At 49.6% G+C, this 144,179-nt stretch overlaps 4 protein-coding genes across 4 annotated transcripts in view; all 4 read left to right on the top strand.

Moving 5' to 3' along the window:
• Nucleotides 1-13,223: 13,223 nt before the first annotated feature.
• On the top strand, nt 13,224-34,563 carry LOC144727436 (homeobox protein six1b-like). Its single transcript, XM_078606263.1, has 2 exons — nt 13,224-13,789; nt 32,708-34,563. The coding sequence occupies exons 1-2, from the start codon at nt 13,224-13,226 to the stop codon at nt 33,222-33,224; spliced, it is 1,083 nt and encodes a 360-aa protein (XP_078462389.1). The 3' UTR covers nt 33,225-34,563.
• Nucleotides 34,564-70,982: 36,419 nt separating this feature from the next.
• LOC144727435 (hypoxia-inducible factor 1-alpha-like) lies at nt 70,983-114,009 on the top strand. Its single transcript, XM_078606262.1, is given in 18 exon segments — nt 70,983-71,114; nt 90,626-90,816; nt 96,548-96,687; nt 97,393-97,477; nt 99,806-99,918; nt 101,964-102,169; nt 103,383-103,489; nt 104,492-104,639; nt 105,055-105,278; nt 105,505-105,740; nt 106,184-106,294; nt 106,961-107,092; nt 107,923-107,988; nt 107,990-108,085; nt 108,717-108,991; nt 109,707-109,806; nt 110,515-110,623; nt 111,201-114,009. Coding segments are annotated over 18 exon segments (2,517 nt in total). The 5' UTR covers nt 70,983-71,088; the 3' UTR covers nt 111,353-114,009.
• A 2,986-nt stretch (nt 114,010-116,995) lies between these two features.
• Nucleotides 116,996-132,188, top strand: SNW1 (SNW domain containing 1). Its single transcript, XM_078606261.1, has 14 exons — nt 116,996-117,099; nt 117,946-118,099; nt 118,906-119,067; nt 119,910-120,005; nt 122,404-122,510; nt 123,362-123,466; nt 124,755-124,824; nt 125,228-125,293; nt 125,789-125,905; nt 127,409-127,550; nt 128,902-129,004; nt 129,472-129,592; nt 129,990-130,147; nt 130,993-132,188. The coding sequence occupies exons 1-14, from the start codon at nt 117,083-117,085 to the stop codon at nt 131,198-131,200; spliced, it is 1,626 nt and encodes a 541-aa protein (XP_078462387.1). The 5' UTR covers nt 116,996-117,082; the 3' UTR covers nt 131,201-132,188.
• Nucleotides 132,189-141,286: 9,098 nt separating this feature from the next.
• Nucleotides 141,287-144,179, top strand: part of LOC144727433 (type II iodothyronine deiodinase-like) — a 4,861-nt gene continuing 1,968 nt past the window's right edge. The window contains exon 1 of the mRNA XM_078606260.1: nt 141,287-144,179. This exon is cut by the window's right edge and continues 1,968 nt beyond it. Coding sequence (XP_078462386.1) covers nt 141,768-142,655 — 888 coding nt within the window. The 5' untranslated portion in view covers nt 141,287-141,767 and the 3' untranslated portion in view covers nt 142,656-144,179.

Here is a 144,179-nt window from a genome sequence, read left to right as displayed (position 1 = left end):
GCGCGTCGCTATGATTACTATTTCTCAGAGAGCGAGGTTTGCCGATCGCGTTTCCTCCGCTCCGAATCTCGGGCTCAAGTCTCCCCCGGCTTCTCCTCCGCCATTAATTCCCCCTTTTGAGAAATACAAAGAATAACAAGAACCTTCACTGACCCCGATTTAAACAAATATTGTTCTACGCCGAACAGAGCGCGTTCGATGATATTATTAATTATATTTTTAATTCATCATAGGCGCCCCTGGCGCTTGGGTTTTCAGTCACCCGGGGGGGCTTGTGGAGGTGGTGGAGGTTTTTTTTTGTTTTTCGTGGTTTTTTTGCTTGGACACTTACAGCCACTTCTTTTTTGCCGATCCACTGCTGGATGAGTTTCGCCTCCCCACGCCTGGTGAGCAGTGGGGGTTATTGGACTGCTCTTCCATCAGGTAATTTTTTGACCTATCGTCGTTAGCTTGGGTTCCGTTGAACCCCAACAACTACTCGTGTGGCCTTTTTTCGTCAATCCGCTGCTGGATGAGGGCCTCCTGTCTCCCCAACGCCTTGCGGTCCGTGCGGGATTCAAGATATGATCATACTTCACCGGGCTGGTCAGTGCGAGTTGGTAAAGGTGGTGGTGGTGGTGGGGATGCGGGCGGTAAGAGCCACAGTGGACGTCTCTGCGTTGCTCTCCGCTACCCACAATGCCCACTGCACCTGACACCTTTGCGCAGGGCGAGGATTCGTCCATCCAAGTACTGTCCAGGCTCAACAATCCGGCCTTAGCTTCCGAGATAAACTAAACTTTAAACTATTTGTATTTTTTTATTTTTCCAGGTAAGACCCCACTGGGTTGTGTAGCTCTTTTTTAAATCCTTTATATTAAGTTCACTTGTTTGCTTGCTTGCGCGCTTACGACCGTGCAAATCTTTCGGTCGTTTTTTAACCCACTTCCCGTGATCCAATCGAGCTGACATTTTGCACACAGACTCGTTGTGCGTGACAATTTCTATATAGTTAATTACCAATAGCTTAATGGTGGCAGGCAATCATCTGACCCATAGGTGGCAGCCATCTCAAGCCAGAGGACGAGATGACTCTAGCCGCCACGCATATAAAGGATTTATAGTGAAAAACTTTATTTTTACGGGTTAATTTTTTTCAGAAGCGACCTAGCGATCACAGATGATAGCTCAATGAAGAAGTGGCTTACCGTCGTGTGGACATTTATAGCAGCAGCAAAATAGTCTTAAAGCGAGCGATTTAGTGATACCATACCTGTCAACCCCTTATCAGTGCCCTACCTCATTACAGACCAATTCAGACCGCATTGGTCACCCCGTGCCGCTTATAAATCTCGACGTTCATCCGACAAAGTCCCATCACAAGGGAGAAACACAAACAAATAGATACGAAAAACGTTTTGCCCCGTGTTGAAACGGCTGTACGCCGTATGGACCTGACAACCCCAATTCTCCTGTTCAAGAACACGTGTGGGTTGGCAGCGATGTGATAGGCGCAAGTCCAAGCACAGACAGCCGTTGGTTTGTCAATCCACTGCTGGATGAGAGTCTCTCCACGCCGTGCGGGCCGTGCGGGTTGTCAGCGCGCGCAGCTCTGCGTGTTGATGGCCAGGGGGGGGGGGCATAGAAGTGAGGTACAACGATGGCGTTAGAGCGGAGAACTGCCCTCTGCTGCCCGCTACTCGCTGGCACGGGGTTCGTAGCGCAGCGCGCTAACCACTGCGCCACCGCTCTCCACACAGACACGCGCCGAAACACACACACACACCACCAGTCTCTCTCTCTCTTTCTCCCGTCACCGATTCATGTATTATTCAAGATCCAATAAAGGCGCCGGTTTAAATGTCTTTTTAATATCCGAGCAGATATCTGTGTCGAGTTGTGAGCAAATGCGTGCAGGGACTCGGCGTGTCCTCTTACACCGTTGTACGCTACGATCCATGCGTCCTAATTGATGCGACATGACACGAGCGCTCCGCTCAGGGTTAAGCCGCAGACAAAGATCCCCCGTGTAGCCTTCGACAGACTTGGGGAGCGCTTAGTGCCTAGTATGCAGGTCCTTCCCCCGCGCAACGATTAGTAGCAACGGTTGAATACGTACGGTGCGAAAGAAGTTGAACGTATATACTCCCTCCCCTAGGCCGTGGCGATCGTCTGGGTTTAACGAGCGAACTTTACCACGCCGGTCAGTGCGCGGGTTGGTTAAGGATGTGGAGAACGAACCCAGGGCCTGTTCGAATGTGTCACTCGCCACCGATGAGTGGCCGTGACAGGTCATTTGAACTCGGGACGCCGGCTTCAATAGCGCGGTGCCCCAACCGCTGCGCCACCGCTCCCCCGCGCCCAGGCGCAATACGGCTATAACTCGTTGCACGCACGCATGGCATCAGATAAATCGGTGTGCATTGTACCGCAACAAACGTGGTCTACGGAGTATAACGCATTGGCGTGTTTGTAACCGCTGAGTTTGTATTCGCAAAGACAAAGATTCCAACGTCCCGCGTAGCCTTTGACAGAATGTTGGGGCAAGTGCTGTTAGCGAGCACCTATGATGGCCGGAACGGCGCACGAGGGGGTGGGTGGCGAGCACTACGCCCGGCCGCCTTTGTCTCCCGAGTAGCGATGTTTGCACACCGCACCAGTTACTCGCACGGGGCGATCACCAAGCCGTTTTAAAACCAGCACATGAATACTGAGTTTCATTCATTTCTCGCGTGTATGACTATACAGTATATATAACAGTTTGCATTTAACAGTAGCTGTTGACACGCGTGTATAGATATAGACCGAGATCTAAGCAAAACTCAATTGTCTGTCTCTCCACGCATGCAAATGCAACTCTTACGATGACGCCGTGCGAAAAGCGGCAGTGAGCGAGAGCTACAATCACGCGATATACCGTACTGTAGATGCAATGACATTTGTGTGCGCGTGTGTGCGTGTGTGTGGCCTTCATGATGGGGAGCGGTGGTGTAGCGGTTAGCGCGCTGTGCTACGAACCTTTAGAACCGGGTTCAATTCCCGCTCACGGCCAATACCAGTGACGATTATTTGAACCGGTTCTGAGCCTCCCCTAGGTCGACTCAGCCTCAAATCAGTACCTCGTGCGGTGTAAAAAAAAACATTGCCACTCAGGAGACAAAGGCGGCCGGGCGTGGTGCTGGCCATCCACCCCCTCGTGTGCAGTGCCGGCCTTCATAGGTGCTCGCTATCAGCACTTGACCCAACGGTCTGTTAAGGTTATAAGAGGGGACTTTGTCTTTGTATAGTAGCGCTCCCAACCATGCGAGCCGAGTTCGATTCCCGCTCACAGTCGACAAAGTCTTTGTTTTGTGAATCTGTGTGTGCGTGTGTGCGTGTGCGTGTGCGTGCGTGTGTGCGTGTGTGTGCGCGTGTGTGCGCGTGTGTGCGCGTGTGTGCACGTGTGTGGCTGAGTATGGATGGACGAGCGATCGAGGAGGAAGAGATTATGAACGACTGCGAAGATGCAGAATGATCGAAGGAGAAATAGAGGGATGAAGGAGTTAGGAAGGAGGAATGAAAGAGCGTGGAAGGGATGATCGATAAGTGGCGGAGGAATGAATCGAGAGAGAGAATGAAGCGGCCTTGAAGGAGGAATGAACGATCGTTGAAGTAGGAACGAACGTGCCACGAAAGGGGGAATGAAGCGAGAGAGAATGAAGGAGGAATGAATGATGAAGGAAGAACGGAAAACAAGACGGAGGGCGGCTCTTCCCCGCACCTCGGGGCGCGGATGGCGGAGGCGTGGAGGAGGTGCGGAGGGGAGGGGAGGTGTAGGGTGGGAAGGGGAGGAGGAGGGGGTTGGAGGTGTAGGGTGGGAAGGGGAGGAGGAGGAGGGGGTTGGAGGTGTAGGGTGGGGAGGGGAGGGGGTTGGAGGTGTAGGGTGGGAAGGGGAGGAGGAGGAGGAGGGGGTTGGAGGTTTTACGCGGCGCGATGTCTGCACAGCGTCAGCTTCCCTGCAGCGCCACGCGCTCGCGAAGACGCCGGAGCTCAGCGCCATCCTCCTGTCTCCTCCTCCCGCCGCCCGATCTATTCCATCTTCTATTCCGTCTTCTATTCCATCATCTTCTATTCCATCTTCTATTCCATCTTTTATTCCGTCTTCTATTCCATCTTTTATTCCGGAACTATGAAGCGCCCTTCTTCCAGGGCGCTTTTACGATGATCGCCGTTTATCGATTCGGCTCTCCGAGCGCCGCTGTGGCTCCCCCCCCTCACACCCCCCCCCACCCCCCCGATCAGCATCCTTACACCCACACAGACGCAACGCACCCAGGAATTCCTCCCCCCTTCTCCCCCATCGGGAATCGCTCACAAGTCTCGGACGATGCGTACTGCTTCTTCCACCACCAAGTCTCTCTCTCTTGTTGTTGTTATCGTCATGATTGTTATTGTCTGCGCAATGGGGTTCGCAGGTGGGGGGGCGTCGCTCAAGTAGCAGCCGGAGCTCGCGACCTGCGCATTGCGCCCCCGTCTCTGTCACAAGGGGCCTGCTCAAGGCGCGGCTCCGGCTGGAGCACGCCATGTACCACACACGCGTGCCGGTGATGTGCAGCGCGTCTTCTTCGAACGCTGGGGAGCCGGACAAGCCCCTCTCTGTACCGACGTGGACGGCACCCTCGTGTTCACCTTCTGAAGCGCTCGCTCGTCACCGTGGCGTGCGCGATGAACACCACCGCCACGTGACTTTTCTTTCGTGTTGTGCGCGCTGCATTTAGCGCCACAGCGCGTGGATTTGTAGCGTTGATTTTCATTTGTGTTGCTGGTGACTTCGTGTATTTCATATCGGAATTGCCTCCAGTGCTGTTGCTGCTGGCGGCAATAAAAGTTGTTTAAAAGTCAAAAGTTTCTCATAAGCTCAGCAGGCGAGAAGGAGGAGGAGGAGGGGGTGGTGGTGGTTGAGACGTCTGCCCGGTGCTCTGGACGAGTGAACGCCGTGCACGGCACGTGCTGCAGGGGCCTGCGTCGGGGTGGGGGTGGGGGCGGGGGCTACGTGGGCGTGCAGCAAAGCGTGGCGCGAGTCGAGTCATCTGTTGTGCTGTACTACGTCTATGCTCCTCGGCTTCCACCAAAACCATCCGCGTTGAACAGCAACCCCCCTGGACGGCGTGGAGAGCGGGCCTCTCATCCAGCAGTAGATAGACAATGGCGGGGGGTGGGGGACTGTGCATATACCACGTGTACTCGCTTAATATATAATCAGTAACACATTCCTGCGGAGGGAGCTGGTAGGAACGTTGGGTTGTTCGGTCAATGTCCAGGGTCAACGGCGGCGTGGTGTATTCCGCAAATATGCCCGACTGTGAGGGCGGGCACAAGCCGGCGTGAGTAGGTTAAATGTTGAGTTTTATAAGGGCACCACGGGGTGACCAGCCCCTCCCCACCCAGCCCCACCCCTCCCACCCCCCACCCAGCCCCACCCTCCCCACCAAGCCCCTCCCCACCCTCCTCTCCCCACCCAGCCCCTCCGCACCCTCTCCACCCAGCCCCTCCCCACTCTCCCCTCTCCACCAGCCCCACCCCTCCCATTTTTGGATGCACGACGGACGGACGGATACAATAATCCCCTGGGGGCTGGTGTAACCAGGAGGTTCCTACCAGTATAACACGCACGTTTATTCTAATAGAGTATACTATAGAGGTCGTGTTCCGTGTATACAGGCGTTGTGTTCTGAGGCCTGATTGCATTGTAATCGATTCGATTTGTCGGCTCTAGGTTTTAGGGGGTGTTTGCAATTAACATCGTGTTCATGTCACGCGCACGTCACGTTCAGTTCATATGCACGTAATGTTCATGTTACACACACACACACACGTGTATGTCACACATCATGTGTATATCACACGTCATGTGTATGTCACACACACACGTCATGTGTATGTCACACACACACACACGCCATGTTCGTTATGTATATGTACACAGTGCTAATATCAGCCGCAAAAGTCCAGAACAGTGTTCAAGGGATACATATCGGGATGCCAAAATGGAGTCTATATATACATGGGGATGCAATAACAGAGGATTACTACGCACAGGCGTCATTTAAACTCTCGTGGTAGTGCAGATAATCACCGACTTCTCCCAGCCGGCCTCGCGGCATTTGGGAAAATATCGAGTGAAGACTTGCACGTGTACAGCATGTGGACACAAACGTCGGCACATTCGTCAATAACACCGTGGCCTTCAATTGAAAAAAAAGTAGCAGACGACGTTTCAGGCAATGTCCCTTCTTCATAGCACATGTGTAGTATGTCGCCTATGATATATGTATATACATTTGTTTTAAAGCCACTGTGTTATTCACGAATGTGTTGATTTTTTTGGTTATTTCTACCTGTGCACCACTACTGAGTCACTATCAACATATAACTTGCCTTATGTATATACATTTACACCGTTGGAACCTCCTTTGCCAGTAGCTACTGGCAAAGGAGGTTCCAACGGTGTAAATGCTTTACCCCGAGCTCTCATACTCTGATGGTGCATTGCTTTTGAGTTGTGCGCCTTTTGGCGTCATCTGGTCCAACACCATGTGAGACTAGGCTCTAATAAAAGCTGTCTCGGGTGCGGACCAATCAATTTCAAGGACAGTGCATACATTATCAGAGTTGTGTTTTGTTTGCATTCCGACTGCAGGTATTGTGGTGAATGCAAACATGACTCCTTGTAAAAAAAGGTGTCAGTTTTGTTGCCAGAAAAAAGGATTAAAACCAATTATTATATATACATTTATTTATATAAACTATGAAACTAAACTATGTTTTTTTTTATTTTACCAGGTAAGGCTCACTGAAACGGACACAATGATAGCTCAACAAATTGGCTTATCCTGTGGAAATGTACAGCAGCCAAATATTCTAAACGCGTGGTGATGTTGAGTCTAAATGTGGAGGGCAAAACCGGAGGACCCGGAGAAAAATCTACGCGACCACGGGGAGAAATAAACGCACACTCCAACTATAGAGCAGGTGTCAGGGGTCGGGATCGAACCCACGACCTCTTGTATACCAGGCGAGGTAGTTAACATCTCGCCACGGTGGCGTCTCTATATTGTATGTGTGTGTCGTGATAGTTCAATGGTATCAAACATCTTAAACCAAGGCATCTCAAACGCTGGTCTCCGTGACTCGCCATGGCTCGTCACGTCACATCGGCCGGTCAATGATATAAACGCAAACTTACTCATGTTACACGCTGCACGCACCTGATGATTAGTCAATTTAAATCGGAGCTCTCTGCGCGCACGTGTCACGTGTTGAGCAACCGTCGGACTCCGGCGATTTCCCTCAAACGAAAGGAACGTTTAACTGTCGGAGGAGCATAGTTTGGTGAAACAAAACGGAGTTTCTATTAAACAACATAAGAGAGGCATTGAAGGCGGATCTAGATCAGACGTGTGGGCGACAGGAGGTTTGGGGTGCTTTGGGAAATGTTTATTTGATAGTTTAAAAAAAACAACAACAACTTCTAAATATCCTATCAACGCGTTCGTCACCTCAGTGTTCACCCGCTGTTGTTACGCACCACCGCCAAACAACAATGGAACAACATCTGACGAGTGTGAACATTGGCACGGGTAGATGGATGCACGTCCTGCGAATGAATGTGTGTACTTGTGCAATGTGAACTTATATAACTTAATCTGTTCATAGTGAGTGGCTTACTTTCCTATTTTTTTGCGCTCAGTTTAACACGTAGGCTTTCGCGAACAATATTATTCATAATAAACGTGTTTGGGTTAGATCGCGTTATTTATAAATATGTCGTAACCCTCCACCACCCGACACGGCCAAACAGCAAAAAAGTGTCACGTTGACAAAAGATAAATAGTTCACTGCTTTAGCTCACCGGTGTGTTGAAGCGTGAAACCACAACATTTACAATTTTTGAGTACGACGTTTCGGCGAATTGCCCGATGATGCTGGATGTAATTACCAGCGAAACGTCGTACTCAAAAATTGTAAATGGTGTGGTTTAACGCTCCTATCGTGGTTTCCTTTCGTCGTTTGTTGTTGTAACTTTCTGAGCCCGTGCCCCCTTACTACTGGACACGTGTGTGGGGAAAAAAAGCTTCATAGCTCATCGGATTTCTCCACGATAAATAAAGATTCTGATTCCGAGGTAGGAGGGAGGAGCCCGCGGATGAGAGAGCATAGGCCGGTCAGGCACTCCGCAGTTGCGCGCTCGTGGCAGGACACATCGCTCAGTGGGGCAGATGACCAATGAGCGAGACTGGTCACGGAATGGCAGTCAAACGACGGAAAAACTAAACTAAACTATTATTTTAAATACTAAAAAAAAAATATCCAGGTAAGGCCCACTGAGCTCTGTAGATATTTTCAGAACTATTTTTTATAATTTTCAGAAGTGGCCACAAATGAGAGGTCAACAAAGCGCCTTGTCATCGTGCAAAAATGTATATAGCAGCCAAAATACTCTAAACGCGTGTTAATTTTTTTTTTTACAAAGGTGAAGGCAAAATAACCGGAATATTCTAGATTTGAAGCTTTCGTGACTGCAAGGATTCATACTCTTAGGTTTTTTCGGTAAAGTGACGTAGGTAAAAAATAATAAAAATAATAGAAATAATAATAGAAATAAAATAATAAATCACGACGTTTCGGAGGCAACACAAGTCTCCGTCATCAGATGGGACCGTCACAGCTAAATTTACTGTATCAAGCGAGGAAAATTCAAGAGACAAGACCCAGAGAAAAATCCACGCGACCACGGGCGAGAGAGAGAGAGAGAGACACGCGCACTCCAAATATACAGCAGCAGCAGCAGGCGTCGGACTTGGGGACGGAACCGACGACCTCCTGTGCACCAGGCGAGGCAGTCAACATCTCGCCACGGCAGTGCCCAAGGCACCCGCGAGGGGGCGACCACCGCGGAGACGGAACAGCGAGACCAGCTGGTGCCAGCAAGCGAGATGTCATGTGTATATCACACACAGATCATGTGTATGTCACACACGCGGCATGTGTATGTCACACACGCGGCATGTGTATGTCACACACAGATCATGTGTATGTCACACACATATCATGTGTATGTCACACACGCGGCATGTGTATGTCACACACGCGGCATGTGTATGTCACACACAGATCATGTGTATGTCACACACGCAGCATGTGTATGTCACACACGCGGCATGTGTATGTCACACACAGATCATGTGTATGTCACTCACGCGGCATGTGTATGTCACACACAGATCATGTGTATGTCACACACAGATCATGTGTATGTCACACACAGATCATGTGTATGTCACACACGCGGCATGTGTATGTCACACACAGATCATGTGTATGTCACACACAGATCATGTGTATGTCACACACAGATCATGTGTATGTCACACACACACACATCGCCAGGCATTGAGCGACAAAAACGACGCATGGAGGGGGGGGGGGAGAGATTGGTCTTCATCTAACGGTTGATAGAACATGGTGTTATGATCATCGTTGCTATACGGTATGTATTTTCAGGCCCGTTCACAGGAGGGTGCGGAGCCCGGGGAGAAATTCCACTGTGTCACCTCCTCCCTCCTGCCCCCTACGCTTTCAAAATAAACTGGAAGTATTACATCCGACGCTGCGACGTCCCCCAAAGCGTGGGGGCCCGGGGCGGTCGACCCGATTCACCGTACCCGAGACACGGCTCTGTTCTGTATAAACCCTTTTTTTTTATCTCTGTTAAAGCACGCAAATAACAACAAAGAATCGAACAACAAACACTCTATACTGGCATGTACACAAATATTACATCATAATAATGAACACGTACGAGTCTGTCTCTGTATTATACAATCAACATTCATCTGTGCCTCGAGTTTACTGGCTGGCTGCTGGCTAGGCTCCTCACCACCCCCAACAGTACCTCTGTTGTTGTTATTGTTGTTAGCGGCTGCTGCAGGCCGTTGCCACCGATTCTAGCTGGGTAACTGGCTACACGGGATTTCCCGTGTAACAAATAAACATTGAATTACGTTGATACGGTGGAAGAATAGGAATTTAGGAAGACATTTAATCATAGATCGCGACACCGAAGAGATGGAAGTAGCGAATTACAGGAACACGACTCCTTTAAAATTGCTCGAACTTTTTAATTTGTGCTCCTATCAATGTGACTGTCATTCTGTCGCCAGAATATTCTTAAAATCTTAAGGGAATATTTTTTGTAAAAAACCTCACAGTACATATTATCTGAGTATTGTATTATTACATTTTTTTAAAAAGCTGAAAACTTTTAGTGCTCGCGGAGTACATGAGGATTGTGAGCAGAGCTTGCTCGTGACAGCTGTCCTGCTCTTCGCGTGGCAGAGTGGCAGATTGTCGAATGATATAAATTTTAATTAAACGACTCTGCAAGTCCATCGGCCTATGAACCCTCCGGGGCAACTGTTCTCTGGGGGCTGTTGTCTGAAGCAGATGTCTCGGTGCAGGTTTCCACGTTTCGTGTCTCATCAGCAGGGTGCGGCCCGACACACAGATGCCGCTTGCTTGTCTGACGTTTGAGGCAGGAGTGCTAGCCACCCGGAGGAAAGTGCAGCGGTACGGTCAATCCACTGCCGGATGAGGCACCGTCCAGTACATTTGCCAAATCAGATATTAAGTTGATAATTGTTTTTTTACCCTTCTATCTGGCAACAAAACTGACACCTTTTTTACAAGGAGTCATGTTTGCATAGACCACAATACCTGCAGTCATAATGCAAACAAAAACATAACTCTGATAATGTGCACAGTCCTTGATGTTGACAGTGCACGTTATCAGAGTTATGTTTTTGTTTGCATTATGACTGCAGGTATTGTGGTCTATGCCAACATGACTCCTAGTAAAAAAAGGTGTCAGTTTTTTTCCCAGATAGAAGGGTAAAAAAACAATTATCATATTTTTTACTGGCAAATGAGGTTCCAATGAGATATTAAGTTAATCTGCAGTTTACAAACGACACGTGACAATCGCGTGTTCGATACAAAGCCAAAATTACACGACACGAACAATACTCTCGAAACCTACCAGCAGTAACGACACCACCGGCACTTACAATATCACCAACAACACCCACATCACCTACAGCCTAACCACCAACAGCAACACCACTAATCAACGTAAGCGCGACCGCCAATAGCAACAACATATTTATAGTCGCACCACCAAAACTTTAAACTCAACCACCAACAGCGCCACCACCAATACAAACGTCTCCGCCACCATCACCACTAACACCTACAATATCAACAATACATACAATACATTACAATACACAACAATACACTACAATACACAACAATACCTACAATAAACTACACTATAACCAATACCATTTCCCCTGCAGCAGCAGTAACACCACCAACACACAAAGACAAAGACCCCCCCCCCCCCCGTATAGCCTCGAACGACTGTTGGGGCAAGTGCTTTTAGCGAGCACCTTACATACCACCTACATACAGTACACCAACACCCACACATACAATACCACTATCAACAACACATGCACCACCACGAGCACTCACTACCAACACCACCACCATCATCAACAACAGCAGCAACTGGGCGTAACAATGATAGCACCACCAACATTAATACCATCATCACCACCATCAAATGAACAGCACCACCACCACCACTTACAATTCTGGCTCTGAACAAGACAACCACAAAAGCCACCAGCAACACCTACGATGCCACAACCATCACCCAGCAGTAGCAAGGCAACCACCACCAACAACAACAGCAGCAACAGCAACGCACCGAAACGCGTGCGCTGTGTCTGCTGTGTCCGCTGCTGCTGCTGTACCCCGAGGAACGCCGCGCATCGAAGTCTTTGGAGCGGCCCACGGTCTCACTCCCTCCTGTGGGGTGAGGGCGCAGGGTGGGGGGGGCGGGGTGGGGGGCACGAGAGAGCGAGTGTGGGTGGGTGGGAGAGGGGCAGGAGAGAGCGAGTGTGGGTGGGTGGGAGAGGGGCAGGAGAGAGCGAGTGTGGATGGGTGGGAGAGGGGCAGGAGAGAGCGAGTGTGGATGGGTGGGAGAGGGGCAGGAGAGAGCGAGTGTGGGTGGGTGGGAGAGGGGCAGGAGAGAGCGAGTGTGGGTGGGTGGGAGAGGGGCAGGAGAGAGCGAGTGTGGGTGGGTGGGAGAGGGGCAGGAGAGAGCGAGTGTGGGTGGGTGGGAGAGGGGCAGGAGAGAGCGAGTGTGGATGGGTGGGAGAGGGGCAGGAGAGAGCGAGTGTGGGTGGGTGGGAGAGGGGCAGGAGAGAGCGAGTGTGGATGGGTGAGAGGAACGGATGGGGAAGAGAGAGAGGGAGGAGACGGGGGGGGGGGAGGAGATGATTGACGGATGAGAGTGGGAGAGAGGGAGGGAGGAGGAAGGAGGGAGGGAGTGACAGAGTGTGGAAGGGAGAGAGGAATGGGGGGGAGAGGATATCGAGGGGTGGTGAGTGATGGAGCGAGGAAGGGGGAGAGGGAGTGACGGAGTATGAGAGTGAGGGAGAGAGAGAGAGAGAGTCCGACGCGTGAGAGACGGGGAGGAGCCGGGAAGATGGAGGAGGAGGAGGTTGTTAGTGTGGAGTTACGGCTGGGATGATGCAGGGGAGGAAAGGGGGGGGTGCAGTGTTTGGTGTTGACGGACGGACTGTTAGCTACAGCAGCAAAGGGGGGGAGGTGCATGGGTGGCGTGGGTAGCCGGGTGGGTGGGAGTGTGAGTGGGTAGGTGGTGCTGGTGGTGGTAGGAGGAGGAGGAGAGAGGCGGTTTCCACTTCGGCGTATAAACCGCGAATATTGCGCAGCGAGGTTGAGTGAGCGGAGTTCGTTCAGGAGCTGCTCGCGCGAGACCCGAGGAGTGGTCTCCCTCCGCTCAGCGTTGCGCAAACTTTGAATTCGCGTCGTCTCACTGCCCCACACGCGCGAAGGGTTCCCCCCGCAGAGGCCACGCAGGCTTGTCGATTTGGTGAGCGAGTACGGTGCGGTTTAGTGAGCACCGCGCACAGACGGAGGAGGAACGCCGGAGCACCCCAAGCACCAACCCCACCCGCGCTCCACCCTCCGGCCCCGCACAGCTCAACACACGCTCTGCGTCGAGGGGCAGGTGCTGCTCGCCAGAGTGAGCCGCCGACACCGTCCCCGCGCTCGCGAACAACGCGCGCGCGCACGTGCAGACGACAGCGCGCGCGCGGGCGGGCGCACACAGCATGTCCATGCTGCCCACGTTCGGCTTCACGCAGGAGCAGGTGGCGTGCGTGTGCGAGGTGCTGCAGCAGGGAGGCAACATCGAACGCCTGGGCCGCTTCCTGTGGTCGCTGCCCGCGTGCGAGCACCTGCACAAGAACGAGAGCGTGCTCAAGGCGAAGGCCGTGGTGGCCTTCCACCGGAGCAACTTCCGCGAACTCTACAAGACGCTGGAGAGCCACCAGTTCTCGCCGCACAACCACCCCAAGCTGCAGCAGCTGTGGCTCAAGGCGCACTACATGGAGGCGGAGAAGCTGCGCGGGAGGCCCCTGGGCGCCGTGGGCAAGTACCGGGTGCGGCGCAAGTTCCCGCTGCCGAGGACCATCTGGGACGGCGAGGAGACGAGCTACTGCTTCAAGGAGAAGTCGCGGAGCATCCTGCGCGAGTGGTACACGCACAACCCGTACCCGTCCCCGCGCGAGAAGCGCGAGTTGGCCGAGGCGACGGGGTTGACCACGACGCAGGTCAGCAACTGGTTCAAGAACCGGCGACAGCGCGACCGCGCCGCGGAGGCCAAGGAGCGATACGGGTGAGGGCGGGTGGTCACGGTGGTCACGGTGGTGGTGGTGGTGCTAGTCGCAGTGGCGGTGCGTCAAAGTAGTGGGTGATGGTGATAGCTGGTGGTGGTGCTGGTGGTCACAGTGGTGGATGATAATGATAATAGTTGTGGTGGTTGGTAGTCACAGTCGTGGTGGTGTTGGCTATGACAGTTGTGGTGGTGGTGGTGTTGGTGACAATGACAGTGATGGTGCAGGTGGTGGTGATATAATGATGACAGTGGTGGTGACGACGTTGGCAGTAGTGGCGGTGGTGATGACAATGGCATTGGTGATGGTAATGACAGTGGTGGTGGTGGTTGCGGTGGTGGTAGAAACCACAATAATAATGCCCGTCATACGGGAAAGCCTCGCAGAGTCTCATGACATTCTTTCCAGGGAATCCTGCGTTGAACAGATTGGCCAATTTAAGTATTGGGCTGCTTGGCTTCGTGTAGAACGGCACCACGGATTTGCCGGTGGCAACGACGCTCGAAATTCCGCACGGACGAATTCAAGAATCCATGCCTCGGTGGTAGTTGAACACAGTATTGAAACTTGACATTGCCGATGTGTGGAGGAGCGGTAGTGCGCTACGAACCCGGAGACTCGAGCTCGATTCCTGCTCACGGCCAACACCGGTGACGATTATCTGAACCGCTCCTTGTCCTCCCCTTGGTCGACTCAGCCTCAAATGAGTACCTGGTGCGGTGTGAAAAAACATTGCCACTCGGCGGCCGGGCGTGGTGCTGGCCACACACCCCCTCGTGTGCCGTTCCGGCCTTCATAGGTGCTCGCTAACAGCACTTGCGCCAACAGTCTGTTACAGGCTACACGGGGGGGGGGGGGTCCTTGTCTTTGCGTGTGCATATCTGATTGTGTCTATATTCATGTGTATGTCTGGGTGTCTGTGTGTGTGTTTGTATTCATGTGCGTGTGTTTACATATAAGCGTTGTGTGTCTGCGTGACTGTGTGTGTGTCCATCCGTTGGTTTGTCCAAGTCATGTAACAACGTCTGCTCGCACACACATAACCGAATAGTGTCAAATATACGTATAATTCTCAAGTTGACTTGAAGATTAAATTACCTGGTTGATTATTGTCAATTTAAAAACATTTAAAGAGACAAACTGAAAATAGCATCGCAACGCAGCGGCGTGAATTCCACACGAATGGAAACGTGAATCGCTTCGCAGATGCTGACTCTTCTCAATTAGAATCGATTTCGTGTATTCCTTCACGACAGCCAAAAGGCACGTGGCGGATATAATCTAGCTTAAAAAAATGACAACAACACGTTTTAATATACCTAGCGAATGAATACAAATATATATTTTAATGCATCGAAGTTACGTGCGTGTGTTAATGTTAATGTGCACGCGAACACATTAAGCGCAATAGCATGTTAAGGCTATACGTTGGGTCTCCGTGTGTCTAATTGTGTCTATACTTGTGCGTGTGTGTCTCTGCGTAATCTGTCTTTGTGAAGAACACACACAACGCACAATGTGCTCGTCAATGAAACGCAGCCTGGCTCTACACGTGGATGATTGAAGGAGCTCGGTTTAGCAATAACCTAGTTAGCTGCGTGCAAAATACAGCGCGTGGCGAGGCCAGGATAATCTACAAAGATCCCCCCGTATAGCCTTAACAGACTGTAGGGGCAAGTGCTGTTAGCGAGCACCTACGAACGGTAAACGAGGGGGTGGGTGGCCAGCACCACGCCCGACCGCCTTTGTCTCCCCAGTGGCGATGTTTACACACCGCACCAGGTACTCATTTGAGGCTGAGTCGACCGAGGGAAGGTCCAGGACCGGTTCAGATAATCGTCACTGGTGTTGGCCGTGAGCGGGCATCAAACCCGGGTCGCCAGGTTCGTAGCGCAGCGCGCTAACCGCTACACCACCGCTCCGGATAATCTACACACACATATATACACACACATATACACACACATACACACACACATACACACATACATACACACATACATACACACATCTACACACACATACATATACACACACACATACATACACACATCTACACACACATACATACACACACATATACACATACACACAGATACACATACACACACACATATACACACATATACACACACGTATACATGCACACGTATACACACATATACACACACATACACACACATACATACACACATATACACACACATACACACATACACACACATACATACACATACATACACACATATACACACACATACACACATACACACACACATATACACACATACACACACATATACACATACATACACACACATACACACACACATATACACACACATATACACATACATACACACACATACACACACATACATACACATACATACACACATATACACATACATACACACATACACACACACACATACACACACATATACACACACATACACACACATACATACACACATATACATACACACACATACATACACACATATACACACACATACACACATACACACACATATACACACACATACACACACATACATACACACATATACACACACATATACACATACATACATACACACATACACACACATACATACACACATACACACACATACACACACACATACACACACACACATACACACACATATACATATACACACACGTATACATACACACATATACACACACATATACACACACATACACACATACATACACACATCTACACACACATACATACACACACATATACACATACATACACACATACACACACACACATACACACACATACACACACACACATACACACACACATACACACACATACATACACACACATACATACACACACATACACACACATACATACACACATACACACACACGTATACATAGAAAGGCAGTGGTGTGTGTTGTGTGTGTGTGCGTACTGCGAATTTAACCAAGCTACATATGTATAGATTATACCGATATATGTTTTTATATGCTTTGAGATTAATGTTATCTCGTTACAATTATATATGTATGTTGAACTTCTTTCGCACCGTACGTAGCCAACCGTGTTAATCATAACAGCAGCAGACACGTACTGCTATGCGAGTGAATACACCAGTCATACTAAAATCATTGTATTCATTATACATTATATTATGCTATACATGATACACGATCATAAACAACCGTGAATCGTATATAATATATGTTTACAATACACAATGTATACATTAACGTGAGTGCATCATTATTATATCGTATAAGCGTGTGTATAAGTATACCAGTAGCAATATGAACTTTTATTCTAAGCGTGCGTCTAATTTTTCCTATAGCGATATGTGTACACACGCGTATATGTATCGGCTACACATGTATGTATGTACGCGTGTTCAACTTTTTTCGCACCGTACGTAACCGACCGTGCTTAATCGGCGGTGCGGCACCCGTGCAGCAATTCCATGAACCCCAATTCCCTGCGTTCGATTCCCGGCCGCGGCTATCATCAGTGGCGACTGATACCTGAACCGGTCCTGGGCACGCTTTCTTCACCAACTTGTGTTGACCAGCGTGGTGAAGTATGATTAAAATAAGCAAAAACCTTCCCGTGACCAACAGAGAATGGGGGAGGCATTCATCCGACAGTGGATTAACCGAGGGTTGAAACTGCGTAATACGTTGCATACGTTACATGCCCGTCAATACACGCGTGTGTAATGTACATATGTAAACGTGTGATGTGCTATATGTGTACATCTGAGATTTATTAGTAATATGTTTCTACGGGCAAGCTTAACACTTGCACAGGCTTCCCTCGCTTTATGCGGGTTCGGTTTGTGCGATTTCGTGTAGATGTGACGAACCTATTTCTACTCAAAATTCGCTATATGCGGTTTTAATTCACTCATATGCGGTGATGCCGTCGGACGTGGGACAACATCGTTTGTGGTGTATGTGTACTGTGTGTGTAGTGTGTGTGTAGTGTGTATATGGTGTGTACTATGTATACTGTGTGTACTGTGTGTGTACTGTGTGTACTGTGTGTGTACTGTGTGTGTACTGTGTGTGTGTGTACTGTGTCCTGTGTGTGTCCTGTGTATACTGTGTATTCTGTGTGTACACTGTGTGTACTGTGTGTGTAGTGTGTGCGTACTGTGTATACTGTGCGTGTAGTGTGTACTGTGTATACTGTGTGTGTACTGTGTATACTGTGTGTGTGTACTGTGTGTGTACTGTGTGTACTGTGTGTGTGTACTGTGTGTGTACTGTGTATACTGTGCGTGTAGTGTGTACTGTGTATACTGTGTGTAGTGTGTACTGTGTGTCTACTGTGTGTGTACTGTGTGTGTACTGTGTGTGTACTGTGTGTGTGTGTAGTGTGTGTACTGTGTGTGTACTGTGTGTGTGTACTGTGCGTGCACTGTGTACTGTGTGTGTATACTGTGTGTGTATACTGTGTGTAATGTGTGTATACTGTGTGTGTACTGTGTGTACTGTGTGTGTACTGTGTGTACTGTGTGTGTACTGTGTGTGTACTGTGTGTGTGTACTGTGTGTGTGTACTGTGTGTACTGTGTGTGTACTGTGTGTACACTGTGTGTACTGTGTGTGTGCACTGTGTGTGTGTACTGTGTGTACTGTGTGTGTACTGTGTGTGTACTGTGTGTGTACTGTGTGTACTGTGTGTGTACTGTGTGTGTATTGTGTAATGTGTGTGTACTGTGTTTGTGTAATGTGTGTACTGTGTGTACTGTGTGTGTAGTGTGTACTGTGTGTACTGTGTGTGTACTGTGTGCGCTACTCGGCAAGGCAGCTGTCTCCGCGCGCGGTGCATTGTGGGTTGGGTGACCGTGCGTGCGGTCCACGCTGCGCGGTTTCACCTTTTAAATTTTGGAACGCATCTACTACCACTACTACGACTACCGCGTAAAGCGAGGGGAAACCAGTTTATTTACAATTAAATTTTGAGAAAATATCTCGAAATGTCGCAGTGAATAACCTCGGTGGAGGCGTGTTCTCCTTTGCCTAACCCCCCTTCTAATGCCCTTGATGAATATGACATGTTTCATACAGGCTCGACTCATTTATTATACGTAATATATAGTTCATCAAACTAGTGTGCATCTTTGTTAAACAAATGATATCTGATGATGATGCTGCTGCTTTGGCAGATATGCACAAGTACAACTAACAGCAACACAAATCTCAACACATTCGTCAATAACAGTGTCTCCAAAATAATAATAAATATAATAGGCGACGTTTCGGACAATGGCTCTTCCCCATATGACATGACATATCTTCGTTCTTTTGAGTCATGCGGGTCTCTATCCAATGTGATGTACGTGTGCAATGTCTACTGAACAGCTGTGAAAAGGGCCTTTGTAGCTCATCGGATTCCTCCGGTATTAATACATATTCTGATGATGGTATAATCACCGGTCCTGCCTCTGCGCGGAAACCGAAAAGTCACATTCGTACACAAAAACCACAATCACCTCGCTGATCTCGTCAAGGAACATGTACCATCACACGAACGCCGATTATCCTCGCAGCAGCAGCCACGGCTTTTGGCTGGCCATTGAACAAAGACGCTCACTGCATCGCGCACTTTCGGATGCGCTTCTGCGGCCGTCTGGAACGCTCTTCTACCAGATGTTAGGAATCCACTGGGAGCTTGACTCTTTTAAATCGAGATTGAAAACTGATTTCTTTCAAACTGCTTTTTTGTATTTAGTTTATTGTCCTTCTCCTGCACCTCCGATTAGCACGGTTGGCTAACGTACGGTGCGAAAGAAGTTCAACATACACACATAAACATTACAATGGCCCTGCTTACAACGTGCTCAGTACACGTTCACCATCATAGACTACGATCCCCCGTGTAGCCTTTACCACACTGTAGGGGAATATAAATTTCGATTTAAAGCTTTCGTGACTGCAGGGATTCATCTTCTTGGTTCTTTCGGTAAAGTCACGTAGAAGGGAAGTAATAAAATAATAAAAAATAAAACAGAATAAAATAATTCTCACGACGTTTCGGCCACAACACAAGCAGCCGTCCTCAGGTGAAGACCAGGTCTGTCGGGGAGACAGCGTCAGACGCTGTCTCCCCGACGAAACGTCGTGAGAATTGTTGTGGCCGAAACGTCGTGAGAATTATTTTATTATGTTTTATTTTTATCATTTTTATTATTTTATTACTTCCCTTCTACGTGACTTTACCGAAAGAACCAAGAAGATGTGGGGGAATAGGCGCTTTGAGCGAACACCACACGCACAGCGAGCACCGATGAAGACCCCGGTACTGCGCACGAGGGAAGGGGTTTGGCCATAGCACCACGCTGGGCCGCCTTTGTATCCCCGCTGCTGATGCTTAGACGCCGCACCAGGCGGCATGCATTTAGTGCTGAGATGATCTCGGGAAGACGAGGCCCAGAACGGGTTCTAACATTCGCCACTCATGGTGGTGGCCGTGGCCAGGAATCGCACTTTGACTTCGCTGGAGTTGAATTCCAGTGCGCTAACCATTACGCCACCGCTCCACCCGAACATTTAACAATATCAATGTATCGATACACACGCCGATTGTATTATCGACTGCGAGTGCAGAGGCAGTCGAGTACATTCCACTGGACCCGTGTATTTGTAATTGTTATTCACTCTTAGAAAATACGGCCGTGAGCGAATGAGTGAGTGACGTGATTTGCTTTGATGTTCTCGAAGGGCTGGACACATATAATACGTACAGACGGATCGGCACTGAGCGTTGCATACAATAAGTAGATCCGGTTTTTGAAAAGGGCTAGAAAGCTGAAATTTGGCACAGACATAGTGGAGTCTGCGCTTATATAACCGGAAAATTCCTACAAAAAACACATCATGGAATGTGGATGCCCCCCCTCTCCCCCCCCCCCCCGTTCCTTCTCCGAATAATCTACAACGGGAATTACATTGCGAACGGCGATGATTTGTTAAAGTCGTGAGGCCGGGTCAGTCTAAACCTCGACGAAGCGTTCACGTCTCGAGACGAACACAAGTAACTCGCAATCACGATGCCCCATCACCACCACCATCATCATCAAAGACCCGGCGAGGAATTGCTTTCTCATTGAGTGTGACGGGGAAGCCGATAAAAAGCGGGCGATTAATCACGACCGTGATATCGTCTCCATCATCAGTCGTGAGCCCACTACCCCCCGCCTCCCCCCGCCCCCTCATGCGTCGTCGCAATCCCGCGCGGTTTTTCGAGGGATGCAACAATCCATGCGGCTCCTGTTTTCATCGCTCCATCTCCGCCGTGCCATTATTACTCTCAGGCGTGTCCCCCCCCCCCGCACCCCCCCCCCCCGCGCCCCCACCCTCCTTTGGCTGACATTCCGTTGCTCGTCTCGCCCACCGGAACACCACCAGAACCCCGCCACGTGTCTCAGCGCACAATCAAAGAGCATCCCGCCGAGGGGTCGACCCAGCTCATCATCTCTTTAACGGGTCGATAAAGCACGTACCACGTTGTGGAACGCCAATAGCGAAATGTTGTGAGGGGTAGACTCGTCCCCGCCATAGGAACGTGTACATTCTACCATCGGCTAAAGGGCAGCGAACAGATATGAACTCAGCTCGTTTGACCAGCGTTGTAAATGATCTAGAGTTCCCTCCGCAAGCAATTTATATACTGTATGTACATTTATACATTCAGTCGAGGATCGTAGATACTGTATGTATATTGAACTTCTTTCGTACCGTACGTGAGGTGCGGGTGCTGGACAACAAACTAAACACAAAAAGCAGTTTTAAAGAAATTACTTTTCAATCTAAATTATTTAAAAGTGCATAGCTTCAGTGGCTTCCGAATATCGGAAGGAAGAGCGCGTTCCAGACGGCCGCAGAAGCGCATTTGACAGCGCGCAATGCAGTGCCCGTCTGTATGCTACGTAGCCCGACCATCTGCATTCACGCATTATCGAAATATATTGGACTTATATCCAAACGGAAGCTCCTGGCCTCCAGATGTGATAAATGGAAATTCAAATGACGAACTGTGCGTGTTTGGGGGGGGGGGAGTGATTTTTTAAAATTTAGTTTGTCATCCAAATTTTAGAGAGAGAGAGAGATGAAAAAAAAATTCGAAAAAGATCAAAAAATAACTTCGCAAACGCAAAGCGACCAAGAGATTATGCTGCTGGTGGCGTTTGCGACGAGGCTTCGCCACCGCCGCGCGAATGATTCTCGGAGGTTGTCAAGTCGCCATCCGATTACCTACAACCACGACAAGACGTATCGAGCATTGACAACCCACGATTCTCGAAACCCCGGGTCGCTCCGACACATCCGCGCCTCCGATTAGCGCGGTTGTGCGACGCGAAAGAAGTTCAACTTATATAAACGTGCATTGCCCAAGGCACACCAAATCACCTTTAGGATGCATGCAGATTCACTGCAAATCAGAATATGTCTTTATACTGGAGGAATCGGTTGAGCTATGAAGCTATTTCTCACAGATGTCCAATGCAAATGCTAATACAGAAGTCACAAGCCAAAATTCAGGAAATCAGAGGAAGGACCGTTGCCTGAAACGTCCATTATTATTTTTTATGTCAAGACAGTTTTTGATGAATGTGTTGAGTAACTCCCACGAGTAACGAGGAGGAATTTCCCGATCCGAGTTGCACGCCTGCCTTGCTTCGAGTGAGTACACAGAGTGCGTCACGATGTGAATGTGCGTCTGTGTGTGTGTGAGTGTGCGGGGAGCGGTAGTGCAGCGGTTAGCGCGCTGGTGACAATTATCTGAACCGGTCCCGGGCCTCCCCCCCCCTAGGTCGACTCAGCCTCAAGTGAGTACCTGCTGCGGTGTGCTAACCATCGCTACTAGGTGAGACACGTGCTGCTCCGGGCCTTCATAGGGTTGCTACTCGCTAACAGCACTTGCCCTAAAACTCCAGTTAAGGCTATACTGGGTATCTTTGTCTTTGCCTTGTGAAGCTATAATTATGACAGCGTGTCCGGTGTGAGTCACGAGATGCATTACCGACTCCTCCCATCGCTGGCTGTCTCCTCGGCGCGTCCGTTGGTGGCCCCCGTCTCTCCACACATATAACTCACGGCTCGTGACTCCCGATTAGTACGGGGTTGGCTGCGTACGGTGCGAAAGAAGTTCGACGTACGTCATCCTCGCGACACGAATACGCAGGCGACAGGGCCTCGTCTCTCCTCCTCCTCCTCCTCCTGCTTCACGTATCTGTCTCTAAACAAGGATGTGAAGATTGGTACACCCCGGCCTTCTGCGAGTGCATAATTTTAGCAGCTTTGGTTCAGTTCAAGCAAATCTCTGGGGGGCCGGTGTCGGGTCCGTGTGGTTCGTGACGATGGCACTGTGTAGATGGGAGTGCTGCAAATTGATGCGGAGGGTGAGATCATGTGGAGGGTGCGCGACGTCCATTCGCGGTCGTCGTTTCGACTCGTCCGCAGCAACGCAGAATGCGCTGCGCGTAATCTACCGCTGACCATGATCGATCCCCTGCTGAATGAAGGCCTCCCCACCGGGGCGTTGCCGTCCCTCGAGATCACGCGATGCGACGATTCATCCGAGCCGTGAACAATCCCCGTCTCAACACAACTCCCTCGATGATCGTTATAATCAAAGCGAACTCCACGCGGTCGTCAGTGACACTGTGGCATTTAAAAAGAGAGAGGTAAATAAGTAAATAAGTTGGCGACGTTTCGGGCAATGGCAGGCAGTTGAGTTTAGTTAGGGTCCATCGATTAATCAATTTCAAAGTCGATGTTTAAGCCCATGACTTGCGCAGCTTTGCTCGTACCGCACTGGCTAAAGCGATGATGAGCGAGGCAGTGCCGCATGGCGTAGCTCTCAAATGTGTGTAGGCGGTGCAACTGCACAAGGGGAGGGTGGGTGGGTGGGTGGGGGGGTCACGTCCCTCGGGCCACAAAGACAACGAGCCCCATTGAGTTGCCTGCAACCAGGGCCCGTGCGAGCCACCGCTACGCCACTGGGAGGTGGTGTGGTGGCCGGGCACGTTGGTGGTGGTGGGAGGGTCAAGTGCCGTCCGTGTGGGTTCGAGATGGCTATCAACTCCCCGCGCACGGCGACGGATGAAGGACGAAGCGTGGAGGAGATCAACAGCAGGGCTCGTGATAATTATCCGAACGGGAGGGGGTGGGGGTGGGCGATGTGCTTAACTCGCTGCCATGTGAACCCGGCCACCTGCGTTCGATCCCCAGCGACGGCTAACAACGGTGTCTTGAACCCTTGCCCACAACCCGCTTCTCCACCAGAACGACTCCCATAAACCGACACCACCTCCAACGCAACCATCAAACGTACGTGTGTTGAACTTCGTTCGCACCGTGCGTAGCCTACCGTGCTAATCGGAAACTACCAATCCCACCATCACCTACAAACAACAATCATCCCCCCTCTCCACCTATGACCTGAACATACTTTTTGGGCAAGTGCTAAACAGCGAGCACCTACGAAGGCCCGCATGGCACACGAGTGAATGAGTGGTTGGCTAAGATCACGTCCCGGTCGATTTTGCCTGCTTAGTGGCGATGCTTTTCACACATCGCACTAGGTACTCAATTGAGGGCTGAGTCGGCCTAGGGGAGGCCCACACCCGGTTCATGTAGTCTTCATTGATGTTGGTGACCCTGAACGGGAATCGAACTCGGGTCGCCGACCACGACGCGACCGCTCCCCGCGAGTGCCACCATCACCACCGCTACCAACACGCAATAAACCATCATCACAAATCAATACCACCGCTACCAACGCACAATAAACCATCATCACAAATCAATACCACCATCACCACCGCTACCAACACACAATCAAACATCATCACAAATCAATACCACCATCACCACCGCTACCAACACACAATCAAACATCATCACAAATCAATTCCACCATCATCACCGCTACCAACGCACAATAAACCATCATCACAAATCAATACCACCATCACCACCGCTACCAACACGCAATAAACCATCATCACAGATCAATGCCACCATCACTACCGCTACCAACGCACAATCAACCACCATCACAAATCAACACCACCATCACCACCGCTACCAACGCACAATCAACCACCATCACAAATCAACACCACCATCCCCACCGCTACCAACGCGCAATAAACCATCATCACACATCAACACCACCATCACCACCGCTACCAACACGCAATAAACCATCATCACAGATCAATACCACCATCACCACCGCTACCAACGCACAATCAACCACCATCACAAATCAACACCACCATCACCACCGCTACCAACGCGCAATAAACCATCATCACAAATCAATACCACCATCACCACCGCTACCAACACGCAATAAACCATCATCACAGATCAATGCCACCATCACCACCGCTACCAACGCACAATCAACCACCATCACAAATCAACACCACCATCACCACCGCTACCAACGCACAATCAACCACCATCACAAATCAACACCACCATCACCACCGCTACCAACGCGCAATAAACCATCATCACAAATCAATACCACCATCCCCACCGCTACCAACGCACAATCAACCACCATCACAAATCAACACCACCATCACCACCGCTACCAACGCGCAATAAACCATCATCACACATCAATACGAGCAGCGGCGTCAGTACCCTTCCTCCCCCTGATCACCGTGACCCACCACACCGCGCACCTCCACACGAGGTTCACACAGTTCGCCCCCACCCTCCACCCACCCCCAGCTCGTCTAATTAGGTGGGGGGAGGAGGTGGTGGTGGGGGTGGGAGATTTCGTTTCGCGGAGTCGTGAAGTTGCCGCGGTCACTGACACCCAGAGGTGGCAGCGCGCACACAGAGTCGCCTAAAATTAGTGGACAAGCGGACAGGGCCACTGCCAGCCAGCCACCAGCAGCTCCTCACCACCGCTCACCACCGAGCCTCCCAGAAACTCACCACCACTCACCACCGAATCCCCAGATACTCACCACCACTCACCATCGAACCTCGCTGGTACTCACCACCACTCACCACCAAATCCCCAGAAACTCACCACCACTCACCACCGAGCCTCCCAGAAACTCACCACCACTCACCACCGAATCCCCAGATACTCACCACCACTCACCATCGAACCTCGCTGGTACTCACCACCACTCGCCACCGAATCCCCAGAAACTCACCACCACTCACCACCGAATCCCCAGAAACTCACCACCACTCACCACCGAATCCCCAGAAACTCACCACCACTCACCACCGAACCTCGCTCCTCACCACCGCTCACCACCGAGCCTCCCAGAAACTCACCACCGCTCACCACCGAGCCTCCCAGAAACTCACCACCACTCACCACCAAATCCCCAGATACTCACCACCACTCACCACCGAGCCCCCTGTAACTCACCACCACTCACCACCGAATAACCTGTAACTCACCACCACTCACCACCGAGCCCCCAGAAACTCACCACCGCTCACCACCGAGCCCCCAGAAACTCACCACCACTCACCACCGAATCCCCAGATACTCACCACCACTCACCACCGAACCCCCTGTAACTCACCACCACTCACCACCGAGCCTTCCAGAAACTCACCACCACTCACCACCGAGCCCCCAGAAACTCACCACCACTCACCACCGAGCCTTCCAGAAACTCACCACCACTCACCACCGAGCCCCCAGAAACTCACCACCACTCACCACCGAATCCCCAGATACTCACCACCACTCACCACCGAACCCCCTGTAACTCACCACCACTCACCACCGAACCTTCCAGAAACTCACCACCACTCACCACCGAGCCCCCAGAAACTCACCACCACTCACCACCGAGCCTTCCAGAAACTCACCACCACTCACCACCGAACCCCCTGTAACTCACCACCACTCACCACCGAGCCTTCCAGAAACTCACCACCACTCACCACCGAGCCCCCAGAAACTCACCACCACTCACCACCGAGCCCACAGCCACTCAAGAGTTGCCCATTGTGTGCTGACGTCATGGTTCAAATTTGACAAATTCAATCCCAGAAAAAGACTGGCTTGTGATTACAGGCGACAGGACCCTCCTGCAAACAGCGTCATGAGACTCGGCGAGGCTTTTCTTGATAAACGAGCGAAATAATAATCAAATAATATATATTTCAAGAGTACTCGACATTGTTCGAGTAATGATTCTATTAGCAAACTTAAATCTGAGTATTAAGGAAGGATGTTTAAACTTGCTAGGTGCGATATACTGTAGTTTCATATACTGTGTGTATGTATATATGAGTAACATCAGCACTTTCTCCAACAATCTGTTAAAGGCTCCACGCGGGTCTTAGACATACATATGCGTAAGCATAGATTGATGCATATTCCAGTAAACGTACGTATTCTATATTTATTTCGTGTGTGTATGTAGAGTATATGTATGTATGTTGAACTTCTTTCGCACCGTACGTAGCAAACCATACTCATCGGAGGTGCGGGGGAAGGACAAGAACACTAAACACAAAATGATCATTATAAAATAATGAGTTTTCAATCGAGATTTAAAAGTGCACATCGCGTCCAATGGCTTCCTAATAACGGAAGGAAGAGAGCGTTCCAGACGGCCGCAGAAGCGCATCTGAAAGCGCGCGATGCGGTGACCGCCGCCTTGGTTCGATAGCCACACAAAAGTTTCTGCTGCTGCGAGGATGATGACCCGAGTTCGCGTGCTGGTGGTTTATGCTCCCTGACGAGATCAGGGAGGTGTTGTGGTTCATTTGCGGCAAGCGCTTTGTGTGTAACGAGTGCGACATTTTCAATGCAGAAAGAGCATATATGTAGAGTATTTGTGCAGCACTTGCCCCAACAATCTCTGCAGGGCTACACGGGGAACCTTTGTCTTTGTGCGCGTGAGCGCCCGCGCGAGCGTGACGAATGTTGCACCGCAGTCGGGAGGTGTGGACCATGAAAACTCGGGGGCATTTTTTAAAACTCAACATTTTAAATCCAACGACGACTTACGTTTCTTATTTTCTGAGTGTCACGTTACTTAATAAAAACCAAAATCATGCATTTACATGAATATAAGTTGAATTCATACAAATGTTCATGTTGGCCCAATTATAATAATAAAAAAATTGCGAAATGAGTGTTTGCTTTAAGGGTGGGCAATGTTTAAAGTCTATGTACAAGTTAATAGATGCATGGCTTTCGTCTTCATTAGGGGAACAATACCCATGAGTATGTGTCTTTATATATTTTATATATACGTATGCCAATGCGTGTGTGTGTGTTCGGAGCGGTGGCGCAGTAGTTAGCGCACTGCGCTACGAATTCGGCGAACCGAGATCGATTTCCGCGCTCACGATCAGTGGCGAATATTTGAACCGGTCCAGAGGCCTCCCCTAGGTCGACTCAGCCTTAATTTAGTATCGGTTATGCTTTATGTAAACATCAGCACGGCAACTCGTTGTGCCCTGTCGGCCTTCATAGGCGCTGGTAAACAACACTTGCCCCCAACAGTTGCATAAGGCTATACGGAACGGTGGAATCTTTGTCTTTGCATAGACATACGCACAGTTACAAACACACCTTACATTACTCCGTGCATTTATCTGATGCCACGTTTGTTGGAATGCATCTGATGCCATTTGTACGTGCAACGGTTATAGCCGCATGTGCACGGGGGAGCGGTGGCGCATTGGTTGGCGCACTGCGCTATCAAACCCGGCGTCCCGAGTTAAATTTACCCGTCACTGCACTCGTGGGTGGCGAGTGACACCTTGAACCGGCGCTGGGTTTGTTCCCCAATACCCTGAGCTGACCAGCGTGGTGAAGTATGTTTCGAGTAAACCCCGCGATCGACAGGAAGGCCTGCGGAAGGCATTCATCCAGCAGTGTATTGAAAACTGGCTCCTGCACAATTGCGTTTACAAGTCGATTTTTGGGGGGGGGGGGTTGAGGTCAACGTATCATATGTCATTTACATTGAACAGTCGTACGGTATTTATGTAGTTTTAATTTATTTATACAGCCTACAATATCGTCTTTATACCCCGTAAATTATTCACGAGCAGAGTGTGCGCGCGTGTATTTACACGCGTACACGTGTCGCGGTATTGTATTACACACCCTGACCAGTGTGCAATATATAGACACGTACACACGCACACATCCAAATACTGCCCACGCAGAGACAAGCAGGCAAAGACAAGGATCCCCCGTGTAGCCTTTAACAGACTGTTGGGGCAAGTGCTGTTCGCGAGCACCTATGAAGGCCGGCACGGCACACGAGGGGGTGGGTGGCCAGCACCACTCTCCACGCACACAAAGGCAAAGATCACCCGTATAGCCTTACGAGACTATTGGGGCAAGTGCTGTTCGCGAGCACTTATGAAGGCTGGAACATGCACACGAGGGTGTGGGTGGCCAGCCGCACCACGCCCGGCCGATGTTGTCGCCCGACGTTTACACACCGCACCGGGTACTCATTTGAGGCTGAGTCGACCTAGGGGGAGGCCCACAACCGGTCCAGATAATCGTCACCGGTATTGGCCGTTAGCGGGAATCGAACTCGGGTCGCCGGGTTCGCAGCGCAGTGCGCTAACCGCTACGGCACCACACGTGCAGTGCTGGTATGCCCAGGATAACGTTCTTGCGTTAACGCGGTCACTGTGCGATTTAGATTTGAAGCTTTCGTGACTGCAGGAATCCATACTCTTCTATCTACCACTGAGTGCATGTGTAAGAATAATGCTGTAGTAATAACCATCATCATCATCATACTGTGTATCTATCCGGGTAGAATCTCACCGATTCTCAAGGCTCGTCAAGGAGGCGTTCTGCTACGCTGACATGTTTGGCAAGTTCCTTTTATTAAAATTTAAAAAGAGGATTTCGATTCGTGTCGCTGGTAAGCCAAGAACACGGAGGACACCTTAGGGAGGCTCACGGGAACGTGATGACGCTGCGATCCACGCCAGATGGGGCCTCAAACCCTCTTGCTCTACTGCCACCCCCTGATCATCACGCAACCCCTCGATCAGCGCGTTTGGGAACTTTACCAATCTTTACGTGATCCAGCAACCCTTGCCAACAACTCTCGCGACCTCCTCCCGACGCTCACGGGGTTCATCCCCGTGTCCGACCGGAGCCCTACAGGAACCCTTATTCGGGGTACCCCTTTCTATATACCCCCGAGCGGGTCTGGTCCCCTGACCAAACGTTCCCAGGGGTTCCTCTTTGTGTGTGCCCCCACGGGAAACCCCCCATCACCTACTTGGAACCCCTCCTCTGGGTCCCCCCCCCTCTCTCCCTGTGCCCCCCCCCTACCGCGGACCCCTACTGGGACCCCTCCTCGCCCCCCCCCCATTCCCCCCCGAGCGACCCCGGGCCATTGCCAATAATACCCTGACGAGACCGGGAGTCGCATTCGTCAGCCATCAATCAAGGGGGCAGCAGCAGCAGCAGCAGCGCCGCCATCGCCGACCTAAACTTTGCTCTGCGGAATCCCGATCCGTTTCCTGTCTGCGGGGGGGGGGGGGAGGGGGGTGCGGTGGTAGGGAGGGGGGGTAAAGGGGGGGGGGGGTCGTGCAGGGGTGATGGGAGGGTGGTGGTGGTAGTGGTGGTAGTGGTGGTGGTGTAGAGGGGAAGCTGTTTCCCCGGCCACACAGCAAGGCGAGGAGGGCTGTGAGCGCGCCTGCGTTGGCGGCCAGAGGCAAGAGCTACGAACCCGGCGACCCCCAATTCGAGTCCCGCTCGCGGGCGAATGTCTGGACGGGGCATGGGCCTCTTCCCCCTAGGTCGACTCGGCCCTAAATGAGTAGTTGTTGCGGTTTGTTAAACATCAGCGCTGGAGGGGGAGACAAAAGCGGCCTGGTGTGGTGCTGGCCACTCACCACATCGAGTGCCGGTCCTCAGAGCACTTTCCCCCAAGCGTCTGTTTAAAGGCTATACGGGGGATCTTTGTCTTTGTGTGTCTTTGTGAGGGTGTCACGTGTGCCTGTGATTAAGATATGTATATGTGAGTATGGGCTATGATGTGTTTACGTGAGTGTGCGTGTATGTATGTATGGGATCCTTGTTTTGTTATATGTTTATGGGACGGTGTGGGTGTGTGCGGACCTTAATCGATGCTACTCGCTAACAGCACTTGCTCCAAACAGCCTGCGCAGGCTACACGGGGGAACTTTGTCATTGCACGTCGGCATCCCCATCATCAGCGAACCGAGTAATTCGCCTGCTGAATGGCTCTGTAATTGGGAACAACAACAGAGGAAGACAATATTATAACCCTATTACTCTTGCTGTTGTGCCTTGGCTCTCCATCACACCGGTTAGGGCTGTACTAGTGACGAATTGGCCACGTTCCGTTTACGTGACAAACCCTTACTAGTTGGCTGTGTCGGGTGGCGGCGGGTTTTAACGACACATTTATACATTTACGCGATCTCACCCAAAAACCTCTATTATGGATGATATTGGTCGCACCTATAAACGTGTTAAACGCCCGTTTGTTTGGCTTATTATTTTGAAGGGCTTGACGCTAGAGCTGATAAAAAGCCGGCCGAGACGGAGAGATTTGTATGTGTGTGTATATATATGTGTGTGTGTGTATATATATGTGTGTGTGTTTGGAGTGTTAGTGTAGCGGCTTGCACGCTCACGGCCAACACCAGTGACGATCATCTGAACCGGTCCTGGGCCTCTTCCCCTAGGTCGACTCAGCCTCAAATGAATACCTGGTGCGGTGTTTAAAATCATCGTCACTGGGGAGACAAAGGCGAATGGGCGTGGTGCTGGCCACCCACCCCCAGTGCGCCGTGCCCACCTTTATAGGTGCTACCCACTAACAGCACTTGCCCCAACAGTATGTTAAGGCTATACGGGGGATATTTGTCTATGTATGGCAGATTCTGGAATGAAGCACACCTTACCGCCTAAACCGCTGGATAAAGTGTGATGAGTGGACTGAGCTATTAGAGATTGCGGATGCCCTCTTTGCAGAGTTATATAAGCACCGTGCTCGATTAGTGTCGTCACTTTTTCCCCACTGTGGATCCAACCCGGACTGATGTCTCCGTCAGCAATGGGACTATCATAGCCGTGCAGTGTTACTGGGATACATTTCAACACGATACCAGATCTCGGGTACAAATCAATTCCTGCCACCCAACCACAGATGCCAACACCCGGACTGTCCGTTTCAAACCCGATATAGGCACATGAACTCGTTTTTATAGACCCATATTTATTGCATCATAAAAAAAAACATTTCTATTTAAATTAGCTCGTTCAATCCCTGTTCCATTGGTTCGAGTTTATTCATTGGTGATGGCGGTCTGTCTGGACCCCAATGTCAGATATAGGGCGTCACTGTGGTGAGATGTTACGTACCTCGCCTGGTACACAGGAGGTCGTGAGCTCGATCCCAATCCTGACACCTGCTGTCGATTTTGAGTTTGCGTGTCTCTCTCTCCCCGTGGTCGCGTGGATTTTTTATCCTTGGTCCTCCGGATTTTCCATCCTCGTTTAAAATGAACAATGCGTTCGTAGTTTTTGGCCGCTAAGACGAAATAGTTCGGTGGGCCTTACCTGGTTAAAAAAAGAAACTTCAATTTTTTTATTCAGTATTTGCTCCCATTGACTGCGATTCCGTCACCAGTCTCGCACATTGACCAGTTTGTATGTGGCAGAAAAGCGACCTCCTTTCGACAGGTCTGGCCACCTGTTCTCCAAATTGAGAGGCAACGCCAAACGGCGAACGAGGTCTTTAACGTCGCTCCTTCGGCTAAAGACGCACCCCCCCCCCCCCATCGCCGTTCTCACGCCACAGACACTCCCTTCGCCGAACTAAACGTGGGATTGATTAATCACCCCCAGCGCGTGAATTTCCGCAGAGAAAACAACGAAAACGCCAACTCCAACACGGGCGGAGGTGGCGGCGGTGGCGGCGGCGGCGGTGGCGGCGGCTCCCAGCAGAACCAACTCACGTCCCCGTCTCTCAACGGTAGCAAGCACCTCCTGGCCAGCTCAGACGAGGACAAGAGCCCGGTGGGCACCCCGGACCGCGCGCACGTTTCCTCGGGCTCGTCTCACCACGCGGCCGCGGGCCCCGGTTCAATCCCCTTCCCGGGACTGAGCGGGCTGGGGGCCGCGGCGTCTCCGGCGACGGCGGCGGTTCTGCTGAGCGGCGCCGATGTCCTTCACCAGCACCACCATCACCACCAGCAGCAGCAGCAGCAGCACCACCAGCACCACCACCACCATCATCATCAGCAGCAGCAGCAGCAGCACAATCATCACCACCACCATCAACAGCAGCAGCAGCACCATCAGCAGCAGCATTTGCACCACGGTTTACAAGACTCTCTGTTAAGTCCAATGTCGTCTGGCATTGTTAACATCGGCTCTTAATTGATTGAGGCTGGGTCAACAGTATTGTATAAATGTACTCTTTTAAATGTGTGTCTGTGTGTGTGCGCACTCTGATGAGGTCTCTACGTCTTTCTCTCTCTCGTCTTTCATCTGTTCGCTCAGTAATCGAGTCTGTACGTGGGATCGCTTTGTCGGATTTGCTAGACTCGGGATATGCCGCTTTTCGACATCACGGCAATCGTGAAACGAGCACGTGGCGGCTCACCAGACAGAAGGTGGTGGTGGTGGTCATTGTTCGTGTTTGTACCTCTATGTTTGTGTGTTTCTCTCTCTCTCTCTCTCGTGTAGCCGTTCCGGCCTTTATAGGTGCTGACGAACAGCACTTGCCACAAAATATGTTAGCTCTATATGGGGAATCTTTGTCTTGTGTGTCTCTCTTTCCACCCACGGTTGGCTATGGGAAGCGACCCAATAGCACCCGAATTCGATTCCCGCTCACGTCTCTACCAACGAACCAATGGCGATTATCTGAACCGGTGCTGGGCCTCTCCTAGATCGACTCAGCCTTAGACGAGCACCAGGTGCATCGGTATTGGGGAAACAAAGGCGGCTGGGCGTGGTGCTGGCCACCCCCCCCCACCCCCCCCCCCAAACCCCCCTCGTGTGCCACAGTGCCGGCCTTCATAGGTGCTACTCGCTAACAGCACTTGCCCAAGCAGTCTGTCAAGGCTACACGGAGCATCTTTGTCTTTGTCTCTTGGTGCCCTCCCGTTGTATATTCTCGGTGCCCCTCCCGCTCGTACACTCCCTACGAGGCCCGCTCCGTGTAATGTATACGGCGCAGAAAACTGTGGTGACAGCAGTTCCCCGGTTAACGTCGGGGATGCGTTCCTGAATATCCAAACGGGTAAATCAAAGCGATTTACGGGGTAAGGTGGCGGTGGTGGTGGTGGTGGTGGAGGCTGAAAGGCGACGTAAAACGAGAAAGCATGTACGGACGAGGCTGTCAGCGACGTAAGGGTGGGTGGGTGGGGGTGGTCGAGGCAAACCAGAATCGGGTGGAAGCGAAGGTTGTTCAAGTTGCGTGAACGCGTTGCGGCGGTCAGGTCAGCCCCGGCCTGTGTGTTTACGCCTGTGCCATGCATCGAAACGATACTGCCAAACGCTTAATCGTTATCGCTGTTGTTGTTGTTGCTGTTGTTATTGTGTTTGTGACTGCGTATTATCACATCACGATGCACGCGCGCGGACATTATTTAGGTTAAAGAAATCCTTATTGATATTTTTTTTTATTCTAAGTTGGATAATAACTTGCTTAGCTATCTCGGCAAATTTGCACCTCGGATATAAAATAAAATAATAATCTTGAAACCAATAATCTTGAATCCACGGTTATGGGTTGTTTTTTTATTATTAGTCGCGCGCCTGTTACCTGTCAAAAATATCGGAATAACAAACGCTTTTCAATATCCGTCAGTGTACTATGAGAAGATCGTGGGGGAGCGGTGGCGCAGTGGTTAGGGCACTACACGAGCTCCATTCCCCAGCCTCGGCTCACATCAGTGACGAGTGAAATCTGAACCGGTTCTGGGCATGGGCCCAACCGCCCCTCACCAACCCACATTGACCAGCGTGGTGAAGTATGCACAATCAGCCCACGTGACCTGTGCGGTGTGGAGAAGGAATTTAATCCAGCAGTGGATCGAGAAAGGGACTGTAAAAGTGCGAGAGGAGTCGTCATGTTGTTGAAGCCCGACCTTTGATCACATCACACAATTACCGCTCGACCGCGCGGTATTGGCAATGCGTCTTGTTGATAATGATCAGAAACGCGCGTGCGCGTGTGCGGGTGGTGCGGTGTCTCAGGGGGTTCGTAATGACCGTGGCAGAGACACCGAACCGGCACCTCTGTGACCACGGGTTCGAATCCGGGGTCTCAACCACCTCCGATTAAACGGCGTTCTCAAGTTGCCGTGAAGGCGGTGGTCTGAGCCCGGTCACCAATGACTGCACGCACACACACAAATCCACCGTCGCGTCAAAGTTTGTTCATGTCGCTTTAACTTCATCACCATAAATTCGGCTCCTTCAAAATTCAACGTTTCGTTACGACTACCACGAGACGACTACTCCGTGCAGCACAACGGCGGGGAGTCACCCAACGTGCGGACACAACGGGCAGCTGGAGCGACCTCGGAACTAGTTCTGTAGTGGCCATCGTCCTCCGGAGCCGTTGTTCGTTGCAAGGCGGCGCACTGCTCGCTTACGAGAGTTCACAAAAAAAACTAAACAAACAAAACGCCTTCGTCTCGTCTCCTGACGCTCGCCGCACATCAACATCATCACCAGCCGTCATCAATCCACTGCTGGATGAAGGGCCTCCCCAAGCCGTCGCCGCCTCGCACGCTCAGCTGAACGGTGTGGAACCTTTGGCCCCTGAAGCCCGCGGGGCAGCAAACACAGCCGTGGCTTCGTTCCGTACGCCCCGCGGACAACGGGGGATTGTATTTCGCTTCGAGACGTTCTAAGCACGGCATGTATCCGTCGAGGCGAGCATCTTGTGCCGCACCAATCGGGCACTCGAGGGGGAATGGTTGTTTATTGTTTTGGTTTTTTTTCTCCTCTACCGTGCAACAGCGCGAGCTCCGCGTGTTAACGCGCTCGGCCGCACCTCTCACGGCTGCGAAGGCGAGCGCGCCTGCGTGTCAATGTCTACTGACTGTGGGTTTGCTCGCAAAGAGAAGGGATATTTTGAAAGTCTTCATCCGCGGCCATCTGCGAGGCAAACGCGTGCCATGTGCCACCCCGCAGGTCGCGTGCCGACAGCGTGGCCGCAATTGCATTCGGAAGAACAAACACACGAGCCCCTGCTCACGCGCGCACGTGCGAGTCAGTGTGTGTGTGTGAGTAGGGGATTTTATACAACATGGAGAAGGACCGTTGCCCGAAACGTCGCCTATTAAATACTCTCCCCCCACCCCCCCCATAAGGCAGTGTTACTGACGAATGCGTCGATATGTTTTTGTTACTTGCGTGATATGTGATCGTGCACCGCTGAGTGTCAAAACAAACGTGTGGCCAAGTGAGAACTTACGACCAACCGTCGGTCCTGATACCCGGCGGCGGTGTCTACGCCACGCGTGGCTCGCCTCGTGTCATCCAGCCACTGCGGAGGCAGCGGCGAGGGTTAGCGGAGCCCACGCTGCCCGTTGTGAAAGTCGCTTCCTGTGCGAGTCAAGGAGAAGAGCCGTGATACAGCAGCACGTGGACTCCAGCTGTTCCATCTGTACGGGGATCGAGCGTTGCCCCCCCCGCCCCCCTCCCTCGCACGCGTGAAGTTTTCTACGGGTGTTCCGATTTTTTATTTTTTGTTGCCCCACGTATAAGCACTCATTTCATTGGCCGAAAACACCTCGATATGCAGAGGACCGCAGAGCTTGGGTTTGAGAATGTGGCACCGGCTCACCACCGCGTGGCTCATGCTGCCGATTTCCCCACCCGTCTGTGGTTACCAACCTCGAGTCTCTGAGTGGCCTTCTCTCTCTCTATATCTCTCTCATCTCTCTCGCTCCCTTCGAGATCGAGGAGGGAGACTACTGTGCAGTGGCAACGGCGCGTTGTTCCAAGTTTAAACCGTTTTTTATTGTTGTTGTTATTAGTGTTATTATTCAACGGCAGAACCGACGAGTCAGCTTTTGCATGCATTGAATGCGTATTTATAAAACATTGGTAAGAAACATCGCACACGTGCCGAGATCGTTGCGTTTTCTCTAATGTTGTGCGTACCTTGTACCGGGGGGACATCCCGCGCCAGGCTGTGTGTGTCTGTGTGTGTTTGTGTGAGTTTTTGTGTGTGGCCATGTACGTGTCTTTGTGTTTATCCGTGCATGCAACAACAAAATACAGCCGGTCTCCTTGTGAAATCCGCAGTGAATATTCGTGGTGTTTAACAAACAAAAATAATGGCACGCGAACATACTGCAGTAAACACGTGCACACGGCCGGACACATAAACGCACACATGCATATTTTAAATTGGTAAGTCCTCGCTTAACGCGTGTTCACACGACGCGTTTTCACTATAACGTGCTTTTTTCCATTTAAGAAAACTTCTCGCACAACGTGGAGCGCGCCCCGTTATAACGCGATTTCTGAGCGGCCGATGACGAAACTACTTTCTTGAGCAGTGTGGCTGAGCGGTATGACGCAGTTCGCGGAGTGATATGGTAACGCGCCATCTCACTGCGCGTGTGCGCAGTAAATGGTATATATCGTCAAACTCACCGCTACCACATTATTTATGGAGGAATTATTTTCGATTCACGCGTTTTTCGCTTAACGCGACGCTTTTCAGGAACGCGTCTACCGCGCTAAACGAGGACTCGCTAGATGCTCTAAAAAAACACACATCATATTCTTGGTTCTTTCGGTAAAGTTAAGTAGAAGGGAAATAATAAAATAATAAAAATAAAACATAATAAATATTCTCACGACGTTTCGGCCACAGCTATTTTATTATTTCCCTTCTCCGTGATTTTACCGAAAGAACCAAGCACATGAATCCCTGCAGTCACGAAAGCTTTAAATCTAAAACAACAACAACAACACATCGTTGCTGAGCACAAGGAGACAAAACAAACGTCAATCGGCCAGCTAATAAAGAGGCATCATCGACGTTTGAATAGAAAGCAGTAAACACGTTTCTACACTCGAGCAAGGTTTGAGAAAAGGGTTTTCCCCGTTTTTATGGCAACAAAAAAAACATTTTACAGGGAGTCATGTCTGCATTAACCACTATACTTGTGGTCAGAATGCAAACAAAAAACACACACTGATAATATATGCATTGTCCTTGAAAGTGATTGGTCCACACCAGAGACAGCTTTCTTTTGAGCTGTACGCCTTTTGGCGTCCTCTGGTCTAACACCCTTTGAGACGAGGCTCAAAAGAAAGCTGTCTCTGGTGTGGACCAATCAGTTTCAAGGACAATGCATTTATTATCAGAGTATGTTTTTAGTGTTTTCATTCTGACCACAAGTAGTGTGGTTAATGCACACATGATTCCTTGTAAAAGGTTTTTTTTGTTGCCAGAAACAAGTGGAAAAACCTTTTTCTCATATGTTGGTACTGGCAAAGGAGGTCCCATGATCGAGAAAAGTTGTTATGCCAGCCTGGGCAAAAGAGGCAGGAGAAAACGCAAAACAAGTGAATTTTTTTCTGACCTGCAGATTTAAAGAACAGCACCGGATACTCATTTAAGGCTGAGTCGAACTTTCAGGTGGACGAGTTCGTAGCGTTGGCGTGCTTACCACTACGCAAACAAACGCGCACACACCAACAAGGGCAAAGATCCCCCGTGTAGCCTTAACAGACTGTTGGGGCAAGTGCTGTTAGCGAGTAACACCTCTGAAGGCCGGCACGGCACACGAGGGGGTGGGTGTCCAGCACCACGCCCGGCCGCTTTTGTCTCCCCAGAGACGATGTTTACACGCTGCACCAGATACTCATTCAAGGATGAGAGCGACCGAGGCAAAGCCTAGCTGTGAGCAGGAATCGAATTCGGGCCACCGGGTGTGCAGGGCAGTGCGCTAATCACTACACTACCGCTCCCCATACACTCGCGCATTTCCACACGTGCACACGCAAATGCACACAGACGCTCACACCAAGAGGCGCCATTCGCCACAAATTGGCGGTAGCCTCACCACGCTGCTTGCGCCATGCTCGGTGCACATTGAGGCCACGTGAAGTGTGGAAGGTTCGCTGATAGGAGGTCATGGGACAGACCCATGTGCCATGGGTTGACTGACTGAAATATCTGACAGATGCACCACCTGTGCTCCCGACTGTGCCAACTTGTTGAGTTTTTAAACTCCAGGTGATCCGCTCGTTGTTGTGAGCATCCTTTGTTGTTGCTGGAGGGCGACTGCCTCCAACTGCACGGTAGCGTCCTTCACGAGCCTCCTCCGTAGAGGCCGATCTTGACACCGCTGGTACCAGTCATCCATCGGTAAGTCCAATCAGCTCCACATCCTCCTGGACCGCATCGACCCATCTCTTCTCGAGCCCGTGCCGAGCCCGTTTAGCTTCCTCTGTCCGGCCAAGCAAAATGGTGCTTAGGCACGCGGTGGCTGGGTATGCGAACCGCATGACCCAGCCAACCCAACTTCGCCTGCCAAAGAAGCTCACCGATGGGATGGGACCATGTCCAGATCTTTCAAAAAATAATGCGACCTCCTCGCATACGCTTGCACCCAGTCACACGCACGCACGCGCGCGCACGCACGCGCACGCACGCACGCGCGCGCACGCACGCACACACGCGCACAGGTGTGTGAGTGACGGCTGTAAGCGCCGCGTCTCCCCCGTGGTGTCCGGTGAACGCCGCTCGACCTGCGGCTTCCCAATCCCCCCATGGCATCGCTCGCGTTATTATCCGCGCCACGTTACCACAAACACAATTACCACCCCCCCCCCCTTCGTGTGTGTGTGCGAGAACACACACAGACACACTCAGAGAGAGAGAGGGAGAGGGGGAGCCGTAGCCAGACATTGAGGCGCCCGGGGCGAGGTGTCATCATCCTCCCTCGCATCTCCGTCGCGCCTCCCTCGCCCCGCTGATGCTGCTGCTGCTGAGGCGCCTGCACCGCCCCACCACCATCACCACCACCAATGTGTTTGAGCAGCAGCCACTCGCTCGCTGCCTTTTGCCGATAATTGGGCCACTCGTTCGAGCGGCACCACCCTCGTGATGGGCCCCGACCCCAACCCCGCCCCGCCCTCAACCCCGCCCCGCCCCTGCTACAGCACTGGACACGCAGTGAGTGAGTGAGAGTCACACACACAGACACAGATACACACACAGACACAGATACACACACAGACACACACAGACACAGATACACACACAGACACAGATACACACACAGACACAGATACACACACAGACAGACACACACAGACACAGATACACACACAGACACAGATACACACAGACACAGATACACACACAGACACAGATACACACACAGACAGACACACACACAGACACAGATACACACACAGACACAGATACACACAGACACAGATACACACACACACATATACACACATAGACACACACACAGACACAGATACACACACAAACAGACACAGATACACACACAGACACACACAGAGACACATATACACACACACAGACACGTGCGCGCCCAGATAAATAAACACAGACATCCACCCACACAAAGGTGCGCAGAGCCAATGACCTGAGAGACACGTATACACAACTACAAAAAACAAAGAATCCTCTATCGCCTTAGACTATTCGGGTAAGTCCGGTTAGCGAGCACCAATGAAGACCGGCACGGTACACGAGGGAATGTTTACATACCACAGCAGCTACTCATTTGAGGCTGAGTCGACCTAGGAGAGGCACAGAACTATTCTTTGGTTCTTTCGGTAAAGTCACGTACATAGAAAAATAATAATACAAATAAAGTGAATAAAAATTAAAATGATAAAAATAAAATAATAAAAAGCAAAAAAACATTAATGTAGACTGTAGCCTGGTTCTTAATCGGAGTGAGTGTACTGGCAGTCTATAATGTAGACTGTAGCCTGGTTCTTAACCTCGGTGAGCGTACTGGCAGACTATAATGTAGACTGTATCAATAATTATCAAACTGGTTCTTAACCTCGGTGAGTGTACTGGCACAGAACTGTTTCAGATAATCGTCACTGGTGTTGGCCGTGAGCAGGTTTCGAACTTGGGATCACCGGACTTACAGCGCAGCGCGCTACCGCTACAGGCCTGCACACACACGCTCACACGTGCACTCACACGCCACGTGCCACACTCACCACACCGCCACAGTCACCACCGCACCACTCACCGGCAGAGTTCGCTTGCCAAAGCCTACAAAATTGCTTAAAGAGCGGAGCCCCGGGACAGGGATATGATGAAGGAGGCGACTCGCAGTGCAACTCAGCTCACACGAGGTTTTGTAGAGCGACGACCACGTGAGACACACACAAACATCAATACTCACACACACACACATCAAGACTCACACACACACATCAAGACTCACACACACACACATCAAGACTCACACACACACACATCAAGACTCACACACACACACATCAAGACTCACACACACACACATCAAGACTCACACACACGCACATCAAGACTCACACACACACATCAAGACTCACACACACACACATCAAGACTCACACACACATGAAGTCTCACACACACGCAGTCTCACACACAAACACACACTCATGTATATACAACAACAACAACAAACAAAGATCCCCCGTATAGCCTTAACAGACCGTTGGGGCAAGTGCGGACACCTATGTAGGCGGAAACAAAAACACACACAAACATACGTACATACACACAGGCACGGTAATGATAAAGGTGCAGCCCTGCAATTACTTGCTCACGCCGCTGCTGGCGGAAGGAGCAGCTATGAAGGCCGGCACGACACACGAAGGGGTAGTGTGGCCAGGACCACGCCCGACCGCCTTTGTCACCCCAGTGCGGATGTTTACACACACGCACCAGATACTCATTTGAGGCTGAGTCGACCTAGGGGATGGCCCAGGACCGGTTCAAATGTTCGTCACTGCCGTTGGCCGTGAGCGGGAATAGATTTCGGGTCGCCGTGTTCGTAGCGCAGCGGCGCTAACCACTACGCCACCGCTACCCACACGACCACACACACACAAACCCCATCACGTCACTCAATTCGCCCGTAATCTCGCGGATAAAGGGTCAACATTTTAAACACTGCACTCACTGTGTAAGCGCACCATCAAAGTGATTGTTAACCCCCCTGGGCGTCAAACGGTTGCCGCTAGGGTACAGACACCACGGCCGACTCCGCTAATGACTTTATTTGTCATCTAAAGCGGACATATTTCAAACGGTGCACAAGATAAAGATCCCCCATATAGGATTTAACAGATTGTAGGGGCCAGTGCTGTTAGCGAGCACCTACGAAGGCCGGAACGGTGCACGAGGGGGTGGGTAGCTCCCACCACGCCCGGCCGCCTTTGTCTCCCGAATGGCGATGTTTACACACCGCACCAGGTAACTCATTTGAGGTTGAGTCGACCTAGGGGAGGCCCAGTACCTCCAGTGGCAATCCACTGCTGGATGATAACCCTGCTGACGCCGTGCGGATTCGTTCCGTCCCTCTCCGCACGATGGGTCCCGTGCACACTTCAAGCCAATTGCTACCGACCGCGGCGGCGTTGCGGGCGGATATTGATGATGACCCTTTAACCTCCTCGCTCCAGACCAAACGTCTCACGCATGCCCCAACTTCTTGACCAAGAATTCTCGTGTTTCCTGCCAACCATACAAAGTGTCATCATCGTCGTCATCGTCATCATCATCCGTGGTCAATTTGCTGCCGGATGACGTTCTCCCCCAAGCCCCAGCGAACCACCCACGATCTCCGCAACGTGACCAGCCAATCATCAACGTACACGCGGGCCGCGTGTTCTCGTCGCTCCATCTCCTGCAGGCCGGACCGCCTCCTCGGACGCGTTCCATTCCTTCTTCCCGTGCGGTGCCTTTGCGTTCCGCACGGCAAGGCCGTTTTTATAATATATATTGGGGGTGGACACACCCCCCCCATATTCAAATATGCTCAAAATGTTGCCCCCTAATATATATTGCTATAAAAAAAATGTTATCATAATTGCTATTCTATGTAAATAAAAACAACAATTTGGTAAACTTTGGCCACAATATCTGGACTTGTCTTAATATAAATCAATGCATAGATTTATGTTTATATGATTGTGGTTATGGTTGTACTTTATTAATCCCTAATCTCAAACATCACATACAACTAAACAAGAAATATGTAAAAAAGTAAAAACAGAGCAATGTAATACAATACACTATGAGACAATATCGTAAAAAAAAAGGTCCATCCCATGTGTTAGTGCATTTTTTTTTATTTTAGGCAGGAAATGGCAGGAAATGAGTTTTCAAATGTCGATTTTTTTTTTCTGGGTTGCGACCCCCTGGAAGATGTGGTCCCCCCCAATGTTGACTCCATGGCTACGGCCTTGCCGCACGGATTCATGCACACATTGCGACGTCGCATGCTTGTACCACCACGCTATAGGTGGGGAGGTGGGCGGCGGGGTGGGGGGGGGGAACATGTGTACTGCATATGTCAACGGGCCGGCATGCTGTGTGTAATTGTGTTGATGAAATGCACCTTGGCACAGATTGGCCTTCTGGGTGTTGCGCCGGTGAGTGTGGAGTTTCCAGCCAATTTTGGCGAAAGGGCCCCGCGGACAGACGCACGGTGAGACCCCGACTGGGCACCCGACACCACCAACCCCCACCACCCCCACCACTCCCCCACCGCTCCTGCTACGACCACCGCCTCCACCCTCACCTCTTCGATAGTCACCTGGGGCCACTCACACAGCACGGGAAGTCGTAACGCACACCGCACGCTCGCCGCACACGCACGCACGCACGCAGATCAATCTCCATCACGCACATACTTATAGACGTAATACAGTCACACAAAGACAAAGAGCACCCGTATAGTCTGCACAGACTGTTGGGGCAAGTGCTGTTTGCGAGCAGCATCTTACGAAGGCCGGCACGGCACACGAAGGGGTGGGTGTTCAGCGCCCGCGCCCGGCCGCCTTTGTCTCCCTCGTGGCGATGAGTCGAACTAGGGGATGCCCAGGACCGGTTCAGGTCTCAGCCGTGAGCGGGAATCGAACTCGAGTGATCGGATTTCGTAGGGCAGCGGCTACACCACCGCACCGCACCTCCCTCCACGTACACACACACACAGAGCAAACACCCCACCTCACTCCAAAACCGACCACAACGACCTCGTCACGCACCTCTCCCCCCCCCCTCTCCAAACACTCCCGCCCCCGCGAGCAGCGCGCACTCTCACGGATTCTGTTTGACGCGAGTTCTTGCCACAGGAAGGAGAGGATTTCTACAATTACAGGAGGCTCTGGAGCGCGGGCCGCGTGATTTGTGTGGTTCGTGTGGCAGGCGATGTAAGCATCGCCGCTAGGTGAGACAAAGGCGGCCGGGCGTGGTGTCGGCCACCCACCACCGCCGTGCGGTCGTGGCCGGCCTTCGGAGGTGCTCGCGAACAGCACTTGCCCCCAACAGTCTGTTAAGGCTACACGGGGGATCTTTGTCTCTGTGTGTGCGCGTGCGTCGTGGGGAGCGGCCGCGTGGCGGGTCGCGCTCTGCGCTCCGCACGTGGTGACCCGAGTTCGATTCGCGCTCACGGGCCAACACCGCTGACGGTGATGTCAACCGGTTGTGGGCCTCCCCTAGGTTGACTCAGCCTTCGAATGAGTAACCTGGTGCGGTGTGTAAACATCGCCGTTGTGGAGACAAAGGCGGCCGGGCGTGGTGTTGGCCACCCACCACTGAATGTGCCGTGCCGGCCTTCATAGGTTGCTGCTACTCGCTAACAGCACTTGCCCCCAACAGTCTGTTAAGGCTATACGGGAGAATATGTCATTGTATGTATAATGATGTGTATCTGTGTGTGCAGTATATATACTGCGTGTGTGTGTGCAGTGTGTATACTGTGTGGGGGAGAGCGGTAGTGTAGTGGTTAGCGCGCTGCGCTACGAACACCGGAAAAATTAATGTTGGCAAGAAATTAGTGTAGTGAGTGACTTTATGTTTGATTACATTACCATGAATGGAATACAATTGTTTGTTTAACAATACGCAATGCATGCTGAGGCCTTTCCCTCCTATTCGCCTTATGTCCATCGTAGCATGAATTCGGATCTATTTTCACACAAATACGGACCCGTTAACGACGTAACTCCAACCTGCAAGTGACATTATTGTCCAACTACCAGTGGTTTACAAGCCACAAGTTATGAAGCTGCGTGTTTAAAGCAGTGGCAACGGTTAGCTTTGCACCAATCGAAAATGTGCGTGTGTATGCGGAACTTCTTTCGCACCGTACGTAGCCGACCGTGCTAATCGGAGTGTGCGGAAGGGGGGGGCAGCAAACGAATCGAATGAAGTATCTTTGGTTACTTTGGTAAAGTCACGTAGGTAGAAATAAAATAAAATAAAACTATTTTATTTTTCTATCTACGTGACTTTTACCGAAAGAACCAAAGAGTATGGATTCCTGCAGTCACGAAAGCTTCAAATCAATAATGAAATGAAGTCTAAATTACGTGGTGGTTGTTGTTGTTGTAGGAAGCTGTTGAAAGATCGCGTGCGTTTCATTCTGGGCTCAATGAAGATTAACCAGCGCCGTTGCACTCCGTGGGAGTCTCTGTGATGAGAACCCTGGCGTCGAAGGCATGCACTTCTTTTTTGACGATGCTGCTGCTGCGTCGGCAGTGGTGCACAAACAACAACAAACGTAACAAATTTGTGGACTTCAAAGAAAAAAATCAACGACGTTTCGGGCAATGACCCTTCTGCACAGCACATAAATACGTACGTTATTAAATTTAGATTTTCTGCAGGTATTCATATTCTTGGTTCTTTCGGTAAAGTCACATAGAAGGGAAGTAACAAAATAATAAAAATATAAAACAATACAATTCTCACGACGTTTCGACTGCAACACAAGCAATCATCATCAGGAGAATTGTATTATTTTATATTTTTATTATTTTATTATTTCCCTTCTACGTGACTTTACCGAAAGAACCAAGAATACGTACGTACTGTTTCCTAATGGAACATCTTCGCCGGTTACAAACATTTCGGCTGGCCTGCTAACGATCCATCCTGGGTTTAACCATATATGTGTGTGTGTGTGCGTCTAAATAGATGTGTTTCTATGTGTGTGTGGGTCGATGTCTGTGTGTAAGTCCACGTGTGTGTCTGCCTTTTTCGCCCGCGCAACGCCAGGTACTTACCGCTAGTAGCACATAAATACGTACGTACTGTTTTATATTTATAACATCTCTTAAGGCAGTGCTATTTCCGAATGTGCTGAGTGAATTTTGTTTTATTAAGTTGGCGAAAGTGGGAGGAATTCTTATTTTGGCGGAATTAACCAGGGCTGCCCTGAGGGTTAGAACACATTTTTGCTGTTGTCAAAACCTCTCGGTGTTTTTCCACGTAATTATTTGGTTTTACTTTTTGGAACAAGCCGCTAACCGGCACCACAATTCACGCCAGTGCATTGGCAGCCATGTCGGGTAAACGCTCTGCAATAATAGAGGACGTTTTACCAACATATACACACAAGGCAAGGACAAAGATCCTCAGTGTATAGCCTTAACAGATTGTCGGAGCAAGTGCTGTTAGCGAGCACCTTAGAAGGCCGACACACACATGAAGTCTCACACACAGACACACACGCATGTATATACAACAACAACAAACAAAGATCCCCCGTATAGCCTTAACAGACCGTTGGGGCAAGTGCTGTTAGCGGACACCCATGAAGGCGGGAACAAAGACACACACAAACATACGGACATACACACAGGCACGGTAATGATAAAGGTGCAGCCCTGCAACTGCTTGCTCACGCCGCTGCCGGCGGAAGGTTCCTCCACGAGCTAGAAGTTTCTGGAAGTCTCTAGCTTGTGGGGGCCGCCACTTACAGCAGGAATTGTTGACCTCCTCTTCCGGCACGTTGTGTTTGGGGAAGATGTGGTAGTGGCCCACAATTTACCCCACCAGACGCCATCTGGTGGGTGCTGTGCGTGTTGACGGCGATGATGGGTGAGACAGTTGCATTAATAATAGTGGGCGGGGTTATGAAAACTTGCAATCCTTGTTTCCGCCTGCCGCGCCGCTGCACGGGAGATCGAAATTGAACGCGCGAGCTCCGGATTGCAAGTAGGGCTGAACGATTTGGGGGAAATATCTAATTGCGATTTTTTTGACAGATATTGCGATGTGATTTACGATTACAATTTTTTCTAAGTCAAGCTTCAGTTAAATATTCACTGTGTAATAGATTTAAAGCATGTGATGGAGCATTACCACGTGATACCATAAAAATATGAACTGCTCTATATATTTTAATGCAAGGATGAGAACTTAAAAGATATGAATTGCTTCCAACATGTATTTATTAAAATATTTTCATCTAAATAGAAGTTAAATAAATAAAGTTATAATTATAAAAAAATAAAACAATTCAATAACAAAGTAATATGACTTTTCAAATCGCAGCCTTTGCGATTTGCTAATCGCATTGTTTAAAATTGCGATTAATCGATTTGAAATCTATTTGAAATCGATTAATCGTTCAGCCCTAATTGCAAGTGCGGTGTGCTAAACCACACATATATACACACAACTACAGCTAGACATCTATGTCGATCTCAAGCCATGGGTGTAATCTATCAATTCAAGTGTCATATTCGGAAGGAAAATCTCGACCAGGACGTATTTTACGGCCTCAGTTCTGCTTCTACGCAATCAAATTCGATCAACATTTTTAAATAGGCCCTGTAACAATATATTGTTATATCTATTTGTGTATATAGGTGTTCATCATAAACACTTCACGTTTGTAAAACCACGTGTTCGTGTGCTTATTTAAATAGATACTAATTCAAGCTAGAACTTAAAACAAATGAAGTCTGGTCGCACTTGTGCTGGGTATATTAACCCTTGGAGGTCTCATGGAAATCAACGACAATGACCATTATTACAATGCCCACAATTACAATACCCATTATTACAATGCCCATTATTACAATGCCCACAATCACAATGCCCATGATTACAATACCCATTATTACAATGACCATTATTACAATGCCCACAATTACAATACCCATTATTACAATGACCATTATTACAATGCCCACAATTACAATGCCCATTATCACAATGCCCACAATTACAATGCCCATTATCACAATGCCCATGATTACAATGCCAGTTAAAACAATGCCCACAATTACAATGCCCACAATGACAATGCCCATTATCACAATGCCCATGATTACAATGCCAGTTAAAACAATGCCCACAATTACAATGCCCACAATGACAATGCCCATTATCACAATGCCCATGATTACAATGCCAGTTAAAACAATGCCCACAATTACAATTCCCACAATTACAATGCCCACAATTACAATGCCCATTATCACAATGCCCATGATTACAATGCCAGTTAAAACAATGCCCACAATGACAATGCCCATTATCACAATGCCCACGATTACAATGCCCACAATTACAATGCCAGTTAAAACAATGCCCATTATTACAATGCCCATTATTCACCCTGTTGCTGGCTGTCGGTGTTAATTCCAAACGTGCGCATCTCCCCCCCCCCCTCCTCTCTCTCCACGCTCCTTGGGGTGCCTCTCCAGGGTCGCTCCGCGTCTTCGCTGTCCCCACGTCCGCGCTTTGCTCTGACGCGCGCGCCACGCAGAGCGCGGGTAACGCGCGCTGATTACAACACGGGGGAGGGGGGGTGGGGTGGTGTGGCTGGGGGGGGGGAATGTAAAACACGGAGTGGCCGACTACAAACCTGGGGCGGTTGTCGAAGGCGGTTCGGGAGCAAAGTGACGGAACGAGGACGAGGCTGGCGACAAGAAATATTGGACGCAATGATTTATTGCAGCATCATCATTTTATTATTTCTTCTATCTACGTGGCATTACCGAAAGACCCACAGAATATCATCATTGTTATTATCATGTTCAAATCAAGATTATTATGATTATGTTGTTATAACACTGAGCTCACAATTCACGCATTGCCGCTCGGGAAAAGTCGCCACCGCCGGTCGTCGACGATGCCTCTACGCGGGCATCAGCAAGACAGCCGTGTGGGGTGTCCGCTACGAAGCGAGTGCGTAGGCTTCCTCTGTTTGTTGGTTTAAGCTGTGTTTGAGTTCCAGTCACGGTGGCTGCTGAGCGCAGGACGATGACTGCCAAGGGGCCAGCGACAAACGGCACCGCCGAAGGTGTTGATTGAAAGGTGAAAACGCGTAACGGTGACGGGTAAAGGGTGTCAAACCGAAGTGATTTCTCACGCTGGCGGAAGGAGGTCATCTTCCTATGGACAAATTGTAACGCTAACCACTGCGCCACCGCTCTCCACGCGAAGACACGAGCAGACATCAGACACTGAAACGAAGCGAAAGATCCCTCACATTGTCTTTGCCAGAGTGTTGAAGCAAGTGCTGTTAGCGGGCACCTCTTGAGGCCGGAACGGGAGTGGGTCAGCCAGCACCCCGCCCCAAATGCTGGATGTTTACGCACCGTACAGTAAGCAGGTCCTCATTTATAATCATGCCATGAGTCGACCTCGGGACACGAAGACACACAAAGACGGGGACACACACACACAACAAGACAAAAATCCTCCGTATAGCCTTAACAAACCGTTGGGGCAAGTGCTGTTAGTGAGCACCTATGAAGGCCGACACGGCGTACGAGCGGGTAGGTGGCCAGCACCGCGCCCGGCCGCCTTTGTCTCCCCAGTGGCGATGTTTACTACACACCGCACCAGGTACTCATTTGAGGCTGATTCGACCTAGAGAAAGGCCTAGGACCGGTTCAGATAATCGTCACTGCTGCTGGCATGAGCAGGAATCGAACTCGGGCCGTCAAGTTTGGTAGCGGGGCGCGCTAACCGCTACCACGACCGCTCGCACACACAGAGACTCGCACACGCAGAGACACACACAGAGACACTCACACGCAGAGACACACACGCAGAGACACACACACAGAGACACACACACAGAGACGAGCACACACAGAAACACTCACACGCAGAGACACACACAGAGACACACACAGAGACACTCACACACAGAGACACTCACACGCAGAGACACACACACAGAGACACACAGAGACCAGCACACACAGAGACACACACAGAGACACACACAGAGACACACACAGGGACCAGCACACACAAGGACCAGCACACACAGAGACGAGCACACGCAGCGGTCGGACGGTGGACTGACTCATCATCAATGGCATCGCGCAGCGAATGCGCCAATCAAGCGGACGAGAAGCGCTCATGAAGCGTCATCACTCGACACCGTCGTTAATTCCCATCACTCGACGCCGCTCCGTCGGCGGGTGGCGGCTCTCGGTTCGAGGGGTCACGGCCCCCGGCGACTCCAAATCATTCATCGCTGGGGCGGTGTTGAGCGGCACAGCGGGGCGTTGGGGTGATGAGGGTTGGGGGCGGCGTGGTCGGTGCTGATGGTGGGGAGCGAGAGGTGTTGGGGGCAGGTGGGAGAAAACTTAATTTGGAGCTTTCGTGACTGCAGGAATTATTATTTGGTTCTTTCGGTAAAGTCACGTATAAAGATAAAATAATAAATTCAATTAAATACTAGCATACGACGTTTCGATTGCCAACACAAGCAATCGTCATCAGGTATAAATTAAATAGAAACACAAATCTAGTGTACTTAGAAATGTAATGTAATACAACAGAGAGTCGGATAACATAACAGTCAACACCCTACCTGGTTGATTACGTAGGTGGGAGTTTGAGACGAGATATCCAAACCAACCCCGACCATCGATGGGGCAGGATATCGTGACGCGCGCATGAGTCTGGACATGTGTGAAGAAGAGAGCCATAGCTCATCGGATACCTCCAGTTTTAAATTCGTTTCTTTTATTGTTATTCTGGTTCTGTGTTCCACAGCACACGAGGTCTTGCTGGAGCCGCAGACTTCTCAGCCACCTCCTTCCCCCTCTCTCCTCGTCCTCCTCCTCCCCCCCAGCCACTCAGCACGGCCGCGGCTCCTGCCTGCATGACTGCGCAAAGTAGCTGGGGTCGAGTTTCACCTGTACGGAGCCTGGCGCGATATAGGCTCCCAACACACACATACACACACACACACGTGTGCACGTATATACATAAACAGAGACAAAGATCCACCGTATAGCCTCAACATACTTTTAGGTCGAGTGTACTTAGCGAGGGGGTGATTGTATCCCCCGGTACTCATTTGAGACTGAGTCGACCTAGGGGAGGCACACGACCGATTCAGATTATCGTCGCCGGTGGCCGTGAGCGGGAATCGAACTCGGGTGGCCAGGTTTCATCACCGCTCCCCACGACACACGTGTACACACAAAGACAAAGATCCCCCGTATAGCCTGTAACATACTGTTGGGGCAAGTGCTGTTAGCGAGCACCTATGAAGGCCTGCACGGCACACGAGGGGGTGGGTGGCCAACACCACGCCCATCCGCCTTTGTCTCCACAGTAGCGATGTTTACACACCGCAGCAGGTACTAATTTGAGGCTGAGTCGACCTAGGGGGAGGCCCACGACCGGTCCAGATAATCGTCACCGGTGTTGGCCGTGAGCGGGAATCGAACTCCGCAGCGCGCTAACCGCTACACTACCGCTCCCCACACGCACGTACACACAGACACACACACACACAACTACACACTGCACTCGCACGCGCCTCGCTCGGCCAATGTAAATGTTGTACAATGGCATTTCTTACGCTCAGCTCTCGCCGGTATCTCGAGCTCTTAGGGAGAGTCTATTGTTCGTGTGCTTTTTTAATTCTTTCTAGTCCGCGCTGATATTTTTAGTGTCAATTTTAGTTTTTTTTGTTATTTACATTTTAGCTCATCCGTGCTCCGGACTTTCACCTCGTCGTGAAATGTATCCGTGAGTCACGTCTTGTTTGTACCTGCAGCACGTGCTGTTTTCTTGATTTCGTTATCCACGAGAGCCACCCGGAGCCGTAGCACTTCTGGTGCAGGAGGATCCTGCCGCTACTTTTGGGGTGTTTTCTTTTTACATCTTTAAGATGTTTTCAGACAATTTTGCACGATCGATGTGACACGTAGCAGGCTTTCGCGACAAATATCATACGTCATAAAGGATTACTCGTTGGTTCTTTCGGTAAAGTCACGTAGGTAGACATAAAACAAAATAAATCAGCAGACATCGCGGCTATCGAGATTTTGACCTGAAGACGGGCGCTTGTGTTGCGTTCGTAACGTCGTGATTTATTTTGTTTGATTTCTACCTACGTGACTTTACCGAACGAACCACAGAGTATGGATTCCTGCAGTCACGAAAGCTTCAAATCAAGATCATAAAGGATTGTGTTCGGTTAGATCGCGTAAATAGAAATGTGTCGTTAACCCTGATGGGCTCACAGTGATGTCATCATCCAGACTGGAAGCAGGAAAACAATTTCACAATTCTGGCAAACCGCCTGCTGAAGCTGGTTGTAATCACCTGCGAAACGTCGTACTTTAATTGTAAATGTTGTGGATTTACTTTTCAACACATCGGTGTGCTGAACTGATAACGAATTGTCACGTTTTGTTCGCGCAAAAAAAACATCCACACGAATTGGCTGTGCCGGGCGGTGGTGGGTTAACGACACATTCTCTACGTCCGCGATCTAAACCCCAAAACCTCCAATACGAATATTAACGATGAGCGTTCATTAGACAGTCGACGCGAGATAAAATCCGGGGCCACGTGGCCACCTTGCGCGTCAGGTGACGCCACCGCGTGTGTGTTTGTGACGCACGCAGCCCGATCGAGACCACCAACGCAAACGAGTCAAACGCGTGGCCATGTGACTTTAAACAGCAGCGAGACGTGATGAGACGTGATGGCAGGGCCGATCATCGTGCGGGCTGGGGTAGAGGTGGGAGGGGGGGCGATGGGAAGGGAAAGAGCGAGGTGGTGGTGGATTTTTGTATGAGATGGTGACGCGCCCGATGTGGGGGCACACACGTGGCCGTGCACAGGGAGAGGAGCTCGCAAACTCATCGAAGTCACTGCGCTTCCAAGACGAAGGAACGAACGCGCGCGTGCTCTCTCGCGCCGCTCATGGGTCCGGGTCGCGCTCCGCGAAGCGGTTGAGCGGCGGCAGCTGAAACCGAAGACTTTTTGCTCCGCGGGGCCACTAACCCCGCCCCCCTCATCGTACCCCCCACCCCACCCCTCCCCTTCTTCCTCCCCCCCCCCCCCGCATCAACCCCGTACCCCCGACCCCCCCCTCCCCCCTTTCCACCCCCGGCCCCCAAACTCACGGGGAAATGAGATTCGCAACCCGACTCCAGAAGAGAGAAAGCGCGGATTAGGGAGGGAGGAGTGGAGAGGGGGAGATCGGGGAGAGGGGGCGAGGGAGATGGGGGGGGGAATGGAAGATGTATAGCAATCAGAATAAAAATATTTAATTTCCTGGAGGAATCCGATGAGCTATAAAGCTCTTTTTCACAGATGTCTAGGAGCCGAACACAGAGACAGAGAGAGAGAGAGACAGATCGGAGGAAGATTGGAGCGAGTGAGAGAGGGAGAGAGATATTTCATAGAGGCCGTTGTCCTTCCCCCGCACCTCCGATTAGCACGGTCGGCTACGTACGGTGCGAAAGAAGTTGAACGTACATCCACACAAAAACGTGGGCGTCTCACGGAGTCGTTGGCACATGGCGGGGCGATGGGAATCCATGAAGATCCCTGAAGAGAAACCGCGCGCACATCGCCCAGGAATGAGATCGCATCGGTTGAAGAGGAGGCAGTTCCGGTTGGCACACTGGGAAAAAAATCAACTCCGCCCTTCGCAATTATACAAATGATTTGGTGACGCTGCCTTGGCAATGGGTGCACAACCTCACTTTGATTTCTCAGATTTCTCAACCGCAGGAATGCAGGGTGCCATTAAAATCATTTTTATTGAAATCGTAACAGGGCCCCAGGAATGCGCTGCTCACAAGAACACATCTATCCCACAATGCAATGTGCCAGCAACATTTTTATCATTTTAATTTTCATTCTAAACGGGTTCGTTTCGTAGCAATGTTTTTAGATTATGGAATGGTTTGTCTTTTACCCAATAGCTAACTATTAGTGTAACTAGTGACACGACAATTTAAAAACTGGTTTTCAGAAAGGGTTTTCAAAAAATAATTTCTCATCAGGTCCCACGGTGTAAATGATCATCTCTAACGCTTACCAACAACTCAATCTCTCGATTGAACCTCATATTTACATGTCATGCAGAAGGAAGGGCCATTTCCCGAAACGTCGCCTATCACACAGGGTGGCCCAAAAGTCACGGGGCTTTTCGTTCGTTCGCTGTACACTACTATACACTGCACTTTACACTACTATACACTACACTATACACTACTATACACTACACTATACACTGCACTTTACACTACTATACACTGCACTTTACACTACTATACACTACACTATACACTACTATACACTACACTATACACTGCACTTTACACTACTATACACTACACTATACACTACTATACACTACACTATACACTGCACTACTATACACTACTACACTACACACTACTATACACTACACTATACACTACACTTTACACTACTATACTATACACTACACTATACACTACACTTTACACTACTATACACTACACTATACACTACACGTTACACTACTATACACTACACTATACACTACACTTTACACTACTATACTACACACTACTACTATACACGACACTATACACTACACTATACACTACTATACACTACACTATACACTACTATACACTACACTATACACTGCACTTTACACTACTATACACTACACTATACACTACTATACACTACACTATACACTGCACTACTATACACTACTACACTACACACTACTATACACTACACTATACACTACACTTTACACTACTATACTATACACTACACTATACACTACACTTTACACTACTATACTATACACTACACTATACACTACACTTTACACTACTATACACTACACTATACACTACACTTTACACTACTATACACTACACTATACACTACACTTTACACTACTATACTATACTATACACTACGCTTTACACTACTATACACTACACTATACACTACACTATACACTACACTATACACTACTATACACTACACTATACACTACACTTTACACTACTATACACTACACTATACACTACACTTTACACTACTATACACTACACTACTACTATACACGACACTATACACTATTATAAACATACTCCTCGCTCTTCCTGGGGAATTCCCAGGCGTTCCCAGGCCAGCCGAGCGACGTCGTCCCACCGCCAGCAGCAGCAGCAGCAGCAACAGCAGCAGCAGCAACAGCAGCAGCAGCAACAGCAGCAGCAGCAACAGCAGCAGCAGCAACAGCAGCAGCAGCAACAGCAGCAGCAGCAACAGCAGCAGCAGCAACAGCAGCAGCAGCAACAGCGTGGTCCTGGGCCGGCCCCGGGGGTCCTCACCCAGTGGGACGTTGCTGCTGCTGCCCGGTAGAGTTCCAGAGGGAGTCTACCGGGGGGGGCATACATTCACATGGTAAAATATATAAAAATATAAAAAATAATAAGTTAATAATGATAATAGATCCAATATTAACTTAAAGAAAAAAACAATGACACTCTTTTAATGCGAGTGTGAAAACAAATTAAATAGCCCTATGTGTCCTGACCTTTGGGCCACGCTGTATATGTCTTATATCAATACCGCATTGATCATTATTGATGAACTTGCCTGAGTTTGTTCTGCTCTTCGCGGTGTCAAAAGTGTCTGGGGGAGGGGAGGATGGAGGGGAGGGAAGCTCCTGACCCCGATGAAGTATCCCGTGGGCATCATCATCATCATCAAAGCAGTGGGGACCCACTGATGGAACAAAATAAAAAATTCAAATACTGAAATACTTTGGTCAATGCGCAAGTCGCCGTGCCATTCGCCACTGCCGACGGCAGTTCCTGCGACCTTGATGATCTGCCAAGCCCGAGAGGAACTGTTTCTCTCTCTCTCTTTCGTTCCTTTCTCTGTCAACTACTGCAGATTCTAGATTTGAAGCTTTCGTGACTGCAAGGATTCATACTCTTAGTTTTTTCGGTAAAGTCACGTAAGTAAAAAAATGAAATTAAAATTAATACAATTTATTTTTACAAAAATATTTTATTACTTTCTTTTTATTAATTTTAATTTCATTTTTTTACCTACGTGACTTTACCGAGAGTATACTGCTGATTCCTTGCATTGCATCGACGCCGTACACTCGGACGTGGCTCGTTCCTGCGCAGCGTTCGCAATCAAGTCCAGCACCGCGGGCTCTCTCCGGCGGTTTATCAGCCTTGAGCGTCACACTCAATCATAATCACCACCGCCACCACCACCATCATCATCAATCATCATCATCGGCAGCCATGATCTATCAACTGCTAGACGAAGACCACCCACGCAATGTCTCCGCCGGTCCGCAGACACGAAGCGAGACATCGCAGCGCGCTGCTCCTGACGCCGTCATCTGGGCTTTGAGCACCCGCGATGTGAAATTGTTGTTCGTTGTTGCTCTGCCATCTACATCAGCAGCCGTACGAAAGAAGAATGAGATGAGGAGGAGGAGGAATAAGGGAAAGGAAGTAGAAGAAGAAGACACGTCTTCAGCGCGCGTTCCCCGAATTCACGTGGCAATTCACGTGGCAATTCACGGCCATATTCCAGTTTGGTTCACAGCGGTGGTCTTCACTCATTTTCAGAAGTGGTGGTGGGGGGGGGAGGGGCAATGTCGCCGATAAGACATCGTCAGTGTGAGGGGTCGCCACACCGCCTGCTGCTACTCGCTCGCCTACTCTTTCATTATCATCGTAGTTGCTTGACGAGCTTGTGCGAGCGCACGCCTTTTTTTCGTAAACTGACACCTATTGGTGGAATTACGTAACTTTTATTCTTCACGTTAGGACACTCATTTGAAACAACAGCACGGTGACGATGGTGATGATGGGGGGGGGGGCGTGTTCAGTGTGTGGGTGTTGTCGCTAGTGGCCGCGAGTCAGGTGCCGCACTGAAGGCCACCAGAGGCCACCAGAGGCCCGCGGGCCTTGCGATAAAGAACGCGGATTTTCCGTGTACAGGAGATTGCTGAAATAACAAACACGTTTGTGTGAGGTGTGCGGTGGCAGAGGTGGGTGGGTGGGGTGGGGGGTGCGGTGCCATCCAGGTCTCGCTTCTCTCGGAGCGGGCAGGGTTCAGCGACAGAGGCGCCTTGTCGTGACCACATTTTAGGGCGTTGCGCGGGTGGAGCGGTGGCGCAGTGGTTAGCGCGCTGCGCTACGAATCCGGCGATCCGAGGACGAATCCCGCTCACGGCCACGGACGTCAACCATCGGTATCTGAACCGGTCTTGTGCCTCCTTTCCGATACTTTACACTGCTATCGCGTTTCCGTGTGTTGTTGTCACGTTCTGACATGCACCTTACTGGACATCTGTAAAAAGAAAAATGGCTTATAGCTCATCGGATTCCTCCAGTGTAAATAAATATTCTGATTCTGACTCACCCTCGAATGAGTACCTATTGCTACGTGTTAATAATTGCCACTGGGGAAGACAAAGGCGGTCGGGCGCGATTCTGGCCACCCCCACCCCGTCGTGGGTGTGCCCGTGCCGGCCTTCATCGGTGCAACTCGCGAACGGCACTTGCCCCAAAACGTCTGTGCAGGCTATACGGGGGATCTTTGCCTTGTGTGTGCGCGCGCGCGCGCGTGTGCGTCTGCTTTCAAAGCGTCCCTTCTGCAAAAAGGCGGCGCGCTCTGGACCCGATCGCGTTTCCACGCCGCACGGAGTGCACAGGAAACGAGATCGGGTTTCCACCCCGAGAAGGCCGAGCGAAGCCGGGAGAGAGAGCGAGAGCGAGCGAGCGAGCGAGAGAGAACGACCCTGAACCCAGCCCAAGCAAAAAGCCCACGCCTCTTCCCGAAGTACACGTCCCACCCCGGCCCAACCTCCACAACAGTGGGCTTGTTGTTTGCTGCTGCTGCTGCTGTTGTTGTTTGCAAAAAAAAAAATCTTTGTCGTTATTCCAACACTCGTCCGGCATCTAATTCACACAGACACCCACAGTGGCTTGTCCCCCCCCCCACACACCCTCCTTCTCAAGGCGCCAGGTTCATAGGCACAGTGCGCTAACCACTTGCACCAAAAACAAAGATCCCCCGTATAGCCTTAACAGACCGTTGGGGCAAGTGGCTTTTAGCGAGCACCTATGAAGGCCGGAACGGTACACGAGTGGTGGGTGGTCAGCACCACGCCCGACCGCCTTTGTCTCCCCAGTGGCGATGTTTTCACGCACCAAGTACTCATTTGAGGCTGAGTCGACCTAGGGGAGACCAAGGACCAGTTCAGATAATGGCCACCGATGTTGGCCGTGAACGGGAATCGAACAGGGGTGGCCGGGGACGTAACGCAGCGCGCTAACCGCTACACTACCGCTCCCCAGACACTTGCACCACCCTCACACACAAAGACAAAGATCCCTCGTATAGCCTTCACAGACTGTTGGGGCAGGTGCTGCTAGCGAGCACCTATAAAGGCCGGCACGGAACACGAGGGGGTGGGTGGCCAGCGCCACGCCACCCTCTTACACACACACAGACACACGCACACACACACAGACACAGACACACGCACACATACACACAGACACACGCACACAGACACACGCACACACACACACACGCACACACACACACGCAAACACACATAGACACACACACGCACACACACACGCACACAGACACACACACACGCACACACGCACACACGCACACACACACAAACACAGACACAGACACACACACACACGCACACACACACAGACACACGCACATACAGACACACACACACGCACACACCAACACAGACACACACACAGACACACACACACGGGCACATACACGTGCTTCACCGACAGGCACAACTTGAACCCTTACTCGGCCGCCCACCCTCTCTGCCTTCGTGTGGATGCAGGAGCTCGGAGAGAAAGTAAAGCCACGTGTGACCGTGGCACCTTTGAACAAACATAAAGACAAAGATCCCCCGAATAGCCTTAGAAACGACTGTTGGGGCAAGTGCTGTCCGTGAGGCCCCCCCCCCCCCTATGGCACACACAATGGGGTGGGTGGCCAGCACCACGCTCGGCCAACTTTTATCTCCCGACTGGCGATAATTTCACACACCGCACCGGGTACTCATTTGAGGCTGAGTCGACCTAGGCCAGGCCAAGAACCGGTTCAGTTAATCGTCACTGGTGTTGACCGTGAGCGGGAATCAAACCTGGGTCCGCCGCCGGGTTCGTAGCTCAGCGCTCTTAACCGTCGCACAACCGCGCACCTCCGATTAGCACGGTTGGCTACGTACGGTGCGAAAGAAGTTCAACGTGCACACACCCACACGAGCACAAGCGCATCCGAGTGTGACCGCATCCTTGCTCGAGGCGCCGTCTCGAGACGCGAACTTCTGTCGGATTTCATTACAGACTCCATTCCGCTCAGGAGGAATTCACTACCTGAGGTTGTAGACTCTCCCGAGATGAGAGAGAAGGGAGAGGTGGGGAGGGGGGGAGTAGAGAGAGAGAGGGAGGGGGGCTTAAAAATGAGACGCGGAGAGGATAAAAGTTGAGAAGACTCCTCGAGCTGTCAACGCGTTCTTCAACCCGGAGCCACAGACACCACCGATGACTGTCGTCATCACTCGAGGTATGTGGACCCTCGACCAAAAATAAAATAAAATATAATTTCGGGAAATCGTCTGCATTGCCTTCGGGCTGTTTCGGTGACAGCTGAAAGTGACTGAGTGGATGAACGCACAGACTGCCTGATTTTTGTTACACGCTCGTGCTGGCTGAAAATGCAGGCAGTAGTTACTCACGGTTTCCTGAAAGGTTGTTGCGGTGGCGCTGTATAGCTCAGCTGTGCGATGTGTTTGCTGAAAGGGGCTCACAGCAGGTGGAGCGAAACGTCGGACATCATTCGAAGCACCAAAACGCATCGGAGAGCCTGACTTTCTTACCAGAAGTCTCGCATGGAATGGTTGAGACGTCAATGGGACCAACCACCTCTGAGTAATGATCGCACACAACACCACCATCCAATCGCTCTTCCTCCTCCTCCTCCGTCCTTTGATGCATTGTCACGATTCGGGTCCCATTCGATTTGTTTATTTAGTCCGATTCGGACGGTTTGCTTTGTACGCGCTTCTGCGGCCGTCTGGAACGCTCTACCTTCCGATATTAGGAAGCCACTGGAGCTATTCACTTTTAAATCTAGATTTCAAAACTCGTTATTTTAGAATTAGCTTGTTGTGTTTGTTCCCGCACCTCCGATTGGTATAGTTGGCTACGTACGGTGCGAAAGAAGTTTAACGTACACACATTAGGAAGACACTGGAGCTATGCACTCTCAGGAGCGGTTCAAATATCACTCGCCAACCGATGTCAGCCGACACTCAGGTCGCCGGGATCAGTGCGCTAACCACTGCGCCACCGCTCCGCACCGGAAAGTAAGGTGATGATTTTTTTTACTTAAAAAAAACACAGCCTCGATGCGTAATCTGCGTGCCTCGCGCCACGAGAGCGAATCGGCTCCCAACAACAAAAGCCAAACCGCACGTGGCGGGCACTTCCTTCCGCGAGGGGGCATTTGGAAGCGATTTTCCGAAATGTATTTGCACTTAGCAAGAATAACGGAGAGTCTCGCGGCGGCGAAGGCACCTTCGGAGTTGACCCAGAGGGACACCCCTCACGTTCACTCCGCTCGCCGTTCTTTGCCGAAGCTGAAATTCACTTTCTCCGTCCGTCACCTTAATCCCTTCCGGACGTGACGTCCTGCTAGCCAGCCAGAAATCCAGCCAGCCAGCAAAACTTTTTTTAAAATAATTCTAGTATAATATGAAATTCACTTTTGTTTTATTCTTCAAATGAATGCGTGCAAACAATCGACTGCAAGGTCGACGCAAAAATAATTGGTCAGTAACACCGTTTTAAAATAAAATATATATTTAAAAGGTGATGTTTCGGGCAATGGCCCTTCTTGTGAATTGTTCTTGTGCACCGCTGCCAACGCGATAGCGACATCGCCAAATATAATTTGTGGGTTTGTAACTGTGATTTCATAGAATCCATAATGTGCTGCTTATATTGAATTTAAACACATTCACCGCCGGCGAAAAGCCAGTTATGGAAATTCCGCGTTCCTATAGTGGGAGCGGATCCGTCCACAGAAGAGCCGCCTTGACTTGCCCACAAAGTGGTACTGATTTACCGGCCCCTGGTGGATGATGGGCGGAGTCAACCCCTCCCTTATCAAACCAGGATGTGAATTCGCAATGTAAAAAGTATAAAGGCACGTGCATTTGTTTACAGCGAGACCTGCGTTGAAAACCAATCACAACTTAACAGGCAAAACAATTAAAATAAAATAAAAATCAACACCCGATTTACTGACACAATTATCCGCATCAACCCGGGCGAATAAATCACCGTGTCGAGCGCCTCGACGTTTTGCCGCAAGGAATAATCTTCTCCCCTTCCCTCCTCCTCCTCCTTCAAAGTGCAGTGAAGACGAGAAACACGTTCCACGTGGGTAAGGTTCCTCCTTGAAGCAGTGTGTAACCCCAACTCCCTCCCTCCCTCTACACCACCACCTCCATTCTCCCTGCACAACCCCGCTTCTTTCGCGCCGTACGTAGCCAACCGTGCTAGGCGGAGGCGCATCATCATCATCGACACCACCACATCATCTTCATCATCATCACCCAATCAGCAATACCACCTCTACCACACGAATTATCCACCAGGCATTTCGCCGTCACAATTAGGCCTGAGTCACAACGACAAAGAACCCCCGTATATCTTCTTGGTTATTTCGGTAAAGTCACGTAGAAGGGAAGTAATAAAATAATAATAAAACATAATGAAATAATTATTTTATTATGTTTTCTTTTTCTTTTTATTATTTTATTACTTCCCTTCTACGTGACTTTACCGAAAGAACCAAGAAGATAAATCCCTGCAGTCACGAAAGCTTTAAATCGAAACCCCCGTATAGCTTTATACATTCTTTTGGGGCAAGTGCTGTAAGCGAGCACATTTAACGGCCGGTACGGCCGGCACCACGCCCTGCCGCCTTTGTCTCCCTCGTGGCGATGTTTACACACCGCACCAGGTACTCATTTTAGGCTGAGTCGACCTAGGGTAGGCCCAGGACCGGTTCAGATAATCATCACTGGTGTTTTCCGTGAGCGGGAATCGAACCCGGGTCGCCAAGTTCGTAGTGCAGCGCGCTAACTGCTACACTACCGCTCCCCACTACACACACACAGACACACACACAGACACACACACAGACACACACACAGACACACACACATACACACACACGCACGCACACGCAACACACGCGCGCACGCACCCACGCACGCCGAGGCTGCAGGCTCGGCGGTAAGAGGATACACGAGGCTGTGTTGGCTGGCTGGCCACTGGTTCGCTGTTATTGCATTAAGCAGCGTGCACCTCGCGCTCTTTGAAGCGTTCTTGCCTTACGATTAATTGCTTAAAGGGAGAAAAAAACCGCTTCGTTCTTCGCGTTTCCATCTGCCACGCGCATATGGTCATCCGAGATGCAGGGGGTTGAAGGGGGGGGAGGCGGAGGATGTGGGGGGAAAGGGGGGGGGGCAGGCAAAGGGGTGGGGGGAGTAGTAAGTTTTTATTAAGCACGTATAATATTTGCATTATTTAACGGTTCGTCGAGAAGAACACGGCGTTCGCCACGCGCGGTTTGGAAAGGCGTCTCTGACACCACACACACACAGAGGCTGCACTTGCAGCACTCAGTGATCGGACTCAAGTGCGCAAGTTCCATAGCGCAGCGCGCTAACCACCGCGCCACCGCTCCGACGGATTTCACCGTCAGAAGTAGGAAACTAGTGGAGTCGAAACCAGCTTTCATCCGCCTGTGATTTAACAGGGGATTCAAGTGCAGCGAGTCCATGGTCCAGGCCCGATCACCAATGACCATAAAACATTCCTGCGGAGGGAGCTGGTAGGAACATTGGGTTGCTCGGTCAATGGCCAGGGTCAACGGCGGCGTGGTGTATTCGGCAAATATGCCCGACTGTGAGGGCGGGCACAAGCCGGCGTGAGTAGGTTAAACGTTGAGTTTTATAAGGGCACCACGGGGTGACCAGCCCCTCCCCACCCAGCCCCACCCCTCCCACCGCCCACCCAGCCCCACCCTCCCCACCCAGCCCCTCCCCACCCTCCCCACCCAGCCCCTCCCCACCCTCCCCTCCCCATCCAGCCCCACCCTCTCCACCCAGCTCCTCCCCATTCAGCCCCTCCCTCCCCACTCAGCCCCTCCCTGCACGACGGACACAATAATCCCCTGTGGGCTGGTGTAACCAGGAGGTTCCTACCAGTATAACCGTACCGAATGCAGACCCAGCCATGTTAAATATGTATTTTCACTAAAATGTGGCTAAATTCTAGCTCCATCAATGCAGAAATAAATGTAGGGTTGATTGCCATGCGACGAACATTACTCTGTAGCAGAGTGGTTGAAATTGTGCTGCTGCAGATTGTAGCCAGGCCGTGGTGGCTGCCACGCCTGCATCCTCTGATGCTGCACTTGTAGAGGCAGCAGCGAGGGTTTGGGGATCACAGAAACGTTGGGGAGACTCCCTCCCCGTGGATGGACGTCGTGGAGTTGCCATACTCTGGCGCGCTCCGGAGAGTGCGAGATAGCAAAAAATGTGGACTCCACCTGTTCCGTTTGTATGACATACAAGTGTGGCCCCCTCGCACACGTGGGCTAATTGTCCGACAACACCTTAATATATAAGTTCCATCAACAACAAAAACGCCGTCGATCGTACATACATATATATTTCCATTTAAAGCATCGTTATTGACGAATGTGTCGAAGGTTTTGTTGATTTGTTACGAGCAACGGTGAACTGCTTAATTAAATTTGGTTTCAAGCCTCCTCTCGACACCGGTCAGGGCTCGTCGCGGCTGGAAAGGAGTCTTCATCTCGAAAGGATCGGGACGCATTCCAGGATCGGATTGAACTCGAAGCATTATTTTTTGGCTCCGCTTCGGAGTTCAGCAGCACCCATGCAGCGTCACCTATAATCCGCGCGTCACGCGCGCGCGCGTTCATCCACGGGGACATCACCAGCAGCAGCCTCTCTCTCTCTCTGCTGGATGAAGGTCTTCCGCACGCCGTGTCGCCGATGTGGGGTTGTGTGGACATGTATGCATGTATGTATCCATAATATAAGGTGTTTTTTTAGATAGAGCGCGTATATATAAATGTGTCGTGAACCACCCGACACGTAAACCGAACGTGCAAATGCGTTACTAGTACAGCACTAACCGGCGTGTTGGAGAGCAAATCCACAACATTTACAATCTGAGTACGACGTTTCGCCAGTAATTACAACCAGCTTCATCAGGCGGACAGCCAGATTTGTGGAGAAATCCTCCCGTTTCGTTCCTTAAAAAGCGGGATAAATGTGATTACTTTACTTGTGAGCCCTTCGTGCGAGAAGGGGGGGACTAAGTACAATGGGTATCCGTTGCCGGTTAGGTTATATGTATGTTGAACTTCTTTCACACCGTAAGTAACCAATCGTGCTCATCGGATGTCACATTTCGCCGCGCCTGCTGGTTGGTGAAGAGGGAATCCCAGAACTGTATTTTTAAAAAACTATTTTGTTTACCAGGTAAAGCCCACTGAGCTATATAACGCTTTCTCAGAAGCGACCTGGCCACAAATGACAGCTCAACGAAGAAGTGGCTTATCGCGTGGAAATGTATAGCAGCCAATTAATCCCTAGGCGTCTTGATTATCCATGTGGAGGGGGGGAAACGGGAGGACCCGGAGAGAAAAAATTCCACGTGGGAGAACACGCAAACTTCAAATGTACAACAGGCGTCAGGGTCGGAATCGAACCCACGTCCTATACAAACCCTTTGTTTTTAAAGCCACGGTGTTATTGACGAACGTGACGAGTGTTCTTTTTCATGCTATCTTCGTTATATGCGTTATTCCGCGTCTCTCATCGCCCAATGAACGGCGCCGACGTCATAACGAAATCGCGGCGCGCGCGACACGTGACATTTTACGCACGTTCATCGTCCCGCTGCACGTGCTCGCCTTGACCAATGATCTCATCGTCCAATCATCTATCAAAAACCACCGCGTGGATGAGAGGATTGCGGTGGCGGCGGTGGGGGGGCGGCGAGGAGGACGGCCGTAAGAGCATTTGAAAGGAAGCAGAGGACGGAGCGACCCATCATCGTTCCGCGCGCGGGACGGAAGTTACGGAACGCACCGCGCTCATCCAGCAGTGGATCGAATTGAATGTCCATGACACCAACACACGCACAGCGCCTCGCTTTGGTACGTCGAGGCGGCGGCTCATCGTATCGCTTACAGAGGCATTCAGTGGCGGCGAAATCCAATTCCTCTGTGTTCCCTCCGACTCTCTCAACTCCACGCGGGCCCCTTAAAAGCCCGGCTCTGAGTTGACAAAAATCAATGGGTCATCGCGGCGACTGAAAGGCGACACCGCCGCTCCGTTCCGTCGCCTCGATTCATGGGAACCCGCAGGTGTGTGTCGGGGGGGGGGAGTCGAGGATTGGCGGGGGGGGAGTCCACGTGTAGCGCAGTGAGCTAACCACTGCGCCACCGCTCCCAACGTAAACACCCCACACGCATGCCAACCACCACCCCTGACACAAAAGATAAATATCCCCCGTATAACCTCACAGGCTATTGGGGCGAGTGCTATTAGCGAGCACATATGAAGGCCCTCCCACCCAAAGACAACGATCCCCCGTACAGTCTTAACATGCTGTTGGGGCAGGTGTTGTTAGCGAGTACCTATGAAGGCGGCGACGGCACACGAAGGGGTGGGTGGCCAACATCACACCCACACACGCACACAGACATACCTCCCTAATCCGACACACACACACACACGTATTACTGTAGAGCATGTACACAGCCCGACTATTCCGCAGGTATCGCGTGACGCCGGAATTTTTGTAATTCTTTACGCCGGACCGTGAACAACAACGCACACCGCCCGCCACGCAGACCCAAGCCCCCCCACCTCGCCGCTACTCAACCAGCTTTAGCGGCCTTCCGATGTTTTGAGTCCTCGTTCATGCAATGTGGTCTAGCGGTACACGTGAGCGGCTCGCCATCGAACGATTGCAGAGTTCAATTCGAAGTTCAAATCAAAAGGCGTGGATTAGAGAGCGGCCTGCCAGCTTAAAGACCTCGGGCAAACTGTTCAGAGGGGATCGGGTATAGGACACCGTCGCTGGCAAGGGTTGATGGTCGATGGTCGAGGCGTGGTGACGGAGTGTCAGCCGGGATTCTTCTGGGATAAAAATAGAGATGCTGATTTTGCATGGAGATGGAGCGATGAAATGGGCTCGTGTGTGCAGGTGCGAAGGGTGGATTGTGGTGGCGACGGTGTAGGGACCCCCCCCCCCCCCACTTCATCTGGCAGTGGATAGATCATGGCTTATGATGAGACGCGGGAGTTGAACGCATGCGTGGCATTGCGTAAGATCCGTTGCATATGGATTGTGAGACGTGAATGTTGTATGCAATGGGTTGGCGTGGTCAATAGTAATCGCGACCAATCCATGACTTTGCCGTGCTGTTTTTTCGGTAAAGTCACGTAGGTAAAAAATAAAATAAAAAATAATAAAAATAATAGAAATAATTATAGAAATAAAATAACAAATCACGTGATTTATTATTTTATTTCTATTATTATTTCAATAAAGTTTATTTTTTATTTTTTTATACCTACGTGACTTTACCGAAAAAACCTAAGAGTAAGTTTTTGTTTAATCAAGCAAATCTCTTCTGGGAATTTGACGGCATCGATCTTATATTTGTAGAGAAACTGAAAACAAATCTCAGGAACACAGCCCGCAGGAGAAAATAAAAAATGAGTGACTTTATATGCAATAGCCCTTCAGAGCACAATGGGATGACTTTTCATCGATTAGTTATTCATCAATACATTACTTTTTGTGAATTGGACTACATGTAGTTATATTGGAAACCCAGTTATTGATACTTGACATTTAAATATAAATGAATAGTACTGAAAAATACATGACTGAACAGCCCTTCCTCAATCTAAAGTAGGTTCTCTCCATGCAGGGTCGGCAATAGGGGGTTATCGGACCATACTTCCCCACGTTGCTCAGTGCGGGGTTTGTGAATATTACCCAGGACCAGTTGATACATCACTCGCCACTAATGTTAGCCGTGGTCGGTATTGGAGCTCGGCTTGCCGTGCCCCGGTTCATAGCATGCACGGTGCAAATCACTGCACCACCGCCCCGCGCATGACGAATGGCATACCCACACCGCACAAAGACAAAGATCCCCCAAGTAGCCTTCAACGTGCTGTTGGGAGAGGTTGCTGTTCGCGACGGCCGGCACCACGCACGGCCGCCTTTGTCTCCCCAGTGTTGACGTTTACTACTCCACAAGCGCACGCAGGTACTCAAACACGCACGCACACCGCCACCTCGTGGCCAGATGTCTGCGATGCAGCGTCATGTTAAAAGTCCGGCTTGCTGATGAGACCCAGGGAAATCGAAACTGGACCACAGTGTCGTGTTTAAGACACGCGGGAAGTATATTCTTGGATCTTTCGGTAAAGTCACGTAGAAGGGAAATAATAAAATAATAATAAAACATAATAACATTCTCACGACGTTTCGGCCACAACACAAGCAGCCGTCCTCAGGTGAAGAACAGAGCTGAAGGAAATACAGCGTCTTAATGACGCTGGACGCTGTCTTCTTCACCTGAGGACGGCTGCTTGTGTATGTGGCCGAAACGTCGTGAGAATTGTATTATGTTTTATTTCTATTATTTTATTATTTCCCTTCTACGTGACTTTACCGAAAGAACCAAGAATATGAACCCCTGCAGTCACGAAAGCTTTAAATCAAAAAATATATCTAGTTCAGTTTTAATTGTATGTTTTTTTTAAGTGATTCGTTTTACCTCTCCTATGCTCTGCACTCCAATCGTGTTTGTTGTTGTAACGTTGTGACCCGGCCCTACTGGACAGTTGTGAGAAAGAGCTTCATAGCTCATCGGATTCCTCCACTATAAATACAGATTCTGATTCTGAACGCTCCATCTGTAGCTCGTGCGCACGATCTGATCTCATCGCCGGATGTCCTCTCGAGCTCGTTCGCTCCTTGGGCTGCCACTCTGTAGTTAGTCTCGACCATCGGCCACCCTCTCTTCTGGCGACGCCTCCTGCTCCCCCCCCCCCCCCCCGTATCAGTCGACACGACGTCTCCAACTTGCGCATGTTCTCTAATCCACGTGTTTCTCTTTCCGCTTCTCTCTAATTTAATCTGTCGCACGGAGCAGTATGCAGGCCTAATTGGCACATTCCCCCGACGTTTCAGGCCATGGGCCATGCCCAGCATTAGAGGCAATAACTCTGCAATGACGAGCGAAGCACGGCGAAGTGAGTACTGTAGTAGAGGACAGTGCAACTGAAAAGCCAATCGTTGTACCGTACTATGCTGCAAAGTCTATGCTCCCCGACTAGACCTCCGATCCCCTGGATTGCATGTCCAGTGTCCTAAGTATTGCGCCAAAGGTCAAGATCACAGAGACTCGAGGAGTTTCATCATGGATGTCACCCGTACTCAGGAGTGAGCAGGAAAGTCTGCTCAGAAGGCAATGGTATATCATCGACAGGGAGCAGCACAGTTCAATTCAGACGGCAGTCAATTGTCGGCTGGCACCATCAAAGACGATATTACTGCGCTTGATGACAGAAAATATGTTCAGCAGATAAATGCCAATGTCTGCTAGCCACCACGACAGGGCTGCAGGTACTTTTGCATTTCCTCCGAGACCATCCTTTGTAACGTGTTGGGAGTCAAAACATTTTCAAGTCAATTTACGATCGGACCAGGAGGTGGCAGTACAGCAAGGCGGTTCAGGTCACAGACTCGATGGATCCTTGACCTCTGGTCAAGTTCAAGTTCAGTGCCGAGTGCCTCTCTCCGTACAATGTAAATACACCCCGTGTGTCTGTGCAACGTCTTTTAGACGCAGTCGCATTTCGACTCTGCTTTGCAAATCTGACCGTGTCCCCGTCCGGTTGCGTAACGAATGCATCATAGGGTCGCACTCATTACACACCAGAGGTGTGGACTCGAGTCATGTGACTTGGACTCGAGTCAGACTCGAGTCATGAATTTGATGACTTGCGACTCGACTTGGACTTGCATAACAATGACTTTGACACAAAGTGCTCGGCACAAATGAATCACAGGACCTCGCTGATCTCGTCGAGGAGAAAACTGCGGTCGTACTCGCAGCGGCTTTTGGCTCACCGTCGAACAAAGGCGGCGGTCACCGCATCGCGCGGCGCTTTCGGATGCGCTTCTGCGGCCGTCTGGAACGCTCTTCCGTCCAATATTAGGACGCCACTGGGAGCTTTGCACTTTTACATCCAGATTTGAAACTCGTTTCTTTAGAACTGCTTTTTGTGTTTGGTTTGCTGGCCTTCCTCCGCACCTCCAATGAGCATGGCCGGCTACGTACGGTGTGAAAGAAGTTCAACGTACATACACACATACAAATCCGCGTTCTATTGTTTGGGCGAACAATGCAACGTGACGGACACAACGTGGCGAGGTGGTTTCTTCCAGCAGTGGATCGATACAAATCTGTGAATGATATTGCGATACTAATACTGTATTGTTAATATTATTTTAATGTACAGCCCTTTGGGGCCGTCCATAAATTACGTCACGCACCTGGGGGGCGAGGGGGGTCAGACATTTGTGACGATGCGTGACGAGGGAGGGGGGGTTTGAGAAATGTGACGTCACATCAAAATGTGCAACTTTAAATAAATATAGACAACACGTTCTACTTAATTAAATAGACTTTTTAATAAATGTTTTTTCCTACAACATCAGAGTGCAGCGCCACATTAAATACGCACTACAATGACAATAGTTTAAAGCGATTTGAAGCACGTTTTATTTTCAAAATGGAAATATGGTTTTGGGGGGGGGGGGGGCAGAGCTTTGTGACGTCATATTTGAGGGGGGGGTCTGACTTTTTGTGACGCCGTGTGACGAGAGAGGGGGGGTTCAAAAATCGTCCAAAATCGCGTGACGTCATTTATGGACGGCCCCTTTGTCAACACAATTGTCATGCGTTCACGATCAGTTATTGCCCATGTTTGTGTTTGGCGATGCTGCTGCTGCTGATGCGTTGGCAGTGATGCACAATCGACAAAATAACTCAAATGTCTGCTGCAGCATTTGGTGACTAACATTGACACTGACATGTAGTCAGGAAAACATTTTGGGCAAATCTAATTCTCCAACTCTGTCAATATCCGCAAGCCCTACGTGCCATGCAAAATGTCCATAACTTGCTTTTAAGCCAATATTATTGACGAAAGCGAGTGCTGTTGTTGTTTTTGTCGTCGAATGATCTACAATTGCTATTCTGGATGTTGATCTGCATGATTGTTATCGCGTTGCAGCAGAAGTTGCTGACGTGGGAGAAATGTGAAACAGATTCCGGGTGACGTCATTACCCTCGCCTGCTTTTGATAAATAAATAAAGCAGGCTGCTCACGCGTAACGTCACCCCCGGCCCCTTGTTATTCTTCAACGTCATCCGTCGTAAGCCACGCAATGCCTTATACGTGACGTCATCGCGCGCAAAGTAAAATCGGGAACGCGAACACCTTGCGCGTGACGTCATCGCGCGCAACGTAATGTCGGCAACGACGCGCCGCCGTGCGCGTGACGTCATCGCGCGCAACGTAATGTCGGCAACGACGCGACGCCTTGCGCGTGACGTCATCGCGCAACCCACACGTCGTAAACCGACGTGATGTCACCGCGCACGCAGTGACGTCATTACGCGCGAGCAGCCCTTCCACCCCCCCTCCACGCCACTCGTCAAAGCCTCGCCAGCAGCGTTGTCGCTCCCGCAGCCTTTTGTGCGCCTCGCGTCTTCCCGGCGATGTCGGCGGATAAAGAGAAAAAGAGGTGAGGGCCCGGCTGACGACGACGACGTCGCGGTGGCTTGAGGAGGAGGCGGGCGGCGCCCCCCCCCCCACCTCAGCCAGAGTCGAACTTTAACGCGGGGAAGCAGCCGCCGCGGCCCGACGAGTCGTGGGGGAGCGGCTCCCCCCGGGGGGGGGGGGCTTCTGCTGGAAGTGGTTAGCCCGGCCGCCTCGTCGAGGGCCGGAGACCGTCACCCCCCCCCCCCCCGCGGAGTTTGTTGGATGCGGCGAGGGGAACTACGAGCTCGCAGCGCGAACGTCAATCGGAAACGGCTCCCCCCCCCTGCCCCCCTTTCTCGCGCATGTTGAACGTCGATTCGTTGAGAGAGTTTTTTGGCTGTCGCTTTGGCGGTGTGGCGCGTCCGGTGGGGGGGGGTCGAGTGGGGATCGGGGTGGGGGGGGGTCTGGTGGGGGGGTGGTCGGGTGGGGGGTCGGATGTGGGGGGGGGGGGGTCGAGTGGGGGTCGGGGGTGGGGGGGGGGTCTGGTGGGGGGGGTGGTCGGGTCGGATGTGGGGGGGGGTCGAGTGGGGGTCGGGGGTGGGGGGGGGTCTGGTGGGGGGGGTGGTCGGGTGGGGGGTCGGATGTGGGGGGGGGGGGTCGAGTGGGGGTCGGGGGTGGGGGGGGGGTCTGGTGGGGGGGGTGGTCGGATAAGGGGGTCGGATGGGGGGGGGTTGGATGGGGGGGGGGTCTCCCACCACTCGCCCACCACTCGCCCACCACTCGCCCACCACTCGCCCGAGCCGCCCACGGGGAGGAAATGTGAAGAAAGGGGGGCCCGACGAATTTACCCTCAAAAGTTGTGCGATTTAACGCGGCGCCTCGGTCGCGGGTCGAATCTGCGATGTGTTAAAGTCCAGGGGGGGTGGTGGTGTCGGTGGGGGGGGGGAAGGGATCGATAGTTATCGGAGAGGAACGATGGAGAAGATCTCCCGTCCCCCCCTCTGTCAAGAGTTGCCTAACAAACGCGTCGCCATTTTGTACTGTACAGTGCGTGGTGGTGCTGCTGTTGTTGTTGCCACTGGTTGTTGTTGTTGGTGGTGGTGTGTGATGGGCACGTGAGAGGCCGCAGCCTCGAGTTTATCTCCAGGCGCGGCAGTTGATATAAAATCCACATTTATTCGTCAATTCCCACCCCCACCTGCCTCGTTATCTGTACGTGGGGCACGCGTGCAGGCGATCGATTGGGCAGGTGGCTTCTCTGGCGGAATAAAAGTGTGTGGGTCACTCGCACCGCTCCACAATACAGCCGTGGCAGACGTTGGAAAAGTAGGCCAAATACTCTCCTCCCAGAGGGCCCTTCTGGTTTGCTGGCAAGTGGCGTGTGAGGAAGCGGTTGCAGGAATGTTGCCCCTCCACGCAGTGTATCATCCATAGCTCGCAGTCCCACCACAGTCCACGTGTGCGTGTGTGTACACAGGTTAGTAGTGGCAAGCAACACCAACAATATGATCCCGATTCCCGGTCACGGTTAAGAGTGAGCGAGTGATTTCTGAATCGATCGTGATCGAAGGCCACCATCACCGTCACAAACCCCGCATTGGCCAGCGTGGTTTTGTGTGGTCAAACAACCCCGATGATCGACAACATTCATCCGTCAGTGGATACACAACCGGCTGTTTATTGTTGTTGTTATTATTAATAGAATGTGTGTGTGTAAAGGTGGAGCGGTGGTGCTGTAATGTGGGTCCCGTAGTGCGCCATGAAGCTGGACTGACTCGAGTTAGATTCCCGGCCAGAATCGAGATGAGTGACCGGTGGTGATGGCCTCGGTCAGTCCTGGCCGCTCCAAAAGCTTTGATTTGGGCCTCGATTGTGTGTAAAACAACAGTAAGGGAAACAAAGACGGATGGGTTTTTGTGTGGCTTCACCCCATCGCGCACCGTGCTGGCTTCAATAGGTGTTAATTGTAGATTTGAAGCTTTCGTGACTGCAAGGATTCATACTCTTAGGTTTTTTCGGTAAAATCACATAGGTAAAAAATAAAAATAATGATAGAAATTAAATAATAATAAATGGAAATAAAATAATAAAAGTACTTATATAAATAAAATAATAATATATGACAATTGCTCAATTGATTTATTTATAAAAAATATAAATAATGATAGAAATAAAATCATAAATGAAAATAAATCAATTATAAGAAAAATCAATTGATTTCTTTTCATTTATTATTATTTCTATCATTAAAATTTTTTTACCTACGTGACTTTACCGAAAAAACCTAAGAGTTTCAATAGGTGCTCGCAAACAGCGCTCGTTCACTTTGGTACGTGTCTCTAAACTGGGATCTTTGTCTTTATATTATTGTCTTCTTACCTGGGAAATGTATAAATCGGGTACCGTGGCATATACATGGCGTGCGGGGGGTGGCCTTTATTCGGCGGTTGACTGAGAATGAGCTTGGCATTATTTTCGATTATTAAGAGCCCACATTCTTGGTTCTTTCGTTAAAGTCACGTAGAAGGGAAACAATAAAATAATAAAATTATAGAAAGAACCAAGAATATGAATCCCTGCAGTCACGAAAGCTTTAAATCAAAATATTAAGAGCCCGTTGAGACCAAACGGTCCGAGGGTAGATTAGGCATGAAAATCAGTTATTAATGTTGTCTATCAGTCAACATAGGTTAACGATTGATTGTCTTGTTACTATTCAATTTGGTCAGAATAGTTAATTAATGTACTGGGCTGCAGTAAATAATTGAATGAATGTAGTGTTTGGATTTTCTCGAATTATTCTGGTACACGTCTGACAGATGCAGTTGTCATGATGCTGTTTTACTTTGGGAGCAAATTAGCTATCGTCTGTATGAATAAAGACCTTAATCTGTCTGTCTCAAAAACCTCTAGGGTACCTCCCGACCAGTTAGAAAGCTGACATTTCGATTTTAAGTGCCCCATAAACGTTTTTGTGCCTGGCGTCATTCAGAAAATGTTCAAAATATTAGATTGCGGTTTATTTTCGTTTGATAGAGCCTTAAACAGTAAATAAAATTAAAGCGAGAACCATTGTTCTATCTGTTATTGCTTATGAGATATTTCTTATTAGAACGAAACTAATACGCATTTTATGATGTTGAAATCTGAATACCGGTAATAAAAGATAGGAGCTTCCTCTCCTAGAGTATTAAGTTCATTCATTTTTGTTCTTTCGAATAAAAAAAGGAACTGATTCTTTAAATCGAGCGGTTTCCGATGAGTAGGTATTTAAATATAGGAAATTTAATCAAGTAGTCAATAATTTGTGTTTTTTTTGCGGTAAAATACATCTTTTTGGAGTAGTGTCTGATGGTAGATAAAAAAAAATCGTATCAGGTTAATTATATTTCATTTAAACTTTTCCCTGGAGAAGACAGGCTTAATGAACTCGTACAATATACACATGAAGCTAACCAGGGGGTCTGTGTGGTGTAATTATGGCTAGATGGTTATACAGGTAGGAACAACAGGTTCCACATTGCCCACCGGGGATTATTTGTCTGTCGTGCATATTTGTCTGTCGTGCACGAAAGCGCTGTCCAACCAAGTTCCTACCTGCCCACTCCGAAGGAACGTGTTTTTTTTCCAATGTACTTTAATATTCTTTGGGTCTTTCGGTAAAGCCACGTAGATAGAAAAACAATAATAAAAATATCACGACGTTTCGATCGCAACACTCAGCAGCTCTCCCGCGATACTTTTTCATCTGATGACGATTGCTTGTGTTGCGATCGAAACGTCGTGATATTTTGTATTTTTATTATTGTTTTTCTATCTACGTGACTTTACCAAAAGACCCAACGAATATGAATTCCTGCAGTCACGAAAGCTTTAAGTCAATGTACTTTAACGTAAATTTTTATGTAAATTTTGCTCTTGCTGTCATGGCATGATAGGTTTCCATTGGTCTCATATGAGACGAAATATCCATTCAAATCTCTCAGAGGAGTGCAATCTTGGGTGTTCAGAGAAACAGCCCTCGGAAGCAGATATCAGTGGAGATACCTCCGTCCAATGGATCCTTTTAATTGTTGGAGCTGGAAATGCAGCCAAATTATGTGCGCAACCAAATAAAAGTGATTTTTTTTGTGCGCAGACATTGATAGCCGGTATGAGATCATAAACTCCACTACACTCTGAGAACCCAGTTGAATCACTTGGTTTTGAACCAAGGATCTCAGTGGTGCCAAGCTAGGCACTCTGACCACTGAGCCACCACGTCTAAGTGGGTTTTTTTTCTCACAAAAAATATTTTGCTCAATGTTTATTCCGAATTGTCGTGGTACCACCTGTCTTGATTCTGCATGCAACAATCCGCTTAGCACCTGCACACGTTCTGATTGCGGGACGTTCCATTCCTTGGCTGTCTAATTATCATTCCTTAGTAATGGCTGATAGCTTTATGGATACCTGCATACATACATGCACACTGTAATTAGCAAAAGCGGTGGGCTGCATCACATTATATCCCTGGATAATTAGTTTGTGGTGTAACCTAATTTAAGAGCTAACTTTCCAGTCGTCACACGAGTGCAAAATGTGGAGTGACTAAGCCAAATGATTTTGTCATGATGTAGTTGGGATTTAGCAGTTTTACTCTGAAATTTGGAGCCACGTGTAATTCTGGTAAATGGTCAGTTTGTGCCTTGATGGAGTCAGATTTGGTCTGGTACCCAATTAAAACACACTTCAACTTCCCTAGAGACTCCCTCCCACAACTCTCTTTGAATCTGTGTCCTCTCGGTCTCTGTCCGTCTCTCTTTTTGTCTGTTACGTTTAAAAGAACGTCTCCCTCTGTGTGTGTCTCATCTCTCTCTGGTTGTTTCCATGTTAGTCTGACTGTCTCCCTTCATTCCTCTCCATTTCCCTATGTGTTTGTTTAACACATTCCTGCGGAGGGAGCTGGTAGGAACGTTGAGGTGCTCGGTCAATGGCCAAGGTCAACGGCGGCGTGGTGTATTCCGCAAATATGGCCGACTGTGAGGGTGGGCACAAGCTGGCGTGAGTAGGTTAAACGTTGAGTTTTATAAGGGCACCACGAGGTGACCAGCCCCTCCCCACCCAGCCCCACCCCTCCCACCCCTCCCCACCCAGCCCCTCCCTACACGACGGACGGACACAATCCCCTGTGGGCTGGTGTAACCAGGAGGTTCCTACCAGTATTATGTTTCTCTCTTGCTCACTGTGTCTCTTCCCATGTTTTTCCATCTGTGTCTCTGTCCTTGTTACCGCTGTCTATTTGTCTGTGTGTCTGTCCCGCTATGTCTATATCGGTCTCCCTCTGCATCACTCTCTAAGCTCCATCTTTCCACAGTCCTCAGAGAGCCCCACTTGGTGTGGCGATGGCTCTGGTTTGAGCCAAACACGCACTGCATGTTGGTAATAATCGGATATTATTACGTCTAATTTTTTTTTTAAATCCTTCATTGAGGAAGTAAAAGTAAATATTTCTTCTTTGTTTCACATTTTTAATTACTGTGGTGACATCAGTGTTACACTTTACCAGCCGCGTTAATGCTGCATTGATTCATCATTTTTTTTTATTCCTATGCTCACGACTTGCACTTCAAATCACTTGTCTTTGGATCAATGTTTTAACTCGTGTTTGTTGCACGTAACACATTCATGTGTTCCCTGTAGCCACTGGAGATGCTACGTTTATTGCAGTGAAAGGGAATTAAATCTTGAATGGAATGTGACCTTACATTGTGACAATTCATCGAAGGGGACACATAATTACAGGCTTCCTTTCTCTATACGCCGACCGCAGTCTATGGTTTCAGTCCAAATAAGTACTAAGCTCATAAATTGACAGATACCTCGCTGCCATGAGGACACACAAATTTCTTACGCTATGGGTCCTGCCAGAAACGCTTAAAATTCTCACAACCATTCGCCGGGCTTATTTCACATCCAGCTGCAAACCTGTAGCTGGGCAGTTCCGAATATTAGGCAACGTTAGTCAAACACCTCCTCTTAAGTGATAAGGTAATGATCAATAACAATGCTGGATTAATTTTTCCTCGTGTCTGTCAGTCATGGGGGTTGTTTGACCATACTTTACCATTGTAGCCCCAATGGCATATATATGCTCCCCCATCTTCACCAACCTGCAGCGACCATCATGGTGATGTATGGTCCAAATAACCGCCCCACAATCCGCATGGACATGATGGGGGGGGGGGGGGGAGGCCCTCATCCAGCATTGGATTGACAAAAAAAATACATTGAATATGTAATAAGAACACAGTCATAATAATGGTGATGAGGGCGGTAATGAAATAATAATAACAGGCTTTTTTTAGCAGGGCTAAAAATAAAAATTAACTCGTTGACATGTCCGTTATGTTTAGGAAGGGCACGCTGGGCATGAGGTGACATTTCGGATGGATTCAGAACTTGACGAGCACGCTCTGAATCCCGGTGGCGTAGAGTGGTGGGCATGGGCCCTGGTGTATGAAATGGGACCCTATCCCGCTGCCCCACCATGTCCAATTTAACCTCTAGCCTGGGGCTACCTGCAATTGCCACACCCCCTGCACACTCAAGCAACGCTATTGCACTGGACGTACGGAGTCGTAGTCCGGTTCCATGAGCCTCTGTAATTAACGCTGAACCCCTGTGTAGCCTTCGTCTGACTGTGTATGAGCCATGCTGTTTTACTAGGGCACCCAGTGGCGTAGAATGGTTGGCACGGGCCCTGGTGCATATGCGAATGAAACCTCGGTAGAGAATATACAAATGAAAATATATTTTTTACAAGCACCATTCATTGCGTGTATGTTGAGCTTGAGAACCGGTATTGATCTTTACAAGCTATATAATTTAACTTCCAATGAATGCAGAGGTGGAGCGATCCGATCAACTCGTGTGCAGAAGTGGGGGTGGACTTGCATTGCGAGAGCTTGCGGGCTGATGATGACTTGGGGAGGCATCTGCACACCATTGCCATCAGCAGTGGATAGATCGTGGCTGATGATGGCAAGGGGGAGGCCTTCATCCAGCAGCGAATAGATGATGGTTGGTGGTGATGAGGATAACAGCAGCAGAATTATCCGACCGTTGCAGCTGTAGAAGTGGATACAAAGGTCAGGATCATTTATAAATTTCCACCTTGTTTCAAACGATATTGCACGTCGGATCGATGCCGTTGACAGATTGTGAAGCAGCCGTCATTTTGTGCGACCCCTTTTAATGACACTTTTCTGCCGCAGTGTCGCCCAGCCCGAAAAATTCGAAAGTTATTTTTGTGGAAACATTGAACCCATGCCACGTCATACCTGTGATGAGCGGGTGGATTGCCCCTTTTTTCCTCTCATAAGCTACGTGGTCCATTATTGCATGGGGTTGGCTGCTCAGATGATAGTCCATGTACTTATATTCTGCGATCCTCGAATTACCTCTACTATCCTTAAATAGAGATGCATTCACTTACAAATCATAGGCTTGCACAGAGACCCACAGACTCGCATAAGGTCAGCTGCTCACATAGTCTCTGTCTTCTTTCTCTGTTCTATTATTTGCCTCTTATCTACTCGCATTCACAATCTTCGGCATCACGTTCCACCACATTCTTCCATCTCACCCTCGGTCTCTCCTCCTCATGCCCTGCACGGCTGGCAATTTCCATAGTCCTCCTCGTTGCATCTTATTTGTCTCTTTTCAACACGTGCCCCTTCCATCTAATTCTGACTTCTCATCGTCTGGCAAATGTCACCCCTGCGGTTTTCACCGTTTTATTTTCTATTGCTCGTTAAACCAACACAGTTAAAGTAGGCAAAGAATTGTCGAGTTGCACAGCTCACGCTAGGTTTAATTGGGTCCACGCTTTCACACCCTCAGCACCCCTATTGTTTTATATTTAGAAAGTCAGGCGCATTACGAGCTGATCCGCTGATCCGCGTGTGATTGGTAAGCCTCAGCGTTGCCCCGGTTCGCGAATAAGTCTGTAAACATCCAAGCGCGTTCATTTTATAAACGGCTCACGCTCTCCGCCTGCACAGATGGCTCTTCCCGTGAATGTAGGTGGCTAACAAAGCCGTTTGGAATAAATGCGACGAATCAAATCGCCCTCTTATAAAATAAAATGGCCTCTCTCGTCTTTCCCACCGTCAACTCTTCTTTTTATCTGCACCGCCAACTTCACCAATGCCCCCCTCTCCCCCCCTGTTATGTGCATTGTGTATCCAGTTACCAGTACATTTACTCACTTATGTGTGTATATGAGGAATTATCTGGAAGTTGTAACCAACAAATTCTGCTCATATTTGGGCCAATCGACAGTCCATCATTCACCCTTTTGTCCGGGCCCAGTCGCTGATAAGGGATAATTTGGGGATAAGTACCTCCTGAAGTGGGTACATATATGTTCAACTATCTATGCTCGAGTGTAGCGAGAGCAACCTGACAGTGGTGACAATTTACCCGATTTATTTCTCATTTGTTTGGCAGGCTGAGTAACTCGGCAGTGCTGAAAAATTCACCCTCTCTGAGCACCTGCACACGCCTTCAGAGGAGCAAAATGCACGGTTAATTTGATCTTCAAATAGCATCGCACAATATTGGCGCGAAAAAGAGGCTTTTCACCGTAACTCAAATTTGCTGTGCATGGCGATAGAATTCGAAATAGCAAAGACCTTTAGCAAGGTCATTTCAGTGAAGTCAAGTGGGTTTGTTTACATAGCAACTTGACCATTCCCTCCCAAGTTCACTTTATAAAAAGCTCCCAACTGTTATGGCAGTGGTGGCGGGGGGCCAGCTTGATCATTTATTATGGCGAGCGACTTCATACATTTGGGAGAAGAGAAAACAATAATGGCCGTGATGGTGATGGAGAAGAGAGAGTGGATGGCAGCTGGCGCTACTGTAATTTTATACCAGCACTGCAGCGGTGCCTGAAGGCATCGCCAGTTACCTAAAATGTTTCCCATTGTGGACACAAACAAATGCTTTTTTTTTAAGTGCTTGGCGGTACGCAAACTGGCGGAGGTCTATGATGTTGGCTGGTCCATCGTGTTGGCTGATTGGTGCTAAAATTAGACGTGTGGATCTGCTAATGCATGCGGTGGCGGATGGAGCGTTGGCGCCCCGTGCTCTGAATCTGACGTCCCCAGTTCAATTCCTGGTCATGGATAACTGCCTTAGCGAGTGATATTAGAACCAGTCCTTGGCCTCTCTCACCCCTTCACCAATGCTCTTCCATCCTATGTATTTTTTGGAACGCTCTTCCTGATATTAGGAAATCCCTGGAGCTATGCACTTTTAAATTAAGTTTGAAGAAAAAAACGCACTGACCAGCGTGGTTAAGTTTGGCAAAAAAGCAACTGACCTACGCAGCATGAGTTGGCCTTTATCCATTTGGCGTTTTGACAGTGGCTGGGATTGAAATTCGCGTGGCATATTTGGCTCAACATCCTGCAGCGACGAATGGGTGTCATGAAATGTGGTTTTAATTTCATTATAATTTAATTAACAAGTCTCGTTTTTCCATTTCGACATTATTTGTATTGTGCTGAATTTGCCAACTTTTATTTGGTCATGTGAACTCCGACATTTGTTCTGCATTATTTAAATGAATGAAAGATATATAATATCATGGTCTTTTGAGACTCTATGCCTCTTTAAGGGTTGTACCTGGTCCAATATTATATTTTTAAGATAACGTCCAGGGGCTTTTAGCATTCATAACTTTGCACTTGACACGATTCCATTTACGTGTCGGCCAAAAACCAAAACAAAAAAACTCCTCCAGACCAGTAATGAAATTCAGTGCAACAATGATGTACTCAAACATTTACAACTGACCTTTGTTCACGCATTGTCTTCGAGTCACGGACAAACATATCCCCCGCCAAGTCGCACTCCTCTCTCTCCATTGTCACCCGCCTGCCTCAGTCAACAGTTGGAGGGGGGGGCGTCTCCCTCTCGAAAAACCAAACGGCAGCAACAAAAACCCCACACTGGCCGGGCCAAGTATTGCCCTTCACAATTCACTGCTCCCTCCCGCCACGGCAATGGTGGGACGACTCGCGTCGTGACATAGGATCGCTCGACGATTTAAAGAAGTGATTCCTGTTTTTTGTTTTGTCTCAACCTGCCTCGTTTGCATTGTTCATCATTCGCTCTTCTCTGCATTGGTGGAGTGGTTTGTTCACTTCTTATTCGGACTTGGTTAGCCTCAAATAATAATTGTGCCGGTTTAGCATTCGGGATTTGTCTGCGAGTTATTTCCCCATGTTGTTCGGCATGAAATACGAGCGACGTTTTCGCTCAATGTGCTGGGAGCTTTCAGTTATTCTACCCTGGAATGCCTCGCTGAGTCTTCAGTGGGAGTTTCTTGGTCACCTGTCCAAATACTAACAAGTTAAAACCTCGCTTGGCTTTCAAGGTCCCGATGCGATTTGGAACGCTGGTGTTCATTTGGTCGTTCCCTAAATCTGGCAAACTGTGGCTATCCGAGAACCTGTAAACAAATCTACGTAGATTATTAATGTCCAAATTGGATAGAGTACAAGGTCACCACTTCCCATGCGCCCCCCCCAAAAATGTGTTAGCCACCCCCGAAAAATATTTCCACTCACTCCCTGTTCTGACAAGTGACTCTGCCTGTTGAGCAAATTCCAGCGAACCTGACCGGGCTGTCAGTCATCTGGCACGAGGATAGCGCAGAGCTGTTGGCACGGCGTGGGTGGGTAGGGGTCTAGAGGTGGGGATACGAAGGTGGCAGTGAGCCACGGTGGCGTGACCATGCGATTTTAAACGCCTGTGCCCCCCCCCCCCGACTGCACGGTCAAATGTGGTCACGACTGCCACCACGCCACTTACGGCTGGATTTATTGGCCATGCCAACGTGAGCACCGTCCCAGCCCTGTGTGTGTGTGTCTGGATATAATGTAATTCTGGACGAATGCCTCCCCAGGTCAATGGGGTTGTTTGACCATTCTTCACCACGCTGGTCAGTGCGGGTTGGTGAAGTGGTGTAGCCCCAGCACTGGTTTCTGTTATCTCTTTTCGCTGGTGTTAACCATGTGTGTGTGCGTGTAGCGTGGGGAGCGGTAGTGCATTGTTTAGCGCGCTGCGCTACGAACCCAGAGATTTTGGTTCTATACCCAACCTTGCCTAACATTGGCGGCGAGTTATCAGAATTGGAGCGGGCCCTGCACTAGGTCGACTCGGCCTTAAAATTGAGTAGCTGTGTAAACAACTGCACTGGGAAGAGGGAGGCAGCCGTTCGCGGTGTTGGCAACACCACTCCCTCGACTGCCGTTCCGGCTTCAAATAGTGCTCTCACACAGCACTTACTTTCCAAAACAGTTCAAAGGCTACACGGGGGATCTTTTTAAATCCTTTATATTAAGTTCGCGTGCTTGCTTGCTTGCGTGCTTACGACCGTGCAAATCTTTCGGTCGTTTTTTAACTCACTTCCCGTGATCCAATCGAGCTGACATTTTCCACACAGACTCGTTGTGCGAGACAATTAATGTTCGTGAAAAATTCCCAAAATTTTACACTTTTTAGGCAAAATGTTTTTATTTTACATATATTCAAATAGAACTCATTCATGGCTTTGGCTGAACGTCACAGTGTAAGAGCCCAGAGCGTAACCCCTCCACAGGCCGTGGCGGAGTAGCGCAGTTGGTAGCGCCCTCGCTTCCCATGCCAAAGGTCGCGGGATCGATCCCCGCGTCCTCCACAGGCAAATATATTTTTAAATCCTTTATATTAACTGCGCTGCCACGCATATAAAGGATTTATAGTGAAAAACTTTGTTTTTACGGGTTATACTTATTATTTGTGTAATATAATAAACAGCTCTTTACCAATCCACTGCTGTATGTACGAAGTCCTCTCCGCTACATGTCAGTCAAGGCGGTTGTTTTACCATACATTGCTACTCTGGTCAGGACCGGTTCAGATATCACTCACCACTGGTGTTCGCCTTGGTTTGTGTGTGTGTGTATGTATATATTTTTCACTGTCAAGGTCTTTTGAGGCCAAGGTTAGAGAGAGCACTGGTTTCATTGCCACTGCGCATGGGGCCATGGCGCCAAAACAAAGTTACACATTCATCACACAAAAAAACTCATTATACGCTGCTGTGGAGGATTAAGAATAATAATAAAAAATATATAATGTGTACGGCCCTTTGTCAATCTAGTGCTGGATGGAGGTCTCCCCATACCACGTCAGTCATGGGGGGTTAGGGGGGCGTTCGTTTGATCATGTTTCACCACGCTGGTCACTGCACGTTGGAGAAGTTGGGTGGGTGGTCGGTCCTCCCCTATCTGTTCGGATATCGCTCACCACTGATGTTAGCCGTGCCACAGCAAAAGGGGGGATTAGCGGTGATGGGTCGCGTGTTTATCGCTTCGGGTGCAAGCCAGCCTTGTCAGTTGTATGAACTTCCTTCGCACCGCACGTACGTAGCCAGCCGTGCCAGTCGGAGGTGTGCGGGAAATCGGAGGTGCGCTCACGTTACCTCTCCACGCTGGCCGCTTCTACGCAAGTCACGAAGCTTCAATTAAAGCCCGTTTCCTTCGTGTTTTGTCGGTGGTCGTGGACAGCGGTGTGGGGGCGGTGTTCGGATTGTGGCCCTTCAGCCCGAGGGACACTGGTTTCAGTGGGGTGGGGGGGGGTGCCCAGTAACCTTGGCAGTTGTGGCTCTGTTTGGTAGGTGCGTGCGAGACACAATAATACTGCGCATCCTGCCTGGGGTTAAAAGGGAGATGTCGTCTTTAGCAGGAAGTGACACACGCTTGGGGTTTATTGCCAAGGCTCATTCGCTTGGGACAATAACACGGACTGTGCGGGTGGGCAGGTAGCGGTGGTGGTGGGGGATGTAGATTTGTGATTATTTTTAAGAGAGCGATTTGGTCTGGTGAAATTAATAGGGTTGTTTTGTGCTTTGCCATACCCCGTTGTGGCCGTGAGTTTTCTCCAGGCGCTGCAGGTTTCTTCCGTGTGCAGCATACTCGTTTATATAATTTAAAGGCGTCCTAATCGTATTTATATTTATAGAATGCCTTCGCTGAACTCGCTTGACATGGCTTACGATGCAGGACCCTTCGAGCAAAAGTGCCTTGAGATTAATCCGGAATGTCATTAATTTGCAGCATTTTCAATCCACTTCTGGATAATGGCTACCTCGACAATCGTGGGGGTTGTTTGACCATACTTAGCGAGCTGGTCTGTGGGTTGGTGAAGGAGAGGGCGGGAGGCGGTGATCGGGGGACGGCGACCAGAATCAAACTTATGTCGCCAGGTTCATAGTGCAGCGCTTGGTCCACTACGCCAACACTCGCCCCACCTCTCATTTGTATATGCATTAAAATTGGAGCTTGTTAAGTGACAATGGAAGATCAGAGCTCGTGAGGTTGCTTTAGTTAAGAACATTCTAGACGTGGTTATCGGGTCAAACAGCGCCGCGGGTGAAGGGAGGCAAACGTGTTTTTTTTAAGCATAACTATGTTTTGCTTGTGTCTTGCAATGCAACTATTATTCAATTTGATATCAATGCTTACACTAGTGATGCACGCTGCAGCACCACCAGCGTCTACGATGCATGCAGGTTGCACGCGAGTGCATCCTTTTAGGACAATAGAAGCAATGACAGCCGAGCAAGCAACGGAGAAAGAATGCTGGAGACAGACAACAGACGTGACTTGAGAACAACATCGAGGCAAACGCTGAAGGTTACTGTGGCACGTGTGACGTTTGACGTCATTGCCTTGGCCAGCAGGGCGAATAGTTTTTACTCCCGGTTTTTTTTCTGTGCTGTGTTTTTTGGCAGCCCCCTTTGATCAGTTTGGCCGCTTTTCTAGAGGGGGCACTTTGCCTAATCGAAAAACACAGCTTTTCGCAAAGGTTTCGTTCCGTCTTGGCTCATCCTTTACGAGAACTAGTGCGTCCCAACCTGTTTCAGGCAGACCAGATGGACAGCGCTGGTGCGCATTGACACTTAGAATCTCGGTTGGAAAGCGTAACAAGAACAAAACAACTACAATTGATTATTGAATGGGATCATCATAATTTGTCAAATCTCCAGAAAGGTTGGGTATTGCTGGATGCCCTGCATTCGCACCCCACGCGCCATCGCCTTAATATCCCATTACCTCATCTGCCTGCCAGGGGCTTGTATCTTTTAAATCTCGGTTACACCCTCGTTCATATGTAAGGTGTACAAGCAAGTTCTGGTTCACGTGATTTCTATTCTTTACATCCCCTTTGTCAAGCCACGAGAGAATGAACGCTTACTCCACACCTTGTCATTCTTGGGGGTTGTTTGACCACACATTGCTCCGTTGGTCGGTGCGTGTTGATGAAGAGGTCTGAACTGTAACTGGTTCGGTTATCAGCCTCTGCTAATGTTGGCTGTGGCCAGCATTTGAACTGGGGTCAACCGGGTTCAGAGTGTAGTGAACTAACCACTGCAGACGGGGCTCAGTAGTGTGAACTGATGTGTGTAGCTGTGTAAGGCTCGCACACCTTTCGGAAGCTGTGCGCGTGTACACTGTCAGGGCAACTCTGGTAAGTAAGGTTAAAATTCAACCAGGGTACAATATTTTTACCGACTTATTTTTGTGTGCGCTTCACGTAATGGGTGATAGAGAACACAGTGCACCGTATAAACCGTACTCCATGCCAAGACCACACCGACGGTCTTAACGTCGTCAAAGTGGGGACCGCCCTGACATCCATTCTCCCACGTCTCTGCTCTCTGCCTGCACCGATCCGCACCGACCACCGCCGTGAAATGTGCTCGCATAACCCCATATGACCGGCACTTGTGTGTGGAGGCCCTTGTCCAGTAATTGATTGATAAAGTGCCATGAATATATATTAGCATTAAAAACAATCACCTTTTTGTCTTACTTAATAAGATTTTTTCATTTCATGAGAAAAAAAACAAATTCCATCGGGAGGGAACTCGGCTGAGACCCATCAAGCTCTGCACTTGAGAACGTAGTTTAATTTAATCTCGTGTGAGCTGCTGCCAAAGTACATGCACGGGACCTACGCGATGCTGGCTCTGTTGACCCCTGACGGACACGGCCATTTCTGGATCTGCATGGGCTACCTGTCAGACCAGACGTGCACGTGTGTCAATTTGTTTGCAGAGATCCCCTCCCCGGATAACAAGTGTCGCAGTTTGGCTACTTTCCCGCACCTCCGTGTAGCCACGGTTGGCTACGTATGGCGCGAAAGATGTTCAACATACAAACGTAACCTTTACGAGGTGGTTGGGGCATGCGCTCTTAATGAGCTCCTATTAAGCTTGACACAGTGCACAGAGGTGTGGTTTGGCCAGAAACCAGCCCGGCCACCTTTGTCTTTCTCGTGCTGGTTGCACACCGCACCAGGTACTCATTTAAGGCTCATTTTGAACTCGGTGAGGGCTCAGGATCACTTCAAAAAATCACAAGCTCAGGCCAGGAACATCGATGGCTGGGTTCCTAGCGCAGTACGCTAACCACTAAGCCACCACTCACAAACGCGCACAAAATATAAATATCCCCCATATAGCTCTTATCAGACAGTTGGGCAAAGTACTGTTAGCGAGCACTTCTTAAGGCCTCGCGTGGCGGCACGGACGGATGGTGTGGCTGAAACCAGATATTCATTTAAGGCTAATTCGACTTGGTGAAGGCCCAGGAACGGAACGGATAATGACACTTGATCTTCTGGCCATGAATTGAACCCAGGTCACCGAAATTGCAGAGCAGTGGGCGAGCTAAATACACGCGCAAACGAGTTCACGCTTGCAAAGGAGTTTATCCTTGTCTCTCAAGTTCTCACCTGGATTAACAAAACATAATTAATCTACTTAAACTGACCACGCACACAAACTCCTCCGCACCGTATACACACCCTACATTCCACCACCACCACTCTCATGTCAGCCATGGCTGGGAATCCAACCCATATAACCTGGGTTCGGAGTGCGTTGCTATAGAGTATTGTGGGTACAAGCATATCTCATTAACGGAACTCTCACTGTCCATGAATAAATAAGCAGAATCAATATATCAGTACATAAGCAATCCGATGATCTATAAAGCTCTTTTTCACTGATGTCCAGTAGGGGCGGATCGGAAACAATATGGCCTGTCGGACCTATTGGCTTTCCAGACCAAAGTTACCCATCAGTATTTTGTTTAGGCAAACAAACTCTGAACCGGTTTCGACATGCTGAGTTGCATCAGCAAAGTCGGGCAGTAACTATCACCCTCATAGCTTTAACAGACTGTTTTGGGGCAAGTGCTGTTAGCAGGCACCTATGAAGGCCGGCACGGCAGATGAAGTGGTGTGGCCAGAAACACGCCCGGGCCACCTTAGTCGCCCCAGTGGCCATGTTTACACATTGCAGCGGGCACAGTCCTAATTTAAGAATGAGTCGCCCTAGGGGGGGGGAGGCCCAGGACCGGTTCAGATAATCGTCACTGGTGTTGGCCGTTAACTGGGATCGAACTCGGGTCGCCGTGTTTCTCGCGCAGCGTGCCGCCAACTGCACGACGGCTCCCTCGCGCGCACAGACACACGATTGTGTGCGTGTCTGTTACCACAAACGCGTGCGTCACTAGTGTTGCTCACGAGGGGGCTTTGTGACATTTCCACCACTTCCTGTGCCGCGAAAGGGAGAAAAAAAGCGAGATGGGCTTCACTGTAAGCGGCGCGACCTTAACGTGACCTTGTATCTCCCTTGCGGTGGCGAGACACACCCCCCCTTGCTGCTCGCTCGCCGGCTGTTGCTGCTGCAGCTCTGGCTGGGTTGGTTGGAAGGGTTTATAACATTATATATAATAAAGAGGGGTGCGTTAAGTACATATATAAGGTGAAAACATTTCAGAGGATTGTGCAAAAACGCAAGCTTGCCTATGTGGTCTCCCATGTCTAGTTTCCACTCAGACGCGGTGATCAATTAGCCCGTGATGATTTCGTGCGTCTGAATTGATGAATTGGCCCGATTCTGGGGTCAAGATTCAACTCTAGAATTGTCTTTTTTTACATGATGGTGGTGGGTTGTTGTTGGCACCTTGTTGTTGCTTGAGGGTCACATGAACTAACTAGAGATGATTCGGGCCTCTTCATCGATTCGCTGAATTCTCACGATTTGCAGTCACTTCGACTGTAAAATAGATTTGTTTTTTACTCAACTATAAAAAAACTTTTTCTTTTACCAGGTAAGGCCAACTGAGCTATAGCATTTTTTTGTAGAAGTGACCTGGTTATCACAAAGGGACAGCTCAACGAAGTGGCTTATTATCGCGTGGAAATTGATAGCAGCCAAATACTCTGAACGCGTGACGTTGATTCTAAATGTGGAGGGAAAAACCAGAGGACCCGGAGAAAAATCCACGACCACGGGGAGAGAGACGCGCAAACTCCAAATATACAGCATACAGCAGGTGTCAGTCAGGATCAAACCCACAAGCTCCTGTATACCTGGCCAACGAGGTAACATCTCGACAGCGTCGGGTTAAAGCTCGTGCCTCTTGCGGCTACAGGGGTCACACAATGCTAATTACGTACGACATAAATGGTCTGAAGACATATGCTTCACACGCACGATTTGACGCATATATAGTGAGTGTAAGAATCGATTTTTAAATCAATTGAAATGTATGCGTCGTTAAACCCATAGTAGGATTATTGTTGTTTGTATTTGGTTGTATTTTATGCGATATTCAGGCAGCTGATTGGCATTCCGTGTGTCTCAATAATGTATGTATGTTGAACTACTTTCGCGCACCATATGTATAGCCAACCGTGCTAATAACCTCATTTTTTTCAAGGCTCTGTTTGCTGTTTAATAAAAAAAATCTCAAAGTCGCTACCCTGACAATACTTACTCATGCCGCTGCTTAGCAGAAGGGCTTCTCTGAGAGGCAGCTTTAGAGAACCCCTCCAGAGGATGTCTTGGAAAAATTGGTCGTACTCGCACTTTACCCCAGCGTACGAGACCCGCCGATAAACTAGCTCTTAATGTTAATAAGAAGCTCTTAATGTTGGTGGGTGGACAGAGGCAGAGAGTTGTAATAAACTTGCAGCGTTGTTTCAACTGCCACACCCCCGGGATAATCAAATCGAACTGGTGAACTGGATTGCAAGTCCAGTGTCCTCATCTCTAATCGTTTTTGGCTGTGCAAGAATGGAATCTGCAATAAGGCTGAGACACCATTACAGCACAATCTGTTTGATCTGTTCTCCGTGCTCGACATTGTTATCTGGCCACAGTGATAAGAATCTGGCTGCTGCGGGGTGAGTTTGCAGTTCTCGACGGTGTTTTTCTTTTTGTTTCCTTGCAACTGTGTGTGGCCGTAGTTGTTTGGAGGGTCAGAAACCCGGGCCACCACTGTCGTTTGGAATTCACCCCGGATACATTCACGTGTTGAGTTTTCCACAGTTATTTAGTACGCATTGTTTTGACAAACACAGGCTTGGCCACTGGCCGCCCATCCACTCCCCCCCCCATGGCACTCCTCGTTTGCACTGCACCACCACGCGCGTTACCAAGGTGCTCTGCCACACCGCACCAGCTTCACGCGGTGACGCCCTGGGCTTATAATTACAAACCGCCGCGGTCACAGGAGTTGCATGTCAATCCACTGCTGGATGAGGGCCCCCCCCCCCCCACGACGGCTTTGTTTGACCATAGTTCGCCACACCGGCCAGAGCTGGTTGGAGAGTGCGGGAAGCATGGGTGCCGGTGCGTGGAATTGCAGTACAACAAGTGGGTTTGTCTGCACCATCCTCTGCTAATCATGCCTCGTGGCCCCACGACAGCCGGCAGTAAACCGGTCTTGCACGGCGTTGGTCGACAAAGGAGAGTTAAACCAGCAGTGGTCTGAATGTGAAAATGCATTTATTCAACGCATTCATAAAAAAACGTCTATATTGTTATCCCGTTCCAGAGGAGGATACGTTTTTGAAAGGACGTTTGCATTTTTATTCGTTAAATGGACTTGCCAAAGAACACCTTTTTAAGACGAATGTACAGCACTTCAATAGGAACAAATGTGAAAATTGGAAACCCAGAAATTGTCGTGTTAAACGTGTCGGTACTGGTGACGATACATTTATCAGAGATACACCCGCAAGCCCAGGGGTGGGAAAAGGGGCAGTTTCCATTCAACGCCGCCATTCCAAACAATGTTTTTTTAAATAACAAAAGCATGTTATTCATTTGATTATAATAAATATGAATGTTTCTATATTTCATACATTGAGTCAGCGATTCGAGTTTCATTTGAAATAAAAACCAAGTTATGCAAACTTATTTCAGACTTGGTACTCGTGATAGGAGAATTACCTTTTGCCGGGCGCACCCCTTGCACTGAACGGAGCTTTACTTTGGTTGGGACACACCACACGCGCGACGGACCCCGTCCGATCAGAGCCACGCGTGACCAGTCGCAGACGCTCGTAATCGCGACTCTATTTTAAAAACGACCTTTTTCCTCCTCCACCTTCCGACCCACCCGCCCACCCCCCCTTCCACCGCCTCCCAAGCAGGGTGAACTCTGAGCGGCGGAAGGAGAAATCTCGCGACGCTGCGCGATGTCGGCGCAGCAACGAGACGGAGGTGTTCTACGAGCTCGCCAACGAGCTGCCTCTCCCCCACAGCGTCACCTCGCACCTCGACAAGGCCTCCATCATGCGGCTCGCCATCAGCTACCTGCGTATGCGCAAACTGTTGCACAACGGTGAGAGACGGTGCCGCCGTGACCTCCGACCCCGCCCCTACCCCACCCCCACCACGCTCTTCCGGCCGTTGATTGTGTCTGCGTGTTGAGGACTTCCTCACAATTCTGGAAATTCGCCTGATGAAGCTGGTTGTAATCACCAGCGAAATATCGTACTCCATTTGTAAATGTTGTGAGTTTACTCTCCAGCACACCCAAGTAAATAGTTGGCACGTTTTGTTTACGTGACAAATCTTACTATTTGCCTGCATATTTATGCGATCTAACCGTAAAACCTTTATGGTGGATAATATTGGTCGCGAAAGCCTATGTGTTAAACTATGTTCAACTTCTTTCGCGCCGTACGTAGCTAACGGTGCTAATCGGAGGTGCGGGGAAGGACAACAAACTAAACACAAAAGCAGTTCTAAATAAATTAGTTTTCAATCTGGTTTTAAAGGTGCATAGCTCCAGTGGCTTCCTAATATAGGAAGGAAGAGCATTCCAGTGCTTTAATGTGAAAATCGTGGTGGTTGAATGAGGGTGGTGGTGAAAGTGGTGATGCTGATTGCAGAGAGGTGGTGGCGATGCTGGTGGTGGTCATGGTGGTGGTGCTGCTACCACCTGTGCTTCAGCTGGTGGTGCTGTTTTAATTGGTAGTGTAGTGTTGGAGGTTGTGGTGATCGAGGTGATGATGATGGTGCTGCTGCCGGTGGAGGTAGCGAAGAGTCACGGTGACACGAGAGGAGTGCGTGTGGCTAACTTGCAAAATCTGGAAACAGAGTAGGCGCGCAGTCCGTTCCCTCGCTCGGCACCCCGCTCCGTGTTCTGGAAATCGTTTGCTTTGGACACCGTGATGCTGCTTGCGTGCACACTGCTGGCCTCTATGATCGGTTTCTCAGTATTTAACTTGTATATTTATATGTTACTTTTCTCCGGCAGTCATTTTCCCGCCAGTGAGTCATGTAAAAGTATTCTCGACAGACAGCATTTCACTTTCCAATGGGTTTTATATTTTTATTCTTTGGGTCCTTCGGTAAAGCCACGTAGATAGAAAAAATAAAACAATATCACGACGTTTCGATCGCAGCCACAAGCAATCGTCTTCGGGTGAAAAAAGAAGAAGACGATTGCTTGTGTTGCGATCGAAACGTCGTGATATTTCTATTATTTTTTCTATCTCCGTGGCTTTACCGAAAGACCCAAAGAATATGAATTCCTGCAGTCACGAACGCTTTAAGTCTGGGTTTTATATTTGTTTTACAATATTCCTGCACTGTAACTTTTCCACCCGCACGACATGGGGAGGCCCTCATCCAGGAGTGCATTCACAATTCGTCCATATATACATAAACCTCTTAATTTTCATCATCAGCCATGGTCAATCCACTGCTGGATGAAGGCCTCCCCAAGCCGTCACCACCTCTCACGAGCCGATCACGTAATAATCCACCTGGCACCTTTGCTCGAGCTGATTTAATCGCTCAGTCTCCTCCTTTCAGACGCGTTTCATTCCTTGTCGACCATTACTTTTTTTCCCCGCTCGTATTCAAGCGGTTATCTGGTGGATTGTTGCATCACAGGACCCGTGAGACGTGGCTTCATGCTGGCCGATAGAAGATGATCTGATGACGTCTATGTCAGTAGAAATAAATATTTGACACCATGAAAGCGGTTTGCCAGGAGCCGGTGGAGATGAGTTTTGTTGCTTTTGAGCACATTCACCGTGGTCGGCACCTTGCCCACAGATACAGACCGGCTTGTGGCTGCTGTGCCGCTCAAGCCGCGGTAACAGCGGTGACTCACTGTCCACGGAATCGCAAGTTTCAATCGCTCCCCTTTTTTATACGCAATGGCGAGCAAATGCCTCTTGTGCCCACTTGGATCCCGAGCCTGGGCGCCAGCGGATGGTGGGCAGGGAAGGATCTGTTCATAAATGGGGTGGGCAGCCGCTGAATGATGGAATTAATGTTGGTTATTCAGCTGCGTGTTATCCTGGATGGGAGCCACTCCAAACTGTGGATCCAGGCTGCATTTGCGTGGTGCTGTAAGAATTCTCACTCGAGTGACGGGCTCCATCGCGGAGTGGTTTGCCAACACGATCTCCACGTTGCTGGATTACGTTGCGTGCTTCCTGGCATAGATTTGTACGATGAGTAACCCGAAGAAAGTAGATGAATTGCCACAATTCATGGTCAAGATTCCATTGAAGGATGGCTCATTACAATCGCTCCATTTAGACGCAATGGCAAGCAAGCAGTGGAGTGGTCAGCGCCACTGTGCCCATGTGGAGCCCGACCTCGGCATCGTCGGATCCTAGGCAGGGTGTAGGGCCTGCTCAGAAATAGCGCGGGCAACCGTACCAGGCGGCCCATTTACAATAGATGGTGATCATTTCTGGGCATGATTTGAATTTTAGGATCGGATGCTTTGCTTTGCTTTGTTATCTGGCTTGTGCTGTCCCATTTGCCAGTCATCTCGGTCAACTTGTAACACCAGGTACTGTCCTCTGACCCCCTTGCAAGTCGCAAGCCTTCTTCCACACTTCATGTGGCCTCAACATGCACGCCTATCATGGCACAAGCGCCCTGGTGACATCACCGCCACTTAGTGGCTAACTGGCGGCTGTTGTCGTCGCCCTGTCCTTTGCACGCGCTTTGTCGCGTACAGTCTGTCTCTAGTTTCATTCATCTAAAGAAAAACACCGCCTATAGTTTGCGTCAGCGATAAATAATAGATTATTCAATGCACAATTGGATGCATGGATCTTGAGCTTCATTTCAGTGTGTGCGTTGATTAATTGTTGCATGTTTATCCCGGAAGCTGACACTCTTGCAAATGAGACTATCCTGGTCTTCTTAAGTTCTCTCACTTGCTTAAACGAATAAATGTTTCTTAACTTTAACCCAAACCCTTAATGATGAGCTCTATTTTATACAGCGCCTTTCCGATCGAAATATCTCAAAGCGCTGTACGTAAATAAATTGTAACTACACTCACAAGTATAGATAAAATGTAGGCGAAATAGAAAGCTGATGATAACAATATCAATGACACTACACTCAAAATACTAATGAAATGAAGAACACACTATGATGAAAACGAATAATAATTATTAATCATAATAATTGCACAGCAATCCAATCGGACAAAAGGAAAAGCCAATGATTAAAAATTGCTTTTAAAATCTTTCCTTACGGGGAAAGCCAGTGCAAATAGATGAGTGTTAAAACATAATTTTTCATATAAAACAGACTCAGAATCCCAACTGGACCAAGGAAAGAGATTCTATATTAATTTACCCCTCGTCAAACTAAAACTAAACTTTTTTTTATCTTACCAAGTATGGCCCACTGAACTTATATAGCTCTTTTACAGAAGCGACCTGGCCACATATGATAGCTCAACGAAGTGGCTTATGTGGAAATTTATATCAGCCAAATACTATTTTAAGTGCACGTTTCTAAATGTGGAGGGAATAAACCTGAAGACCCGGAGAAAAATCCACACGACCACGGGGATAAACATTCAAACTTCAAATAAATAGGCGTGAGGGTCTGGATCATACCCATGACCTCATGTATACCAGGTGGGGTAGTTAACATCTCCTAGCCACCGACTGTCCCAAAATGCATGACTCCACATGTGAGCAGGCCTTCTCAGGGCAGCTCATTTGAACCTGAACCCCATCAGAGCAAACATTAAGAGATGATGCTCTGTCACCTGAGATGCTGTAAATGTTCATTGCCCTCTGCACTTTGGATTGCAGAGCTTTTAACAAGGCAACCAAAAAAAGAAATCAGTAAAACTCTATGGTTAAGAACTTTCTCAAATCCACCCAGCTACAGATGACAGTTACATATGACATTGTGGCATTAAACCGTTGTAAGTTCATTGCCGTTGCCCTGTGCGTCTGCCCTTGTGGGTATATGTTGTTGTCCTTTTCCCGCAGTTTTGTCCGGATGGTTGCATTGTAAGATCAATCATTCATCTTTTTTCTCACTGAGCAGTGCAGCCCTCTTCCTGTTAGAGAATACCTCTCTGCTCGACACAAAGCAGTGAGCAGCACTTCCCCACCCGCTCTACCATTTGCGAGTAATGTTTGTGGCATGAAAGCCGATATTTTTCATTCTCAGAGCTCGAATTTGGCCAAATTAGGTGCACAATCCGATTGAACGTGGTGACTGGGCTGACACACAAACTTGCAAGACTTTAGAACCCAGTTTATAATCCAATCCAAGATCTTAGTGGTGCCAGATTCTGTACTCTGACTTCTGGGTCACTTTGCCCCCCCCCCCTCGCCTATCTGGGCTGTATTGTTTTCATACTCATCATTGCCGCTGCTTTCACCACCCCAGCACTCTCCCTCTCCATCAAGGAAAGGTCATGATTAATGGTCCTATATTTAAACGGCTACTTGCCTGCGTGTCAGGAGGACCACCGTCTGCATCGCCACGCAGTTTGGGAATTTGGCGCACGTCGGTATGGGCGCAGCGGGGGGGGGGGGTTGAATATGAACACTGCACCCGTGCCACAGTCCCCCACCCTATCCCCCCCACACGTGTGCCAGTCGCGTCAGCGATGATAACAGCCAAGCGCGTGTCACCCGTCACCCGCCTGAGAATTCGTAATCATCATCACAATCGGCGCTGAGTAACGCACTGCTGCATAGAAGCCTCCCCAAATCAACACCCCCCCCCCCGCTCATTGCCCTGCAATGTAACGACACATCTGCCACCCACGCATTGGCCGATTTCGTCGCTCCATCTCCACAACGCACGTGCTCTACCTCCACTGGCTGCCACTGCCAACGTTAATCTCGGAAACAACGGCCATCACTCCTTCTAACGGCGTTTCCTGCTCAACCCCAGTTGTTTTAGCGGTCAATATTGTGACGTCTCTAATTTGCTTATGTGCCTCCTCCTGTCTCTCAAAGTACATTGCAAGCGTGCACTTACCCATGCTTGTATGTGCACTTTTCAGATTTTGTTTCCGTTTTCTTCGTCACCGTCTCTTGTATTTCTGATACATTCGCCAAAGCGGGTCATTCGTACCTATTAAAACCATTATTTCGGTGTGTTCCATTTCGTTATCAAGTTCATCTTTTCAAAAGCACCCCAAACCCGCTCTTGTCCGTCAATTTATTTCATCATTTTGATCGCGATTATGTCACTGAAAATGCAGCCGCTTCCCGCGTTTCTTGCACTGTCTCATGCACTTATCCCGGTCTCGAGATGATGGGGTAGTTGCCGTGGCAACGAGGGGGGGGGGATATAGGTGCGGTGGGGGTCGCGAGCGGCAGTGGCAGTTGATGCTGTAGGATCAGACGATAGATAAATGGGGGGTGGTTGTGGTGGCGGGATTAGTGCTTAAATTTGACCAAATTGGCTGAAACAAATGGGAGGCTGCTGCTGCTGCTGGCTAGATGACCGTGCAAACCAGATAGAGAATCGCACGCACAGCAGCACGAATGAGACATTGCGAAGCCAACCAACAGCAGCAAAAAAAATACCAATTTTAGAATCAAAATGCAATTCCGATTTGTGGGAAGTTACTAAATCACTGTAGGGAGCGGGAGGTGCCAAGCTTACGAAGGCTCAGGGTGTTTGGGGAACATTAATACGGGCTGTGCTACTGCTCGTGGGAGTTATAACTGGCCTGTTCCTGGGCCAACGAAGTACGGTCCCCAGTGCTCGTGTAAACGATGCTTTAGAACTCACTGTGGCCTCTCTCTGCCCCGGCTTGCTTGCAGGAGCGGTGGTTGAGGACTGCCAAGAAGAGATGGACAGCCTCTTCGGCAAGGCCCTGGAGGGCTTCGTCATGGCCCTCACGGAGGAGGGCGACATGGTGTTCCTGTCGGACGGTGTCAACAAGTGTGTGGGCCTGGCCCAGGTGCGATCAGTGGCTTGCTGTGACTTGTATGAACAGTGAGTGGGTGGCTGAGTGAGTGGGTGGCTTAATACACGAGTGCATGAGTGTGTGTTTGTGTGTGATTTAGGGTTCGATTACTGCTCACGGCCAACACCAGTGACGATTATCTGAACTGGTCCTGGGCCTCCCCTAGGTTGACTCGGCCTTGAATGAGTACCTGGTGTGGTGTGTAAACATCTCCACAAGGAAAACAAAGGTGGCCGAGTGTGGTTCTGGCCACTCACCCTCTCGTGCGCCGTGCCGGCCTTCATAGGTGCTTGCTAAGAGCACTTGCCCCAACAGTCTGTTGAAAGCTATACATGGGATATTTTTATTTATGGTGTCAGCGAGTGAGTGAGTGAAGGAGTTAATAACGGAGTATGTGGCTGGATGGATGGATGGGTAGGTGAACGATTGATTGGACGAGTAGTTAAATGGCTGAAGTGTCTTGAGTTGGTGAGAGTGAAGGTAGGAGTGATTTACGGAGCAATTGGGAAACTGAAAACGCAATTAATGTACCGAGTAAAGAGCAATGGGTCACTTGGTAACTGCGTGATTGAGCCATCGACCGAGCGACTGAATGAGAGACTGAATAATTGCAATGAGCTCACGAGCGAATGGCCACGCGGGGACGATTAAAAACATCGCCCCGTGACACTGGTCGTGATTTGTTCTCTCATCTTGTAGGTGGACCTCATGGGTCACAGCATCTTCGACTTTGTTCACCCATGTGACCAAGAGGAGGTGCGGGAGATGCTCGTATACAGACAAGGTGCGTCGGCGAAAGCCCCTCCCTCGGAGGTCTGCCAGCGATGTGGCATCCCCTATGAGGCAACACGAAAACCCCCCACCTTGCTTTCAGAACATGCCTGAAGCCCGCAGCGGGTCCTCGCTTGTATTCGGCATGCAACAGCGCAGTGATTCGTCAATTATAGAGTTTTAACGCTCGTTGTAAATGCATTGAATTGTGCCATCACGACAATCCATCCGTTCGTTATGCAAATGAAATTGATGGTAAATTAGGGTTACAATGTAGTTTTGACGGCAGAAACAAAACTGTACAAAAACGGTTCATGTAAAATATTCTGTTAAACTGTTACGAAGATGTGAGCCGAGTATTTATTTGTATACTTTCACTTGAGAATATAAATGTAGTGTGATATTGAATGAAATGCATGCTGCACACTTCTTTTGCAGACGCAAAAAAAAGAATTGAATAACGTGATATGGAACGTGTTCTGGCAAATTACTCCCTCGTTAAATTAATTGCACAATACCCCATGGAATCGATGAACGTCTTCAATTAACCGGACATTCCAGAAGGTCGCGTAGTAATTGCATGCATGCTGTGGGAAGTTCTGAAGGTCGTGTTCTATTAACTACATTAAGTAAAAAAAAATTGCTTATCAAACTGTGTTTACTGATGCCGAAAAGATAGAGAATGAACTTTAAACACAAATTTAATTACGTAGCCACTGATGATGCGCAGCTGAGACGAGTTGCACACACCGCGTTTACGATGCCCTCGTACAATTCAGTTCTAAGCGTCGTAATGAAATGTGACCAAATACGTGTCTGTACTCTTTGGTTATTCACGGTAAAGTGACGTAGAAAGAAAATAAATTAAATAACAGAATACGACGTTTCGATTGCGACACAAGCAACCGTCATCAGGTAGAACTAAATTTGAGAGAGAGACAAAACACAGACACGGAGACACACAGACAGACACACAAGCAGAGAGAGACAACACAGACACACAAGCAGAGAGAGACACACAACATAGACACACAGACAGACACAAGCAGAGAGACAACACGGAGACACAAGCAGAGAGAGACACACAACATAGACACAGACAGACACACAAGCAGAGAGACAACACAGAGACACACAGAGAGAGACACACAACATAGAGACACACAGACAGACACACAAGCAGAGAGAGACAACACAGACACAAGCAGAGAGAGACACACAACATAGACACACAGACAGACACACAAGCAGAGACAACACGGAGACACAAGCAGAGAGAGACACACAACATAGACACACAGACAGACACACAAGCAGAGAGAGACAACACAGACACACAAGCAGAGAGAGACACACAACATAGACACAGACCCAATGCCTCTGTGTCGAGGCCTTAAATAGAGAGAGGGGGGGCAGAGAGAGAGGTGGGTCTGCTGGGGCAGCTGCTGGAGCAGAGAAATTAGCTTGTGTGTCTCCGTGTCTGTGTTTTTTCTCTCTCAAATTGAGTTCTACCTGATAACGGTTGCTTGTGTTGCAATCGAAACATCGTATTCTATTATTTTATTTATTTTCTTTCTACGTGACTTTACCGAAAGAACCAGAGTAATTCCTGCTTCAAATCACGTTTCTGTACGTTGTGATGTGTCAACACTTGGGCGAACACGTGGGCGGAATATCTGGTTCGTTTCCTGTCGACGCTAAAACTCGGGACGGCGCCCGTCCTCCAATGAGCACGAGGGAGGCACTCGTTTCTTTTTGCTGCTCAGTGGTGAAAATTCCTGTGGTGGAAAGCCACACGTGGGGTGCGTAGGTGCATGCGGGGTCATGCGCCACATCATGAACCTGGCTACCCGGGTCCCGGCCACGGCTAACATCGGCAATATCTGAACCCGCCATGGGGCCACTACCTAGCTTTTTTCCAACCTGCACTGACCAACGTAGATAAATGTGGTCAAATAATACCCATAACCGACACAGTATGGGATGGGAAGGCCCTCATCCAGCAGTGGATTACCGAAAGGGCATTACTTGTATACTACCGAGTGATCAAAATTGCCTCGAAAATACACAGCTTTGGTGTGAACATATCCCCAAGGAGTCCTCTAACACACAGCGGTGGCTCCCGCAGTGAACCATTGAGCCACCTCTAAAAAAAGAAAAACACGCACTTAGCTGTGTGCTTTGCAGCTATGCTTGTGTTTGGTTAACTCTGTGTAGCACTGACTTTTGACTGCAGCCATCGAGCGATGGCAAACGTAACGCCGGCTCTGCGTGTTTGCGTGTGCGTGCGTGTGTGTGTGCGCGTGTGTGTGTGCGCGTGTGTGTGTGCGGTGCTCGGCAGCAGCGGGAAAGAAAGCGAAGGAGGGGAGCACAGAGCGAGACTTCTTCATGAGGATGAAGTGCACGCTCACGAACCGCGGGCGCACCGTCAACCTCAAGTCCGCATCGTGGAAGGTGAGGGCGTTTCATTGTTTCGTGTGTGTGTATTTAGGTGCGTCTGTATTTGGCACAGTGGGGAGCACGTGGGGCATCTGTTGAGTCATTTCAGGCAGTTAACACACAACTCTTGGGTCTGTCCCGTGTCCTCGTGTCAACGAGCCATCGACAACTTCACATGGCCTCAAGGTGCACCGAATCTGGCGCAACGGCTGTGATGACATTACCAGCACTTGGTGACGAATGGCGGCTGTTCTTGATGTTGCCTGGTTTTTTTTCTTCCTGTGTGTTTGTGTGTATATCGTGCGTAAAACTCACCCACCCGGTTAGGGTGGAGCCGTGATGATGTCGTATGGACGATTAAGACAGATTTTACTGCGTGATGTTAAGTTTTGATATCCGGTGAAGATCTTTGGGAGATGCGGAGTTCGCATGCTTTGGTGAATGCGAGGAGAAATGTATCTGCCGAGCCGGGTTGTATTCACGTCAACGGCTAACGTCGGTGGTGAATATCGGAGCCGGTACGTCACCTCCCCCAGTTCTACTCAAGTCTCTCATGAGTACCTGGTGCGGTGAGTAATTGTCAGCAATGGGAAGCGTGGTGCTAGCCACACCACTCGCCCACGCATGCGCGATGCCGACATTAATGGGTGCTCACTATCAGCACTTGCGCTACCAACCTGAAATGCTAAATGGGGGGGAGGGGGTGGTGGGCGGGGGAGGTGAGGGTGACACATCTCTTTCCCGTGTATTGGCATCGTTACATTGAATGGGGTTGTAAAACACTCCTTAACTGGGCAGATTTTAGATGTGATAGGATGAGATATTTGCCAATAATCTAGGCTGCGGTTGTTTCATATGCTTCTGTCATGTGCTGCTGAAGATCACTAAAACAAAAAAAAATATTCTGGGAAAAAATAACGCAAGTACAAATCACGAACACCGTGACAAACGTTACAGTTACAGACTGCTATCTCAGTGTAAATTCTCAGATGGCTGTGTTTTGACTCCCACGCACGGTCATTTCCTGCGTATAAAATAAATAAAAAGCAACCCAGCTAAAGTCTCCCTGAGCTGAATTGCATTATCGCCGCTGGTCAGTGATGATGCAATCTGTGCGAGCCCGGCGTGTGTGTGCACGCTGTTTGTCAACTGTCTGTCCGTCGGCTGTTTGTCAACCCGGCTGTCAATTGTCGCCGGTTACTACGACAGTGCGTGACGGTGCGCGTATTTGTGTCGCTCGTGTGTTCAAGATTCGGCAGGAGTCTACCAAGTATCTCGCATATAAGCACACATCCACGCACAATAACCATAAAATCCACACTTAAGTCTTTTTTAGCCGTCGCCTGTTAAGGCTTTGTCCTGAACCCAAACGGGAGATAGGATCGACACCATAACCCCAAACCATATATTAGCATCATTACGCGAGGTTTTCCCCAATAAATATTCCCAGCCACATTTTGTTTCCGAGCACGGAAAAAGACTCATTTTAGACCAAATTGACCCGAACGATGCCAATCTCAGGTTCGGGTTCTGTTCGTCCCCCGGTGTGCATGTGAAACCATGGCTGGGAATTTAACCCAGGTTATTGCACAAACAATACCACCACTTGCACACAAACACAAAGATCCCCCGTATAGCCTTGAACAGACTGTTGGGGAAAGTGTTGTTAGCAAGCACCCTATGAAGGCCGGGACGACAGGGTGGGTAGCCAGCACTGTGCCTGGCCGGCTTTGTCTCCCCAGTGCCGATGATGACACACCGCTCCAGGTACTAATTTAAGGCTGAGTTAGCCTAGGGGAGGCCCAGCACGGGAATCGAACTCGAGCCGCCGGTTCCATAGCGCAGTGTGCTAACCACTTAAAGACGCATGCATACATGCCAAGCATGTACACCCTTGTCCATTTGCGGGTGCATGCAAATGCGGCCGGGCGCGGTGCTGTCCACCCACCACTGCCATCGTGTATATTGCCGGCCGTCATAGGCGCTCCTCAACAGTACTTGTCCCAAAGGTCTGCTAAAGCTATACGGGGGATCTTTGTCTTTGCGGCCGTGGCGCGCAGGTGCTGCACTGCAGCGGGCACATGAAGCTGTACGAGGGCAGCGCGGCGAGCGCCGGCGGGGGCGGCTTCCGGGAGCCGCCACTCGTGTGCCTCGTCATGACCTGCGAGCCCATCCCGCACCCGTCCAACATAGAGGTGCCGCTCGACAGCAAGACCTTCCTGAGCCGCCACAGCATGGACATGCGCTTCACCTACTGCGACGAGAGGTAACGGGGACCGGCAGCGGCTGCCTCTTGCCCAGCGCCTCCGATTAGCACGGTTGGCGACGTACGATGCAACGGAAGTCCAACGTGCATCTGTGCGTGCGCGGCGCTTGACCGCGTCAAGCTGGCCGCAGTCGGTGTCGTCGCTCGCTCGCTGTGCCCCGCCGACTGTCGTCGCCACGGTCGTCTTCATCCTTGGTTGTCGTCGTCATGACCGTTGTTAGCATCACTCTTGTCCCATGTCGGAATAGCTGCAGTCATCGTCGCCGTCGTAAGTGCTGTTACAGCCGTCGTAAGTGCTGTTACAGCCGTCGTAAGTGCTGTTACAGCCGTCATCATCGTCGTCAGCTGGCATTGGTTTTGTTGTCCTCGTCATAACCAAAGTTATCTTCATCGTTGTCGTCACCAGTGTAATTAGAATTGTATCCCTTGTCATCATTCATCATTGTTTTAGTCATCATTCATCATCGTCCTCTTTATCACCATAATCACGATCGTTGTCACTATCGTCATAACAATCGTCATAATTGCCACGACCGTCTTTCAGCATAATCATTCTTGTTGGAAATGTTTTTCATCTTGCCACATTATGTACGGAATTAATAAATAAATAAAGCATCTCGTTACATTACATTGGAGTTGCATCACCACCATCATCGTCATTGCAAGTTCTGAGGATTTCAGCATTTGGGAGGAACTATGAATTCCGAGAAATAGTTTTTGTAAGAGTGATTTCCCGTTCAAGAGCATGGAGGTGGTGCTAATCTCCTCTTCACAGCCCTGAGTTCAGTGGTGAAAGTTCCACATTGACATGGTGGGGTCAAGTCTCTGCAACGAGGAACCACCGTTGACTTCTCCACAAAGTGATGATCATTTTATCGACCCCTGAGGGATGATGGGTCGAGTGAACCCCCAACTAGGATTTGAACTCTCTAATAGATCCGGATAATGATGGTGAAGCTGATGATGACAACGAGGAAGGCAATACCAGTCTGTATCAGGATGATGACCATGCTGATGAAGAAAGCATTGCCAGTCCATTTCAGGATAATGATGATCATGTTTATATTGCTGATGCCGATAAAAGACAATGGCAATCCACATCAAGATATGATGATGACGATGAAGGCAATACCAAGCCACAGGATGATCTTGATGGATGCTCATGACGATATTGTATTATTGGCCTTAACTGTGCTTGAAATGTGCCGCACAGGATCACAGAGCTGATTGGCTACCACCCCGATGAGTTGCTTGGCCGTTCAGTCTACGAGTACTACCACGCCCTGGACTCGGACCACATGACCAAGAGCCACCACAACTGTGAGTCTGTCGCATCAAGTTTGACTTCTAATGCAGAGCAGAAATCCCCCGGCGAGACGCACGAACCAGCAAAGTGGAAAGTCCCTGGTCTGGTGAGCTGAAAAGTCCGGCTAGCAGCTGCAACAACGAGTGTCGATGCCACTCAACGTAAATGAATCCTGAACAAAATGATGAAATACAAATATAACAACACATTAAACTTTCAAACGTTCCAAAATCCACGTGTGAAATGTAAGAAGGGTGGTTTTTAACACGAGCCGGAGATCTGTTAAAATGCCATGGGTGCTGTATATTTACGGTGCGTGTGTGCTGCACTGAATGCACAGCTGAGCTTATTTTGATGCTCTCCGGCAAGTAAATAACACAACACGGCATCGGAGTGACATGAAGCCGAAGGCGACGTGGCTGTGAAGGGTCGGGGCTGATCATGAAATTCCTCTTGCAGCATTTGCATAAAAAAATTGCACAATTTTTGACTTAAAACTTTCGTAACTGCAGGAATTCATATTCTATGGTTCTTTCGGTAAAGTCACGTAGATAGAAAAAATAATAACAATAAAATAATAAAAAGTTAAAATAAAGTGAATAAAAAGAATACAAATATCACGACGTTTCGATCGCAGCACAAGTGGTCGTCGTCAGGACTTTACCGAAACGAACCATAGGATATGATATTGATGAGAGCAGCAAAGTTCCCTCCCGGAAGAGTTACACTTCAGTGCAACGCCCACGAGCGCCACGAGTTTCGATTCCCAGCACGTGACTAACATGAGTGGCGATTGGCATCTGAACAGGCCCTGGGACTCCCCCCTGTGTTGAGAACGCGTCAGTGCATCGTGTAAGCTTTAGCACTGGGGGAAAACGAAGGCGACTGAGCGTGATGCTACAGGCCACACTGCACGCGCGCGCCCCCTTCTGTGCTGTACTGGCTGACAGCACTTTGCCCAGCAGCTTGTTAAAGGCTACACGGGGGGATCTATTTGTATCCGTGATGTCACGCAGTGTTTACCAAGGGCCAGGCCGTGACGGGGCAGTACCGCATACTGGCCAAGGGCGGGGGCTACGCTTGGGTGGAGACCCAGGCGACCGTCATCTACAGCTCCCGCAACTCCCAGCCGCAGTGCGTCGTCTGCGTCAACTACGTGCTCAGGTTCGGCCAATGTGAGGGAAAATAGTCGGCACTGAGTGGCCGGCCTCGGAATGAGCGCGCTTGGCTGCATACGGTGCGAAAGAAGTTCAACATGCGTACGTACTCGTGGCATCGATGTTGAAGGATGCTCTTTCAGGCCATGAGGTGGTGGATGCTTATGGCCGTGTGGCTGCTGTCCCAGCCGTCAGCCTCTTAGGTAAACCAACTAAATTGGAGGTCACTTCTTCTCTGCTGCTGCTGTTGCCCACAAAGACTAAAACTCCCTGCCATTTTTAAATGTTCCCGAGTAATTGACAACAACAACAAAAGTAGTTGATTACAATCTTTTAGCCGATCGATCCAACCGACCATCGTGGCTCCCAATTGCTCGACGAGATGCCAAAGCTCGCTTGTCACGCGTGTCACCCGTGCGTAGCGGGATCGTGGAGAACGACACCATCTTCTCGCTGGAGCAGACCGAGCGTCTCTTCAAGCCCAACAAAGCGGCGGTGGCGGTGGTGACGGCGGGAGAAGCGGCGAGCGAGGGCACGGACGAGGAGGAAGACATGGCGCTGCTCTACACGCAGCTCAAGAACGAGCCCGACGAGCTTGCACAGCTGGCACCCACGGCCGGAGACGTCGTGGTGCCCCTCGACTTTGGTAAGCGGCGCTCGCTAACTCGCTTCGCGCCCCCCCCCCCCCCGCACACTCGCTCACCTGGCTCGATCGACCGATTGCTAAGCCCGACTGTCCGCTTGCTCTCTCACACGCCCGCTTCCTCTCTCTCTGTTGCAATCGCTGCCGATCCCTCTCGTCCCGCACGCGATCGGCCACCGCGTCGCATCTCCACGCCAACGTCGTCGTTGCCGCCTTGTCACGCGAGCAGGCACGGGCCTGGCGTCGTTCGACGACGTTCCGCTCTACAATGACGTCATGATGGCCGCCTCGCCCGAACCCATGCTGTCTCCGGCGACGCCGACCAAGGCTTTCGCCGAGCTCCCTGCGGCGGTGGTGGCGGTGACGGAGGCCGGCCCTGTGGGCGACTCGTCCCTCACGGCGCCGCAGCATTCGTCCGGTCCGTCGTCGCCCTCCGGCTCCCCGGCAACAGCTCCGTCCACGGCGGTACGGCACGCCCCCCGGCACGCCCCCCCCCCCCCCCCCCCCCCGGCACTCCCCCCGGCACTCCACTCCCCCCGGCACGACCGCAAGGTCGCTTACGTTTGTGTGGTGGCGTGGCAGTGATGCAAGACATCGGATTGTTGAGTTTCGGAAAAGCCATTCGATGGCCTCTGGATTCAACAGTTGGATTCCATTTGTAGCGCCTGCAAAAACGTGTGCTGTTCGGGCAACGGTCGCCAGTCGTGATCCAAGTTACGGAGCCCACACAGTGAAGTTGCGGTCGCAGTTCGGCGACTTTCTTAATTCCGTGAGAAATTAATCCTTGTTGCGGGGGTTGGGGTGGGTGAACAGGTATTTTGTGAGTTGAGAGGGGTGGGATATTTTACCCGCTTGTTCGCTGACCGCCTCGTACATTAACGCTGGAACGCCGCTCCCTCTGTGTGCAGCCGAACAGCCCCAGTGATTACTACTCGGCCGTCGGAGGTGACCTGAAGGTGGATCTGATTGAGAAGCTGTTTGCCGTTGACTCGGAGATCAAGGAGGGCAGCTTCAAGCACGTACGTGAATCGCCTGCGCGCCGATCCTCGCAACACGTGGGGGCATTCTTCCATTGCTCGGGAGGTGGTCGAGTGGCTCGAGAGGGTCGGAGAAACTGAACCAGCACCGGCCAGGCCCTGGGTTCGGATCCAGGTTTCGGGCAGCTGTGGTTAAACTGGGTTCTCAAATGTAGCGAGTTGACAGTCTAGTCATGACCGCGTGTGAATATAATGATTGATTTTATTCACTTATTTTGGCAATCTTTCCTCTCTAAGAATTAAAGATACATTGGTTTGATAGCCATGCAATGGACATGTCTACAGCAATTCACGTCGCAAAATGCATTTCCCCTAGTGTGGACAAATGATTACTTGAATTTATTTTATTAGTTCTTACTGGCAATTAATTAGCACGTTTGGCTCCGTACGGTGCAAAAAAGGTTCAACATACATTGAGAGTGACAAGGAAGCGACTTTGCGACTGCGAGCAGCAATAAATCAGTACAGGAACGGTCATTCAACTGTGAACTGCCTCTATTGAATTCTGTCTTGTGGGTTAGCCGGGTAAAAAGACTTGTGTGTTTATGTGCGAGTGTGGCGGCACACACGCGACAATCGCCCAAGAGGCCTGTGTCAACAAGGTTGTCCTCCCTCGCTCCCTCCCTCCCCTCCAACCCCATCCACTAGGATGACATGGACCTGGAGATGCTGGCACCGTACATCCCGATGGATGGCGACGACTACCAGCTGTGCACGTTGAGCCTGCAGGACTCGCTCACGCTGCCGCCCGACGGGTCCACCCTCTCCTCGCCCGGCCAGGTCAGCTCTGCCGGGCGGCCGGTCCGTCATCCATTAGAACTTTGTACTGTCTTATTTGTTTTTTGGATGGCATTGTGTCGTGTGATTTGAAGCTTTCGTGACTGCAGGAATTACTCTTTGGTTCTTTCGGTAAAGTCGCGTAGAAAGAAAATAAATGAAATAATAGAATACGACGTTTCGATTGCAACACAAGCAGTCATCAGTTAGAACTAAATTTGAGAGGGAGACAAAGCACAGACACGGAGACATACAGACAGACACACAAGCAGAAAGAGAGAACACAGACAGAGACACACAACATAGACACACAGAGACCCAATGCTTCTGTGTCGGGGTGGATTTCCATACAACTCTCTCTAAAAATGTTTTACCAGACTTGCTGGGTCTTTCTCTCCCCCTGCTGCCGTGGGGTGGATTTCCACACGGCTCTCTCATTTACATGCTAATTTCTCTGCTCTAGCAGACCGACGTCTCTCTTTATTTAAGGCAAGGCTAGGTGCACTTTGAGGCCACGTGAAGTGGCAGGAGGTCGCGGGACAGACCCCGGTGCCATGGGTTGACTGACTGAGATGACTGGCCGTGCACCACCTGTGTGCCCCCTTCTGCGCCAACTTGCGTTTTAGCCTCTTGTTGTTGTGAGCGTCATTCTTCCGCCCTCCACTGTTGCTGGAGGGCGACTGCCTCCAACTCTCCAGTTGCATCCTTCACTAGCCTCCTCCACAGAGGCCGATTCTGACAGCGCTGGTACCAGTCATCAGCAAATCCACTCAGCTCCACATCCCTCCTCTCCCCCCCCCCACCCCCCCCCCTCGTGCCGCACGCATTCACAGAGCGAGCGGTCATCATCATCGTCAACGGTGGACGCTCCGACCCCGGCCTGCGGCCCCACATCGTTGCCCCCCCGCCGCCCCACAGCCCCCGTCGCCGTCGCTGGCATCACCAGAAGGCCCTGCCTCCCCGTCGAGCCGGCACACGGCCACGATGCCGGCAGAGGTGAGAGGCTATGCGGGCGCGGCGGCGACACGCGCACGCGTTGAGGTGCCGCACCCTTCGTGGGGTCAGGTGCGCAGTTGCGTTTGCGTAATTTCACATTTGTTTTTGCTGTGCTTGCAATGAACCCATTTTTGTTCGCCCGCCGCTGGACGAGGGCTTCCGCACGGGCGTGGGAAGGCCGTCGTCCAGCAGTGAGTGAGTTGACAGGCAGGTCGGCGCACGTGTGGACCACTTTCTTTGTCAATGATTGCATCGTGCGAATTTCACCTTTTGCAAGTGTGTGAAAAGATTGCTCCTTCTGGCACCCGATTTAGTGCGGCTAAGATGTTTGCAGCGTTAGGTGAATAAATCAATCAATCATAGTTTATAGGTCTCGTACACCGTTAAACTGATGTTATAGCAGGTGCAGCGAAATGCTTGTCGTCAGCTCCACAACATTACAAATAATCAACAACAATTTGAAAAAATGTGGTCTGCAGGCCGTTTCAAAGAGGTTGGCCTGGTTTGGCCTCCCTCTTTAAATCTGGCTGTGGGTTCCCTACCCCTGGCCTTAATTCCATTAAAGACTGAGATGGTGTCTCTTGCACCTTGGTAACAACATCCTCATCTTCCCTCTCCCACAACCTCCCAGCAGGCTAACTTAATCGTCACGAGCAGCCAGAGCAAGTTAGCGCCGACAGCGCTGCCGCCGTTCACCATGTCCACGGTGCACATCCTCATCAGCGGCACGGCGCCGGTCGGCACCACGCTGCCCGGCGGACTCGTGTCGGCCGTCCCGTGGTCCGGCACCGCCACCACCACCACCACAACCGGCGTCGTCGTAAGCGCGCCCACCACCATTGTCCTGCTGCAGCAGGCGCCACGTGTGCAGACCGTCGCCTCCCTGCCCAGCACCGTCATGGTCAGGTGAGTGACCCCCAAGGGGGGGTTCAATGGAATGGTCAGTGATCCTCATCGTCGGGAATTGGATGTATGGAGTGTCAAAATGTGTCTGCATCTCACGGCACTGTAGAGAAATGGTGGGAATGTTATTTTATAGACGCAGTCAGTCGTAGATCCTGATGTGTGTGTCCCTAAACGAGACTACGTGAAGCTATAGGTCTGTCAGTCTGCGAGTCCTTGAGTCGCTATGCGAGTCTGTCTGCATGCGAGACTGTGAATCTTTGGGTCTGTGTGAGTTTGTATGGTCCCTTCACAAGTCAAAACAATGTTGGTACAATATATTTAAACAGTGTCTGCACGCAACCGCATCTTGTGATGCCGTACACAAACAGTGGACGCATTTATTTCATAGAGAGGCAGTCAGGGGGTGGGGGGGAAGGCGTGGAACCTCTAATTCAGCAGGCTTCGAGAGCGATTGGGTTGTGACAGGACAGTAGAAGTGATAATGGCTGGTGCTCAAGACTAACAACAGTGACAGCCAAAATGGAACACGCCCCACAATACTCCCACCGTGGAGATGGGACGATGATATCGGCTCGTGTACACAAGCCAGATGGATCGCTGCGTCGTCGTGAGATCGCGACACAGATGGGCGACGGCTTTGTGGGGAGGCTTTCATCCAACGGTGGATAAATTCCGGCCGCAGACGATGCTGACGCGGTGATTGTCGATGTTGCAGCGGCAGCGACGTGAGTCTCGCCAAGGCGTCGCTGACGACGATCGCAAGCGCCGTCAAGCGCAAGTGGCAGACGGGCACCACGGGGCCCTTCCTCCAGCAGGTGGCGGCACTTGCCCACAATGCACCAGCTGCTACACTTGCGCGGCAGCCGCACCTACAGATGTGGATGCGATTTGATTGAAACGCATTCTTCCGCTCGTGATTGACGCGTCTTCAATTGTCGTGTGTGAGGATCGTTAACGGTTTTGTAGAAGTTATATGACAATGATGTGCTTGTTTTACGTTTTAAGCTCAATGGAGCAAGAAAAACCACACCTCCATACATTAGTAGAAAACTAAAAATGAGAAACAGTAAACATGATCTGGTACAAATGAGACATCAAAGAATCAAGTCAACAGTCTGAATATTCACAATTGACTCTCCAGATTAGAGTTATAATTATCCTTGTTGTGATATGCAATATATTTCATATACTTACGAATAGAAATACATGTCTTTACAGGCATAATGCAATGTATGTATCAGAAGTGTAAGAATCAATGATCGTTTAATAATCTCTGGCCAATTAAAGCCACACCAAAAGCATAAAATTCTGAGCAAGAACGTACACCTTAATTCAATGTTACCAACGCATTTTATCGAACACATTCACAGGCTCGCGTCTTGAAGGACGAGGCCACATTGCACCACCTCGGCTTAATTGCACCGTCGCTTGAGGAGGTCGGCACCTTTTAACCGCACGTCGGATGAAGATGAACGCTTGCCGCCACTCTAATCGATCTCCTTGTCCTCTGCGGATGCCCCCAGGTCGTCATTAACAAACAGGAAGGTGCCAACAAGACGCAGTTCCTGGCGGAGTTGCCGTTGAAACGGAGCAAGGCATCGCAAGACGTGGAAGCGGAGGCACTTACGTCAGGTAAGCCGTTTATATAGTCTTATATTAAAGAGAAAATCACCCCAAATTTTATCTCAAATTGTGCTGTTTATTGGTGTCATGTATGTGTGTATGGATGTTGAACTTCTTTTGCAACGTGCGTAGCCAACCGTGCTAATCAATCGGAGGTGTGGGGGGGAAGGACAACAAATTAAACAAAAAAAATAGTTGAAGAATCAATTATTAACTCTTGTGCTGCATTACAAAACCCCCACTCGGTGTTAGAGCGCACGGCCCGTGAAAGCTGGTACCACAGAACTACTTCTGATCCACACGTGAGAGGGGCAGCACTTTCTCTCCCACCCTGCAGCAGAGTTTAATTTATTTACACGGGGGCTTGTTATATCTGCTTCCTTCGGCCGTTACGAATTGATTATTGGCCTCGCGACATCACTCCGAGAGCACAATCGGGGCAATATTAAGGATAGAGATCAAACGTATAAAAAGCAGCAAAATGTGACCCAGCATTGAAAATGTATCCGTAGCTACATGGACGCTGTGCAATATGATGCGTGCGTGCGTTTTGAAGTTTCTCCCTTCGCCGTGGTTCAATGCACAGACCTCGTCAGCCGGCTGCTGGGCCCGACTCTGGAGGACATCACGCTGCCGATGCTCAACAGCTACGACTGCGAGGTGAACGCTCCGGTGCAGGACAGCCGCACGCTCCTGCAGGGCGAGGAGCTGCTCAAGGCCCTGGACCAGCTGTCCTGAGCCGACCTTTCACCTCCTCTACCCCCATAACGTCTCTGCTACCCCCCCACCACCACCAGCCCAATATATCTCCCCATCCAAACCTTTCCTTTCGACCCCCCTACCAATGTCCATTTAAGTGTCTCTCGCCTTGCCCCCCTCTCCGTGTGTTTGTCAGTCGTTTGGGTCACTCGTAAAAACATTGGCGGTGATTCCCGCCATGGGTTGGTGTGTGATTTCCCCCCCCCCCCCCCCGCGTGGCACAGGCGGAACAAGTTGGCAACAGTCACTTTCCGCCGTCAAGACTAGAGAGATGGAGAGAAAAAAATGAAAGTAAAAACATCACAGTTCAACATTTCAACCGACGATCCCTCCAGGACAATGCCTTATGTAAACTTTCAGAGATGGGTCCATCGAGCAATTTGTCTCTTTGCACAAACATGTGAGCATGTTACTCACCCGGACATGGACACACATACGTACACCCCCTACAATCCGTTCCTTTTGTCTCTTTGCCACAATTGTGATGGGTGTCAGAACTTGGTCAGGGGTTTGACGACAGCCAGGCTTGTACAAACCGACAGAGGCAGCAACGCTGCAAATGTAAATGTTGGAATCTCTACATTTCCCCTTGTTTGTGCAGCTATGAATTGTATTTTCCTGTATTATTTCCACGTTTTTTTGTTGTATCGTTTCAAAGCGCCTGTGTGGCAATTGACAGAGGACGATCCTGTGACTCAAACCCAAGCAGACCAGATGATCTGGCCGAGTTTTGAATTTTGTGTTTGCGTCCGTGTACTGTCTTGCACGGCTTTGTCTTGTGGTAACAGACGTCCTCTTAGGACGTGAATGGATCGGGTGTGCCACAAGTCCAGAGGGACTCATAAATACCGGCTTTTTTTTTTCTCCAGAAAATATAAAATATAATGGTTAACTTATATAAAAAAAAAGTTAGAATAACAATCTAATAGATAAATGGGGGAGAGAGAAAAAAAATCTTTTTTTAAACACACCAGGGTAGGTTGAGTGTATGTGCTGTCATTTTAATTATCACCATTTGGATCAATACGCAAATGGAAACATTTTTACAAAATAATACGCAGAAGTAATGCTTTTATTTAGATTGAGTATTTTTTCATAGATGCCTGGTTGAGTTTATTGTTATTCTGCTCAAATATATATTATGGTGACCTTCAAGGTGGTATTTTTTAAGTTTCCATGCTTGCTTTAGTAGTGGCATAGTGGCGACCCATTGCTTCCACGAATAATAATAATAATGGTTCTTTTAAACATCGAGAATTGACGAGGATCACGAACCGGCTTCCAGGGTGCGGCAATACGAAACTCGCACGTCTGCCTGCTTCTCTAATGCTTCTCTTTCCACTGTACAACCGAGCCACACCCGTGCCGAGCCAGCCCGGAGCAGCTCGGGGGAGGTTTTTCTAGCGCAGAACCGGAGCCATGCCGCCAACGTGGGACGCACTGAATTGCACGCGTGTCGTCGGCGTTTTTCGTTGAAGCGTGTCGTCTCAACGCAACGTATGACGGCAATAATTAACCCCCTGTCCGCTGGGGGGGGGCCCTCCTTGACCTCGATCCAAATTCCGGTGTATTGCGAGTTCACCGTATCACGGTGTTTTGTGTTCTGGCTTCGGTTTGTAAAGTTGCAGGTGGAAAACCGGTCGGTGTGTATGGGTGTGTGAGGGGGTTCTCCCCGCGGTGGCGCGGCTCATATGTGCCAGTGGAAAAGGGGGGGGGGGTGGTGGTGGTCAAGGGCTGTCCAACGCTGACACGCACAACCTGGGACAGTGCTCGCCCTAAAAGCGGCAACTGCCACTGCCCAGTACAGAAAGCAAAGAGCGGAATAACGGTTCGGTCTCACAAAAGTGCAGTCGCGAGAAACGATAAAACCTCGTTTCCGAGCTCGGATCTTTCATATGCCAAAAGATTTTTACAACCGGAAGTTAACGTCGACCAATTGGGATGAAAATTGGGGTTCTATGTGCGGGGTGCCGAGTGGAAATCCAGGATTCTGCTTTTGACTTTACCTCACAATGTTCGCATTCGATACGATGCATGCGTTAAGTAGGGTTTGATTTGTTTCCCTTCCGAATACTAAGCACCTTGAAAATTTAACCATACTGAACTGTTTGCAGTAAGGTTTCAAACCATTTGTAGCTGATTACAATATCTGTGAGTGTAATTGGTAAAGGGAGTGAACGCGTTTGTTTTCATTTGAGTGCAATTTATTTTCAAGGCTGCACAATTTTGATAATTATGGTTGCCAGTGTCATGTTCGCTTCATCGCGCACCATTTACAATGGGGGTTCTTTTCACTCGTTGAATATTTTCTCCCAAAATGATATCTCGATGAACTGTCTTGAGCAGCAGCCATGTGTTGTGGTGTGACTAGGGCGTGACTGCTGGTTATAGTAACTAGTATGTAAATGCCACACACAATATAAATTTAGTTGGGTTGTTTATTGGGTCTTGTTAGGGAGCAATAACAGGCTGTTACAATCCTAACTTCGTGTATTGTACCTTGTAAGTTTCCTTGGTTTTAATTTGACACGAGCTCTTCCACGCACTATCACCTTTAAGAGACGTAAATTTGTGACATGTACGTTCTAGTTGTCATCTGTATTTTAAAATGAAATAAACGAATAGTTTTAGTCATATTTCTGTGAAACTTATTTCTCCGTTCCGCGAGTGTTGCTGGCACAATTTACACGGTTCAATATTAACGTCATGCATTGCCCGAGTCGTTCCGACAAAAGGAAACTTGTGTGGATATATAATGGGCAACGTGTTGGGCAATGGACATTATTCACAGCAGAGAGGTAAGTAACAATGCCCCTTTATTTCATTTGGGCTCTTTGGCCTTGGGACTTTTGAATTAAATGAACAAAAGCATTCTGAGTAAAGTCAGTGAATGCTAGCTTAACGAAAACAAAAGTTTGAAAAAAAAACACCCTGTGGTTACAGGAAGCTTTGAGTACTGTGAGTATACGTTCTTCTGCTCCAAGCTAGATCTCGCAATCTAAGCGAGGTTGAGATGGGCCAGTGCTTGGATGGACAACCATCAGACGTAATAGCTTGAGCTGTGGAGGGAGCAGAACAAAATTAAGTGCCCTGTATGTCTATGCTCCCTGGTGAAGTATGGCCAAATAACTCCACGATGACTCAAGTCGTGGAGAGGGGGGGGGCTTCATCCAGCGGTGGCTTGACAAAGGGCTCTAATTGTTAGAAGTGCTACTGTAATATTTTTAGGTTTTGTCGGTAAAGTCACGTAGGTACAAAATTAATGAAAATAAAATAAAAACATAAAAATCACGACGTTTCGGAGGCAACACAAGCTTCCGTCTTGTGTTGCCCCCGAAACGTCGTGATTTGTATGTTTTTATTTTACTTTTAATAATTTTAATTTTTTTACCTACGTGACTTTACCGAAAAACCCTAAGAATATGAATCCTTGCAGTCACGAAAGCTTCAAATCTAGAATGCTACTGTAATAACACATTCGAACAGAAGAGGGCGGTATGAGTAATGCAAGGCTGGCAGGACGGACCACTGGTCTTTGTTTTTTTCAACGTGCATTTGTAATGCAATTTAAACTTGCGACGATAAATGAGGAATCTACGTTATTAACGCTTCGCAATTACACTTAGTGATTGCTGTGCGATGCAATTATAGGGAATTGTCAATGAACGAGCGAATGACCAGGGAAGTTTGTACAAATAAATTGAAAGTGGCGCACAAGCGCAATGAACAAACAAGTAAACCCGTAAAAACAAAGTTTTTCACTATAAATCCTTCATATGCGTGGCGGCTAGAGTCCTCTCGTCCTCTGGCTTGAGATGGCTGCCACCTATGGGTCAGATGATTGCATTGCACCATTAAGCAATTGGTAATTAAATATATAATATTTTTGTCCTAAAAAGTGTAAAATTTAGGAAAACATTTTTTTTACGAAAATGAATTGTCACGCACAACGAGTCTGTGTGGAAAATGTCAGCTCGATTGGATCACGGGAAGTGGGTTAAAAAACGAACGAAAGATTTGCACGGTCGTAAGCAAGCAAGCGAACTTAATATAAAGGATTTAAAAATAAAAACATTCGTCAACAACCACCGTGGCCTTTAAGGGGCGATTATATACACTGAAGTGAAATACACAACAAAGTGTACTACAAGAATGCTGCGCGACTGATGGGATGCTAAATGCTATATGTGTTTTCACATGTATAGACGCCAAATTGTGTGCTTGAATTGATGTATGAGAAAAACAATTAGCGTCGTTGTGGAGAATTAAAGTATCAAAAATAAGAATAGATTTTCTCTTTCTGGCAATGATAAAACAGGGTTTAAGATATTCTTGGTTCTTTCGGTAAAGTCACGTAGATGTAATTATATAATTTTATTGTTTTATATTTGTATTATTGTATTATTTCCCTTCTACATGACTTTACCGAAAGAACCAAGAATATGAATCCCTGCAGTCACGAAAGCTTTAAATCGGGGTTTAAAATGTTCAAACATCAAATAGAAACATTTTGCAAGGAATCAAGGCTGCATTAACCACACAGTACTTGTCAACATGCAAATACAACCTTGCCCTAGAGAAGGCTGTTTCTTCTGCAGGCCAATCAGTTTAAAAGACAATGCAATTCTATTATCAGAGCATGTTTTATTTGCATGTTCACCACAAGAACCGCGTGTGGTTAATGCAGTAACTTTATTAAATTGCAAAAGGTTTCCATTTGGTGTTTGAACATCTTAAAACCTGTTGTATTATTGCTATAAAGGATAAACACCTATTTTTTATACTATAAATCGTATGAAAATATAAGAATAGGTTTTACCCTTTCTGGCAATAAAACAGGTATTTTTTTTCATGTTTGGATACTGGCCAAAAAAAGGATCCCAGATTAATATAAATCTTCAACACGTAGTGGGCTTTCGCGACAAATATCCATAATACAGGTTTTGTTGGGTTAGATCGCGTAAATATAAATGTGTTAAACCCCCCACCCACCCGACACAGCCAATGAATAAGGGTTGTCACATAAACAACGTGCCAATTCGTTACGAATACAGCACTAACCTGTATGTTGGAGAGCAAAGCCACAACATTCACAACACGTTCCTTCGGAGTGGGCAGGTAGGAACTTGGTTGGACAGCGCATTCGTGCACGACAGACAGACAAATAATCCCTGGTGGGCAGTGTGCAAGCTGTTGTTCCTACCTGTTTTGACCCCCCCCTCGTCACACATCGTCACAAATGTCTGACCCCCCCCCCCCTAGGTGCGTGACGTCATTTATGGACGGCCCCTTAGCATACTTCCCGACATGCAACAAACTTGACATTTGGCATGTGGGCAGCTTCCAGACTGTACACAATGCAAAACGTATAAAAATAGACTTTTGTATTTTTGGGGAGGGGGGGAGGCACAATAATGGATTTCATATTTTGCACGGCAAGTGAGCGGTGACGTCACATCTGTGATGTCACCCGCATGCGGCAGCATCACGCAGTGTGCCTGCTGACGTCACGCATTCCCCCCCCCCCAACCCTCCGCGTAGGCCGTGCATTAATCCAAGACAAGAATTTAAGTCTCGGGCGAAGCCGCAGTATTAAAAGCGAGTTGTAGAATTTAATAATTCGCGTAGGGTTTTATCGTTGTCACGTGGTTTCCGGTCGGAGCCGGAAGTGGAGGCGGAAGCCAGTGTGACGTCACGCATCGACTCACCATGGCGGCGCTGGCTAGGTGAGTTTCGTGTCCGTGGCGGGCTTCCTCTTGTCCAAGATTCTTGTCTGTTTACGTTTCTTTAAAATGTTTCAACGGCAACAACATCGAATTCCGCTGGGACACGGGGGCCGGTTGCGCGCGCCGGCGCTCTTAATACGCGTATCGGCAGTCGGATTGGCGTCCGCGTCTGGCCAAAGGAGCGGTCTAGGCCAGACTAGGCCGCGGCCCCGTGTGTTTGAGAACGCGGCGCGCGATTAAAGCGAAGCCGCCGTTCGCTAAGATCGCTGCCAGAGGCGAGCACATCTTTACCCCTTCTTGACGTGTTGTAATTGCCATTCGTCAATGCGTTCGCCGCCCTTCGATTCGCGCGCGTCGATGAACGTGAGCGCGGTTTACCTCCCATGTGTATCCCCGCCTGTAGCGCTTCATATCGCTGTGAGCCTGTGGTTGATGTATTATTATTATCAGCTCTAACTCGGCTCGGAAGATGATGGACACTTACCAACGCTCTTCTTGTGTTCATAGTTTGAATATTGGGAAGTGTTGGCGCAGTAATTCTCCTGCGTTATGTGCTTAGGCTTCATTCGCATCCCGGCCACGGCGACCATCAGTGGCGAAGTGGTCCTCTCAATTGTTACCAACCTCGCTCCCTTAAACGTGGCTCTCGGCCTTTTCATCCAGCAGCGGGGGGAGGACGTCCCTACACCCAGCAGTCGATTAACAAAGGGCCTGCACGTGTTCCCCCATTGTGTACCTCTTCATCTCGGCTTGGCAGGACGCTCCTGGAAGAGAAAAAAAAGTATTTTGAGACTCGAGCGAGAGGCTTTCGTGGATAAACACAACGCGCGTTGTCCCCCCCCTCAGGCTGCTGCCTCCCCCGACGCAGATCTCCCAGGACCTGGTGGAAGCTGAGGAGCGACTGCGCGCCCAGCGGTCGCGTCAGCTCGCCGTGCACGGCTCGCGTCGAGAGCCGCCGCAGTATGGCAAACGCAGCGGCTGGATTCCTCGCGCCAACGATGTGAGCTACTCGCACTAGGAATGTTATTACCCTTACGACACATATATATAAAGATGTAACATATCCCTCAATGATACTGCCTTTAAAGAGAATGTGTGTGTGTGCAATGGGCGACGTTTAAGGTAATTGCGCTATTATAAAAGTGCCATTGTATGTATGTTGAACTTTCGCATCGTACGTAGCCAACCATGCTAATCGGAGGTGCAGTTCTTCACCTGAGGACGGCTGCTTGCGTTGTGGCCCAAAACGTCGTGAGAATTGTATTTTATAATGTTTTATTTTTATTATTTTATTATTTCCCTTCTACGTGACTTTACCGAAAGAACCGAGAAGGACAAGAAACTAAACACAAAACATTGGTTATAAATAAATTATTTTAAATCGAGTGTATGTAGAAGAAGGGCCTTTGCCCCAAACATCAAGAAATGTTTCCTATTCGAACAGTGGTATTGGCGATTGTGTTATTATGCTATTAATTTGCATGTTGTGAGTTTCATAATTTTAGGCTATATGTTGTCGTGTAATTCCACATTAATTGCAAGCACAATGTGACATATTTTTAGCCAGTAATTCTGCTGTAATCGAGCCCCAGATCTGGTACAAAGTACAAACAAAGACAAAACACAACCAATTCGCGAGTTATGATACCAAACTCACAATTAATTGAATCGATCCTCGATTCATTGTTACGTCCTCAAACATACAACACAGTGCCATACCACGTAGCATCTTTGCCCGGGATCTGCCGCTTTGTGAGGCAGCACTGAGTGAGTGGGTGTGCATGTGTGCGTCTGCTCTGCCCACAGGATTTCTGCGATGGCGGTGCCTTCCCCGAGATCCACGTGGCCCAGTACCCACTTGACATGGGCCGCAAGAAGAAGGCCTCCAACGCTCTGGCGCTCCAGGTGGACGCCGAGGGGAAGGTCAAGTTCGATGCCATTGCACGCCAGGGAGCCTCCAAGGACAAGGTGGGCGTGGGGCCGAAGCGAAGCGTTGGCACCATTTGAGATGCACAAATAATAGTTCAGAGGTGGCCAGGTGGCTCAGACATCAGAGGAGCAGAGTTACCATTCCTTAGGCCTTGGGTTTGATGACAGCAGCATCTCAAGTGTAATGAGTGAATGGTCTCGGCGAGGTTATCATTGATGGCGCTGAAACAAATGTGTACCATTACATTTGGTTCCGCACTTAATTGGATCAATTCTAGCACGAATAATTAATATATCGGTTTGACTCATGCGGCGAAAATTACTCTCAGTGGCAGAGCTGATGGGATAGTCCTCCTCCTGTGTGGACCAGAGGACACATGATGGGTTCTCAGATAGATCTGTGATATCCGCTTCTGTGTTGGCATTTATCGAACAAAATGGGTTGTACTGCTCTGTGAGAGATCCGATTGGATAATTTGCCTCATGACTTGATGACGGCAGAACTGAGATAAAATTTGGGGAGAAATATAAAAATAATTAGGTGTTACTCTGAAGCTAGAATTAAACATCTCTCTTCACTACCCTTCGTCACCAATTAGGACCTCATCGTTTAAATGCAGAGTGGTTGTCATCTCTCTTTTATGTAACCCTACCTCTCACCCTTTCCTGAGGTTGGACTCCCGTTGTGTCATCTCCTTTTCTAGTTGTCCCTCTGTGGTTTGTGTATTCCCGTATTTAGTTGAAATGTGTTGTAGTTGAATTTTTTTTTTACCATAGTCTCCCTCACAAAAAAGGGGCGTGCAGTCTCAACAGACACTTACCTGGTTATAAATAAAGCTCGCAAATGTCAACGCATCCGAATGTGTGTGTTATCATGGTAGGTGGTGTACAGCCGGTACACGGATCTGCTGCCAAAGGAGGTGATGAACGATGAAGACCCAGAACTGCAGCGCCCTGACGAGGAATCGGTCAAAGAGGTGAGTGCAGTGCACCAAATTGACCCACGCAGGTGTGGGGGGGAGGCCCTTGTGAGGCACCGGATTGACAAAACGGCTGAAAATGTGTATGGTGGCATGTCACGAAATAGACAGTGATTCGTACTCTTAGGTTTTTTCGGTAGAGTCACGTAGCTTCAAATCTAGACAGTGATTGGAAGTTGTTCAGAAGAGTTGAAGTTGTAATCATATGCAAAATGGAAGAGGATGGAGTAAGCCCCTTGAAGGTTGGGTATAAAAAGTGGGAACAAATAATTGTAGGTATAAGTCAAATCTTGCAGAGGTTGTGAGGGGTGGGACACATTTGCAAGGTGGAGGAGGGCAGGTTACCAGGATAGACATGGGAGAGTGGCACCCAGAGGTAGGCAACCCAAGGAAAGATCAAATGCCAGATGGTGGTGGTAATGAGACTGTAAAGAATGTTTTTTGAAGGAACCTAAAGCTTGATGGTGGAGTGGAGTAGACATTGATGGTCTTGTTCAACTCTGCTAAAACTACAGGAACTAGAAAAAGGAAAAACAGCAATGGCAGTGTGTGGTGGCATCGGCAGCATTTACTATGATGATGACTTCTTAATCTTGAGATGTGTGGATACTGAACCTGGTGAAAACTCTGGATTCATATGCTAGAAGACCACGCACCGATTTTATATTGTATTCTTAGCCTGCTCACAGTTTAGGACTTTTAGATTACTGATTGGAAGAAGCTTTTAGGATAATTTGTATGAATATATTGAAGGCAGCATAGAAGTGCAATTATATTATAGATCTTCTATATGTTTATAATGTGGAGGTCTAAGTATTAGGTACATAACAATTCCACACCGGCTCCTTGTCCATCATTCAACAAGTCACTATTTGGGGGCCACAATTCTCACCAGCAATCGGCAAAGCCAGAGGCATCAAAGCTCGTACGTATATATGTTCAACTTTTTTTGCGCCATACGTAGCCAACCGTACTGATTGGAGGTGCGGGGGAAGGACAACAAACTAAATCACAAAAAGCTTATCTACTCTTCTTGGTTCTTTCGGTAAAGTCACGTAGAAGGGAAGTAATAAAATAATAAAAATAAAACATAATAAAACAATTCTCACGACGTTTCGGCCACAACGCAAGCAGCCATCCTCAGGCGAAGAATGAAACACCCCAAGCTTGGAGCGTATATTTAAGCTGGGTTAGAGGGGGGGGAGGTGGGAAGAAGAGCGCCTAAACAAAATAATTTGCATATCAAGAGGAATTCAGCATATGGAAAATGCGTAGGATGTGGGCGGGGGGGGTTCCAAATCAATACTATGCCCGTGCATTATGCAGGATTAGCAGCATCAAAGGGGGGGGGGGAAGGGGGGGAGCATTAACAAAGGAAAGGAATGTTAATAGTATGTAGCTGTAGTTACTAAACAACCACGTAAAAAACTACAGTATAAACTGCATGACAAACTAAAGTATAAACTACATAGCATCATCAGTAAACTTACTATACTCTACAATAAGCTGAGTTACTAACAGTAAGTAATACATGAAAAATTCTACGTTGTAAAAAATTATATAATATGCTTCCATCTAAACTTTATTCTCTTACATCACACGCGTCTATACCGTACTATATACTTCCATAGGCAAAACCAACATTAAATTACATACTGTATTGCTATAAACCACCCTATACCTTATACATTTTTAATATAACACTATGTATTATTCTACCCACCCTAATGTGTATCAAAATGGTTTATTACGTCCTTCCAGTGATTGCTAAGCCAGAATCCATCTTCTCGGTTAAAATTGTCTCTGTGTTTGTAAATGTGGATCGCCTCATGTACGAATCTCTCATGATAGCCAGATGGCTTGCAGAGAACCTCTGTCTTGGAGAAGTCAATGTCATGTGAGCCCACTGAGTTGTAACAGTGATCTGCCACGGCTGAGGTGTTTGTCCTACAGTGTTTCAGGTCAGCTTTATGTTCACGGATGCGGTCCGAGACATGTCGTTTGGTTTCCCCAATGTAACTGCTACCACAGAGGCAACTTAGTTTGTAGACACCAGGGTACTGTATGTCTGGAACCACATCTTTTACAGACGGTACCAGATCACGGATTTTATGTACTGTGTTGAATCGGACCTGGATCTTGTGTTTAATCAGGATTTTGGAGATCTTTTTTGTGACCCCAGCAATGTAGGGTGAATTGTTTTATTATGTTTTATTTTTATTATTTTATTACTTCCCTTCTACGTGACTTTACCGAAAGAACCAAGAAGATGAATCCCTGCAGTCACGAAAGCTTTAAATCGAAGCTTATCTACTGCTTCAGACCTCGGGGCTGTGTGTTGTAGTTGCACGCTGCCTGACACTGAATTCCCGCACGTGCGCTGCGCTCCTCCCAGCTCACAGACAAGACGCGGACGGCGCTGGAGAAGCAGGTGGCAGAGAAGGTGGCAGCTGCCATGCCAGTGCGAGCCGCGGACAAGCTGGCACCGGCGCAGTACATCAGGTGGGTACCTCTCCGAGTCCGTCTTATTAATTAACTGGTTGGGGAACCTTTTCCTTCATTACTGAGAATTGAAACATCACTTTCAATTACATTTGGGTGGTCCACGCTCTAGCACCCATCTGAATTACTTGTTTCAGTGACGGAAGTGGCGGAAAATGTAAACATTTTAAACAATGTTTCTGGTTTGAATGTATTCCTCTCTAGTGTCGCAATTAGTGCAGCTAAGATGATTGCAATGACATATAAACCATCTTTTGTGGCCATTTCAAAGTGGTAGGTCTCATGTGGTCTTGAGGCTGTGGGCCATAATTTGCCTGCCGCGAGTCTTAATTAATGTAAACGACTGACTGGGTTTCTTATGAACTGACATTCTTTTCGCATAAATCAATCAAGTCCTTGATTTCTGAATTGGGTAAGAGCAATGTGGGTGGAGCGGTGGGGCAATGCTTTGTGCACTGTGCTATGATTCTGGCGACCTACGTTTAAATCCCGGCCATGGCTATAACGTCAGTGGCGAGTTATGTCTGAACTGGTGCTGGGTCCTTTACCCCCTTCAGCAACCTGCAATGACCAGTATGGTGAAGCATGGTGAAACAACCTCCATAACTCAATTGGTTTGAGAAAACCTGCATCCCTCAGTGGATTGACAAAATAACTATGATTATTGTAAAGAGCCCAATGAGACTAGAGGTTTATTTTTCTAATTCGGTCGGCGTTACATAAAAATGCAACTTAAAATAGCGGAATACAGGGGTACATTATATATTTTTTATTCAGCAATTCTGTGTTTTTATTTTGCCTTGCAACGTTACCTACTGTTGATGCTCGTATCTATTTTGTTTCCCACGCAGATATACACCGGCCCAGCAGGGGGTCGCTTACAACTCGGGCGCCAAGCAGCGCGTCATCCGCATGGTGGAGATGCAGAAGGACCCCATGGAGCCTGCAAGATTCAAGTAAAGCGGCGCTGCAGCGCTTGCACGCTCGTGCCGACGACAAACTGTGAAAGCGTTTACTTGAAACAAGAACGTTCAGTAGCCGCTTACCTGGCAGTCATTTTCAGATGTCCTATGCCAGGCGTCCGTGTTTGTGTAAACGAAATTGCATGGTATTTTTTTTATTTGAATTGGTAAGTCAAAGCAATGCATTTATAAATGAGTCCATTATTTCATATAGCCGATAGTCGCATGCTGCTGTCTTCACAAAGACAAAGAACTCTTGGATAACCTTTGCAGGCGCTTGTTTTAAGGCCAGTGGAGTTACGTATCCAGTATCATGACACACTGGACTGAGTACTTAGTGGGGAGTGCTTACAGAGTTCTATTTAGGTTAATTTACCAGATACCACTGGTGCTAACTCTAACCCAGACTTTCTGGCATCGCACTCTCGGGCATGAATCAATTGTCCACCACCTATAAACTGCTTGTGCGGAGATACATTACTTAAAGGTAAAACATTGCACACACAGACTCAGTACGCACACATTGATTCACATTCCTTATTGCTCCAACTCTAAACTTTTTCAGAGTTGGTCCCTACTAGACACTCGAAGGAGGTAGTTAAACAGTTACTTGGTTATGCTGTTTTAAAATATTCCCTTGTGTCGTGTGTACGTAAAGTACGCTCAACACCCCCACATGACCCGCGCAGGTGTGGGGGAGGCCCTTATCAAGAGGCAGATTGACAAAAGGGCTGAAAATATGCATATGTACACTGGCGAAATGTTAAATACCTTGCCTGGTATACAGGAGGTTGTGGGTTTGATCCCGACCCTGATACCTGCTGGAGAGTGTCAGTTTGCATGTTTCTCCCTGCGGTCACGTGGATTTTTCTACGGGTCTTCAGGTTTTTTTCCTCCACATTTAGAAACGTGTGTTTAAGAGTATTTGGCTGATATACATTTCCACGTGATAAGCCACTTCGTTGAGCTATCATTTGTGGCCAGGTCGCTTCTGAAAAAGAGCTATATAGCTCAGTGGGCCTTACCTGGTAAAATAAAAAATAATTTAAAATAGTAAAAAAATTTATTTGTGCACATTTAGTTTTTTTTCCCCCGCACCTCCAATTAGCATGGTTGGCTATGTACTGTACGACAGAGGTTCCACATACGTATGTATGTATATGAGTGCAGGTGGTGTACACAACCGTGGGCCTATTTCAAGTGCAGTGTCGCGCGTTGTGAGCGTGATCTACGTCGAACCCTGGGGTGCCGCTTTAACCGGGGCGTGTTTGCGTTTGCTCAGGATCAACAAGAAGATCCCGCGTGGCCCTCCATCCCCGCCGGCTCCCGTCATGCACTCACCCAGCCGAAAGGTAGCGCGTCGCAGGCACTGGCAGACATCTCGTAACCATTGGCCACTGCCTGTTATGAGAGCGAACGCTTTGCTTTCCGGTAGGAAGACGGTAGTTTCCTATTCTGTATTACTCGTGGGAAGGTAAATAGTGCAATCAAAATTGTATAGTATCGAAATGTGACCGCATCTCAAGATACTATGTGTTAGAAACAGTGGGTGTATTTTATAGAGGAAGCCGATTGTACGTTCCTTGTGAGTCTTTGGATTCCATTGAGAGTCCTGGGGTCCTCATGGGGGGTATGTGCAGCTGAGTATATTAACCTCTTTGCAATCTATGGGTCTCTTGTGTAAATCAATACAATCAGGATTCAGAGCTGTTTGCAACATGATCGCATATCCACGTTGATGTTTGCCATCTACAGATGACTGTCAAGGAGCAACAGGAGTGGAAGATCCCTCCTTGCATCTCCAACTGGAAGAATGCAAAGGTGAGAATCCTTTTCCCAGGGCTTTACCACTGCTGCGTGATGGTGGTGTAGTTTAATGGTTGGTGGTGATTTGTGGTGTTGATTGGGTGTGGTGTGAGTTGGTGGTGATGTGTGGTGTTGATTGGGTGTGGTGTGAGTTGGTGGTGGTGATTGGGTGGGGTGCTTGCGCTGAACTGGCATCTCTGCTCTGTCATTTTGCTGTCACGCCCCTGATTGTGTGTTTAGATCATTTGTCCGTGTGTCTGTGATGTCCCTCATTTGCCGTTCTTTCACATTTTTTTTCCCTCCATTCCAATCTCTTCCCCTAATGATGCATGCGTGTGTGTATTTTTACGGTGTGATGTTTCTGTTCGGCACTTTTAAGAGATGCTACCACGTTTAAGATCCTAATGAATGCAAACCGCTATCCTCAATATCCGCACGTCTTCCCCCGCGAGTCGAGCAGTGTGCTACGTGTCTTTTTCTCACGCCGAGATGTTGTGTCTCGCTCTGCAGGGCTACACGATCCCTCTGGACAAGCGCCTGGCTGCCGACGGCCGAGGCCTGCAGACGGTCCACATCAACGAGAACTTCGCCAAGCTGGCTGAGGCGCTCTACATCGCCGATCGCAAGGTGCCGCGCGCCGTTACTAGTAAACTAAAATAAACTTACATTTTTAACCAGGTATGGCCCACTGAGCTGTATATAGCTTTTTCAGAAGCGACCTGGCCGTAAGTCATACTCAACGAAATGGCTTAGCACATGGAAATTTTTACTCTTAAATAAGTGTGGAGGGAAAAATCGGAGCACCCGGAGAAAATTCCACACGACCACGGGGAGAGACACGCAAACTCCAAATATATAACTGGCATCAGGGTCTGTATCGAACCCACGACCTTCTGACCCCAGGCCCACTGCCCCCTCCCCCCGACCAGTTACTCCAACCAAGGTTGGAACCCTCGTGTTAACGCATTCTTATTGGCGGACTGTTATTATGTAGACAAAACAAGATTTATTGAAAATTGTCAATTCACTGCTGGATGAAGCCCTTTCGATGCCGTGTCGGTCGCGAGGGTGGAGCGCCTAGGACTGGTTTAGATATCGCTCACCACCGATGTTTACCCCTGGCAGGGAATAGAACATTTTGGCACCCTACTACTTAAAAAACCCAGTAATAATTTCCTGTGACTTTGTGGCAATAAGGCTGAGCAAAAGGCACATTGTAAGATCAAATAACCAAAACAATGGGATGAATTATTGCATATATGGCAGTCACACAATTTCTGTAGTTGGAGTGTGGTGCTATATTTACACCCTTAAGCCAGCGCTCTGGAGGCCAAGGTTGATCGATGACAGATTTGTGAAGCTCCCAGACTTTCCAGGAGATGGCAGTACAGCATATTGGTTCGTTACCCATCTCTTGAGTGTTATTCCTGAGCTTATGTACATTTTATCTGTCGACTCCAGTTTCCTCCCACATAACAATCCCTAGGCTTCCCCCTAGAGAAGTGATTTGCATTTGTTTGAATTGAAGCGCTGTCTTATCTTGTTATGTAAATTCTTCTTGTGCAGCACTGCATGTGTGTGTTTGTGTTGCACCGTGTTGTATGTTGTGTTGTCTTCTCTTGTGCTTGTTGTGTTTTTCTAGTCCTTGCACTGCACCGTGCTTGGGTTTTATCTAATTCTGTGAATTAAATCTCTTGCCATTGTGCTACACGGCATTTGTGTGTGTTGTACTGTTCTATACTGTGTTGTTTTCCTGTCTTCCTATTCTTATGCTGCACTGCGTTCACGTTGTATTCTGTGATTTAATTATCTTTGAGCTGCATTGTGTTTGTGTTCATGTTGCGCCAATTTAGCAATGAGCACACTTAAATGCTAAATATGGTTGTGAGAATCGTTCTCCCAAACTCCCTGGCGAGTTGAAATAATAACAATTGGGTGCATTCGACACTTCTACGCGTGACCGTTTTAATTTGTTTGGGTTGTGGAGATGTCTTCTACCGATAACCTGGCCACACATCATTACGTGTGGCCCAACCCAAAAATGTTCATCGTGAATCTCCTACGACGTCATTTGCCGTGTGTCTTCATTGTCGATGTCGTCGTCGTCGCCGTGCCGTCCTCGTGGCGCAGGCGCGCGAGGCTGTGGAGATGCGAGCACAGGTGGAGCGCAAGATGGCGCAGAAGGAAAAGGAGAAGAAGGAGGAGAAGCTGCGTGAGCTGGCGCAGCTCGCTCGAGACAAGCGCGCCGGCATCAAGGGGCACGTCGAGAAAGGTCGGGCCCCAACGCCTTTCACCCGTCACCGCTCTGTGTCGACAACGGTGCCGGACACCACGGGGGATACATTTATCCGGGGTGGGGTGGGGGGGATCCAATATTCGTTTACACCGGGCTGTCTGGTACTAAACGCTTCACTTTTAGTAATATGGCTTAGGTGCATCTTAATGAACTCTCGTGACAACGTGGTGTTCCTCGCGTACACATTTTTATTATATGCCCGTGCAGTGTTGTCACTGTGTAATAATCCTTCTTGAGACGGCTTCGGAATCAGTCCTTTTTATTTCCACTCCACAATACACTTTACTCACTCACTCTCCGTTGCTGGCAGACAACGGAGAGAGGACAGACTTCGCACTAAGTCCCCACCGCGCACGTGGCACCCAGAGCCCCCGTCCGCGCGTGACCCTGCTCTTGTCAGTCTCCAGTCTGCTCTCGATCGTTCTCTCTCACTCTCTCTTAATCCCTTCGTCACGTGGTCCCCCCAGCCAATCGTTCATAGACAGCTTCGACCATTATCGATGGTTCCCTGTCAATCCCGGGACCATGCCCCTCATCCGGCTCCCCATTAGCTGGGGCCCCGAATGGCTAGGCCAATCACTCCTGATGACATGCCGTGATCACGCCTGGGCCATGGTCCCTATCTCAACCCTTATTGGCTACAAGCAGGACCGGCAAGCCAATCCCCACGTGAACCCTCTATGGCTGTTATTACAACTATACTGTGTTATGAAGGGGTGCCTGATTATGATTTTTAAGTTTCTCTTCTCATCGACGTAGCTTCGGGCTCATGTCACAGAGTCCATGGCACAGCATGGGCGTGTGTGGGTGTGTGTATATGTGTATGTGAACAAAGGCAACGGTGGCTTAGTGGTTAGCGTGCTGCGCTACAAATCCGCTGACTTTAGTTCATTTCCCACTCATGACCAATAACAGCAGCGAATGTTGGAACCAGTCTTGGTCCTCTCCAGGGTCGACTCAGCCTCAAATGAGTACCTGGTGCGGTGTGTAAACATCACTACTGGGGAGACAAAGGCGGCCGGGCATGGTGCTGGCCACCCACCCCCTCGTGTTCCGTGCCGGCCTTCATAGGTGCTCGCTAACAGCACTTGCTCCAAAAGTCTGTGAAGGCTATATGGGGGATCTTTATCTTTTTTTGCATGAAACAAGATCTCTTTTTGTATGTGGGACTACATCTTTAATGAGCCTGTGGTATTGCAAAACCTCGCGTCAGTACAGGGGACGGTTGTTGTACAATTTCGCAAGGGTGGCGGTGGTGGTGGTGGGGTTCGTCCTGCGGTGAAGCTCACGGCCTTGTGGTTTTTTTTTTTACTGCTCCACCCTGCAGAGGAGAACGCCCCGGACGTAGTGGAACGCGATGAGATCCGCAACGACCGCCGGAAAGAGAGGCAGCACGACAGGAACATCGCCAGGGCTGGGCCCGAGAGGAGGTCGGTTCTTACACCAATTTTAACATGAAACACCACCGCGCTCGGGTCTCACGCGTAAACAGTGCACCGCTGGGTGCCAGCGTCGGACCGCACGCAATGACGTTGTGCGCCGCTCGCGCGTGTACCGCAGGTTGGCGTGTACCGCAGGTTGGCGTGTACCGCAGGTTAGCGTGTACCGCAGGTAGCGTGTACCGTGCTCGAGCATGTCCCGCCTATTCATGAACGTGCGTGTGTAAGCGTGTGTGCGCGCAGACAGGAAGTGTTCCTCCACGTGAGTGAACGCGTACCTCTTGCGTGTGTGTGTTTGCGTGCGTACCGCGCCAGAGCGCGTACTTGTATCGTGCGCGCACGCGTGTACCCTTGCGTGAGCGTGTACCATACCGCGCGAGCGTGTTTTTGTGCACAGTCGTACACGGCACACGCGTCACCGTTGCCACCACCCCCCCCCCCTCACTTTGCTCGCATAGGTCACGGCTGCAGCGCGACCAGGACCGCGACATCAGCGAGATGATCGCGCTGGGCGTGCCGAACCCGCGTGCCGCCAACAACGAGGCTCAGTATGACCAGCGCCTCTTCAACCAGAGCAAGGTACTGGGCATCTGTGAAAAAAGGAGCTTTATATCTCATCGGATTCCTCCAGTATAAGTGAAGATTCTGGTTCTGAAGCTACCACGACCCTCCAATGGCAGCCCCCGCCCCTCGATTACAAATTGAGATGATCGTTTTTCGTACACGGAACCGTCATCCTGATCGCAAATTAAATTGATCGCGATTACAAAGCGATTCAGACATAGATGATGCAACGCAAGTATCGTGAGCGTAAGAATCTATCTGTCTACCAATGAATTGTTACGTGCCCGGTCCCGGGTGAGATATAGCTGTGACTGACGGCAGTATCTACACACACACGCACGCGGTCACACAGCCCGCCGTGAGCCCAGCATCATCCTCCCTCCTCACCCCCCTCCCCGCCCCTTCTCCCCAGGGTTTGGACAGTGGCTTTGCGGGCGGAGAGGACGAGACCTACAATGTGTTTGACCAGCCCTGGATGAGCCACAAGGAGGTGGGCAACAGCATCTACCGGCCCACCAAGGAGAAGGAGCAGTACGTGGACGACGTGGAATCGCTGGTGAAGAGTGGCAGGTGAGACGCGTGGCCGATGTCCCTCGCTGTGTGGTCTGAATGTCAGTTGATAATAATAATAATGTCAGCATAGTCTAGTAATACGTTTTTACCCTTTCAACTGGTACAAAAACTGACACCTTTATACAAGGCATCATTGTTTGCAATAAGCACAGCACAAGCAGTCAAAATGCAAACAAAAAATAAACAACTCTGATAATGATATGCGCTGTCCTTGAAGTTGATTGGTCCACACCCGAGACAGCTTTTCTTAGAGCCTAGTCTCCATTGGTCGTCATCGTTATCAGCCATTATGCCACTGCTGGATGAAGACCTCCCATCAGGCCATTTGGGCATCTTGATGCTGGTTCGGGAAGATGGGCGGGGGGGGGGGGCAGGATTTCGGTCGTCACTGATGGCAGCCGGAATTGGATTCAGGTCACTGTTTTGTAACTCAGTCTACTAATTCACTGTCCCACCAATCCAATCGTAGCAATATGGCCTTTTATGTGTGAAAGCCTCACAGAGTCTCTTATTCAGCAGGAGGGTGCTGCATGGCATGGTATGGGTTGTCAAGTCAATTAATTTAGCAGCAGTTCTGGCTCTGTGCTTGCTCCAATCTGGCTATTATTAGCCCCTCATTGATCCACCCAACCACCACTTGGAAAACTATTCAACTGGACAGCTCCCTGTCAAAAGTTGATTGACATCCTTTCCAGTTTTCATGGCCGTTTCACTTTGCAATTCAGCTCAATGGTGGCGACGACAACGATGGTGGACCTGTCACTGGTGGCCTTTGGCGATGGTTGTGCTATTGGAGTCGACGGCTCGCTTGCCTGACAGTGTTGCGCGTCTCACGTTCGCAGGGATCGCTTCGTGCCCGACAAGAAGTTTGAGGGTGCCGAGGGGCGGTCGAGGCGCGACGGCCCCGTGCAGTTTGAGCGCGAAGAGGAGGATCCCTTCGGCCTCGACAAGTTCTTGGAGGAGGCGAAGCAGCACGGCGGCGGGGGGAAGCGCGCCGCCGAGGGGCGCTCCCGCGACCACGACGACGGCAAGAAGCGCAGGAAGGAGTAGCGGCGATCCGGGCGCGGCGATCCGGGGGGAGATGAAGCGTGAGACGTGAGAGAGCGAGAGAGAGAGAGCAGGCACACGAGGGGGGGGGACCTCTTCCTCCTGCGGTAGTTCGTGTGCCGCATGGAGGGCGCGGCGCGTCGAAGGGGTCGCCGCCGTCCCGGCGCCGTTGTTTTGGTTTCGTTAAGACTCGACGAGCGGCTTATGAAAACGATCGGTGAAAAAAAAATGTTTGGGGTTTTTATTACATGCGGCGGTCCCAATATTTGTCAGCGTTTTGTACGCTCGGAACGTGGTGGTGCGCGTGTTCACGCTGCGGCGCCGGCCGGGCGACAGTCGCCAAGGCGGTCGCTCGTCGCTGTATCCAGGCGAACGAATCGTGATGCCTTAAAACGCTTGGAGTGGGCCCTCGTGCCAGAAATAAAATGAGGGGGTGGCCCCCTTGTCCAATTCCCTTCCTCCTTCGTAGCCTGGCTGCTGGGCCACTGGCCAGTGGGCAGTGGCGCGGCCTTCGTACTCGGCAGCCACGCCACTGCTTCAGCGGCGTTTGCGACGGCAAAAGCCACGGACGGCATTGTCGTGCGGCCTGTGACGGTGTGTGACCGGCTCCAAGCTCTGTAGAATAAAACAAAAAAGTATGTAGTGTATTGACTGATTGGAAAGGACAGTTGGTCAACATTGTGCTCTCCGTCGCCATGGCGGTATTCTTTTGCAAAGCCACCGCATTGTCGTGCTATTTCCGACTGAATTTAAATGCGTACCTTTACACTTGTATTGATAAACCATTGTCCATAAGTTACCCACCGTTGTTCTTTATCGGATTCGTATTTTATTTCCTGATGACTTGTTTCAAAGTTCTTTGGATTTGTAGGCGTTGCGTCTGTGTGTGGGTGTGTGTTTTATATGGGTTGGTCAGTAATAACCCAGTCTGTTTTCACAAGCCCTCGTGTGTTCATATCGCCCCTTACTCAATAAAACCGTGAATTGTAAATTCTGTTCGCAATGTTGGCCTGTGTAACTGTACAAACATACCCGGTAAGTGTATCGGCTGCATGCATCAAATGCTTCTTTTGTCAAAATTGTGTCACTGTTTTCTCAGCTACTCTACACATGCATCAACAACACTGCCCCAGAAGGAAAATATGTGATGGGGGCAGTGTTCTGTCGACGGATGTTGGGTTTTTTAGTTATTTGTGCTTGTGCTACACTGCAAACGCTTTATCGCAGCAACAACATTCTCAGCGAACGCGTTCTTGACATTACAACACAATAATTAGCGACGTCTATGCATGTTTATACATCTACCTTGAAATACATTGTAAATAACATTTTGATTGATGATTTACAGGCCTGCAAATATTTTTTATTACCAATTTCAAGTGTGGGGTGTAACCAGATAACGAGAATGGGATGAGAGAGTTTGTGGAGGACAGAATGTTTTGTCAGCAGTTTAAGTTTGTGCGCCGTGGTTGGGTTGGACCCCGTGGTGTGGGCTGTGGTTGGGTTAGACCCCGTGGTGTGTCCTGGGTGGAGTCGCGCACCGTGCGTGTTGCCACGAGTTGTGTGACTCCAAGTGCCTGTCGTCAAGTTGGCCGTGAATCCATCCCAAAATGTGCCAGGCCCGATTTGGCTTCGTGGACTCGGCAATAATGTACAACAAGACACGCGAGTCAAACATTTAGTGGGTGGTGGGAAAATGTTACCAAACGTTTGTTTTAACGATCAGAATTTGACTCGCACTTTTTTCGGGGCAAGTTCCTTCCAAGTTTATTTTAAAAATTCTTGCACCACTGGCTTGGTAACAAATGCAAATCATGGACACGGGACGGTCTCATCTACTCGCGTTGTCCTTCAACTGGGGATGTTGGATAGAACGGCGCAACGCGGCATGGTCGAAGCCACACCTTGGAAGTTGTTATCGCAACATTTCCACGGTGCCGTGTGCCACGAACATTTTATAGTTGTACTTTTAATACAAATTTGCACTGCCCGAGAATTTTCGTGGGAATCACGGATAGGGTGGAGTGTCTGGGTGGTTGCGGGGGGGGGAGAGATGTGACTCGGCACGTACGAAACCGGCTCAACGCTGTGCAGTGTGGTGACCTCACTACCACGCACTCGCCTGCACGGCGTCTTCCAGCCAGCAAAACTTTTTTTTTCTAATATAGTACAATGAGTTTAGAAAAACTTTTTTTTATTCTTGAAGGTTGTGTTATTCGATTAAGTAACTTCATATGCCAATTTTAAAACTGATCATCACAATTTTTTTTTATAGATTTAAGTCTAAAGTGCAGTCTCCCGAATTATTTCCGCCCTGCTATGAAGAAGGGCAATTGCCCAACTGCCTCGGATATGATATATAATTTTTCCGTTTCAGGCCACAGAATTATTATCGAGGCATGCGGTTGAGGGGTTTTTTGTGGGTTAATTGTGCCTGTGCACCTTTGCCAACGCAGCGTCAGCAAATCATACTTCTAACGTGAAAGTTGGAATGTGTTTGAGGGTGGGGAGCGGTCGTGTAGCGGTTAGCGCGCTGCGCAATGAACCTGGTAACTCGAGTTCGATTCCCGCTCACGGCCAACAGCAATGACGATTATCTGAACCTGTTCTGGGCCTCCTCCCCTAGGTCGACTCAGCCTCAATTGAGTACCTGGTGCGGTGTGTTAACATTGCCACTAGGGAAACAAAGGCAGCCGGGCTTGGTGCTGGACACCCACCCACCACCTCGTGTGCCGTTCCGTCCTTCATAGGTGCTCGCTAACAGCACTTGCCCCAACAGTCTGTGCAGGCTATACGGGGGTTCTTTGTGTGGGTGCCTACTGTTGACCGTGGTGTATGTGCTGACCAGGGCGTAAAAATGTTGTGGGTGTCTCCTCGCCGTATCTAAACATGACGGGGGGGGGGGAGGTATCCGGTCACCCAACGGTACCCACTGTGGCAGCAGTGCCCCTGCAACTTGGGCAACAATTGGTTCGACTAAAGTTGATTGTCCGTTAGAAAGGAGCCATCGGTATGCCAGTGGGAAGTGTGTTTTAATAAGTCCATGCGCTGGGGGAAATTGCTCAATTGGCTCGGTTGTGCGCACCTGCTTTGAAAGAATAGAAAACAAGAATTGCTAACCACGAGTACCTTCTTCTTGGTTCTTTCGAAAGAACCAAGAAGATGAATCCCTGCAGTCACGAAAGCTTTAAATCGAAATTTCACGAGTACCTTCTTGGGATATGCGCTATTCAAGTTTGCACGTTTACACTTTGACGAGTCGAAGCGACCTTTGCAGTGCGCCGATGGGACGCGCGTGCGGTGGTGGTAGTGGTGACAGAATGGCAGGCGAACAAGGGGAACGGCACAGAGAGGGCGACCCGCCGTGGCGGCGAGGGAGCTTCACGCGTTCGAGCGAGAGATGCGTTGTGGCGTTGCAGAACCGTGAGGGATGGCAACGGCGCGCACGCACGTGCGTTTAGGCCTTCCATCTAGCAGTGGATAGATAGCTACTCGTGACGATGGCATTTAAGACATGTACACATTATGGATGCTTCGTGGCTGTTTTGACACCGTGCTCTTGATGTTGATGACCCAGCACATTCGTTGTCTGTACCCACAAAATGGGCACATTTTTTTGTTTTGAGGGCGGGGGGCGGGGGTGGTGGACACACACATACACAGGTACAAAGGGCGTTCTTTTTAGGACATTAAAATACGGTGGCTTTAGGCTTTACTAGAAGTCCCCGTCTTATCTACTGATGACAGGATACGTGGAGGGGGGGGAGGGCGGGAGTGGGGTGGGGGTGGGGTGGGGGCATTGCCGCACTGGTCAGTGCACTGTGATGCCAGCAACCTGCGCTGGAATTCCTGGGTACGGTCAACATCGACGAAGAGTTATACCTGAACCCAGTAGTGGGCGCCACTTTCCTTCGCTCGCCCACACTCGGCAGTGTGAAGTTGCTCAAACAGCCTCCGTGATCAGCAGGGTGTGGGGGAGGCCTTCATCCAGAAGTGGGTTGATCAATGCTGATGATTGGAGGATAAGCGCAGTCGGTTATATTGGTGGCAATGAGCTCTCATAGTGGCTTGTCGATTACAATCTGCATTGGCAGATGACGTAGAATTGCCTTCCCGTTCTCAAAAGTGTTCAGGGGGTTTCGTCCCTTCGCGGTTGTGAGCCAGCTGTGGAAGTTTCACATTCCTATGGTCAGAAGCTGCCCATTGCAAGCCTGAGCTCCCAACAATTGGTGCTCGCCACGTCGCTTTTTTGTGACCATATTCCCGGAGGGGTGATAACCGATGCAGTGTTCACCTTGGTCGGGATGTGAACGCACGCTTGCACGAGTTGAGAGAGGCCCTGCTCCTCCACCGAAGGAAGATTGCGGCATCCTCACGAACTTGTGACCCAGAGCTGGCTTGGTTTCATGCAGGTCTGCGACCTGGAAAATATCTCCAGATCCGGCACACCACGTCCAGTATTCTTATATCGCAATGAGAAATGTAGCCCTGCTGAGGACCCGCAGGCACGTCCGTGCATTGGGATTTGTAATCGGATCTGCGATAGAGCTCGCAGCTCGCAATCAAAAGGGTTGCGAATTCAAAATCCTGGTGGTGATTTGACACAGCCCATCATCTCTGCACCGTCGATAAAATACGTACCATTTTGTGAAGAAGTGAATAGTGGTTGCCCTCTGGATGTAGCGCTCAACCGCTGCTATAAACGTGCGGATTTCCCACCGCTGACTCGGGGCTTTGAAGAGGTGATGAGAATCGCCTCGATGCTGATTTGAGAAGGAAACCGCTGGCTTGAATTCTGACCAACACGTGAGAGAGACGTGTGTGTGATCTGTGTCTTATTTACCGATTTTAATTTGTGTAATTGCTCATTTAACTCGTGTAATGAGTTTTTGCGCAGCGAGGTAAATGGTCCAAAAAAAAAACAGTCCCCTATCCGTCTATTATAAATGTGCACCACACCAGTTCGGTTATTGTTCAACCTTGACGTCAAATATTAACAATGTTTTACTTGACGTTAATCAAACATTTGAAAAATAAATACATATGCAAAGATGTCAGTTACTTTTTGACTACCTCTTTAGTAAAAAAAAATAACTCGACATCTAAAATAAATAAGGACGCAAAATGTAACTTTAAAACTTTGACATCCACTTGACCTTTTGGTCCGTACGAGTTTATGGCCGGGCAGTGTGAACCCTGTGATAGCTAAAAAAAAAATGCATTCCAGCATTTTTTTACTCAAGTTTAGTTCTCTGCCTCACCCCCCCCCCCCGTCTGTCCTTCGCAGCTGGGTAGATGGTCCAGTGGTCAATGCGCTGAGCGGGTAACACTGAGATCGTGCGTTCGAATCCAGTGTTTTTCAAGCAAACCTGCGATTAAACTGTTCTCTCGGGTGCACAGGGAGAGAGAGAGAGCCGATGATCTCAGCCCAATCGCATTCAGTTTGGCTCTGCACTTCGTGTGGCTTCAATGTCAGCTCTTCGAATTCACACAAAACAAACATGGGCTCGAGTGTCGCTCGACAAACGTTACTCTCGGCGTGGCTGGGTGGGTGGGAAAGTGCTGAGGTCTCCTGAAGGGATCTCAGCGGTGGCCTCGCCGAGTATGCAGGAGGTCGTGGGTTCGATCCCGACCCCTGACGCCTGCTGCTGTATATTTGGAGTTTGCGTGTCTCTCTCTCTCTCTCATCATCATCATCATCGCAGTGGGTAGATGTTAACTACCTCGCTGAGTGTACAAGACGTCGTGGGTTCGATCCCGACCCCTGACGCCTGCTGCTGTATATTTGGAGTTTGCGTGTCTCTCTCCCCGTGCTCGCGTGGATTTTTCTCCGGGTCCTTCGGTTTTTCCCTCCACATTTAGAAACACGCGTTTCGAATATTTGGCTGTCTTAAGTTTCCACGTTGTGAAAAACAACTTAGTCGAGCTATAATCTGTGATAGCCAGATCGCTTCTGAAAAAAGAGCTATATAGCTCAGTGGGCCTTACCTGGTAAAACAAAAAAGAGTTTCATCTTCTTGGTTCTTTCGGTAATGTCACGTAGAAGGGAAATAATAATAAAATAATAATAAAACATTATTAAATAAAATTCTCACAACGTTTCGGCCACAACGCAAGCAGCCGTCCTCAGGTGAAGAACAGGGCTGTCGGAAAGACAGCGTCCGAATGTATTTTATTATGTTTTATTATTTCCCTTCTACGTGACTTTACCGAAAGAACCAAGAAGATGAATCCCTGCAGTCACGAAAGCTTTGCATCGAAAAAAGAGTTTCGTTGAGCTCTGGCATTCCACTTCAGTGCGCCGCCCTCTTACACGAGGGGATTGCACTGGGATTCTTTGCAGTCATTCTCGTAAGGGATCGGTACGGTGCAAGCATCGGAGCCTACTGCTGCCCCGTGACCCGGTGGCTTCTCTGGGACAAGTCCTGTACGCTCGTGGTGAGGACAGTACAATCTCACATAAACCAACAATGATGGAAGGAAAGGCACGTGTTTGCAACCAAATGAGTGCAGCACAACCAAGGTATCCAGTGAACGTGCATCAAGTGCGATTCGCGCACATTGCGACGACAACGCCGATCTTCGCAAGCCGCCAACCAACAAACGCTACGCACGGCTGCTGCACGTGTGGCCGTAGAACACACAGGGACATCGCGCCGATCGCTCCACCAAACCCACTGACTGCAACTGCTCTGCAGATTCTGTCTTACGGCTGCACCGCCGCGTGATTCACCCACCACCTCATTGCTGCGTTTAAATCGCCGGCCGGATTGTGAATGTCCATTGTGGTCACACGTGGCCGATGATAATCTCTTTTAAAAAAACAAACGAGATTATAAATCGTCGATGTTAAAAGTAGGAAACTGCGCGAGTTGACTGTTTCGCCCCTGGCCAGGTTTGGCAAACCAGCGTTCAAACAACGTTCAAATTCCAACCCGCGCAGTTTTGCGTTTCGTTGCAAGATGTAAACACATCCATTTGTATTACTTGACATGATGACAATACCTCTGTGTGTGTGTGTTACATCAGGAATGTGTCACTGGGTCACGAGACAGCTTCACAATGAGCCCCTCCTTGACAATTGCGTTCTGTTGGATGCACGTGTGTGTGTGTGTGTTAACTTCCAATTGCACCGTACGGGTGGAGGTCACTCTTGCAAGCGACGCCACATTCTGCTCCCTCGAGTTCTCACCTCGTTCAATAAAGTAAACTTGAAGGTCTTCCCTTGCCGTTTCAGCAGTGGCGGAGGAGGGGAGGGTTTAGTTCTAGATTTTAAGCTTTCGTGACTGCAAGGATTCATATTCTCAGCTTTTTTCGGTTAAGTCACGTAGGTAAAAAATTAAAATTAATAAAGTAAAAGAAAATAAAAAAAAATCACGACGTTTCGGATATACAGCTATCGTGCTGTGACGGTTCCACCTGAAGACGGAAGCTTGTGTTGCCTCCGAAACGTCATGATTTTTATTTTATTTTACTTTTATTAATTTAAATTTTTTACCTACCTGACTTTACCGAAAAAACCTAAGAATATGGGAGGGTTTAGCTTGGCCATATTTCACCATGCTGGTCAGTGGGGGATGGTGATGGTGACGGATTGTCAGCCGTGGTTGGGAATCAAACTCATCTCAGGTCGCCGGGTCTCTCGTGCACTGTGCCCGCGGCTGTACCACGTCCATAAATCTGAACAGTCGTCATCGCGCGCTCTGAAAAGTCCAGTCCATCACGAATGTACGCGCCTCTCTACTATATATACGCATGCATGCTGAACTTATTTCGAACCGTACGTAGCCATCCGTGCTATGAACGGGTAAATACCTACACAAATTACGCAACGCGTTAAAGTTGTTCCGTTAACGCATTTGCAACAATGGACCAATTTTTCTAACGAGTATTTAAAAAAAAACTATTTATTGACAGCGTTTGTCGAGAATCGTGTCCCTCCTGCACCGTCTCTGCGAGAGAGCAACAATTGTCGCTCGCCTTGACGTCTTACGCAGCTCAATGATGTAACGAGGCTCTTTGAGGAAGCCTCTAGTCGACGGGCACACTCAGTGGTTGAGAGTTCGCGAGGCTGCCAGTGCTTGTGTTTGTCCCGGTTTACTGCAAGCACTCGGAAACGCCGCTAAATGTTTAAAATAGAGACTTTGAGCGCCGTAAAGAAGCCCATGCGTAGGGCCCGCCGATAGCGTCTCGGTCGGTGTCGTGGACACTCGCTTACGACTTAGAACTGGCGAGGTCGGAGTGGGATGACTGCCTTGTAGCCCTCTTTGCACGAGTCGTGAAACGGTCGCAATTCCAAGTCCACCCCCACTCCCCCCCCTATGGATTGTGGTCACTATTGAGCAATGACATTTGTTTTCAGTTGTAAACGGTGGAAGAGAGAAACAATAAACAAAACCCTCCATGATAATACTGCGCGGCAGCTCGCCAACTTTCACAAACTATTTACTGTTAAGTGCCGTACTGCAATCAAATTCCAAACTGCATTGCTATCATTTCGTTCAGCATAGGGCTTAGTGTCACTGGGTCTCTTCGTGTCACCGGGGGGGGGGGGGGGTCTCTGTGATGGCAACAAATGATGTGTACTAATATGACCGTTCGTTTCGAGCTGTTGCCATCTGGCACCGTAAACACTGCGAATTGCCCGCGATAGCCTTGACCAACAGCTGCGTGCGTGACCCCCGTCAAGCCGTGACTCCGTGCCAGAAGAGAGGGGAGAAACTCCCTCTCTGGAGGGTCCCACTTGGCAACGTTTGGCGAGGTGTTAGCTACCTCGCCTGGTATGCAGGAGGTCGAGGTTGTCCGACCCCCGGCGCGTCGCCTGACTTAAAGCGACACCTCCGCTGCCAAAAAAAACGGAGTTTGGCCATAAGGACACTGCCCGGGTTTGGAAAGCTCTCCACTCTCTTCCACTCTCTTCACAATTGCCCCCCCCCCCCAAATCACTCATGGGGAGTGGAGAGGGTGGATTATTTGATGGGATAAAAAAATACTCTGGCAGGTGCTTTTGGTGCTGGGGTGGGTTGAGGGGGGGGTCATGGTAATGCCTCATCTCTTAGTAGCACGCTCCTGGTTCAGCAATAGAGTCTCCAACTCATCAGAATGAGCAGCAATTACCAGATCAGCCTCCCCTTCGTGTCTGTACCAGACGGAAATTCCTCCGGCGCAGCGGTGGGAAGCGTCTCGAACTACGTGGTCAAATAAGATGTTAACCATTTTTGGGGCCAGAGGACATCCCTGTTGGGGCCAGAGGACATCCCTGTCACGCACAGGGAATGGCTCTCGGCCAGGCAGCTTTACCCGGGCTTGCCCACCACAATGAAGGTCCTTAATGATTGTGAGCAGTGGGTCAGAGACCCCGAAAGCACCAATAATAACCCAGCGCCCTCACCTATTGGTGCTATGACAGGCCTTGACCAGTTCAATAAAGCAGAGATGCAGGCACTGCCACGCGCACACACACACATACACGCTGACGCATACACACACACAGACAAAGATCCCCCGTGTAGCCTTAACATACTGTTGGGGCGAGTGCTGTTTGTGAGCAGAACCCACACGCAGGCACAAACCCTCACGCACGCACACCCCTTGCTTGGCTGGCTTTGCACGGATTCGGTGCAAACCTGGACGTGTGGACCCTCCCTCCCCAACACCCCCCCCCACCCTCCCAGACCTTCGCCGAACGCGCGTTATCTGTGTCTCGTGTGTTTTCCTCTACCGCGCACCGACTGCAGGCCGAGCGAGTCGTTACGCAACTGTTACCGGCGTTGTGTAATCTCGACGGTTCTACGACCCTCTTCCAAGATCAAGTACAAGCACCAGACCCCCCCCCCCACGTCTCTCTCGCCCGCCACCCCGCCCGACGCAGACCCACGCACTCCACCCACCCCCTTCTGTCCCCTATCTCTACTCTCCCCTACCTCTCCTATCGCTCTCCCGTCTACCCCACCGCCCTCCCTCCCTCCCTCTGCACTCTCTGCTCCCCCACTCTCTCTTATCTCTCTGCCGTCTCCCCCCCCCCCCCCTCTCTACTTTATCTCTTATCTCTCTCCTACCTTTCCTATCTCTCTCCTGTCTTTCCTCTACCCCCCCCCACCCTCTCTCTCGCTCTCCTGTACATTTCCCTCTGTTTCTCGCACCCCCCCCCTCCCCTATCTCCATACCTCCACCCTCCCCTCCCGATCTCTGGCGCTCGCGGCAGACGCGGTATAAGCTGGGCACGCGAGCTCGCCGCGTACGGAGTGCGTGAGCCGCTCTCGGGGCCAATGAGAACTCAAGATCCGAGCGCAGAGAGAGGGGTCGGCTGCTCTCACCCGTAGCGTGGCTCCTGCTCCTCCCACCACCATCATCATCATCATCGCCGTTCATCACCTCCACATTTAAAAGGCGAGAACCCATCACCGCAAGGGGCGAGCGCGCTCCTGATGGGAACCTCCGTCCACGCGTCTCCTTAAGAGGGGGATCCCCAGCCTCCTCCTCCTCCACCACCCCCTCAACCACCACCACCACCAACCTCATCGACCTCCTCCACCGGCCCATCGACGCCGCCTCGCCATCGTCGTCCACGATGCCGCACGTCAACCTCCTCGTCGTGCTGCTCATCCTGCCGGGCGTCTTCTCCAACTGCCTCTTCCTGGCCCTCTACGACGCCGTCTCGTTCCTGCGCCGCGCGCTCCAGGCGTCGCTCACGCACTCGGCCAAGGGGGACGCGCAGCACCCGCGCATGCTCACGGCGCAGGGGATGCTTTCCGTGTGGCGGAGCTACGTGCTCGACGCGCACAAGAAGGTCCGCCTCGGCGGGGAAGCCCCCAACTCTAGCGTCGTGGCGCTCGGAGGCCACTCGTCCTCATCCCCTTCGTTCTCCTGCGCCGCCGCCGCCGCCTCCTCCTCCGCTCACGAGACGCCGACACCACGGACAACGGCAGAAGCAGCAGCGACCGTCACCACCTCAACCACCACCACCAGCACCACCACCTCAACCACCACGTCAAGCAGCGCCGCGTGCCGCCTCCTCGACTTCGCCAGAGATCACCGCCCGCTCGTGGTGAACTTCGGCTCGGCCAGCTGACCCCCGTTCGTGGAGCAACTCGGCGAATTCTGCGACCTCGTGCGCGACTTCGCCGACGTGGCCGACTTCCTGGTGGTCTACATCGAGGAGGCCCACCCGTCCGACGGGTGGCCCGCGCCCGGCGGCCTCGAGGTGCCCCGCCACCTCGCCCTGGGGGACCGCTGCGTGGCCGCGTCCCAACTGCGCGGCCTCATGCCCCCCCTCGGCCGCTGCCCCGTGGTGGCCGACGCGATGGACAATAACGCCAACATCGACTACGGGGTGTCCTACGAGCGCCTGTACGTCATCCAGGACGGCAAGATCAGATACCTGGGCGGCAAGGGTCCTTTCTTCTACAGGGTGCGTGAGGTGAAGTGTTTCCTGGAGAGCTTGAAGGCCTCCAGATAAGAGCAGCACTCAGAACGGGGAAGCTCCCTACTTTTTTTTCCCCCCCTTTCTCGCTCGATATTTTACGGAACGCTTGCTAGGAACCTGGCTCGGAATTTACGCCTTATCGGCGTAAGGCACTACCACTAGAATGCAGTATACACCCATCGATATATATATTAAAAAATCCTCATACTGTTTTACCCTATATTTGCCATAATCCTATTAAATAGGTTTATAAGAGCGGGTTCGTTGGATGGATGTGGCGGAGTGCGAAAATTATTTCCGTACCAGGGTTCGGGACTTATTCCGGGTTCAGGTTGGGCACTCGCTCGGCGTGACGTGTGGGACGGGGGGGGGGGTCGCGATGTGGCGAGGCGTGAGCGAGTGCCGCACTTGGGGCTTTTCGTGTCGTTTTTGTGTCAAAGAGACGACGACGACGCGGCGTTGTCTCTCTGTCTGTCTGTCTCTCTGTCTGTCTCTCAGTCTGTCTCTCTGTCTCTCTGTTTGCCTGTCTCTCTGTCTGTCTGCCTGTCTTTCTGTCTCTATGTCTGTCTCTCTGTCTGTCTCTCTGTCTCTCTGTCTCTCTGTCTGTCTCTCTGTCTCTCTGTCTGTCTCTCTGTCTCTCTGTCTGTCTCTCTGTCTCTCTGTCTGTCTCTCTGTCTCTCTGTCTCTCTCTCTGTCTCTCCGTCTGTCTCTCTGTCTGTCTCTCTGTCTCTCTGTCTGTCTGTCTGTCTGCTGCTGCCCCGTGGGCCACTGTAAGACGCAGTGCGTCCGAGTCGCAGTATTTGTCAGAACGTAATTTCGTTAAAAAAAAACGAAGAGGTACCCACCCAACACCGAACCACGACTCGGCCCCTTGACGATTTTGCCAATAATACTTCTCTCGTTCGCCTTAGTTTGATCGATTCCCAATTGCGAATTGCGTTGCATCGCGCCCCTGCACGCGCCTGATGATTGGTAGCCGCGCAGAGGCGCACCCCGCTGCGGAACCGCGGCCGCTAGAGTTTGAGACGCGCTGGGCCATGGGTCTCGAGTGATCGTGTGAACACGTGGGACGTCTCGAGAGACGGAGAGACTTGGACAGTCTCTGTTGGGCATTAAACACGGTCCACTCCATTCATGATCGAAACTGGGTTTTTTTTTTTGCTGCAAAATAATCCCAGATTTCAATAAAGCTCAACGCATGCGTCAATAGCACTGTGGCCACATAGGCGACGTTTCGGGAAATGGCCCTTCTTCATAGCACGTTATTTTTTCAATGATTGTGAAAAGGGAGCGGAGGGGGGGGGGCAGTGGTTAGCGCACTGCAATATGAACCCGGCCACCCGAGTTCGAATCTCGGGCCACGGCCAAAATCAGTGGCGAGTTGATCCCTGAACCGGTTCTTGGTGCCCTTCGCCCTCTTGACCAATCGGCACTTACCGGCGAGGTGAAGTATGGTCACGTAGGCCACACGACTTGGCACGGCGCGGAGAGGCCTTAGTCCAGCAGTGGATTGACAAAGGACTGTCACATGAATGTATTCTTATTTTGTTTCAAACA

Source organism: Lampetra planeri, chromosome 25 (assembly GCF_965212315.1).
Source record: "Lampetra planeri chromosome 25, kcLamPlan1.2.h2, whole genome shotgun sequence".
Lineage (NCBI taxonomy): Eukaryota > Metazoa > Chordata > Hyperoartia > Petromyzontiformes > Petromyzontidae > Lampetra > Lampetra planeri.
The sequence above is the reverse complement of the archived record's forward strand: the minus strand, read 5'-3'. Positions and strand labels throughout refer to the sequence as shown.

What these genes read in the sequence shown, in the direction of transcription:
- SNW1 (XM_078606261.1), top strand. An exon ending in GGATTCCTCGCGCCAACGAT is followed by an intron (nt 118,100 to 118,905) that starts GTGAGCTACTCG and finishes CTCTGCCCACAG; the next exon opens with GATTTCTGCGATGGCGGTGC. An exon ending in GCCTCTTCAACCAGAGCAAG is followed by an intron (nt 129,593 to 129,989) that starts GTACTGGGCATC and finishes CCTTCTCCCCAG; the next exon opens with GGTTTGGACAGTGGCTTTGC.
- LOC144727436 (XM_078606263.1), top strand. Translation starts at nt 13,224, where the DNA reads ATGTCCATGCTGCCCACGTTCGGCTTCACGCAGGAGCAGGTGGCGTGC. An exon ending in GAGGCCAAGGAGCGATACGG is followed by an intron (nt 13,790 to 32,707) that starts GTGAGGGCGGGT and finishes GAATTTCCGCAG; the next exon opens with AGAAAACAACGAAAACGCCA.